This window comes from Cricetulus griseus, chromosome 6 (assembly GCF_003668045.3).
Source record: "Cricetulus griseus strain 17A/GY chromosome 6, alternate assembly CriGri-PICRH-1.0, whole genome shotgun sequence".
In the NCBI taxonomy this organism is placed as follows: Eukaryota; Metazoa; Chordata; class Mammalia; order Rodentia; family Cricetidae; genus Cricetulus; species Cricetulus griseus.
This window is the reverse complement of record NC_048599.1, coordinates 4,562,567-4,704,871: the sequence shown is the minus strand read 5'-3', so window position 1 is coordinate 4,704,871 and position 142,305 is coordinate 4,562,567. Positions and strand designations below refer to the sequence as shown.

General features: G+C 46.7%; 5 protein-coding genes across 7 annotated transcripts; 2 read left to right on the top strand and 3 right to left on the bottom strand.

The window, feature by feature from the left end:
• Positions 1-44,344: 44,344 nt before the first annotated feature.
• On the top strand, positions 44,345-55,236 carry Nelfcd (negative elongation factor complex member C/D). 2 transcript variants are annotated; one of them, XM_027419851.2, is made up of 15 exons: positions 44,345-44,501; positions 47,294-47,406; positions 47,599-47,708; positions 49,442-49,551; positions 50,277-50,384; positions 50,811-50,963; positions 51,139-51,269; positions 51,734-51,899; positions 52,327-52,461; positions 52,827-52,966; positions 53,521-53,635; positions 53,947-54,042; positions 54,126-54,266; positions 54,548-54,677; positions 54,763-55,236. In XM_027419851.2, the coding sequence occupies exons 1-15, from the start codon at positions 44,415-44,417 to the stop codon at positions 54,795-54,797; spliced, it is 1,770 nt and encodes a 589-aa protein (XP_027275652.1). In that variant the 5' UTR covers positions 44,345-44,414; the 3' UTR covers positions 54,798-55,236. The 2 variants fall into 2 exon arrangements, with proteins under 2 accessions (XP_027275652.1, XP_027275653.1); XM_027419852.2 differs by having other exon boundaries at positions 44,354-44,501; positions 47,297-47,406.
• Position 55,237: 1 nt separating this feature from the next.
• Positions 55,238-66,022, bottom strand: Ctsz (cathepsin Z). Its single transcript, XM_027419853.1, has 6 exons — positions 65,768-66,022; positions 65,179-65,342; positions 60,672-60,851; positions 56,538-56,688; positions 56,072-56,237; positions 55,238-55,656 (listed from the first exon to the last, which is right to left on the bottom strand). Exons 1-6 carry the CDS (start codon positions 65,914-65,916, stop codon positions 55,546-55,548), a joined length of 921 nt encoding a protein of 306 aa, XP_027275654.1. The 5' UTR covers positions 65,917-66,022; the 3' UTR covers positions 55,238-55,545.
• A 10,475-nt stretch (positions 66,023-76,497) lies between these two features.
• Tubb1 (tubulin beta 1 class VI) lies at positions 76,498-85,459 on the top strand. Of its 2 annotated transcripts, XM_035446378.1 has the most exons (5): positions 76,498-76,554; positions 82,013-82,121; positions 82,582-82,692; positions 82,801-82,893; positions 83,500-85,459. In XM_035446378.1, the coding sequence occupies exons 1-5, from the start codon at positions 76,498-76,500 to the stop codon at positions 83,886-83,888; spliced, it is 759 nt and encodes a 252-aa protein (XP_035302269.1). In that variant the 3' UTR covers positions 83,889-85,459. The 2 variants fall into 2 exon arrangements, with proteins under 2 accessions (XP_035302269.1, XP_027275655.1); XM_027419854.2 differs by having other exon boundaries at positions 82,801-85,459.
• A 1,498-nt stretch (positions 85,460-86,957) lies between these two features.
• Positions 86,958-89,776, bottom strand: Atp5f1e (ATP synthase F1 subunit epsilon). The gene is made up of 3 exons (XM_027419855.2): positions 89,618-89,776; positions 88,366-88,492; positions 86,958-87,119 (listed from the first exon to the last, which is right to left on the bottom strand). The coding sequence occupies exons 1-2, from the start codon at positions 89,647-89,649 to the stop codon at positions 88,369-88,371; spliced, it is 156 nt and encodes a 51-aa protein (XP_027275656.1). The 5' UTR covers positions 89,650-89,776; the 3' UTR covers positions 86,958-87,119; positions 88,366-88,368.
• Positions 89,777-90,872: 1,096 nt separating this feature from the next.
• Prelid3b (PRELI domain containing 3B) lies at positions 90,873-98,617 on the bottom strand. The gene is given in 6 exon segments (NM_001246785.1): positions 90,873-91,510; positions 92,614-92,716; positions 92,826-92,896; positions 93,758-93,847; positions 94,741-94,909; positions 98,536-98,617. Coding segments are annotated over 6 exon segments (588 nt in total). The 5' UTR covers positions 98,568-98,617; the 3' UTR covers positions 90,873-91,387.
• Positions 98,618-142,305: the final 43,688 nt, after the last annotated feature.

Here is a 142,305-nt window from a genome sequence, read left to right as displayed (position 1 = left end):
CAAAACGTATCTTTATGTATTATGGTTTCATAGAACATATCTGTTTCATGGATTTGTACAGCATGTTTGTTTTTATTGTGGTCTCTAAAGACCTTTCTGCTTGCATTGCAAACTCATAGGACACATGTATTTATATTGTGGGCTCATAAACCTGTCAGTATGGAAGGCTCATGTAAACTATCTCGAGGCTGCACAGAACATACCTGTTTGTGTTGCAGATTCATGCTCTATGTCTCTTCACATTACAGATTCGTATAACCTTTCTGCTTATATCATAGATTCATTTAACATGTGTGTTCATAGGCACATAGCACCTCTCTGTTTTTATTGCAGGCTCATACAAACTGTTTCATTGTAGACTAATAGAACATGTATTTTTGTATCGTTGGCTTACACAGCATTTCTGTTTGTATTGTTGTCTCAACAAACTATCATTCATTAGATTCAAGCAACATATCTGTTTTTATTATGTACTCATACAACATGTCTATTTGTATTGCAGGCTCATGAAACCTGTCCGGATAATGTATACCCACACAACTTGTTTATTTGTATTACAGACTGTTACAACATGTCTGTGATTATTGTGGGTTCATACATCTTATCCGTTAGTATTAGAGGTTCATACAACATACCTGTATTTCAAGGCCATACAATGTATGTATTTGTGTCTTGGATACACATAACATGAATGTTTGTACAATGGACTCATACAATGTCTCTGTATTCCAGATTTATTTAACAGATTCCTTTGTAAGGCCAGCTCATAAACTCTGTGTGTATTGCAGACTTACACAACTTGTGTGTTTGTATTATGCACTCACACACATGCGAGTTTGTATTACAGACTCATACTAATGTCTGTATGAATTTCAGGCTCATACAACATTTCTTTTGTATGCTGGACTCATATAACATCTTTGTATTGTGAGCTCATTTTACATGTCTGTTTGAGTTGTGTACTCATACAACAGGTGAGCTTGCATTGGGGACTCATATAATATGTTTTTTTGTATTGTATATACATAGAGCATTTGAGTTTTTATTGTGGACTCATACAGCATGTCTATTTGTATTTCAGGCTCATGCAACCTATCTGTGTTTCAAACCAATACAACTTATCTGTTTGTAGTAGAGACTCATATTACATGTCTATTTTTATTGCAGAATAATACAAGATACACATTTGCATTATAGGATTATATAATGTGTCAGTTTCGTGGACTCATACATATCTACTTGTATTGCGAACTTATGCAACATGGGTGTCTGTATTGTGGACTAATACAGCATGTCTGTGTCCATTGTAGACTCATACATATCCTATTGTAGATTTAAACAATGCATCTGTTGTTATTCCAGCTCCTAATAACTGTAATTCAGATTCATATAGTATGTATGCTCATATTGTGGACTCCTATAGCCTTTCTGTCTGCATTATGGATTAATGCAACATGTATGTTTCTATTCTGGCCTCAAATATCTGTTTGTATTGCAGACTCTTAGAACATATAGGTCTATATTAAGGCTCATACAACCTGTTTTTTATTGCAAGCTCATACAACATGTCTATATGGCAGGCTCACACAACATACCTGTTTGTATTGCATGCCCATACAGATGGCATTGCAGATTCATAGGACATGTCTGTTTGTATTGTGGACTCATGCAACAGATGAGTTGTATTATCAACTTTACAACATGCCTCTTTGTCTTGTGTAGTAGTACCACAACATGTGATTTTGTAATCCGGGTTCATGAATCATGTTTGTATTATAGACTCACACAATATATTTGTTTTTATTGTTTATACATACAACGTATGTGTATGTATTGTGCTCTAACTTTGTACACACAGCAGCAACAACAACAACTACAAAAATTCATAGAGTCCATATTCTCTTGGATGTGTGGCTTTCTACTGGAGTGTGGTTAAACTGACAGGGGCCATACCCTTAGAAAACTGACCCTCCCTCTCCCAGCAGCTATCAAATGCCAAAAACTGTTCAGCAATGGGTGGATTCTGTGCGGGTTTCTGCTCTCCATGCTAATCTTTTATCTGACTTGTGGAGTATTATTTTAACTAAGGAAATATGTGTTACATTTGTTTATGCTACAGAATATTACTTTGACTACCTGAAGGTGCATTACATTTGTTTTTGCTGCCTTTGTTAATGATGTAAAGATGTGCTACATTTTTTTAACCATGGGAGGGTGTGTGTTTAATTAAGTAAATCTGTGTTGCTGTTTCACCTTGCCTGCCTAAGGCACTGGATTGGTCTAATAAAAAGCTGAGGCCGAGTGGTGGTGGCACACGCTTTTAATCCCAACACTTAGGAGGCAGAGGCAGGTGGATCTCTGTGAATTTGAGGCCAGCCTGGTCTATAGAGCGAGTGCCAGGACAGGCTCCAAGTTACACAGAGAACCCTTGTCTCGAAAAACCAAAAAGAAAAAAAAAAGCTGAACAGCCAATAGCTAGGCAGAAGAGGGATAGATGGGGCTGGCAGGTAGAGAGAATAAGTAAGAGGAAAAAAATCTAGGCTGGATGGAGAACAAGAGAACAAGGAGGAGAGAATGACCGAAAAAGAGAGGGTCATGCCTAGGGCCAGCCAGGCAGCCACCAGCCACCTAGACAGAGTAGGATGTACAGAAGAAAGGTAAAAAAAAAAAAAAAAGCCCTGAGGCAAAATATAGAGGACTAGAAACAGGCTAAGTTATAAGAGCTAGCAAGAAACAAGCATAAGGTAAGGCCAAGCATTCATAACGAATAGTAAGTCTCTGTGTCATGACTTGAGAGCTGGTTGGTGGCACCACAGAAGAAACCTGGTGCAGACTTGCACATCTGTGGGGCTTGTGCTATCACAGCGTGTAAGTTCCTATGGGCAGCCGCTTCCGGGAAGCTTTCCTTGCTGTCCTTTTACAATCTTTCTGTACCATCTTCCGTGCTGTCCCCGAGTCTTTGGAGGAAGGAATTTGATGTAGATGTCCCATTCTCATTCTCATTCAGAGCTGAGCATTCTACAGTTTCTTAGTCTCTGCACTTTGGATAATTGTGGGTCTCTGTTAATAGCCATCTATTGCAAAAGAAACTTCTCTCATATCAGTTGAGAGATGCACTAACCTATGGGTTTAACGAAACATTGTTAGGAGTCAGTTCAATACTGTGTCCATTTAGCAGAATAACAGCAGTAGGTTGGCTCTCCACTGGGACCCATGACCCAGTCACAGGGTCTGGACCTCAATTACAGTGCCAGGTATTGGTTTCATCGTGTGGAGCAGGCCTTACATCCAAACGGGAAGTGGTTACTCCCTGATGTTCATGCCACTATGACATCAGCGGGCATGTCTTGCCAGACTAGTTCCTACTATAGCTTGAAGAGTACAGAGTTGGGCAAGACTGACAATTACTTTTCTCCCAAGATAATGTGCCCAGCACCTATCAGCAGTATGAGAGCTAGCCAGGTGGGATAAAGCTTCCAGGTCAACACCAGTCTACTGTTCTATACCAATATACTGTTCTATAACTCAAGTACATGCATGGTGTCTTCAGCAACAGGGTCTTATGTGGAGATATCTTGCTTGTACAAGTAAGGCCTGTCTGAAGGTCAGAGAATGGAGCTTGCTACTAGCTAACCATAGATGCCTGGAGGTCTGTACAGACAGACAGGAAGTGAGGTAGCTGGGCAGAAACAGGATATAAGCAGGGAGAAACAGGAGATCCCTCCCTCCCTCCTTCCCTCCCTCCCTCCCTCCCTCCCTCCCTTCCTTCCTTCCTTCCTTCCTTCCTTCCTTCCTTCCTTCCTTTGTTTTAGTTATCACTCCTTGTATTCCCTCCTCTGTCCTGCCCTCCCACCCTTCACTCTATTTAACCCTTCCTGTTCATTATCCCTCTTTACATTTCTCCTAAAGCAACCCCTACCCCTTTACTACTTCCCTGCTACATGTCTGCAGATTCAAAGCTAACATCCAAAGCGGATGAGGGAAACCACGCACTATTTGTCTCTCTGGGTCTGTGTTGCCTTACTCGGAATGGTTGTTTCCATCTCCGTTCATTTCCCCACAGTCTTCGTAATTTGGTTTTAACAGCTGACTAATACTTTATTGTGTAAATGCATCAGGTTTTCCTTATCCGTTTATCAGTTGAGAGACATCTAGGCTGTTTCTACTGCCTGGCTATTGAGAGGACAGCAGCAATGAACATGGGTGAGCAAATGTCTTTACAGTAGGCTGTAGAGTTCTTTGGGCATATGCCCCAGAGTGGTACGTCTGGTCATGGGGTGGATCTGAGGTTAACTTTTACCTCCACACTGACTCCATCAGCTGGCATCCCCACCAGCTGCGAGTTCCCCGAATCCGCATCAGCATTTGTTGTCATCTGTTTTTGTTTTTGTCTTTTCCATCCTGACTGAGGTAAGAAAATCTCCAAGTAGCTTTAATTTGCAATTTCCTAGATGCTAATTATGCTGAACATTTAAAATGATGTTTCTCGGTCATTTGTATCTCATCTTTTGAGAATCCTGTTTAGTTCCACACTCCGTCTTTAAATTGGGCTGTTTGTTTTTTTTTGACACTTAGTTTTCTCAGTTCTAAGTATATTCAGAATACAAACCCTCTGTCAGATGTATAGCCAATACAGATTTTTTTTCCCACTCCCCAGGCTGCCTCTTTTCTCGGCGATGGTATCTTTTGCAGCACAGAAACTGTGGTGCACTCTGGCCTCTGGCTCTTTCAATCTGTCTGCCCTTTCTTCCAGGATGTTCTCTGAGACTTACATGTCAGGGTTGCATTGTAGATCTGCCACTCAGGGCTGGGGACCCACAGTCACTCTCTGCATTTGACCCGTTGTGCATCTCTGTAAAACAGAACCTTCTTTGATGAGCGGTGGGAGCTGCATTTCCCTTCATGAAGAAGGGTGGTGGGGGAGGGAGGGCACAGCTGGAAGCTACACTGGCCCAGGAAAATGGCAGTTAGGCTCTCCTCTAGTGCCTCTGGGTTCTCCAGTCATAGACACTTGGCTAGGTTTACAGTACCAGGTATGAATAACCTCTTACTGAATGGGCCAATTAGATGACTGTCACTCAAGCCCAAGGTAAAGGGCCACTATTGTAACCTTAGGGTTGTCTTGCCAGGGTGGTCATTGCTGGAGTCTGTAGGTTTGATGAATGCATAGGACTCGATCCCTTTCCTCCCTTGGCCATTGCAGTCTCAAGTCTTACTTCAAAGTCTTTTAAAACAGCCATTCCAGATTTTTCTTTTCTTTTTTATTAATTGATAATTTTATACACACATGCAATGTATGCAGACTCATACAGCATGTGTATGTACGTCACAGAGTCATACATGTCTGCCTGTTATGGAGATTCAAACAGCATGTATGTTTGCATTGCACACTAATACATCATGTCTGTGTTGTAGACTCCTACAACACGGGTTTTGTTTCAGCCTCGTATATCATGTCTTACTTGTATTATAGACTCATATAATGTGCATTTCTAATGGAGTCACACGACATGTATGTTTCTGTTGCAGATTTATACATGTGCTTTTATAATATAGACTCATACTGCATGTCTGTTTGTGGTTAAATCTCAATATAGCATTTCTCTTTGTATTGCAGACTCATACAAGAGGCTGATTGTAATCACAGACACACACACACGTCTTATTTGTATTACTCAATTGTCTTTTTTGGTTGCAGCTCATACCACAGATTCTTTTGTTTCAGATGCACACTCATCAAGTTTATTTTTCTTTTTCCATTTTTGTTCAGGAGCCTTCTTAAATTTAACTTTTTTTTTGAGGCAGGGTTTCTCTCTGTAGCTTTGGAGCCTATCCTGGCACTTGCTCTGGAGACCAGGCTGGCCTCAAACTCACAGAGATCTGCCTGCCTCTGCCTCCCGAATGCTGGGATTAAAGGCGTGTGCCACCAACGCCCGGTGAGACTTCTTAAATTTAATGAAAAAAGTTTGAAATAAATTTCATTCATGAGGACTGTATTTGTATGATTTTGTCCCTCCCTCCCTGGCTTTTTTCATGCCCCTAACTCTTCACACCCTCTTCTTTGTTATTGACACACACAACCTACTAAGTCCATTTTGTGATGCTTATATGTACACGCTTTTTGCATTTAAGTTTAAATTTTTGAAGACTGTCTTACATGAATTCTACATCTGCATTATTTCCTTCCTTCCCTCTCCCACCTTCAACTCTTTCCACGATCCTCCCCCATTTGATTTCTTTCTTCCTTTTCCCCCCAGTTTTTCTGAAACTAGTAACACTATGTGGTGATGCATTATTTATGATTTATTAAAGCTTGCCTGAGGCTACAGAAAGCAAAGCCAGCCATTTGGCCTTTTTTTTGTTTGGTTGGGTTTTGTTTTGTTTTGTTTTGTTTTTCGAGACAGTGTTCCTCTGTGTGGCTTTGTTGACCAGGCTGGCCTCAAACTCACATAGATCCACCTGTCCATGCCTCCCGAGTGCTGGAATTAAAGGCATACACCACCATCACCAGCATGGTGGTACACACCTTTAATCCCACCATTTGGGAGGTAGAGGTAGAGCGATCACTGTTAATTCAAGGCCATACTGAGCTACATGAAATATACCCAGTCCTAAAGAGAACAGCTCATACAAAGATGCTCTCAGCACCTGGGATCACACACCTTTAATCCCAGAACTCACGAGAGGTATTTCAAGCAGGAAAAGGGTCTCAGAGCTGGCATTCATTCTGTAGCCACATTGAGGATGGAAAGGCATTTGTTTTCCAGCCATGTTGAGAACAGGAGCTCCATTTCAGTCTGAGGTAGAGGTAAGAGCTAGTGACCAGCTGCTTTGCTTCTCTGATCTTTAGCTTGAAGCTTGAACCCCAATACCTGTCTTTGGGTCTTTCATTTTTCATTCTACAACACTATGTAGCCCTGGCTGTCCTGGAATTCAGGCAAGCTCAGACCAGGCTGGCATCAAACTCATAGAGATCCACCTGCCTTTGGCTCCCACATGCTGGGATTGAAGGCGAGTGCCGCTGCACCAGCTGCCTTCTGTTTCTCCATCTCTTCTTCTGTAACTGCTATTGTACTATTCTGATACTGATTATTCTTAGTCCCTGAGCCTTTGGCATAGAGGTGGCTTTGTAGATCTACCATGGGGCTGGCAACTCTACAGTCACCTGTTCATGGCCACCATGGTCATTTATTCTTTGCATTTTGACTCTCAGTTGTGGATCTCAGTTTGCTGCACAAAGAAAATTCTTTGATGATAGGTGACAGCTACACTTGTCTGTAGGTGTGTATAGGGGCTGGAGAGGTGGTTCAGTGGTTTAAAACCATGTGTTGTCCTTCCAGAAACCTGAATTCAGTTCCTAATACCACGTCAGGTAGCTCACAACCACCTGTAATTCCATCTCCAAGGGATCTGATGCCTCTAGATTCCTCAGGCATCCATATGTAAAACACACACACACACACACACACACACACACACACACACACACCCCACATGACTAAAAATTGGTGTTCGGTCTGCATGTATGTTTGTGTGAGAGTGTCAGATCCTCTGCAACTGGAGTGACAGACAGTAGTGAGTTGCCATGTGCATGTACGGAATTGAACCTGGGTCCTCTGGAAGGGGAGCCAGTGCTCTTAACAGCTGAGCCATCTCTCCAGTCCCAAAGTAAATCTTTTAAAAAGAAAAGTAAGTATTTAGAATATAAGTAGAAACAATATTGCTATAGGGAAATGTCATTTTACATGCTCATCTAAGGTCTACCTCAAGCCACAAGTCGTTGGGTAGGCTTGTTGTACCACTGATGAATTCCCTTCTACTAAGCAGGCCTTCTGGCCAATAATATAGCTGTTGGTTACCCCTAAGATTTAAATGTGGCTATTGCACCTCTGGGGATATCTTGCCAGTCTGGCCATTGTTGCATGCTGGTAGGTTTTACAGCTGTGTAGGAATATTGTTGGCTTTCCTCCCATGGTAGCTTGCACGGCACCTGATGCTAAGACAGCAAGTCCTCGGTAAGGAGGCTTTCAGGTCAGTCCTTGCCTGATTCCTTCATGTCCCATGTCGTTTGTGCAGAAATAGGGTCTTACCTTCAAGTTCTTGGAAACAACCAAGGGCAATGGCAATAGCTCACACTGTTTTGGGAGTCTCATGGGCCCTGATCGCCAAGAATGAGAAGGGAGGACTGCCTTGCCGAGCACCGGGGTTTTATCACTATTGCTCTTTCGGGGAGAATTATCACCTCGTGTGCCAAAATTCCCTTTGACCTAGACATATGTGTACACACACGCGTTTCCTGTGGATTTCAGACATTCTGTGTTACTCATCTCGAATTCCTTTCTCTCCCTCTCTGTCATCCTGCGCAGACAGAAGCCCAACCTCATTTCAAACTTGGGCTCTTGGCAGCGCTTGTAACCCACTATCCCTTCTCTGGAGACCCCTCCCCTCGCTATCCCATTCTGCTTTCCTAGATTCTGAGATTATTTCAGGTTGTTGAAGCTAAGATTCCCAAATAAGAAAAGAAAGTGCAGTGTTTGCCTTTCTGGGTCTGGGTGGCCTCACTCAGTGTATTTTCCTGTTCCCTCCATTCCCTTGTAAATTTCATGATTACCTGGTTCCTTGCGGCTGAATAGAATCCCATCGTGTTTATGCACCACATTTTCATCTTCCAGTCATCAGTAAATGGACATCTAGGCTGCTTCTACACCCCATTTATTGTGACTAGAGCCGCCATCAGCATGGTTGAGCAGGTGTCTCTGGAGTGGGCTGCAGAGTCCTTTGGGTATATGCTCAGGAGTGGTACAGATGGATCGTGTGGTCCATCTATTTATCACTTCCTGAAAGTTCTCTACCGTGATTTCTAGAGTGGCCGCACCTGTTTGCAATCCCATCAAACTGCAACAAGCCCTCTCTTCACGGCATTCTCTCTCGCCGGCATTTGTTGTCAGTTGTTTTCTTGATCTTAGCATTAATGATTGGGAAAAGTTGAAATTTCAAAATAGCTTCAGTTGGCTTTTCTCTGATTGCCCAGGATGCTGAACTCTTTTAAACTGATTTCTTAGCCATTCATCTGAGACAAGTTCTCTCTGTGTAGCTCTTGGTGTCCTGAAACTTGGTATGCAGACCAGGGTGGCCTTGGACTCACAGAGATCCTTCTGTCTCTGCCTCCAGAGTGCTGGGATGAAAGTCTCCTGCTACCAAGCTTGGCTCACAGCCATTTTTATTTCTTCTTTTGAAAGCTCTCTGGTTAGATGTGTAGGGCATTTTAAACGTGGGTCGAACGTGGGTCGTTTGTTTCCTCAGCTCTTCGTTCTTTGAGTAGTCTGGATACCAGTCTTTTATCAGATGCATGGCTGGCAAGGGTCGTCTTCCGTTTGCTGTTCTTCCTCTTCCGTTGTGAGTGTTTCCACCACTGGACAAAGCTTTTCAGTTTCATGAGGTCCCCTTTGCCAATGGCTGCTCTTTCTTCATGAGCGTAGGTAGTCCTATCCAGAAACTTCTTGCCCACACCTGGATCTTACAAGGTAGTGCTTACATTTTCTTTTCGCAGCTTCAGGGGTGCAGGCTTCATATTTGGGTTGCTTTCTGTGCAAGGTGCTAGACCCTGGTCTAATTTCATGCTTCTGTGTGTGGACATCTAGCCTTCCTAGCACCACACATTGGTGCTGTGTTTCTCCAGTGTGCAGTCATGGCATCCTTGTCAAATACCAAATGGCTGTAATTCTGTGCTCTCATGTTTGGGTCTTCTATTTTTTCCCTCATGGTCTACATGTCTGCTTTCATGTCAGTAACACAATATTTTTTAATCACTATAGTTCTGTTATATATCTTGAAATCTGTGTGGTAATCCCTCATGAAGCATCTTTTTGCTCAGGGTTGCTATTTGGAGCTTCCGTGTGCATTTTAGGGGTATTTAATATTTATGTGAAGAATGCCATGGGCACTTTGATTTGGATTGCGTTGAATCTGTAAATTGCTCTTGGCGGGATGGTCATTTTCACAATATTAATTCTACCAACCTGGGAATGTGGGAGGTCTTTCCTCTTCTAGTGCCTTCCTCATTTAAAGGTTTTACCATAGAGGTCTTTAACCTCCTTGGTAGGCTCTCATCCCTGAGGTTTGTTCTGTTTTGCTTTATTGTTGTTTTGAGACTATTATGAATGGGAATGTGTCCCTGATCTCTTTCTAGGTGTATTTGTCACTGGTATATAGAACGGCTACTGATTTTTTAAGTTGATTTTGTATCCTGCTACTCTGCTGAAACTCTGAATAATTTCTAGAAATTTTCTGGTGTGATTTTTGGGATCTCGTGTGTAATAATAGCATATTGTCTGCACACAGGGATAATTTAATTCCTGTTAATATTCCTTTGATTTCCTTCTCCTGGCTTCAAGCACTATACTAAAAAGGAGTGAGCTCAATGGCCAGCTATGTCTCGTTCGTGATTTTAGAGGGATGGCTTTGAGTTCTTCTCCACTGAGGATGCTATTGGCTGGGGGTTTGCTGTGTTCGGCCTTTGATGTTGATGGATGTTCTACCAGTCCCACTCCCCTTAGGACTTTTATCATGAAGGGCTGTTCTAGTTTGTCAAAGGCCTTTTCTTTGTCTACTGAGATGTCGAGCTTTTGGTTTTATGTCCTTTTATACGATTTATTACATTTATCAACTTAAGTAGGTTGAATCATCTCTGCATCTCCAGGAGAAAGCCAATTTGATCATGGTGGATGATGTTTTCATATGTATTTCTTTAATCAGTTTGCAAGTACTTTATTAAGACTTTTTCATCTGTTTTCATCAGGGATATTGGCCTATAGTTCCTTTCCTGTTGTTGTGTCTTTACCTAGCTTTGATATAAGAGTCCTACTAAATTTGTAGAAGGAATTCAGGAGTGCTCCTACTGTTCCTTTTTCTTTAAAAATATAATTTGAGAATATTTATTGTAGTTCTTCATTAAAAGTCTGCTATGATTCTGCAGTGAACCAATCTGGGTCTGGTTGTTGGGAGTTTTTTGTTTGTTTGGTTTTGTTTTCAAAGGGTTTTTATTACAGTTTCAGCCTCCTCATTTGTTATGGGTCTGTTTAAGTTGTTGACGTCTTCTTGGTTTAATATGGGTGGTTCATATGCATCAAGAAATTCATTCATTTATTTTAGATTTTCCAGCTTACTGAAGTATGGGTTTCAAAGTAGTCCTTACTGTACTCTCATTTCTTTGGTGTTTGTTATAATGCTCTCCTGTTCATCACTAATTTTTATTAATTTTGGTTTCCTCTTTCTTCCTTTTGGTTAATTCTGGTAAGAGTCTGTCAATATTGTTTAACTTCTCAAAGAACTACCTCAAGGATTCATTGATTCTTCGTGACGTTTTGCCCACCCGTTTCTCTGAAATAGATCACATATTGGACAAAAAACAAATCTCAACAAATACAGAAAAATTAAAACGACTATACATATTCTACCTTGAATTAATCTTGAAATCAAAAGCAAAAATAATCTTGAAATCAATAACAAAATAATATCTAGGAATTACACAAATTCAAAGATATTTTAAAACATACTAATGGGCCAAAGAAGAAATCAAGGAAATAAAAAACTTCTAAAAAAAAATGAAAACACAAGACACTAACATTTCTGGAACACATTAAAAGCTGTCTAGAGATGGAAATTTTGGAAAGCTACATTTAAAAATCACAAAGAGTACAAATAAGTGACTTAATGAGGTAACTCAAGAGTTTGGGAAAGCAAAAACTAGCCAAGCTCAAGCCCAGTAGATCCGTTGAAATAATAAAATTGAGGCAGAAATTAATGAAGCACAAATACAGTTTGCTTGTTTGTGTTACAGAACCACACACAATGTCTTATATTTGGTGCAAACTTAAGAAAAACATGTATGCTGATGTTGCAGACTCCTACAACAGATCTATTGGTGTTGTAGACTCATGTAACAAATCTGTTTACATTGTAGACTCATGGAGCAGATGTATTCACATGGCAGACTCAACCAACATGTCTTTGTGTAGAAGACAATCACAAAATCCTACAACGTATCTGTTAGCATTGCAGATCCATACAACATGCCTTTACTGATGACTCACACAGCGTATCTATGTTACAGACTCCGAAAACACATCCGCTTGTACCTTAGACTCAAAAGCTGTCTGTGTTGTAGAGTCACACATCAGGTCTTTGTGTTACAGTGTCATACACTATGTCTTATTGGTATTGTATATTCATGCAGTGTGTGCAACTGTGCTGCTAACTGGTGCAACGTGCCTGCATTTTATTTTATTTGCTAGTTTTAAACTTTCTGTAAAAGACACTTGTAAAAAGAGTTTCCCCCTTTCCCGGAAGGCATCAATTTCAAAAAGGCTCTTGGTTAAGGATGGGACTTGTGTCTACTGCCCCTTCTCTTTGCTGGGATTTTTGTCTGGTTTGCACCTGTCTGTGTAGATCTTATCCATGCAGCCAGTCTCTGAGTTCATCTGTCATCACTGCTGCTGTCTGGGCGACACTGTTTCCTTGGAGAAATACACCACCTCTTTCTCTCCTGGTTCCTCTCCCACATCATCCCCAATTTGAGGGGAGACGTTTGCTAAATTAGGACTGGGTCCTCCAAAATCTCTCACTCTCTGACATCGTCCAGCTATGGGTCTGTGGGTTAATTACCATCTGCTGTAAGAAGTTTCTCTGGGCTGAGTGGTGACCTGATCTATGGGAATAGTCATATGTCATTAGCAGCCAGTTTAGCACTATGTTCATTTAGCAAAAATAATAGTGGGTTTTCCTCAAGGGCCAATGAGCCATCCAGTCTTAGGTTCTTGGCTATTTTAGCAGTGCCAGGCATGGGTTCCGCCTCATGGAGTGTGCCTTAAGTCTAATCAAAAAGTTATTAGTTATTCTCAAAATATTTGTCCCACTAATTTATCAGTATGTCTTGCAGGAAAGTCAGTTTTCTCCAATGGAGTGGCACTGATTATTTTATTCTGTCTACAATCTATCTATCTATCTATGTATCCATCCATCTATCTATCTATAGTTTTTTTTTTTTTTTTTTTTGAGAAAGGGTTTCTCTGTGTAGCTTTGGACCAGGCTGGCTTCAAACTTACAAAGATCTGCCTGCCTCTGCTTCCCGAGTGCTGGGATTAAAGGCCTGCACCACCACTACCTGTCCACACTGAATATCTTAACCGTACTCCAGAGAAGGCCACATGCTAGAAGGCCATGTGCTAGTTGACTAGCACAAAATGTACTCCGTGTTTTTTATAATTTCTTTGTTTTGGTCAGGTTGGCATTTTCTATCATATTGGTGGTTGTTGTTGTTGTATGTTTTCCTTTCCTTTTCTTTTTGTTTGTTTATTTGAGAGAGAGAAAGAATATAAAATTGGTGTGTAGGAACCTGGGGAGAATCGGGGAGGAGTTGGGGAAGGGCAAAGAATATACTCAAAACACACACATACACACACACACACACACACAGAGAGAGAGAGACAGAGAGAGAGAGAGAGAGAGAGACAGAGAGACAGAGACAGAGACAGAGACAGAGAGAGAGCACTACTGTCTTGAGGAAACGAAGGGGAAACTTTTTGTAAAAAACTTTATTTGCTGTAATGGGGTCTGTAAAACAAATTCCAAATGTCTATTTGCATTGTAGACTCACACTACAGACCTGCTTCAATTTTAGAATCATGTACCATGTGTGATTGTAAAGTGTAGACTCATACATGACATTTGTGTTGCAGACTCTTACAGCTCATCTTATTTTGAAGACTCATATAACATATTGATTTGTCTATTTGTATTATAGATACATAATCTCTTTGTACTGTTGACTCATGCAACTCATTGGTGTTTCAAACTTATACAAGTCTGTTTGTATTGTGAATCCATACAACATGTATTTGTATTACAGATGTATACAACATGTCTGTTTTTAATATGGATTCATACAACATGTCTGCTCATGTTGTGAACTTAAAGAACAGGATTGTGTTGTAGACTAACACAACATGTCTTATTTTTGCTAGCAACTCATAAAATATGTCAGGTTTTATTGGAGATTCATAAAAATGTGTATTTGTATTATAGACACACAGAACATGTCTGTATGTATCACACTCTTACAACATGTCTGTTGGTATTGCAGACACACAACATGTCTGTGTTGTAAACTATGCAACATATGTTATTTGTGGTACGGGCTCATACAACAAATCTGTGTGCATTTCCAACTCATATAACATGGGTCTTTTGTAGACCCATACAACATGTATGTTTGTATTATAGACTCATACAACTGGTCTGGTTGTATTGTAGAGTCATACAATGTGTCTGCATTGTAGAGTCACACAATGTGGTTTGTTTGAATGTAAACACATACCACATTGTGTGACTCGACAATGCAGACACACAATGTCTGCACATGTCTCAATTGTATTGCAGACCCATGCAGCCTGTCTTTTTGTAGTGCACATTCCGACAGCATGTGTATTTGTGTTTAGACCTATACAACATGTATCATTCATATCACAGAAACATACAGCTTTGTATTATAGATAGATACAAAATGTCTTGTTTGCATTTTAGACTAGTACAACATATGTTTATATGGAAGACTCAGAACATGTGTATCTGTATTGCTCCCCCCACATACAGCATGGTTTTAGAGATTCATACAACATGCTTATGTGTGTTGCACACATACAGCGTAGCTTCTTGTGTTGCAAAATCATATCACGTATTTATTTATATTGCAGACTCCTACAACATCTTTTTATATATGAAATCATATAATATGTCTTTTGTATTGTAATGTAACACTTCTGATCGCCTTGTAGACTCATCTAACGTGTATATTTGCATTACACCCTCAGACAACATATGTAATTGTGTTGCAGATGCACACATGTCAATTTGTCCTCCTCCTCACATTACATGTCTGATTGTACTATAGACTCATTCAACATGCTTCTTTGTGTGTATTTGTGCCACATGCTCATTCAACATGCCTGTTTACATTGTACATGCATACAAAATATCCTCTTGTTTTGCAGAATTATATATCAAACTTGCCGACTCTGCAGACTCATAACATGTCTTGTGTTTCATGATTGCGCATGTCTGTTTGCATTGCAGACATAGACATCTACTGCTTTTGTGTAGTCACACACATGTCTTATTTGTCCCGTTTCTTTCACTTTCCACACGAGTCTGAAGTGTGGAATCATAGTGAATGGTAAGCACTTTGGACCTTTGTAACAACAATACTCCGCTCTATTGATGTCTCGTTTTTAACCTACTTACCAACTGAGCAAACATTTGAGCTGTTTCTAATCCGTGGCTACCACATGTAATTCTGTTATGAAGTTCATGCAAATGTTTTTGCATAGACATGTGTGTTCCCGGAAGAATTCCTGGGTCATGGTAATATGTTTATCGTTTTAATTTTTAATTTATTTTTATTTTATTTTTTAATGTGAATGGGTGTTTGCCTGTGTGTGTGTTTGTGTGCCCAGTATTTGTGGGGGCTGAGGAGGAGGGGTTTAGGAAATGTAGTTGCAGATTGCTATGAGCGGCCACGTGGGTCCTAGGAAGTGAGCCTGGGTCCTCTGTAAGAGCAGCCAGTGCTCTTAACTGTTGAGCCATCACTCCAGCCCCACATTTAACTTTTTGAGGGACTGACAAACTACTTTCCAAAGTGTCTGTCTGTTCGATACTCCCTCCAGCAAAGCAGAGCGATCCAGTTTTTCCACATTCTCTAAATACTTGTTGTCTCTTTCCTGTAGCCATTTGGTGTTTCATTGAAGTCTTCAATTGTATTTCCGTAGTCACAGATGATGTTAAATATCTTTTCATGGTTTCCTGTGTTGTTTGCCATGGTGTGTGTGTGTGTGTGTGTGTGTGTGTGTGTGTGTGTGTACTGAAAACATATCTCTTTGTCTTTTTGTCTTTTTGTCTTTTCGTGGAGATGGAGACCAAACAGAATCTCACACCTGCTCGGAAATCTCTCTACCAACCATTACCTGGCACACTTTGTCCCTGAGTTACTAGATTTTGTCTGTTTGTTTGGTTTTGCTTGGCTCCACTTTTTAAACATCTCAGGCTGGCTTCAAACTCCCTGTGTACTGAAGGATGATCTCTTTTTTTCTCCATTTTTTTATTTAAATTAGAAACAAGATTGTTTGACACGTCAATCCCAGTTCTCTCTCCCTCCCCTCTTCCCCTGCCCGCCACTAGCACCCTACCTATCCCATACCCTTTCTGCTCCCCAGGGAGAGTGAGGCCTTCCAAGGGGGTGTCTGAAGGATGATCTTGAAGTCCTGATTTTCCTGCCTCTGTCTCTCAAGTGCTGGGGTTTCAGGGTTAACACCACAGCTGTTTAATGTGGCACTGTTGTGTGCTGGTTAGTTTTTTGTCAACCTAACATACACCAGTGTCATCTGGGGAAAAGGACCACGGTTGAGGGATCGCATTCATCAGACGGGCCTATAGGCAAGTCTGTGGACCATTTTCTTTATTAGTGATGGATTCGGGAGCACTGGGTCCACTGTGGATGGAGCCACCCACAGACAGATGGTCTTGATATAAAAGAAAGCAGACTGAGCAATCCAGGGGGAGCCAGGCAATCCATGGGTTCGGCTTCAGTTTCTGCCTTCGGTTCTAACCTTGAGGAGTGTAAAGTGTAATGACATCAACCCTTCCCTCCCCGAGTTGGTTTTGCTCAGTGTTTTGTCAAAGCAACAGAGAAGCTAACTAGGCCCCAGGGACTGGACCCAGGGCTCTACATGCTAGACAAGCTACCCACCAACTGAGCTGCAGTCCCAGCCTTCTCTCTCTTTTGTTTTGTTTTGTTTTGTTTTGTTTTGTTTTGTTTTGTTTTGTTTACCACTGCTTTATTAGTGTTTATTACAAACAGGCTTCATTATGACAGTCACATAAATACATACCGTGTACTTTCTTCATCTTGGCCCCTGTGCCCCTTTCTGTCCTGCTTGCCTCTCCTGCTGGCACCCCTCTCACTCCAGACATGCTCCATTTAACATTGTGTCTTCCTAAAACATGCTTGACTCCATATGAAAGAAAGCATGCAGCATTTGTCTTTCTGGGTTTGACTTGTTTGGTTTAATGTGACTATCTCCAGTTCCACACATTTTCCTATAACTGTCACAATTTTGTTCTTTATGGCTAAATAATATCCCACAGTGCTTGACAGGCAGGTCAGGGCAGGGCGGGGCCGGGTGCCTGCTATTTATTTTGTGTGCACGTCTGAGTGTACGCCTGCGCACCATGTGCATACAGGAGCCTGCAGAGGTCAGAAGAGTGTGTAGGACTGCAACTGGAGTTGCAGATCCTTGTGAGTGCTGGGAATGGAATCTGGATCTTGGACCAGAGCTAAGAATTCTTACTGCTGAGCCACCTATGCAGCCTAGGTTGTTAGTTTTATTGAACTAGCCATTTTGACTATGCTGAGAAGGAATCTCAGTGCAGTTTGCTTTGTGTTTCCTTCATAGCTAAGATTATTGAATATTTTTCAGGCCTTCATTGGTCATTTGTACTGTCTGTCCAATTCTGTTTCCCATTTATTTGTTCTTTGCCGTTATTTTTATTTTTAACTTTGTATATATTCTGAGCAATAGCCCCTAGTTGCATCACACGTGGTAGAGATCTCCCTTTGTGGCTGTCTCTTTGTCCCGTGGAAACCTCTAGTTTGAGATGATCACCTCTGTCAGTTCTTTCTACCATTCCCAGAGCTACTTAGAAAGGTGCTTCCTGCGCCTGCGTCTTGAAGTGTCCCCGTTTTCTTTTAGTTGTCTCAAGTTTCAGGTCTTACATTTAGTCCTTTTATCCATTTTTATTTAGTTTTTGTACAAAGTGAGAGATAGGGATCTAGTCTCCTCCACTATGTTCATTTTGGTGCCTTTGCTGAGAATCAGCTGCCTGTAGCTGTGGGGACTTATTTCTGGCTCTGTTATTCCACTGGTTGAAGTGTCTGTTTTCATGCTAGTGCAAGCTGGCTTTGTTTTTAAGGCTGGTACTGTAATCTGATTATAATATCACCATGATACTCCCAGCTTTTTTTTCCTTGCTGCATTGGCTACTTGGGGGGGGGGTCTTTACTCCTTCAGTATGAATATGAGTGATTTTCCCAGCTCTATGAATCATGTTGTTGGAATTTTATTGGAGATTGCATTGATTATGTAGACTGCTTTTGATAATTAGCCATTTTAACAATATCAATTCCCATTCATTATTTGTTTGTTTGTTTGTTTGTTTAGGTTTTTAGAAGCAGGGATTCTCTGTGTAGGCTTGGCTGTCCTGGAATTTACTCTGTAGACCAGGCTCGCCTCCAGCTCACAGATCCATCTACCTCTGCCTCCCGAGTGCTGGGATTAAAGGTATATGCTACCACCACCCAGCTCCCCATGAAGGTTTTAACAATATTAATTCCCATGAGGGTTTTCCAGCTTGTAGAATTTTCTTCAGTTTTTTTGTTTGTTTGTTTGTTTTTGTTTTTTTTATGGTTTTTCGAGACTGGGTTTCTCTGTGTAGCTTTGGAGCCTATCCTAGCACTCTGGAGACCAGGCTGGCCTCGAACTCACAGAGATCTGTCTGCCTCTACCACCCGAGTGCTAGGACTAAAGGTGTGTGCCACCAACGCCCGGTTTAGAATTTTCTTCAGTTTTTCTTGTTAGGATTTTACGGCTTTGTTTGTGGAGGTCTTCACACCCTTGATTGGGTTTAGTCCTATGTTTTGAAGCTGCTTTGAATAGGATGTCTTTCTCAGCATGTTCCCGGTCAGGTTATAGAAAAGCTACTGTTGGCTTGTGCCATTGCCACTTTGTTGAAAGTGCTTATCATGCCTCAGAGTTTCAAGGTGCCATATTTAGTATGTTTTAAGTGTGAAATGATAATGTCTGAAACAGGAACAATTTGACTTGCCCTCTTATTTGTATCCTTTAAGTCTTTCTCTTTCTTTATTGCTTTGGCTAAGTATTCAAACTCTACTGAGAACACATGCAAAGAGTAGACAGTCTTGTCTCATTCCTGACGTTAAGAAAATACTTTTCAAGTTTCCCTATTGAGTATGTTAGCAATAGTTTTGCTGGCATGGTCTTTATTATGTTGAGTTATGTTTTTTATGAATGGTATCTTCAGGGATTCTTATCTTATATGGAGATGTTGAGCTTTACAAAAGGCTTCTCCCGTGTCTGCTGTGATGATTGGGAGGTTTGTGGTTTTGATTCAGTTGAAGTCATGTGTTTCCTGTTTTGTGGAACTACACTTCCATCTTTGGAACAAAACTGACTTTCTTTTGTTATGATGCATTTTTTTCACTGTGTTGTTGAATTCTGCTTGTAGTTACTTGATTGAGAAACTTGGTGTCTGTGCTCATTGTGGAAATTGGTGTCTTAGCATTCTTTGGTTGTGTCCTTATGCAGTTTGGGTAGCATATTGTAACTAGATTCACAGAATGAGTTCTGTCCCATCCTTTCCTTTTCTTTTCATAACTAGTGAGAGCAGTTTTTAATCAAAGTAGTGGTGAAATTCGGTGATTAAATCCTCCAAGCGCTTCATTTCCCAAGGGACTCTTTGTTAGTGCTTTAATCTCACTGCTTATTCCATGTCTGTCTAGGTCATAACCCTCTTCATCAATTATGGTCTAGAAATTCACACATTTCTTCTGTATCTTCCAACTATAGGTTTTAAATATTCCCAGGCAGTCCTCTGGATTTCAGCACAAGGCCCTCCTCTGCACCCCAGTTTTTGAATTTGTCTTTCACTTGATGAGTGTGGTTAAGGATTTATCCATCTTACTTCTTACTGTTTCAAGAATTTATGTGCTGGTTCCTTGTTAATTTGTGCTCGTCTTTAGTTCTCCATTTCATGAGTTTTACCCCATCCTTTATTATTTCTGTTCACTAATTTTATTTATATTCGTCCAAAGCCTTGAGAATCATTAAGTTATTTGCTATCTCTCTCTCTCTTTTTTTTTTAAGGATTTCACTTGTTTTTATTTTATGTGTCTGAGTGTTTGACCTGCGTGAGCACCACTGGTGTTTCTTGTGCCTGCAGAGGCTACAGGGTGTCAGGTCCTCTAGAACTACGTCATAGATGGTTATAAGCCACTTGTGAGTACTGAGAATCAGAGTGAGTCCTCGGGAAGAGCAGCCAGTGATCTTAGCCACTGAGCCATCTCCCCAGCCCCAGCTCTCTGGATTATTTTTTAGACCTATTTATTTTTTATGTGTATTGTTTTGCCTGCATGTATGTCTGTGTACCACATGCATCAGTTCCCCCAGAGGCCAGAAGAGAGTACCACATCCCTTGGAACTGTGAGCCACTGTATGGGTGCTGGTTATTGAATCTAGGTCCTATGGAAGGGCAGCTCGTGCTCTTAACCACTGGGACATCCTGCTAGCCCTTGGTTGATTTCAGTGCTGTTTGCACTCTGGCATTTCCTCTACTGACTCTCATGGTTTTCTGGATTACTGAATGAGACGTGCTTAATTAAGCCTTTCATCTTTTACTCCCAGGGTGCTTACTTTCTCTGAGCTCTTGTGTTTTGACCATTTATCTCCCTTCACTGTGTGGGGTCCCTTCCATTTCCTTCTGAAATGCTGGTTGGATCCCATTAGTTTCTCCTCGTCTTGGAAGACCTTCATTTCTCCATCAACTTGCAAGGCTAACTTTGATTGAATATAGCTATTTTAGTTGGCAGTTATTTGATCTCATGACTTGAAACATATCTTTCCATACTTTCTTTGGCTTTTAGGGATTTTGATGAGAGATCTGATAGAATTCTGATGAATATTCCTTCCTAAGTAATTTGGCATTTTTGTCTTGCAGCTTTCGATATTCATTTTTATTCTATAATCTTAGGATTTGTACTTTTACAGGACATGGAGAGGTTTCCAACCCCCATGGTCATGTCTGGGATTCTAAACCCCTCTTGTACGTGAATGCCCATTTCTTTTTATTTCTTTCCATTTTTAAAAAAATTCTTTCTCTTAGATTTGGGCACTTTTCTGCCAAAATTTTACTGACTAGGTTTTCCATGTCTTTAGTTTGTATCTTAGCTCGACTTTCGCATTATTTTACATTTGTGCTCACTCTTTCTCTGTCTCTCCCCATCTTGCTATGTATCAGGCTGACTTGGACACACCACGTAACTCAGGCTGGCATCAGTCTCCTGGTTGCTGGGTTTCTAGATGTGTGCTACCATTCCTGGCAGGTCTTGTCTTTGGACTATCTCCCAGAGTTCTTGAAAGTTGTGGTCTTGCTTGAGTATTCTTGTCTTTGTTTTTTCCTGAGCCCAAAATTCTTTCAACCTTGTGTTTCATTACTGGTCCCCTCTGGCCTGCTCGACCTAGTCTATTGGTGCTATGTCCAACATTTCCTTCTGTCTTAGATCCAGATCTTCTTGTCTCTTATGAGCGTCTCATCCACATGGCTTCCTGAAGGTGGGGTATTAATGAGTTCACTAGACCCCAGCAACAGCCACCTTTCTCCTTCAGGTCTTGAACCGACTTCCTTACTCCATCTGTGTCTTTGAATCCCCTTTGGAGTCAGTTACTTTAAAAAGTTAACTTGCAAACTCTGTGCCTGGTATTTCAACCATTTCAGAGTCTTTGGGCTCTGTTACTAAGAAGTCGTGAGGTTTGGAGGGGTCCTGGTATCTTGCCGTGTCCCGTTTCTTGCATTTTTACCCTGGAATTCACTCTCAGTGTGAACTGTATCTGTTGGTTTTGCCTTAGCTTCCCAGAGACGCATAGACAGAACACTTCCCCCCAAGTGAGGGTGTGTCTGTGGATCTGAGCGCAGGTCACAACCAGTTTCCTGGTCCCAAACCATTCTTTGGATGGGTGCTCGTTTATAGTCAGGGGAGGAGGCAGAGGCCTTTAAGATTTGGAGACATAAAAATTCAGGGAGTTCTGATCTTTCTGACCAGGAATTTTGACTGTAATAGCTGTGAAGGTGTGCCTCAGGTAAGCACCAGCGAGCAGGTGCAAGGGCCCTTCTCTGCTTCTGCAGCCTTAACACCTTGGCCTTTCCATCAGCGCTCTACTACCTTAGCCTGTCCATCAGCGCTCTACTACCTTAGCCTGTCCATTAACACCTATGCCTATGGTGTGTCCTAGGCTTCCCCTTTTCTCTTTTGCTTGCCACCTGACTTGGAGGAATTCTCTTCTTGCTCTAGTTTTGCTTAACACCCTATGTTAGGGTCTGTGTTTCTTCCAGCAATCTAACGTTCAATATCTCTGTCTGCTTCCTGGTGTCTGTCCACTGCTTACTTCGCCTCCCATTTCCTTTCTGTGCACCCAGGGCTCCCTGCAGCCACAGGCTCCCCGTCCTGTTCAGATTCGTGAAGTTGTGAAAGGGCAGAATGCCTGCTCTACCATTGCACCCCCAGGCTAGTTTTAAATTGAGTTGTTTGTCTTTCTGCTATTGAGTTCTCAGTGTTCTGCCCTACCCTGCACAGCAGACCTCACCTCACTTCCCAGGAGTGTGATTAGTGGACGGTCAGACCTCTTTGTAGATTGTATTTCTTGGTCCTGTTCTCTAAGCACTGGCGGTTTTAATTAGGAAGTCGAGTTTAATGATTTTTCTGTAGCCAATTGTACTTTCCATGTCATGTTTAAGATTCTGTCGGCTGCTTTATTTCAGAGCAATTTCATATCTATATTTTCTCCAGGGAATGTCTTTATTTCAGCCCTTGCATAAGGGTCTCAGATCAATTTTGAGTTATTACTTATGGTGTAAAGAACCAATCTGTTTTTCTCTTTTTGAGATAGGGTTTTATGTAGACCAGGCTGGCCCCAAACTCTCTACGTAGCCAAGGATGAAGAAGCTCCTGACTCTCCCGAGGGATGGAATATACAGGCCTGCACAACACAGCTGATTCATGTGTGCTAGGGGTCAAATCCAGAGCATCACACGTGCTTGTAAGCACTCTGCCACCTGAGGTACATTGCCAGCCTGAAGTCTCCAGGTCTTGCTGTGTGTTTGGCAATGAACACCATTTAAATGAACACTATGAAGTGGCCAGTTAATCATGAGAGAGTCCACTGCATTCTTGTGATCAGAAAATCCCCCAGCCTTTGCTTGGAGCTTTGTTTCTTCTGGTGAGTCATGCCCTCACTAATGCAGACGGCGGTTGACAACTCAGCCCTAGCCTTCACTTCCTTCACATACAGAGCCTCAAGGTGAGTCAGGCTCCAAACGAACCTGGAGCCTCCTCAGGTCACACTTACAGAATATCATTGCCTCAGGCACATGCATAGCCCTGGACATGTGCTTTTCAAAGCTCATGAAGCTGCTTCTCTAGTTTCTTCCTTCAAGCTTTTTGGTGAGCCTGGAAGTTAGCACCCACTGCTGATGGCTTGCACAGGCAGGAGGTGTCACAGCCTCTAATTGTTTCAACAAACACCTTGGAGGAAAGAGCTTTCTGTGAGAGGCTCTGAGTTCCCAGTCAACACAGGCCTGTCAGGGGAGACAGAATGGTGACTGTGCCCCGAGAATGAGGTGCTAAAGGCTTTCTGGGAAGTTCTGCCATCTCTGCTCCAGGGGGCTCCTGGCTTCACTGTTCATGGCTACTGCAGAGCTGGGGAAGGACCCTGGGGACACAGCAGACCACACTGCTGTGGTCTCACTGATCCAGCCATTTTTCTTCTCCAGTGAATGCTCTCCAGATTGCTATAAAATGGAGCTAATTTCCAGAGTTCTAAGGATGCTGGTTCTGCCACAGGGAACTTTGAAATCTTTCAAATGTCCCTCCTGCCATTCCACTAACATCACTGTCTTAAACTTTGCTAATTTTTTTGTTTTGTTTTAATTTGGTTTGGTTTGGATTTTCAAGACAGGGTTTCTTTGTGTATTCCTGACTTTCCCTGGAACTCACTCCCTAGACCAGGCTGGCCTCAAACTCAGAGATCTACCTGCTTTTGCCTCCTGAGTGCTGGGATTAAAGGCCTGTGCCACCACTACCCAGCCTAAAAAAAAAAATCTTTTGAGACAAGATTTCGTGCAGCCCAGGGTAGCCTTAAACTCACTGTTTTACCAAGGATTACCTTGAACTCCCAAGGCTTGTGCCTCCGTGCCTGGTTTTATACAACCTCAGAATTCCAAACCAGGGTTTTAGTAATGACAGACAACACTCTACCAAGTGAGCCACATCCCCACCCCAAGCTCATTTTAAAAAACTGATTCAATTCTCTCTCTCTCTCTCTCTCTCTCTCTCTCTCTCTCTCTCTCTCTCTCTCTCTGTGTGTGTGTGTGTGGTGTGTGTGTGTGTGGTGTGTGTGTGGTGTGTGGTGTGGTGTGTGGTGTGGTGTGTGGTGTGGTGTGTGGTGTGGTGTGTATGATACGTGGCATTGGTTCAATCCTTCTACATTTCTGGAGTTTCTGGGAATTGAACCTTGGGCCACCAGACTTGTGCAGTGAAATGTCTTTACTCCTGGAACCATCTCACTGGCCCTGAACCCTACTTTCCCGCCAAATTAAAAAAGTGTACAGTGTGTGTGTGTGTGTGTGTGTGTGTGTGTGTGTGGTGTGTGTGGTGTGTGTGAGTGTGTGTGTGTGTGGTGTGTGTGTGTGTGTGTGTGTGTGTGTGTGTGTGTGTGTGTGTGTGTGTGTGTGTGTGTGTGTGTGTGTGTGTGTGTGTGGTGTGTGTGTGTGTGTGTGTGTGTGTGTGTGTGTGTGTGTGTGTGTGTGTGTGTGTGTGTGTGTGTGGTGTGTGTGTGTGTGTGTGTGTGTGTGTGTGTGTGTGTGTGTGCGCGAGCGCGCGTGTGTGACCTATATTCACTGAACTATCTTATAGGTCCCAAACCTTGACAGTAAATATTTTCGGGCAGCTCAAGGGTGTTACATATTTATTTAAAACAAGAAAGAAAAAATAAATTGCAAAAATTTTCAAGTGAGCCGGGCATTGGTGGTGCACGCCTTTAATCCCAGCACTCGGGAGGCAGAGACAGGCAGATCTCTGTGAGTTCGAGGCCAGCCTGGTCTCCAGAGTGAGTGCCAGGATAGGTTCCAAAGCTACACAGAGAAACCGTGTCTTGAAAAACCAAAAAAATATTTTTTCAAGTGATGAAATTTAAAAAAGAATCTAATAAATACCTTTTAAAACTTATTTCATTCAACCAGTTGAAAAGAGTGGAGTTCTTCAGTGTGAGGCAGTGTGTGGCTTCAGTAAAGACTGAAGTCAGTTCTTATCATGACCCACAGACATCCTAACATCTTCAGACTGATGATGTGTGGTGAGGTTCAATGTGTTCATCTACGGAAGTGTGCTTTTCTGGTGACAGGGGGTGCCAGGGCACACCTGCTGTATGATCTTCATTGAGCTTACTTGTCACATGAGGGGGAGGAGCGCTCACAGGATTGCATCGCATTCTTTTCTCGAGGTCTGCCTTCGGCGTGCATCCCATTACGTATTAATCACTTGAAATTGCGTATTGTATTGAGGTGCCTCTGTAGAAAGTTAACTAGGTTTTGAAGTGTACAGGTCTCTTTTTCTGTCTATCAAGTTCTGAAAAACAACACTGGCCCCAAGGGATGGGCTCCATAGATGATTTTACTGGGAATTTGTGTAGGGACGGAGAGCTTCCCTATAGATCCAATTAGATGTATATATTTTATATATTCAATTTATTTATTTTATTATATAAATATATATATTGTATAAATATTATACATATGGATGTTTTGCCTGCTTGTATATATGTGCACTGTGTGCTGGTCTTCAAGAGTGTGTATCCTTGGAAAATGAAGCCAGGCTTCCACAGAGGCCAGAAGAGAGTGTCCGATCCCCTGGAACCGGAGTAATGGATGACTAGGAGGACTGTGTGGGTGCCTGGAGAGAAACTCAAGTCCTCTGCAAGAATAGCAAGTGCCCTTAGCCACTGAGTCTTCTCTTCAAGCCCGAGTTTAATTTTCTAAGAGCGCATTTAAATTTTATTTATTTGTGTGCGTGCGAGTGTGCGTGTGTGTGTGTGTGTGTGTGTGTGTGTGTGTGTGTGTGCACATGCGTGTGTGTGCACATGCGTGTGTGCATGTGCACATATGTGTGTGCACATGTGATGCATCTTTGTGTCTACATGTGCGTGTGGAAGCCCATGATTGATGTCAGGTGTCTTTCCTCAGTTTCTCCACCTTTTTGTTTTGAGGCAGAGTGTCTCACTGACTCTCAAGCTCATCAGTTTGGCTAGGATGGCTGGCTAATGAGTTTCAGGGTCCCTCCTGTCCCTGCCTGGCCCTACAGCAAGGCTAGGGGCCAGGTGCATGCTACCATGCCCGCCTTTGTTGGTGTGTGTGGGTGTGAGGGTGTGGGTGTATGTGGGTCTTGTGAGCATGCATGGCTGTGCTTCACACCTACTGCCCTGGAGGCCGGAAGATGTTCAATCCCATGGAGCTAGAGTCGTGGTTGGTTGTGAGTCCCCATTTGGATGCTGGGAATCAAACTGGGTCTTCTGCAAGAACAAGTGCTCTTAACCACAGTGCTGTCTCTCCAGCCCCCGTCCTGGCTTTTTTCGTGGATGTTGGAGATCTGAACCCAGGTCCTCCTGTATGTCCTGCAGGCACCTTACCCACTGAGCCATCTGCCAGGCCCTGTGTTTAAACTTTCGTTGATGTGGGAAGAGTATAAATCAGCTTAGAATAACTTGTCAGTCAAATGATAGCGGTAAAGTCAAGATGCCTTTGCCGTATGGGATTTGCATATACGCATGGATTTGCCTTTCTAATTAGCCTGGGGTCATTGAAAACATTTTAAGTACACAGTAAAAATCCAATCTCCAAACATTCATTATAAGAGGGGGTGTAAGAGGGCCCTTCTTGTTTAGAGAGACTTAAATCTTCTCTCTGAGCACAAAACATCTCAATAAAACTTCGGAACTTTAACAAACTCTCAAAATCTCCATGGTAAAACAAGTCGAGATGTTTTGCCCGATTTAAACTGAACATCACGGTAGTGATTTAAGTCCACAAAACTAAACCCAGTGTTAACAGTGCTGGCTCAGGGCACACTCGAATGGTTCAAATATTTTCCTGAAAATAACTACTGATAAACGATACACTTCGCTTAGGCTTCAAGTCCTCACATTTCGGCAGATGTCATGTGCCCTCTCAGCTAAGCCTGTTTTGTTGCCGCCAGCTGTCACATATCTCACTAGAGTCCTCTTTCAAATATATCAATTTTTTTTCTTCCAGTCCTTCTCCGTCTTCATTTTGAAGCAGGGTCTTACTACATCGCTCAGGCTTGTGTCAAACTATTGACTTAAGCAATCCTCTTTCTTCCGTTTTCCACAGCGGGGATTATAGGCATACGGCAGCATGCCAGGACTTCAAGTGTGTGTGTGTGGTACCGGGAAATGAAGCCAGGCTCCCAAGTTCTTCACCAACTGAGCCCCAACTCCAGCCCCTCTTCGGCTTCTTTAAAAATACCCTCACCTGTTGTTGTTCCATGCAAACTATTCATAGAAGCAAATTCTTCAGCCTACACTTCACAGTCCACATGGACATCTAAGGGAACAACTGGACATCAAAGTAGGCCTTGCCTTTAAAGGACTAGTCGCCATTCTCAGTGTGTGCCTGATACTTTCAAACAAGCTCTGTTTCTTCTGTAGCTACCAAATAGTTTTCCATGGACTTAAGTGTATCTTTCTAGGCTGACAAATAGATGCTTGCAAATTGACTCTCCCAGGGGAGCTTGGTCATTTTTAGGTGTGTGTGTGTGTTTCTTTATAATGTGTATGTGTGTTTCTGTAAGATGTGTGTGTGTGTCTATTTCTGACTGATGTTTTTATGGTATGTGTATATGTGTATGGGCATGTATGTTGTGTGCCTGTGTGTGTGTGGTGAGTGTGTGTGTGTGTGTGTGTGTGTGTGTGTGGTGGGCATGTGTGTATGATATGTGTACGTGGTGTGCAAATATGGGAATGGTGAGTGTGCATGTTTGTGTGTGTGTGGTATGTGTGTATGTATGCAAATAAGTGTAGGTGCACTTGCCAGTGTGGGTGCACATGGAAACTAGAGGCAGTCATTAGGATCTCTTCTTTGGTCTCTCCTCCACCTTATGTCTTGAGACAGGGTCTCTCACTGCATCTGGAGCTTGCTGTTGTGAGTCTGGCTGGCCAGTGAGCCCCCAGGATCCACCTGTGTTTGTTCCACCTACTAATGGTGTTCCAGGCATGTGCTGCCACTCCCAGGTTTGCTGGGTGCTGGAGATCTGAACTAGCTCGTGACTCACACTGAGCCATCTCCACAACCCTCAGGGAGGCAAGAAATCCCACTGTGACATGGTCTTCGATGCTGATGTCTCCAATACCCACTTGTCCAGCAAAGAAGCACATGTTTCTCCATGTAATCCCAGAGAAATACAGTCATACTGCTGGCTACACTCTACAAGTACAGCAAAGTCTACTCTGGACTCTTCCTGTTTTGAAGTGAAGAATAGCCACTCATCTTTTGTAACACCCAGAGTGCTGTTGAGTCCTTGTAGCCATAATAGTCACAGTGGCTGTTAACTGCACAAGATTTGTCAGGCAAAATCCCATTATGGGTGGGGCATTCTCAAGTCCCCCCCCCCCACTAAAGAGACTCAGTGGCCATTAATGTTTTGGGCAGGGGATATGAAGTCTGGAGGAAAAGTTGGGGCCATAAGGGAAGAACTAGAGGTGAGAGAGTAGGAAAGGAGACAGGACTCATACATCACATGCATGTATAAATATTAAGTAAAAATATTTAATTTTTGACTTAACTGAAAACAAGCAGGCTTCAGATGCCTGCAAAGTGAGTCTGCTTGGACTTACTCCTCCAGTGGGTCTGTGAGGCCCTTGGTGGATCTGGTGGCTACATCTCACATCTCAGAGGTATCCTGTGGTGCTTGTCTTTCTGAATACAGCTACTCTGCTGATGTGGTGACCTCAAGTTCCACCCTTTTTCCTGACACAGATGTGGTTTGTCTTCAGAGCCATGGTTGAAGAAGAAAGAGAGCTTGTCAAGATGGAGCACCCAGGACCAGAGACTCCAGTCTTGTTGGTGCTTTTCCTCAGGAAAGAAAGAGAACCAATTTCCCACACCCTCCTAACCTCATCTGTGCTTGGGTATAATGAAAACCCAGTTCACCAAGGCTCTGGAGTCACAGCCACACTAGAGAAGGGAAATCCATAGTTATATCTTGAAGGAAGAGAAGAATCTGCTAATATGGGCATAGGTCTTGGGTTTGCTTATGAGGCTGGACTTGGAGGGAGGCACCCACAGACAACAGTTGCTCAGTGGTATATCCTTGTAAGGACACATGGGCAGCTGTCTTCACACTTGGCGGTTGAGTTGATTGAAGGCATCTCTGTGCAAAATGACACGGCAAAGCATGACACACTTTGGCTTAACAGAGAGAAAAGAATCCGAAGACGTCAGGAGGCAAGAACGCCAAACTGGAGCTGTCCTGTGGTTCCCACCCCTCCCACTGCCCCCACCTTGATGTGTCTCCCAGCCTGCGGTTGTCCTGACCATTTGCTTTGAAGGCTGGATTGGCAGGTTATGAAGTGGGCTCTGAGTGGCAATTCTTTTACCTTGGGACCCTGACCTGGTGGAGACGTGCAGAGTGGGTAACTTAGCCCAGGAGGCCTATGTCATGTGCCAGAAGCAAAGTAGTCCTAGTTATCATGATTGGCAAAAAGGCAAGCAAGCTTATTTGGTTTCACAAAATGGTACAATGCCCAGAGAGCTTCCGCTGTGGTTAATTAATTAGAGAGTTCCCAGGAATTAAAGCCACTGGTGGCCCTTGTCTTCTTCCGACTGTAAAATAAAGTCCAGGTCAACTGAAATGTGGCTTGGATTGAGAAAATCAAAACATAAGGACATTAGAATGTATTGTTTAATCCCTCATGATGGGTTCCTTTAGTGTCCCTTCAGGTCCCTTCCGTGTCTCTAGGTGTCAGGAAGCCTTGTTATCCACATGAAGATAAACAAACAGCAGTATGTATGTGTGTGAGTATGTATGTGTATGAGTGTGTATGAGTGTGTATGTGAGTGTGTGTATCTGTGTATGTGAGTGAGTGTGGGTGGGTGAGTGTGTGTATGTGTGTGTGAGTGTGTATGTGTGTGAATGTGTATGTGAGTGTGTGTATCTGGGTATATGGTTAAAGTGGGTGAGGGTGTGTGTGTGTGTGTGAGTGTGTGTGTGTGTGTGAATGTGTATGTGAGTGTGTGTATCTGGGTATGTGGTTAAAGTGGGTGAGGGTCTGTGAGTGTATGTGGGTGTATGTGGGCGTATGTGAGTGTGTGTCTCTGTGTGAGTGTATGTGGGTGTGTGGGCGTGGGTGTGTGTAGTGTGTGTAGGTCAGAGAACACACTTGGATGTTGGTCTTTACCTTCCACCTTGTTTGAGGCAGTGTCTCTCTTGCTCACTGCTGCTGACCTGTGAGCTTCCAGGGATCCTTCTAGATCCCTCCCATCCCACTGTAGGAGCCTTCGGGTGGCATGGGTTTTCCTCATGCTCGCAGGACCGGCACTTTCCCAATGAGCCGTCTGCCCAGCCCCAGCTGTGCATCTTCTTCCTCACCTTCCTCCAAGGAAAGCATGCTCAGGGAGACAGGCATGCCGCAGCTTATGTCTACTGAATCCTAGACCCAGGTTAGCACAGCTGTCAGGACCATAGGAGTCCTGAGGCCACCAGTTCCACGATTCAGAGAGCAGTTCAGGAAGCTCTGACATGAGTGGGCCAGGGTCAAGTCTCCCAGTGGCAAGCCCCCTTTGAGGCTTTTTTTTTTTCCAGATATAAACAGTTGGACTTTCTGTCAGGGATAAACAGTTGGACTTTCTGTCAGGAATAAAAACAGTTGGACTTTCTGTCAGGGATAAACAGTTGGACTTTCTGTCAGGGATAAACAGTTGGACTTTCTGTCAGGAATAAAAACAGTTGGACTTTCTGTCAGGGATAAACAGTTGGACTTTCTGTCAGGGATAAACAGTTGGACTTTCTGTCAGGGATAAAAACAGTTGGACTTTCTGTCAGGGATAAACAGTTGGACTTTCTGTCAGGGTAGACAGTTGGACTTTCTGTCAGGGATAAACAGTTGGACTTTCTGTCAGGATAGACAGTTGGACTTTCTGTCAGGGTAGACAGTTGGACTTTCTGTCAGGGTAGTTCCTTTGCTGTTTTGCTAAGATACGGTGTAGGTGGAGCCATTATAGTCACTGCTAAAGGGAGCCTGTAATTTCCCCATCCCTCCCAGATGGCACTCAGAAGCAATACAAGCCCCTCTGAGAGAAATACAGATTGTGAACATCAGTGAGTTGCAAAGGCTGTGCTTGGTGACTGCCAGGACACCTCACTGCTCCCACAGGTCAACACAACACACCACTGTGCTCACTGCTCAGCCTACAACACCCCACTACATTTATGATTCATCCCACAACTCCCCCCACCATACCCACACTTCAACCATTACACAGGATGACTGTGGTTCAGCATCAGCTGAGTCTAGAAATTTCTCCAACTGTGAACCCCATCCAGGCTACCATACTCAACTTCCTGGAGAGAATCAACAAGGCTCTTGGAAACTGGTGTGTGTGTGTGTGCGTGCGTGCGTGCGTGCGTGCGTGCGTGCGTGCGTGCGTGCGTGCGTGCGTGTGTGTGTGTGTGTGTGTTTGGTCTGGAAATCACCAAACAAGCTGGTCTGGCTGGCTAGGACTCCCCAGGGCTCTGCCTGTCTCCTCTTCCCCAGGGCTGGGATTACAAGTGTGTACCACTGGGCCAGCCTTCTTCTGAGGCTGTGGCAAGTGTTTTTCTGGCCAAGCCATGTTCCCAGCTCTGTTATGCTCCTGTGTTTGAACAAATACACTTTCCTCAACCATCAGACAGAGGATGCCTGAAGATGTGTTTTCATTTGCAGCTTTCTCCTTCAAAGTCTGTTCTCAAAGCCCTTCCTCAGCATGGAGCATAAATTGGTCCCAGAGAGCATGAGGCATAGCTAGATTGAATCATGTTGCAGGTCAGGAAGGAAAGAAATGAGAGCTGCCCTGAGGAGTTTCTGAGGCCTTTCTACAGCAAGCGGCTTCAGACGGGCAGTTTGTTCCTCACCCATCATCACTTGGTGCAGATTTGGGAGGTGCAGTAATCTAACATGGCCAGGTCAGCCAGCGTGAGCTGCACTTGGCTTGAGTGGGATTACAGTTGAATGCCACTACATTGTTTTCACTTGGAAAAGGAAGATCAGAGCTTAGGGGGTGAACATGGGGGAGATTTTAACATTGAATATGCTGGGATTATAAGGCCATGTCTGTGGGCAAACCTTGGAAGTCCAGGGCAACCAGCTGGGAGCATCAGTGGTTTTGCTGGTTGCCGCTTCTGGGAAATTGTCACCTTCATCTACAGTCAGAGATGGGTTGGCCAGAGCATCTGATCCTCTCACCAAAGCAAGGGCTAGTACAGGTGAGTCATATCAGCAGGGACACTGTCGATGGAAGGACATAGAAAAACCTCACTAAAATGCCTCGTGGAAGGAGACAAAGGTGGACCCCCCTCAAATACTCTGTACAAAACATAATATAGTCAGGTGTGGGGTGCACACCCGTCATCCCAGGAGGCCCAGGTCATCTGAAGCTATATAGTGAGATTGAATTAGCCTGGGATTTACAGGCCCTGTCTCACAAACAAAAAACGCAAAATCTACAGTTATTTTTCAAGTTCATGTGCAGATGGGCAGGTGAAGTCATACTCCAGGAAATGAAGCAAACACTGACAAATTTAAAAGAGTTGTAGTGACATCATCAGACTGGGAGTTAATAAAAAAGACATTCAGAAGAGTTTTGCAATGATACATTTTGTAAAGTACACGCATCTATTTGGAAATCGACTCATTTCTGCTTAAGCCACAAGTCAAAGAAAAGTCACATGAGAATTACAAATATTTTCAAATAATTAAAATGAATATACAAACTGTCTGTAGTTATAGAATTCTGTTCAAAGCTCAGGGGGTCAGAGAGATGGCTTAGTGAGTAAAGGTATTTGCCACCTTTATCCTGACGGCCTGAGTTCAATCTGCAGAATCCCCATGGCGGAAGGAGAAGATGGCTTTCTTAAAGGGCTGCTGTGGCTGTGGCATGAACATTGTGTCCTCCCATAATAAGTGTGAACGTTTTTTACTTGACGTTGCTCAGAGGAAAATTGAGAGTATTAAATGATATTAGAATGATATCTAGTCAGTGACCTTAGCTGTCAGCTTACAAAACTACAGAAATGGTAAACTAGACGCAGAATTGGTAGAGAAAAGTAAATAATAAAGAGTGGGATTCCAGGAAAACAACAACAACACAGAAAATCAATCAAACCAAAAACTTGTTCTCAGAGAGCCTGATAAAATCTATAAACTCCAGGCACGGCTATCAGGATCCCAGATACTGAAAGGTCAGGGAATTTTTGCAGCAATATCTGAGGAGTTAGACAAGCTGGGACAGTTCATGAGAACCCGTGAACTTCCCTAGCTCCTTGAGAGAAAATCGGTAAGTTAAGTAGTTCTATACATGTATGTAAAAGAAATTTAATTTGTTATTTCAAAAAGTCCCAATAACAACAAAAACTCCTCCAGGCCTACCTGGCCACAGTTATGAGTCTACTAAATACAGAGGGAACCAAGAGCACAGATTTTTGTGTACTTTTTATACAATTAAAACGAATGCTTGGGGCCCGGTGGGATGGCTCATTGGGTAAAACCTGATACTGAAGCCTGATGTTTGATCCCTGATCTCATGGTGGATAGAAATGGTGATTTGAGGGTTTTATCTTGACCTTTACGTGTGTGTGTGTGTGTGTGTGTGTGTGTGTGTGTGTGTGTGTGTGTGTGTGTGTGAATCCAACTTACTGGAAGTTAGATTCAGAAAAAGCAATGCTTAGTGGAAAATCGGTCATATTAAGTATGATTAGGACATCATAAATTCTTCTTATAAGAATATTAGGAAGATAGTCAATAATCTTATAAATTCTTCCAGAAAATTAAAGAGAACAAAGTGCTCATCAACCTATTTTATGAGGCTATTATGCAAATGTCAGACAAAAAGTAAACACGAGAACAAAAACCCTTCAGACCATTATCCCTCATGAAGGCAAGTACAAAGACGCTCAATGAAACACTGACAGATTAAATTCATCAATCCATTAAAAAAGGATAAAACACAGGGCAGATGAGATGGTGTGTGGGTAAAGGGGCTTGCGGCTAAGGCTGATGGCCTGAGTGCCATCCCTGGACCAATTCCCTATAGTTGTCCTCTGACCTCCACATATGCACTTTAGCACCCATGTATGCACACACACAGACACACACACACACCAGATGATAGATAGATATAGATAGATAGATAGATAGATAGATATACAGATGCAGACAACTTAAAAATAGTAAGTACCACATCAAAGTAGTTATGTCAGGAATGCAAAATTGGTTCACTATTCAAGAATCAGCTAATGTAATTTAATTGACCAGAAATAGGGGAGGGGCATTTGACCATCTCAACAGAAAAAAAGAAAGATAATTTAGTAAAATTAAACATAAATTCATTATTTAAAAAAAATAATCTACAAATTAGGAATAGGAGAACTCCCCTAATCAAAAAAGGGAAGGCAATTGCAAAACCCCATATTTTGTTGTTAAAACAACAACTAAGAAATTTTTTTCTAAAGCCAAGAACAATATAAAGAGCCTTGGATTGTAACTCACTGTGTCAGGCCTTCAGCATAAAAAAGGAAAGTAAAAACATTGTCTTTGTCAATGCTACTCAGCTTTACAACTTGTGTTAAACATGGTACTGGAGACCTTGGAATAAAGCAAAAAAAAAAAAAAAGAAAGAAAGAAAGAAAGAAAGAAAGAAAGAAAAAACACTAAAATGACAAATGTTTTGTTTTATAATGGTAAATAACAATTTGCCATATAGACTGGTGATCAGTAAAACCCTTGACTTGCAGATAGCATGACTGTTTACACAGGAAACACCAAGAAGCTTCCCTTTCGAAGCTTCTAGAACTGGTGCACACATTTATCAAAGTAACTTCAGTTAGCTGAATTTCTAGTCAGTCATGGTGAATAACAAAAAAAAAAAATGAAATATTTGAAGTACCATTTCCAACAACTCTGGAAATAAAGAAGTACACAGTCTAAATCTAAAGCAGAAAACCACTAAATACTGATGAATGTAATACAGTGAGGCATAAACATCGGTGGTGTTCTTTTTCTTCAAAAAAGCCTAACTTCACTTTTTTTTTTTTAAGACATGGCCTCACTGTGTATCCTTGGTTGGTCTGGAACTCACTATGTAGCTAGACCAGGCTGGCCTCGAACTCACAGAGATCCACCTGCCTCTGTCCCTCCAGTGCTGGAATTAAAGGCATGTGACACCATGTCTAGCACCTTTCTCTTTTATGGATTACTTTCTTGGTGTTGAAGTTTAGGCAATTTTTCTAACTTGTGGTCACAAAGATTCAGTCTGTTATCATGGAAGAGAGAGTCTGTATTCATGATGGTTAAGATGTACATTCTCTCAAAACTCACATGTAAGTTCAATGTGATGTCAGTCAACACCCTAGCAAAGATTCTGCACAATCAAATAAGCTGCTTCTCAAACTGGTATGTGATACCAAGGAACTAGAAATGCCCAAATAGTTCTAAATCAGAAAAAAGTTAGGGGACTCAACTCCTTGATCTCAAAAGTTACTTTCAAGCTCTAATGGACAATCCTGCCTGCTACTGATGTAAGGATGGATTGATGGGTGGATGGGTGGGTGGGTGGATAGGTGGATACATGGGTGGATACATGGGTGGATACATGGGTGGATACATGGGTGGATACATGGGTGGATACATGGGTGGATACATGGGTGGATACATGGGTGGATACATGGGTGGGTGGATAGGTAGATACATGGGTGGATACATGGGTGGGTGGATAGGTAGATACATGGGTGGATACATGGGTGGGTGGATAGGTGGATACATGGGTGGATACATGGGTGGATACATGGGTGGATACATGGGTAGGTGGGTGGATAGAGGGGTGAGTAGTGGAAGAAGATTACACAGAGATTGCCAATTTATTTTTTGATTCAGATACAAAGGAAATTGGATGGAGACATGATTGCCTCTCCAACAAATGATGCCAGGATAATTAGGCATTTATGAAGAAACATGAAACCTCTGCTGGATGTTAGGCCATAATGAAAAATTAACTCAAATCGATCACAGATAGAATCACAAGACCCCAAATTACAAAAGTCCCAGAAGATGTAGGAGAAATTGTATCTTTCTAATTGGGAGCTAGACAGAGCACACAACCTGTAAAAGAAGATCGGACTTCATATCCTCGTCAGACTTCCTGAGAGTGATTGTTAAACAAAGAGGATGACACAGACTTTATGAAATATTTGCAAAGCATGTATATGGAAAAAAACTTGCTCGGGGCTATATTATTTTTTAAACTCTGCCACTTTAGTAATACGAAAACAAATTCCCTGGTGTATAAATGGACACAGTATTTGAACTGAGTGCTGAGATTACAGGTCCTCACCACCACACTTGACCCATTGTGTCCATCTTGTTTCTCGCATGCTGACATCGTCAACAGAGGCTAATAGACACTAATAATCATGGGAAACCTGTTCATCCTTGTAACTTGTTAATTCTTCAACTCTACCTTGTCTGGCGCTCACGCAATGTGATTTCCATTGCTGCATGCACAGTTGTCTCCATTTCTGGCATCCTTGTGTCTTTGAGTTTTCTGGGTTTTCATTGCAGACGGCATACTGTTGGATTTTTGCATTTTGGAGTATGTGTTATACTCACTTTTAATAGGAATCCTGATGTGGTTGCATTTATGCTGCCATTTGGGTCTTTGTTTTTATGTGCTGTGTCTCTTTTGTTCCCCGTACCGCTTCCTGTTAAATGTTTTCACAAACCACTTTGATTTAATTGTTGAGCTTTAACTATCATTTCAGCTTTTTCATTAGTGATCCCTCTGGAGATTCCAACCTTAATTTAGTGTGGGCTCCTTCAGAGCAGTCTAAATTAATCTCAGTGAAATACGGAAACTTTCCTTCATGTGTTTCATCTCTTCCCGCACCGTCCTGACAGCGTACATGCAGCAACACAGACTTACATTTACTTCTGTGACCAGCGTTTATACATGCCATTTCTGGTGTTCTTTAACTTCTTGTGAATTGAAGTTAGAGCTTGAAGAATTGCCTTATCTCCTTTGTCAGGCAGCGCTCAGCACCTCCTTTCCATCTTTGCTTACTTCAGACTTGTCTGTTCTGCCTTCAGTTTTGATAAGATGTTGGACATAGCATTTGGCAGGCAGCATCCTTCGTCCAGAGTGTGAGGTGATGCACTCCTCGTCCTTTACCTCTGAAGCTTCTGTTGAGAACTCACTTTCTCATCATCTATCCCTCCATGCTTTCAAGAATAGGGGTCTACGAAGGCAACCATGCCACCAAGCCCCACTGTTTCTTCCTGAGTTATATTTGGGGGAGGGGCAGTGCCATAGAACATGTGTGGAGATCACAGGAAGCCTTTGAGAGGCAAACTCTCTTTCCTTCCACACTTATGTGGGTCTAGGAATCAAACGGGCCACTGGGCCCGAATGGCAAGCATCTTTACCAGTTGGGCCTCTCACTGGTCCAGTTCACATTTTCTTGCTTAACCTTTAGTGATTTTGATGAATTAATACCTCTTCGTGTGTGCCGTGCTTTGGCCCACCCCTACAGGTTCAACATGGCGAGTTTGGAAAGTTTTCCCCAGTACTTACCATTGTTGATTTGGGGATGCAGAATTTGACAAACTTACGGGGGGAACCTTGCCAGGCAGAGAAATGGTTTGTGACACAGGGAAGTCACTGAGGTGAATTTAACACATGGACCATAATCTCATTGCTGGGTTTTGTCTCTCTGTTTGCAGTACCAGGATTGAATTTACAGGCTTGGGTGGGTAGGCAAGTGTCCTATAACTGAGCTATAGTCTCAGTCCCCAAAATGTGTTTTATTTAACATTTTATCATTACTATTGTATTGTGCATGCATAATACATGTGTGAGAGTGTAGGCACACACATGTCTTAGGGCCTCTATGGAGTCAGAGGATGTATTAGTCAGGGTTTTCTAAAGTAACAGAATTTATAGAGTGGCTCTCTAGATAGATAGATAGATAGATAGAGATAGAGAGACATAGATAATTTAGATAAGGGGGATTTATTAGAATAGCTTACAGGCTGTGGTCCAGCTAAACCAACAATGGCTGCCTATGAACAGAAGGTCCAAGAATCCAGTAGTCATTCAGCTAGATGCCTCAGCTGGTCTTCAGAATCCTGAACAATGTGGGAAGTGGTGGTACATGCCTTTAATCCCAGCAGGAGGATCTCTGTGAGTTCAAGACCAGCCTGGTCTACAAGAGGTAGTTCCAGGACAGGCTCCAAAGCTATACAAGGAGACGCTCTTAAACAAACAAACAAACAAACCAGAATCATGAACAAGTAGGCTCTAATGACAGGGAAGGAATGGACTTTCTAGGAAGGGCAAGAGCAAGCAGGCTAAGAGAGAGGGAGCTTCCTTCTTCCACATTCTTTATTTAGCTGTCAGCAGATGTGTGGTACAGATTAAAGGCAGGTCTTCCTACTTTAAAAAGATCTGGATTAAAGGTTAATCTCACCTTAAAAATCCAGATTAAAAGTGGGTCTTCCTACTTCAAATTTAATTTAATTAAGAAAAACACCCCTCACGAGTGTGCCTGTCATTTGGGTGAGTTCATTCCAGATGTAGTCAGTCAAGGGAAGACATCCTAGAGGACACTCCTTGGCAGTCAGTTCTCTCCTTCCATGGTGGGTTCCTGGGGTTTAACTCAGTCCATTGGGCTCAGCAGCAAGTACTTTTAGCCACTGAGCCATCTTGCCAGGCCTACAGTTTGTTTGTTTTGAGGTAGTTTTCACTATCTATAGCCCGGTCTGGCCTTGAACTCACAGTAATCCTCCTGTCTCAGACTTCCACATGACGGGATAAAGGTGTGTGCCACCACCGCCCCACTTCTGATTTATGTTTTAAACAAACACTTGAGATACTCAAGTGAGTAAATTATTGACACATAGGAAACTACCCCTAAACTTACCTGTTTAAAACAACAAATATTTTATTACATTGTTTCTGTGAGGCAGGAATTTGCAAGCAGCCCAGCTGGATTGCTCTGGCTAAGGGTCTCACAAAATTGCAGACAAGATGTCATGTCAGCTAAGCAGAGCCAGGAGTGGAGACTCATCTCAGGCAAGCTCAGGAGTAGGCTAAACTTCCCAGATGCTTCTCAATGGGGCTTTATCTGGCCTTCTCTGATGTGAACAGTACAAGAGTCAGTGGCCAAGATGGAGGTCACGTCTCTATGTGGCCCAGGCCTCCAAGGACTTACTTTGCTCTCCTCCAACAAGGGAGTTTTCAAGTCACCATGGGCAAAGGGGATTCTTGAAGAAGTGGGTGAGAAATGTCATGGGTCTAAGTTGTAAGTCACCATGTGGCTGTTAGGGGCATGGAGTGCAGGAAAGCTTCTCCCTCAGCATTTACTTCTTTCATTTCTTCAATTGTAATTTAATGACATCATCTCCCCTTTCCCTCCCCCTCCAAACACTCCCATGTACCCCTCCTCGCTCTCTTTGAAATTCATGACCTCTTCTTTCATTTCTTGTGGTTACATACATTTATGTGTATGTATACACACACACACACACACACACACACACATATATATATATATATATATAATTTCTAAATACACCCTGCTCAGTCTGCACAATGTTACTGTATTACGTTTTCAGGGCCGACTATTTGGTATTGGATAACCAATTGGTGTGCTCTTCCCTGGGGAAGACTGTTTCTTCTACTCTCCGAATTCTGTAGTTGCCTGAAGTTTGTTGTGTAGGGTTGAGGCCTTTTCTGTCCACCCTGGCTTGTCTGTCCTTGTCCTTGTTCAGCCCATGTCCAGGCAACCATGTTGATGAGACTTTATGGGTGTGGCTTCCGACATCACTGAAATTAGGTGTCCCCAAGACTTAGGTGTGGCGATGTTTTGTGCATATGTCTGTTGGGAGAGGGAGCCCAGCTTCTTAAACTGCAGTAGGTCATGTTCTGTCAAGGGGATCACATAACTGAATGTGGGCAACATGAAAAATAAGGGTTTGGGGTATACAATGACCGAAAAAAGAAGGCAAAATCAAATTTCTAATGAATCTGAGACATTTCTCACAGACCTCACTCATATTGCAACCTACAGCCTCACTCTGGCCTTGTCAGTCACTGCGGTACACTACACAGACAAACGCTGCCTGGAACGCTGCATCCCAGTTTGAGACTATTGCCTTATAACTGCAATGTTTTCTCTACCCACATGAAGTTTTCTGCTTATAGAAATGTAATGACTGAATTAAGGAAAATAAAGACAGTACTTTTCTATGAACATTTCTCAGCCTGTGTCAGACTAATATATTTGGGGTTTGTATTGTATTAGAGTGTTTGATTTTAAAAATTAGTGCTTAGGTTGTTGACCAGAGTGTTTCTATCTGTTCCCCCCCCCAACTCTCTCTCTCTCTCTCTCCCTCTCTCTCTCTCTCTCTCTCTCTCTCTCTCTCTCTCTCTCACACACACACACACACACACACACACACTAGCTGAATGATTTTTGAGTTGGGAATAAGACAGAATTCACAACTTCTGAAATTGCCCTGAGCATACTTCTGCCTCTTTGTACTATGTATTTGTGTGAAGTGGTGTTCTTGGCATTGACAATTATAAAATCAAAATATCAATCAACTCTGGAAACACTTAAAGATACTCTACATCCTGTGGGATCAAACCTTCAGCCAAGATTTAATTTCCTATGCAAAAATTAATAAGCATAGAGATCTTGTTAGCATGCAAATTTGTTTTCATATTTAACAAATGCTATAATCATATGTATACCAACGAACTGTTTGTTTTTGAGGCAGGGTCACACATAACCCAGGCTGGCCTTGAGTTTATTATGCAGCCAAGGATGAACTTGAGCCTTTTATTCTTCTATTTCCACGTTTCAAGTACTGGGATTACAGGTGTGTGCTGCCACACCCAGTTTAAGCACTGGGAGTTGAATCCAGGGCTTCATGTAGGATAGGTAAGCATTCTACCGACTAAACTATATCCCTGGGCACCAAAGAATTGTTTTAAGATAATTCCATGATTGCTATTAGTAACTGCTTGGTTTACAAACCCATTTTAAGCACTGCTGTACTCAGAGTTGTAAGGAGTCTATGTCTGTCCCACCATCCAGCTCCCAATAATGACACAGAGACTTCCTATTAATTATGAAGCTCAGCCTTAGCTTAGGCTTCTCCCACTTGCTCTTATAACTTAAATTAACCCTTATTTTTATTAATCTACATTCTACCACGTGGCTTTTACCTCTCTCCCATTCCGTGTTTCCAACTCATTCCACATCTAGGCTAGCTCCCATTCCTCCCTTTGCCTGGAAATCCCACCCATCTCTCCTGCCTAGCTATTGGCTGTTCAGCTTTTTATTACACCAATCACATCTTCACGCAGTGTGTACACAGTGTGTCCCACAACACCGGGGTCATGTAAACATGTCTCAAGTGAGACGAGCCGTGAGGGGTGGGAAAGCTTGAGGGACCAAGTTAACAGAGCCAGGACCAGTGTGAGCCACTGTAGTCACACAGGTGAGAGCTGCTGTGAACCCTGAGGTGGTGACACTGAAGATGGAGACCCGCTTTAACGGGAGTGGAAGGGACCAGAAGCGGGAGGTGACTTCCAAGTGTCTCAGGTTGGTGACTGTGGAGGTAGCCATGTGGCCACCTGAAAGAGCAAGAATGCAGAAGATTTAAGCTCGAGATTCCCATACAGATGCTGCAATGCCTCTGAGACCCCTCACAACGAAGCTAAGAGGCAGTGGGTTGGTTAAATACTCAAGTCCAGACACCTGAGAAGACGTGAAAATACAAAGGAGAGTTCACAGCACGTGGATGGTTGGAGGATGAGGGGTGGGTGAGATTCCCCAGGAGAAGGAGTAAGTGGAGGGCCGATCTACATCTACGTCTCAGGCAGGAACAACTCGTAGGACGACCCAGGGAGATGACGCTGTGGACTCGCCCTCCCCTCCCCTTCCTCTTGGACATTTGGCCATTCTTTCTACTGTAAACCGTTTTAATGTTCCTGGTGAGGGAGGGTTAAGAGGTCAAGCAGTGGGTGTCAAGGATCAAAATCAAGTCCTCAGGCTGGTGACAAGTGTCTTTACCTGCTGATCCACCTAATGGGACACGCACTTTCCCTCCTTGCTCTAGCATCACTTCATCCTTCACTTAGGGGCTTAAGTCCCAACATTTCCTTGGAAATCCTGGGCATGACCTCTGTCTGGGGCTTCTGCTTCTCTTTTCTCTCCTGGGGCTTGAGAGGCTGCACCCCCAGCTCGGGCAGCACCTAGGATGCACTCAGTAAAGATGCCTTTAATGGTTCAAGTGAGTCCAACTCCTGGCTCCCAAGGCATCTTAAACAAGGGAAAGGATAACTTCGGAGGGTTAATTGTCGGTAATGAAAGCTAATGACATCATTCCAGATGGGTCTGTCCAGAAAACAACAGGCTGATAGTATGTGAGGAGGTGAGTCCTAGAGATGAGTTATCCTAACAACAGTGAAGCAGACTGAATGCAATGCTCCCATTAGGGGTTGTCTGTTAACCTGTTTCATAATAAGTAAACTTTTGGTTGAGGGAGAGGTGAATTAGACAATCCCTGGGTTTTGTTGTTTTTTGTTTTTTGTTTTTTGGAGACAGGGTTTCTCTGTGTAGCTTTGGAGCCTATCCTGGCACTCCCTCTGGAGACCAGGCTGGCCTCAAACTCACAGAGATCTGCCTGCCTCTGCCTCCTGAGTGCTGGGTTTAAAGGCGTGTGCCACCAACGCCCAGCCAATCCCTGGTTCTGTAGGTGCAATTAATTATTCATACATTAATTTGTCTGCTTCTGCTCAGGTATCATTTGCCTTTTTAAAGTCCCATACTAGGAGTTTAATAGGTGTTTATTATTCCCAACATTTCCAGAAAACAAGTAAAAATGAGCCTGAAACAAGCCCACAGCAGGGCACCCAGGAACTGGAAATACCTTTGTCGTGTGAGCTGGATATAGAGCCATTGAGTCAGGATCTACAAACCACCACCACCCACAAAGCAGCCTCCCAGGGTCACCTCCAATCCACCAGGTCCCCAGCCTGACTCACCACCATCCCTGGAAGAACTTACTCTCCTGTTGGTCTACCTGTGGGTACACAGACTAGAAGTCTAGGTACCTCAACCGCCTCTGCGGACATGATCGACGTCTGCACTGTAGGGCCCTTTTTGCTAGACCAGCGATTCTCAACCTGTGGGTCGCGACCCCTTTTGGGGGTCAAATGACATTTTCACAGGAGTTGCGTGTCAGATATCCTACATGTCAGATATTTACACTATGATGCATAACAGTAGCAAAATTACAGTCATGGAGCAGACGCGAAAATAATTTTATGGTGGGGAGGTCACCACAACATGAGGAACTGTAGGGTGGTAGCGTTAGGAGGGCCGAGCACGGCTGCTCTAGACTCTCACCATCAACATCCCGAGCCCATGGTGTCAATCTCAAAGGTCATTATCTGAGGCCATTTGCTACCTGCCAGCCTTGGTCTCCAGAGGGTCCTCTTCCAGGCCCCACTCATGGCTTTTGTAGGCTGTAGGGCCTCCTCCGCCAGAAATACGTTTTTTGTTTTTTTTGTTTTTTTTGGGGGGGGGGTTGGTGTTTTTGTTTTTTTTTTGGTTTTTCGAGACAGGGTTTCTCTGTGGCTTTGGAGGCTGTCCTGGAACTAGCTCTTGCAGACCAGGCTGGACTTGAACTCACAGAGATCAGCCTGCCTCTGCCTCCCGAGTGCTGGGATTAAAGGCGTGCGCCACCAATGCCCGGCTAGGAAATACGTTTTAAACATGCTGCCCCGAGTACTTTTTGCCTGTGGTAAAAGAAATCAGAACGTGTGTCTCCGTGAGCCACAGACGCGATCCCGGGAGCTGGGGGAGCTCAGTTGGTAGTTGCACGGGACAGGCAAAGCTAAGCTGGCTGGAGGTTGGAGGTCTTCACGGCCATCCGAGGCCGGCTTGCACTGCAGAGTGAGACCCCGTCTCCAAAGGAAAAACAGCTCTGAGACTCCACCAGGTCTGCTCTTGAGAGAGCCTTCCCGCCTAGCAAGCCCAAGCGTCGGCCCCGCCCCCTCCAGGCCCCGCCCACGCCGGGCCCCGCCCCTCGAGCCCTGCGCGAAGCCTGGGAGCGCAGCCCGGAACCACGCACGCGCACTTTCATGGGCCGGCTCCCGCGCACGCGCAGTGAGGACTCGCGGCAAGTATGGCGGGCCCCGCGCCGGGTACGATTATGGCTGAAGACTACTTCGGGAGCGCGCCGGAGTGGGGCGAAGAGGCGGACGGCGGCCAGGTGAGAGGGCAGGCGGCGTCCCGCCCGGAAGCCGCGTCTCTGCCTCGTCCTCGCGGCGTCCGCGCCGGCCAGGCCCCGGGTGCGGGGGGCGTGGACGTGGGGGTCACAGCCGGCCTGCTGACCCTTGACTCCCTGACCTCCGACCCCGGGCCCCAAGCAAGCGGCCGCTCCCGCCCCTTTGGCGGCCTCAGTTTCCCCGTGCGCGCTGACTCCCAGTGAGAGTGGCGGAGTGAACAGACTCTTAGCTCCACAGCCCAAACTTTTCCCCACACATTTGCGTTGTCCCATCCATCCTGGGAGAGCCGGACAGGGTTTGCAGTGAGAGTTGCGGGAGTGGCACCCTCCAGTTTCCCAGCTCAGACCCGCCCAGGCGGATGGTTGACATAAACCCAGCAGGACAGGGTGCAGGGGAGCCTGGGGATTTGCCTGTTTTTTCTTTTAACAGAGCCAGGCGAGCTTTGAATGAGTATAGGATGCAGTGAGGTATACCAGTTGTGGGGATCCCGGGAGAATCCCTGAAGCTCCCTTGCCAGCCAGTGGAACCTAATCAGTAAACTGAGTCAGTGAGAGGCCAGAGAGTGAAGTGGAGGGTGACTGAAGAAGGCACCCCACCTTAACCCCCCCAACATTTACGCTGAGACACATCGATACACCACACAGACACAAGAAAGTGCATTGTGGGTTAGCTTGGTTGACGTGGTTTTCCATGTTTTGTGCATGTTGAGGTCAGGAGTTGCAGGGTCTGTTCTAGATGTCACTGAATTTTAGTCTTTTTATGTTGTTTTTGTTTTTCGAGATAGGGTTTATCTGTGTAGCTTTGTAGACCAGGCTGGCCTCGAATCCACAGAGATCCGCCTGCCTCTGCCTCCCGGGTGCTGGGATTAAAGGCGTGCACCACCAACGCCTAGCCCCAAATTTCAGTCTTCATGACACTGGTTTGGCCTGTTAACCTCAAGAGTTTTCCCTGATGGGTGTGACACGCTGTCAGGGTGTTCAACCTTGACTTAGGTGTCCTGACTTAGATGAGGGTGTTGTAGTGCAATGTGAAAACCCTGGACACGCTTGCACTCGCACACCCTTGCTTCTTCTCTGACTGTGCTTGGAGAGTTGGAGGACGGTGTCATGAGCTGTGTTCTCCTTGAGTCCAGATGGTGGACGCTGAGGGCAGTTGGTTGACAGATACATTGATGAGTTGGGCTGCAGATTGTACATGACAGGGGGACTGGGCAGGTCACACAGGGCAGAGTCATGCTAGAGCTTGGATTTTCTTTTCTTTTTTTGTTTTTTGTTTTTGTTTTGGGCTCCCTGAAGGAGATGGGAACGTTAAGCAGCTAGGTGAGACTTGTGGGTAGCATGATTTCGGTAGGTGTCAGATAGAGGCATGTGGAGGTATTGGTATAGTAAGCATACAAGAAAGAAATGCCAGATCAGACCCTTGTATGGGAGATGGGATGGGGGTCTTGCTGGCAGGATATGGGAGGGGAATGAGGGGAGGAGAAACCGGGGGAACTTCCAGGGTGGTGACAGGTGGACGGTGGGAGGAGTCCTCTATTAAAATAGAGTTTTGTGGGCAGATGTGTTCCCAGGGAAAGACAGGGTCGGTCGGACATCACGAGTTTGGAGTCCTGCTTGACTGCTGAGTGAAAAGAACCGTGCTGTATGTTTGCATCTGGAGTGGTCAGGACAAAGGTCCAGGGGTAGCTGCAGATGTGTGAGCAGGGGCACCGCCTGGTGTCAAATAATGGTGGGGTGGGGACAGGGTAGCAGCCCGGCTATGTTGACACATCGAGAGGCTCTCAGGGTGAAGCATAGCCTGCATAGCACCCCTCATATGCAGTCTGAGAGAACGCACCCCAGTTCATCAGGTTCTGTCTGCTCGGCACATTGCTTTCAGAGAGTCCAGAAAGTTCCTGTAAGAGCCACATAGTAAATACATTAGGTTGTGTGGGACTGCGCCACAGCTACTTACCAACCAGATTAGGGAAAGTAGTCACGGGTAATGATACATGACAGAGTGGATATGAGCGTGTTTCAATAAAACTTTATTTACAAGAACAGGAAGAGGGCTGAATCTGGCTGGTTCTCACCGGTTCCTGGCTTAGCTCCTATCTCAACTACGTCAGTTGCCTGGAGGTTGGTCTCCTAGTTTCTAAACTCCTTCCAGGGAAAAGCTTTCTCTTGTATTTTCTAGGTTCCCAGTGTCAGTGCAGTCATTGTCACAGAGCTCCTGCTTGCTGTTAGGACAGATGGGCAGCCAGACAGACCTGGGGTCACTCAGTCCACCATGCTTGCGTGGGTTCAGCCTGAGGTTGTTTGTGTCCAGCTCTAGCCAGGCCTGCTGATTCGAGTCAAGTGATCTTGACTTTCCAAGACTAACTTGGCGGCTCTTGCCTTCAGATCACTTTGTTGGTCTTTGTTGGAGACCATGTGAGTAGCAGTGGTGACTGGCTGTTGAGCCGAAGGTCAGTTGTTATTCTTGACCCTCCCGTAGGTCAGCTTGTGGAGTCCTCACAAGTGTTGACTGGTGTGGTATCATGAGTGTCTTTATTTAAAAGAGGACGGCATGCATAGAGTACCTGGTTGGCCACCGTGGGCTGGCTGTACGGCCTGCTTGGTGCAGTTCCTGACCCTTTGAAGCTGCCTCCTGTCCGGCCCACATCGTGAGGTCGATATAGTCAGCTGAAATCACACGGGTGACACTTTGAAAGCAGACCGCATTACACATCTTTACGGCAGGAGTGCGGGGCATTGACATTAGGGAACACCTCTCCCGGCTCTTGCCTTTCCCACAGCAGGAAGATGATTCCGGGGGAGAGGACGATGCTGAGGTGCAGCAGGAGTGTCTGCATAAGTTCTCCACCCGAGACTACATAATGGAGCCCTCCATATTCAACACTCTGAAGAGGTGTGTGGGCGCGGCGTGCACACTTGGGGACTCGGGGAGTTTTGTAGCATGTGACCTTGGAACAGAAGGCTTGTAGAGCCCCTTGGCACCTTGGAAGAACCTTAAACCTGCCCATACCTTCCTCCTGCCCTCTGTCCACCCCGGCTCCTCTGTGTCCCCTCAATGTAAAGGCCTCCATTTTCTTCTTCCCAGGTATTTCCAGGCAGGAGGCTCTCCAGAAAACGTCATCCAGCTCTTGTCTGAGAACTATACCGCCGTGGCCCAGACTGTGAACCTGCTGGCCGAGTGGCTTATTCAGACAGGTGCTTGAGAGGGCAGTCCCTGTCCTGGCCACTCATCCCTTGTGTGTGTGTATGCATGCAGATGGAGGCCAAGGTTGACTTTGAGAGTCATCTGAGATTGATTCCTCTATTACCTTACTCGTTAAAGGGGTCTCAGTCAAGCCCAGGGTTTGCTGCTATGGCTAGACACTATTGAGCTTGTTCTGGGGATCCCATCTCTACCTCCAAAGTGGAATTATGGGTGTGCCACCATGCCTACCTAGTATTTTTAAATGGGTGTGGGTATCCAAATTCTGATCCTTGTGTGCACATGGCAGGTTCTTTAAGCACTAGCCATGTCCCCAGCTTCTTCACTCATCCCCTGCAAGGGGCCTTTGGGTCCTTACTGTTACAATAAATCTTTCCGCCAAAAGCCACCGAGCCCCACCGCCACGTGTACACTTTACGCAAGCTGCCCGCCCGAGTTAGGGCCCAAATGAATACACAGAAACTTGTATTAGGTACAATGCTGTTTGGCCAATGACTAGGACTTTTCATCTGCTAGCTCAGTCTTAATTATCATAAATCTATATATTTTATAAGACTTATCTTATCGGACGCCTTATTGGCGTCCCTCTTTGTCAGTGGATCACATTGTGCCGCTGGAGCAGGAGCCGAAGGGAAAAAAAGGGATCCTTCCTGTTTCTCTTTCACTTAAATATGAGTCTCCTTGCTATGTCACTTCCAGCCTGGATCACCACTTCGCTACTACATTTCCCAGAATCCTCTTTGACTTCTAGTCCTGTCTAACTTGCTGTCTCATTGGCCAAACAGTATTTTATTTAACAATCAATAAGATAAACATACATAGAAGTACATTCCCCATCATTTCCTCTTTTCTGTCTAAATAAAGGATAACTTATCTTTTATAATAACTGAAGAAAACTATAACCTTAATTATCTGTCTTCAACTCTATCAAAGACTATAGAAGGATAATATATAAACTCTAGAATTAACAGGACATCTTGCCACCTGGACAGTCACCTTACAGCACTGATAAATTCTGAGCATCCTTGGTCTCCAAGAGCCAAAGGCAGAAGGACTGACCCCTCCCTGTGTGCTCCACTCTGAGCTGAGTCATTCACTGGGGTTGCAGGTAGCCTTTGAATGGAGTTCTCACCAAGCTACTTCCGCAACCATAGAATTACAGGGTCACACAGTGTGTGCTCAGTGTTGCCTTTCAAGAGGCCTGTTACAGCCAGCACTAAATGGCAGATAATTTAGGACTGGCTCGATGATGGCTTTTAGCTAATGTGATCAAAATAGAGCCTTACTGTAAATCCACTGAATTGGGTACAGTGACGTCACTCAAGCACTGTCCGGAAACCAGCTGCCTCCCCACTGTCAGGGTGACTGGCTCCAACTGTGGCTCTTGACTGCACCTGCTCTCTCCATGGGGGCAGAGTGTACTTTCTAGCTCCTCACCTGTTGGCTCTGGCCCTCTGTCTTTGATGAGTGAGAGTTTGAAGATCTCTCTCTCCTGGCCACACAGGAAGGGTAGCTGTCTCATGGACTCATACTGTGTTTGTTTCTTTGGGGGGGTCTTACCACTGAATAGATCTAGAAACCGGTTCTAAGGGGTCCAGCACCTTTGCCACCCCAGTGGTCAGTAGAAACTCTGTGCTACTGGCTGACTGCCATGCTGTCTCTGTGTACTGGGGTGAGGGAGGAGGGTGAGGGAGGGGCTTCAGGTAAAGCCCCCATTTCCCCCCAGGTGTTGAGCCAGTGCAGGTACAGGAGACTGTGGAAAACCACCTGAAGAGTTTGCTGATCAAGCATTTTGACCCCCGGAAAGCAGATTCTATTTTCACCGAAGAAGGAGAGGTGAGGGATGCTGACCTATGACCACACACCCCAGGGCCTTTGCTGGCTTCCTCTGCATTCTCTGCATGGGAGGCTGCCAGTGCTGAGACAAAGAGAAGGTCCAGAGCCTCCTACCGACCCCTGGGTGCAGGTGTGGGGTCAGAAGACATTATGTATACAGGAAGTCATGGTGGAAGTCTTGTCCAGAATGTGTCTAAATACTGCGGGAGACTGCGGGATCCAGGCTGTGGGTCAGCCCCCGAGAGCAGAAGGGAAGGGTAGGAAGGCAGGTATAGGAAACATCTCAGATTTTTGGAAATGGTCCCAAGTGACATTGTTGTGGAGTCAGGCAGTGGCAGGAGCAGCCAGGGGAGCCTGGTCATGGCCCAGTTCATCACTCACTCAAGGGAGCCATGGGCGGAGCCACCTGTGCTATCCCAGTTGCCTTTTCTTTCTTCTGCCAAGGGCATGGGGCATGATGTGCCCAGGGATACATGTTCCATGGGCTTTGTGTGTGTCTCCCAGAGAGCATGTTTCCATACCCTTTTGAGGAGTTAGGCCGATCTTTCAAAAGCTGTGAACAGGCACCCAGGAAGCCTACTATCCAGCCAGCTGCATGACCACAGCAAGCCCTGCTTCCCCAGAGCTGGGGACACCCCAGGTCTCTTCCAGTTGAAATGATTGCTCATGCAATAGACTTCCTAGACTAAGGAGAAGCCTTTGGCTTTGCCCTTCGTTTCTGGCAGACCCCAGCGTGGCTTGAGCAGATGATCGCGCACACCACATGGAGAGATCTGTTTTATAAGCTGGCTGAAGCCCATCCTGACTGTTTGATGCTCAACTTCACTGTGAAGGTAGGGCGAGTCCTGGAGTCCCCAAAAGAGGGTCCACCCTGTGATCTTCTTGGTAGTTCTTCCCTGTGGGCTTGCCATCCTTTTCCTTTCACCACCCTCACACTGAGCAAGGGAGCAGAGGATTAGTGTCTGTGCTCAGGTTGGATTGACTATTTCAGGGTTGGGCACAATGGAGTTTATATTGTGCATGAGTGCTGAGGGCCTCAGGCAGCCCAGGCCTATCTGCTTCTTCAGACACCAAGGCTCAGATGAGACAGTGACTCTGGGCCAGCACGCACCCAGCTGGTGGCACGGCAGGAAACACAGGAGAAGTTGAGGATCAAAACCAGTGCTTGCTTGGCTCACTCATGATATGTGGTTGACTAACTAACCGCTCTGAAAGTGGGGTCCCCAGATGCTGACCTTGGCCTTTGGGTTATATGGCAGCTCATTTCTGATGCGGGGTACCAAGGGGAGATCACCAGCGTGTCCACAGCCTGCCAGCAGTTGGAAGTGTTCTCCAGAGTGCTCCGGACCTCTCTAGCCACCATCTTGGATGGAGGAGAGGAAAACCTCGAGAAAAATCTTCCTGAGTTTGCAGTAAGCCCCTCTGAGTCTCAGGTGGAAGGGGGTTGCCTGAGGTCGGGCTTTGGGAGTGTCCCGTCCCCCTCCCCCCTCCCCGTAAAGCACCTCCAGGTCAGAGAACCCTGGCCAGAACCCCTTTTGTCTGCATTTAGCCCTGTGACCTGAACTTTGTCTCCCTGCAACCTTGTAGAAGATGGTGTGCCATGGGGAGCACACATACCTGTTTGCACAGGCCATGATGTCCGTGCTGGCCCAGGAGGAGCAGGGTGGCTCTGCAGTGCGCAGGGTCGCTCAGGAAGTCCAGCGCTTCGCCCAGGAGAAGTAAGAGATGCTTTCACTTGCCCTGCTCTTCTTTATCCTCAGAAAAGCTGTGGTCCTAGTCCACGGCTGGGCCTAGTAGAGGGCTGTGCTGTTGGCTCTTTGCTAAGAACGTGGTACGTGCTGTGGGCACTTGTGCTCGCTTGTGCTAGGAGACATTGAACAGCAGAAAAGCCCTGGCCTGGTCTCCAGTGCCCTGCTTCTTCATGGAGTCCGAGGTGCTCATTTTCTGCTGCCAAGTCTTCCCTAATGAGGTGTGCAGGGTGTGAGAATCCCTCCTGGAGGTTACAGCTACATCAGAGTCTTTCGCAGCTCATTGTAGCTGTTGTTCCCAGGGGTCAGTTAGTCAAAAGAGTAAATGACAGAACTGTGGGAAATCACAGGGGTCCCCACCAGCTCAGCAGTGAATGTTTAAAAGTGAAAGAAAAAAGAAAGCTGTTAGTGATGGTGTGTGACTTTCCAACCAGAGGCCATGACGCCAGTCAGATCACGCTGGCCTTGGGCACAGCTGCCTCCTACCCCCGGGCCTGCCAAGCTCTCGGCGCCATGCTGTCCAGGGGAGCACTGAACCCTGCAGACATCACAGTCTTGTTCAAGATGTTCACCAGCATGGACCCTCCTCCTGTGGAGCTCGTAAGCTGCCTATGCTTCGTGAGGCCAGGTGCCCCACGCCAGGTGTCAGGGTGGCTCGGGGAGGCCTCCAGGTCCCCTCATTCTCTTCAGGCCATGCCTGCTGGTCCCTGTGGAAATAGTTTTCATCATTAGAGTCAAGCTGGTCTCAAACTGGGCTGGCCCTCCTGCCCTGGCTTCGCTGGGTGCTAGGGGATACAGGCACAGCTACACCTGGCATAAGCCCTCCTCCTAACTTGGCTGGCACTACTAGAATTGAAGCCAGTACCTGTCACATTCTAGGCAAATGTTTCACCACAGAGGTACGCCCTGTGCTCTTGAGCTCTCCATTTCCACCCTTTCCTTCAGCCTTCACCCTGTCAGAGCCCTACAGGTGGGTGAGCCAGGGCCTCCCTCCTTCCAGCCCACTCCCGAGTATGCCTCTCCTTAGATCCGGGTACCTGCCTTCCTGGATCTGTTCATGCAGTCACTGTTCAAGCCAGGAGCCAAGATCAACCAGGACCACAAGCACAAATACATCCACATCCTGGCTTACGCCGCTAGCGTGGTGGAGACCTGGAAGAAGGTACTGTCGGCGCTAAGAACCTGTGGCCTCCTCGGCTCTGGTACTGTGTGGGGATTTGGCTGCAAGAACCTCAAGCCCGTGTAGCAGTGAAAATGCCTTTACCATTGTGTACAAGATCCCGAAAGAGCTCAGTGCCTGCAGGGTTTTGTGACATCCTTTACACTAGGACTGGGTAGTGGGATCCAGTTGAGTTTCTTGAGCCTCCCACACAGCAGCCTGTGACTCCTGGTTTCTGTGGGCTGTGTGACTGTGCAGTTTGACAGTTGAATTGACTTTTGACTCTGCAGATAGGGAAGGGGCCATCCCGGGGTACCCCACAGCAAGGCCACACTCCCATCATCACTCACCAGCTTGTATGGTTTCAGAACAAGCGGGTTAGCATTGGCAAAGATGAGCTGAAGTCCACGTCGAAGGCTGTAGAAACTGTCCACAATTTGTGTTGCAATGAGAACAAAGGGGCCTCCGAGCTGGTAGCCGAGCTGAGTACACTCTATCAGTGCATTAGGTGAGTGTGTCCCCCGTCTCCATCCGGTCCCTGGGGTGCCAGTCCTCCTGTCCCCATGGTTGGAGGGTGCACTCTGATGTGGAGCCAGCAAGAGCTCAGGTTTCTCATTCTTAGCACACATGGAGAAGTTAGCTGCGGCAGCATGAGTGTTTTTAGGTGCTCTTTGGCCAGGAATCTGTTCAGCAGACCCCCACAGAGCAGAGAAAGGACATCCAGAATTAGAAAATTGATTTAAAGAAAGTAGTAAAGCTACTAAGCCAAGACTCTGAAATAAGGGGGAGTGTGAGCCCAGGCTTTTGTACTGGTGATCATTTCCTTTTCGGTTCTGGAGGGTCTGAAGGAGCTGAGGATCAAATCCCTTCTGAAGGAGTTGGTCTCATCAAACCACTTCCGCCGTGAGCCACTCCTGCAGGCCAGAGTGAAGGGAGTGTCACTGGGGGTTCCCCAGACTTTGTCTGTCCTTGCTTCCCAACCCTTTATTGTTCCTTGGTGTATTTCAGCCTCCTTTCCCCTGTTCTTGGTCAAAGGAAGCCTCGTACCTTATCTTTCTGTAGGTTCCCGGTAGTGGCGATGGGTGTCCTGAAGTGGGTAGATTGGACGGTGTCAGAACCGAGATACTTCCAGCTACAGACTGACCACACACCAGTTCACCTGGCCTTGCTGGATGAGGTAAGGGGACGGAAGGGCCACTTGTGAGGTATACGGCGGTCTGTGTCTTGGATCTTTGCCCTGAGGTAAGGTTAGGAGACACTCTCTTCAGAGCTGGTGGTTTGTGTCCGGTGGGAGGCTCTCCTTTCAAGAACCCTGTAGATGTGTCTATCAGGTGTTACCAGAAGGGAGGCCTAGAACCTGATGAGTGCTGTCCCCGTCAGTGGTGAGCCACCTTGGTTGGCTGGACAATCCCGTGCATTCCCTGTGTACTGCTAGTGAGCCCAGAGAACCAGTAGGTGCCTCAGTGCCACCTCCTTGGCTGCCCACAGATCAGCACCTGCCACCAGCTCCTGCATCCCCAGGTTCTGCAGCTGCTTGTTAAGCTTTTTGAGACTGAACACTCCCAGCTGGACGTAATGGAGCAGGTGAGCTGCACCCCGGGGCTTGTTGGGGCTTGGGAAAGCCTCTGCCAGCTCTGACCTGCTCCCCTGGCCCTGCTCTTCCACAGCTCGAGTTGAAAAAGACCCTGCTGGACAGGATGGTCCACCTGCTGAGCCGTGGCTATGTGCTTCCTGTGGTCAGTTATATCCGCAAGTGCCTGGAGAAGCTGGACACCGACATCTCACTCATTCGCTACTTCGTCACTGAGGTCAGTAGCACCAGGGCTTCAGGGCTCACTCAGTTCAGTAGCCCAGCCCTTCAGGCTTCATGTCATCTCTGCGGTTCCCAACTCTGAGAGCCATGCTCTCGGTAATCATGGTGACACTGGTGGTTTATTAAATACACATCCCCTGTGGGTCCTCTGGGGGTGTCTCCAGGGAAACCTCAGGAAGGGTGGGACCATCTCACACAGCCCGCCACCTCACTGCCTGCAGTTGAGTGCTGGGCCCCACACCAGCAGGTGCAGTAACGCTGAGGTCTCCCCACTAGGTTTTGGATGTCATCGCCCCACCATACACCTCGGACTTTGTGCAGCTTTTTCTCCCCATCTTGGAAAATGACAGCATTGCAGGCACCATCAAAGCAGAGGGCGAGCATGACCCTGTGACAGAGTTCATTGGTAAGGCCCCTTAAACACCCCTTTGCAGCCATGGCCCAGCCCATGCTCACCTGCTCTAACCCAGTGGCCATGTGTTCTTGTACAGCCCATTGCAAGGCTAACTTCATCATGATGAACTGAGAGCATCCAGAGCCGAAGCAGAACCTGCTGGGCCCAATTCAGGAGGGCTAGAGGACTGGTTCCCGAAGCTGCTTGTGAAGAGGCCAAACCAGCCTCCTGGAAGGAAGCCGGGTCTGCTGGGAGGGGGCAGGCAGCTTTTCTAAAAGGACTGTGTTTGCAGTGCCCAGGAGAAGCTGCTGTGGTGTACAGCCCCCTGTTGTCAGTGTGACCCCTGCACCACACACCACATGCAGGAGTCAGGTGTATGCACCTCTGAGGAGGCACCCAGTAGGCCCTGGGGTAGTGAGGATGAATCACTTCTAGGGTTTATGTGAGTTTTCTACCAATGACCCAGGTGGTTGGTTGTGTTACTGTTTAAACTTGCCATGAGTTATGATGGGCTGGGCGGTGTGTGTCCACATGCGCTATTCCCTTGTAAATAAAGTGCACAGACTCAAGAGTTTGGGGGAATCCGGATACTTTATTCATCACTTAGGCATCCTGGAATTGTTACCCTCTCCCATGGATCGATCCTAGGGTGAGATCAGAACTGTTGTAGACCATAGCTGTCTTCCCCAGGTGGCTGAAGGCAGGCCTCTGATCCTGAGGGCAACGGGGAGGTGGGCTCCTCCTTTACCATCTCTTCTTGGGATGGCTTCTGCAGTCCACACTGGTCGTCATGTCCACAAGCACTGTTTCTAGCTGTCCAGTGTTAATCACCCCATCCATCCCTGGCATGGTTTACAACATTGTTTCCAGAGACGTGTACTTAAACAATGGGGTCCCCATATGTGCAGGCCTCCTCAATGGCGAGGTTGTAGCTGGCACCCGTGCCTCCTTTGTAGGTGCTGGTCACGATCCTCATCCAGCCCCTCTCACCCTGTTAGGAGCAAGAGCTCTGCATTAGTGCCTCGGGACACGCCCTCTGCTCGCCACTCTCTTCTGCAGGCCTAGCCTGTTCCACTATCCTCAGCCCAGCCCTGGCCCTGCAGAGCCTGGGGTCCCGACAAAGCTCTGACTGGGTCCTATCGGTCAGTACTTAACCCAAGGGCACTCTGTAGGCAGTTAGTGTAAGAACGTGACTGTCAACTACTAAGACCGCACTTGCGGCCATGCGGTGGACATGGCTGGTGTGCCACCATGTCCACATCTTCCTCCTGGCCCTTTCAGAGTACCCATGTGTCTGGAGTGATTAAAAGGTAACACTGTGCCTAAAATCCACAACCTGCCGTCTTCCTCCCCTGGAATTTTGACCTAACTCAAAAGTATTCGTGGAAAACAGGGAATTGTATTACCCAGGGTTCACCCCATGAGTTACGGACAATCCAGTACTCAATGCCATCACTGCTGACACCCCAGCCAGCCACAGAGACGATGTGGTTGATAGAGGTCTGCTCCTGGAGCTCGGCATAGATGCCTCCTGTGTAGTTATCCATCTTCTCGGTCACCATTATCCCGCAGCTGAGAAAAGCCATCCATGCCGTTATCAATGCCACAAGCACATCAGCCCTTGTGGCACCTGGGTTACCGTACCGAGTCCTGCTGTGGGGACCCCACCATGCAAACGGGCTTCACCTAGCTTACACACAAGTTCCCTGGCCAATGGCTTCTGAGAAAGCCAACATCTTTACAGGCAAAGATGATTACGTGGTACTCAAGAGCTGGGGTCAGACCAGCCAGGTGGGAAGAGCGAACAAGACACAGGTGCATGCATGCGCACAGACCCCACGTGGCTATCTATCTGAGGGACCTCTTGCTCACCTGATGGGACCATTGGCGTATATCTCTGCCATCATCTTCTCCCGACCCGACAGGGAGCCGTAGTCACCCACTCTCCAGCGGGTGTAGTTCTGGATGGTGTGGCACACTTTGAATTCGGTGCAGGTCCCACACTGGTTAAACTTGTCACAGTCTAGAACACAAGAAGTCAGCATGACACGTCTCCTCATTAACCCCCTAATGGAGCCCGCCTGGTCCTCTCCAGGTCTCTGATTTAGCCCGCCATTTGTCAGCTGATAGCGGAAACCATCCAGCTCTCAGGTGCCCTCTATTATTCGCTTCTCTCAGCTGCAGAGGCATGATGCAAAGCCTCCCAGGCTGTGGCAGAGCAGAAAGAACACACTTTGGTTAGTAAGTATACAGTAGGCACTCTAAAGCTGCCCTTCTTACTACTGGCCAGTGAGTCCACAGGCCAATGTACTCGATTTAAAGAAATGCATCCTGTTGTTATTTGGCTTGAGAAATATCAGAATCCAGTTTACATGGGTAGCCAAAGCAATCCTAAGGAGGAGTAAGAACATAACTTGGGGTGTCTCAATAACTGACCTCAAATTACATTACAGAGCATAGTGACAAAGACGGGTGCTGACACAGAAACAGACAGAAAGACAAAACCTGGAAATAACTGACAAAACTATGCCCCTTAACTCAAGACAGAGGAGGCAAACACACACATTGGAAAAAAGCCTATTCAACCAATGGTGCTGGGAAAACTAGATATCAACCTAAGCAAAGCAAAACTACATTTGTGCCTTTCATCCCATACAAAATCAATTCACACTGGATCAAAGACGTTAAAACCTGAAACACAAAGTTCTAGACAAAATATAGGGATGTCCCTCCAGATTCAAGGGTAGGCTACAACTTCCTGAATAAAACACCAATAGCAGACGAGACCACCGGAAAATAAGACAGGTCTGTGCAGAAAAGGAAACAGCCGAGCACACAGCCCATGGAACTGGCATACGCCACCTTTAATCCCAGCACTTGGGAGACAGAGACAGGTGCATCTCTGTGGGCTTGAGGCCTGGTCCACACAGTAAGTTACAGAACAGTCAGGGCTACACAGTGAGACCCTGTCTCAAAGGCCGGGGGGGGGGGGGGGAGGGGGGGGCACTAGTTGTCAAGCAATTGGGGAAATGCAAATTAAAAACTACGTTGAGAAATTACCTCACCCTTGTAGGAATGGCTATGGTCAAGAAATCTGATCACTGGCCGGGCGTTGGTGGCGCACTCCTTTAATCCCAGCACTCGGAAGGCAGAGGCAGGCGGATCTCTGTGAGTTCAAGGCCAGCCTGGTCTCCAGAGCGAGTGCCAGGATAGGCTCCAAAGCTACACAGAGAAACCCTGTCTCGAAAAACCAAAAAAAAAAAAAAAAAAAAAAAAAAAAAATCTGACCACAAATTTGGAGAGGATTTTTGGGAAAAAAAGGAAGCCTTATTTACTGCTTGTGCAAATTAATACAGCCACTATGGAAATCAGCTTGGAGATCCCTCAAAAATTAAAAATAGACTGACCATGTGGGCCAGCTGTTTCACCCCTGTGCATATATCCCGAGAACTCCACACCCTACCACAGACATACTTGCACACCCATGCTTATTGCTGCTTCATTTCCTGCAAGGAACTGGAATCAAACTAGTTGTCCATCAACAGAAGAGTGGGTAATGGAAACCGGGCACACTTGAAACTCGAATACTACCCCGAAGAAAAATGCAATCACAAAATTCGCAGAAAGAATGAATGGACTTAGCATTTATAATATGAAGCAAAGTGACCCAAACTCAGAAAGAAAGAAACCCTGTTCTCATTCATATGCACCGCCCACCGTGTATACGTGTACAAGTAAGCAAGTGTGCGTGCCTGTAACGTGGAGAGAACAATTTAAAAAGGGCAAAATGCTTGCTAATGACATCAATCGCATCCACAAGATGTTCCCTGTAAGTCCTTTGAATGTCCTTCCGAGGAAACACATTTGTTTTTCTTTCTAGTTTTTAGAATTAGAGAAATTCTAAGTCCCTGGCTGTCTTGAAACTAGCTCTGGAGACCAAGCTGACATCAAACTCAGAGATCTGCCTGCCTCTGCCTCTGCCTCCTGAGTGCTGGGATTAAAGGTGTGCACCACCAGGTGGAATCATACATTTTTAATATAAAATGTGTCCTTGATGGGGAGTGTCCATTTGTGATTTCACAAGGGGCCACTGCCTCACTTGGGGATCTGAATTGTAAATTATGTTTTGTATTGAACACTCCTGCAGGCCATAGCTCTTTTATTTAATGAATACCAATCATGCATTAAACAAGAATTTTAGTTGTCCAAATAACAGAATGTGAAGGTTGCTAAAAGTATGTTGATAATAATCCTAATTTTGAAAGTTCTGAGAATGTCTGGGAATAGTCATTCATTGCACACGAAACTCGAATTAAACAAGAATTTTAGTTGTCCAAATAACAGAATGTGAAGGTTGCTAAAAGTATGTTGATAATAATCCTAATTTTGAAAGTTCTGAGAATGTCTGGGAATAGTCATTCATTGCACACGAAACTCGAAGAGCGAATTTGGAAATACTCAGAAACCTGCTATTTTCCACTGTATGCTATAATTCTAAAAGATATCACTGTTGCTGAATAAATGTATTTTGTTTTTAAAAAATGAAGGAAAAACGACTTAGGTTTAAGGGCGGGGGAAATCTGTCAGTGACGTGCCTACACACGAGGACCTGAGTTTGGATACTCAGCACCCACGTAAAGTCAGCATTGATGGTTCATGCCCGTAATCCAGGCCCTGGGTGCTGAAATCAGGGGTCTCTGAAGTCCACTTGCAAAGCAATGAGCTCTAGGCTCCGAGAGAGAACAAGGTAGAGCGTGAGGGAGGAAGACACCCATGAGGCTGACCTCTGTGTGTGTGTACCTCTGTCCAGACCCTTCCCGGAGACAGTAAGCTCCTGGAGGATTACATTACCAGTTTAATTTGTCCCCCAAACACCAGTGCTCAGTGTGAGGTGCACCAGGAATACGGTGGCTCCGGGGTTACCTTTGTTCCTACAGAGGGGAGACTGTTGAGTGGTTCTTAGGAACCCAAACACCTTTGAGTCTGGGGAGACCAGGGGGACCCAGCCTCAGCTGGATGACACCAGTTTGGGAGTGGAGGAGAATTGATAAGGAAATTCCACAAAGCAGTCCATTGCCTTTCCTCCACCCTGTATCTGTTTCCCTAGCAGGGGTCTCTGCCCCTGGGCGGGTTTAACCATCCGAGACAAAGGACTCATCCAAATAGGCAGAGGATTCTTTCAATTCTTTGGGGTGAGGCAGTCAGATCCATGAGGTAGGCAAGAGAACACCACCGACATGGGTGATGCAGAGAGACCAACTGTACTCTAGGCACCTCGGAGTCCCCCAGAGCACCCTGCTGTAGCCATGAGGGAGATCTAAAGGTCAAAGCTTACAGCTATGAAGGATGGATTTGGGTCCAGGAGTTTCCTTTTGGGTTTCCAAAGAAAGCAGCGGGAAAGGGATGTGCCAACATGGGCTTCTGGACCAGGCTGCTTGGCCCATTCATGATCTGTCCAGGACTGTGGGGCCGGAACCAGGCCGGTGCTCCATCCCAGCTGGGCAGGTCAACTGGAAGCTCACAGAGAAGCCACACCACCTGCTCTCTGCTCCAGATGGTGGCAAAGGGACATCAGCTGCCCGCCTCTACCTCCCTTTATAAAAAATCCATCCAAACGCCAGGCAGGAGAACTCACACCACACCCAATCCTGGCTACAGGGGCTGGAGATAGAGCCTAGGTCCCCGTGAACGGCAAGCAACCACCCGCTTACTGAGGCACATCCCAGTCTGGGGTGCTGTTCTTCTGTTCTCTCTCCATGCTAAACTCAACAAGGACCATGGGCTCCAGCATTCGGTCATCCCAACCCCAACCCACCAGGTTCAAAGTGACATTAGATAATCCTGGAGCCCAAGCCAGGAGCCACTCAGCTCATCCTGAGGGCTGCAGTCTCCACCCCCACCCTCTTCAGCATCCCAGTCACAGGATGACAGATGAGGGACACTTGGGTTCTCAGCCACTGTCCCTCAGAAGGAGTACAGCGATGTGGAGGCACAGGCAGGGCCTACCTTGGTCCTTGGCCTGGTAGTTGTTGCAGGTCTCGTCAGGGATACCATGCTTATGGGCGTATGCCCACACCGGAAGGTCATTGCCTCCCTCGCAGGAGCCAGCATTGCCACAGTCGATGACGTTCTGGACGGAAAGCAGGGTGGAGGGCCACGCACCTTTCCTCTTGATGTTGATGCGGTCTGCAACGGACAGCACCCTGGTCAGTACCAACCAAGATCCCCAAATGCCATAGGGCTCTGCCCGCTGGTCCTTCTACTGTGGAGGCCTCAGCTCAGCTGTGGCTTCAAAGACATACTCTGGTCTTCCTTGGGCACCTTCATGTCTGTGTGTGTCTGCATGTGTCACAAGGCAAAGCCAGAGCTGGAGGTCCCAAGAAGCACCTGCCACAGGATGGCAACAAAACCACCTGTGTGAGGAGTCTAGAGACCAGTTACAGACCATACATTTGGTGTGGGCATAAGGCTGGCGTGGGCATCTCTAGGGAAAAGCACAGCCCAGGGAGACAGATGAGCCCTAGTGAGGGGCCAGACAGCAGCTCTCAGTGCTCATGTGCTCGGCCCACACACTAAGGGCAGCTAGGATCAAAGCATCAACCAGGGCCTGGCTATTCTGTATCCTGAAAAACCATCCTGCTCTTCACTCTCAAGCTATACACACAACACACACCAGCCATGCCCCCCAGGCCTTGTCTCCTAGTCTCCACTGTTCCTCCCCTGAAGGCAAAGCCTATCTTTGTTCTCCCTCCATCCTACGGATTTCAGCCCTGAGTCACCTCCCATACATACTCTCTCACTTTGGTCCTGCTCCACAAGGCTGCCATCTAACAGCACAGAACCTTCTAGAACCATCACTCCTCGTATACCCTGCACACACAGGCTTGATGGCCTCAGCAAAACCAGACCTTGTCTTGTCACCATTTAGACCCGTTTCTGTGCCCGGAATGTGCTTGCTGTGCCAAAGACAAGCAGGCTCCCAGCTGCCCTCGGTGCATGGGCCTATCCCTCGGGTCTCCTTCCTCTAGCTTCCTGCAGCCCTCCTCCCTCTACATCCCCAGCAACAGTTCACCTCTCAATGAGGGGCATCGTCAAGCCCGCAGACCTGCCTTTCCCAGAGTCCACCCCAGGGCCCCAGGACTCTACACCTTGCCTGGGCAATGTTAAGTACCATCCACCACTGCCTGTAGTCTCTCTTTGGCCTTCCAAGTCGCTCTTGTCAAGGTCCCTATGTAGATACCACCTACCCATCCTGACCCCTTCTTCACTCTTATCCAACTGCCTCTTTCAGAGGGTCAGCAGAGGGGACACTCCAGCCTTCTGGAAGTGCCCGGGGTGTCTCTTCGGCATTCAACCTGGCAGTGTGTGTTTCCTGAGGCTTGAGGAGAGCCCTTTCCTCCTCTTCTCTGGTCGCTCCCTTCTGGTGACCTCAGCTAAGGCCGAGAGCAGTGGCTGGCTGGATAGCCTCAGGCCTGGCGTCTTCTACATCTGACATAATGTCTAGTTTCAATCTAAGCAACTAAGTGGCTCCAGACGTTGCAGGCTTCTTGAGCTGGCCCCTCTACACAATCCACTCTACCCCTTCTGATTTGGCTTCCTTTTCTTTATCAGATTTCCGTTCACACCTTCTGTGTGCCGAGCACTATGCAAATGGTAGACACAAGCCAGCAAGAGCAAGCCCTGCCCTGTGGGCCTGGACCATGGCATAAGAGGCAAGATGATGGATGGGTAAGCAGAGTAGCACTTCAAGGAGATTCTCTGGAGAGCATCCAGGCCCTAAGGTATCATGTCCATAGGGGAGCCTGGGAGACGTCCATCTGGAGTGGTTTGAATGAGAACGGCCCCCACAGTCTCACATATATGAATGCATGGTCTCTAGTTGGTGGACTGTTTGGGAAGGATTAGGAGATGTGGCCTTAATGGAGGAGGTGTGTCACTGGGGCTGGGCTTTGAGATTTAAAAAGCCTACACCAAAACCAGGTCTCTCTGACTCGGCTACTGCTCCAGCTCCATCCTGCTGCCGTGCTCCTCACCATGACTCACCCTCTGAAACTGTAAGCAAGCCCCAATTAAATGCTTTCCAGTTGCCTTAGTCATGCTGTCCCTTCACAGCAACAGAGCGGTGACTAAGACGCCATCCCGGGAGAGAAGTGAGGACAGGAGGCAGAGAGCAGCTTGCACATGCAGGGACTTTATGCCTCACCTGCTGGCGTGAGGACAAGATGGAGGAAGAGCCGAACTGCAGGCTCTGGAGGTCAGAGACGACCCTGTCATTGGTCTAAGTGGGATCCTGAGATGGTGTCAAATAAAGAACTATGACGGGACTTGAGTTTAACAGGCACATCCTGGGAATCTCGTCTGACACCAGACAGGAGCCAGGGTGCTGGGAAAGACGCCACCTAGCTCCTTTATTAAGGACTAAGGGAACAGCTAAGGGACCTATGACCAGTTGGTAGGAGCAACATAGGATGAGAGTCAGATAACCTCTGAGTTTTGCCTAAGTACCCTCAGGGGAAGGATGTGGGTAAGATGGTGAGGATGACCTGAACGTCTGGGGCTGGAGGGAACGGGGATGCCGGCCAGAGGGATGGATACAAAAGTGAGTCTGGGAATAGGTCACAAGTGGGAACACGGAACTCAGAAACATGGAGAGCAGTGAAGCCAAGGAGCTAGGGGAGGCGAGCAGGGAGGCAGAGAGAGGAGACACGGGGGTGTGGTACAGTAGGGGTCTCACTTCACCCCAACAGGAGGAGGCCTGGGTACACTGACTCGTGACTCTCAGTAATGACAGGGGTAGAGTGGAAGTGAGCAGGTGAAGGCTCCAGGACAGAGAGGAGGAGGTGGGGGCTCCAGATAACCCAGCAGGGGCAAGTGAGTGGTGGGTGGGGCCAAGGGGCTCTCTCTTGGTCACCTATTGGAAGTGATGATGAAGGTATGAGATGACCTCCTATAATGACGCTAGGCGTCCTCATAGAGAGAAGCTTGGATGCTGAACCACCCAGAGATGGGGAGAGGCAAACTGGTCCCACTGCTGGCACTTGGCCAGGGCCCTGTGGAAGTCCCCTTTTGGTGTCTGCTCGGAGAAAGAGGAAGCAAGCCCTTGCCTGCTACTGATGAAGATGTCAGGGATTCAGGAAGAAAGGATGAAGCAGTGATTTTCCCAGAGACGTTCCTCTCTTGCAGTGGGGCAGAGGCAACATTGATATGGCTCAGTACCCATCTAAGAGGGAGGGCACAAGGCCCAACAGCCTCCAGACATCCTCCTACCCCCTAACGCTCTGCACCCCCCTCATGTACCTCACTCCACTGACCCGATGACCCTTCGGCTCCCATCGCCCTCACCCCACCTTGTGCTCTGCTCAGAAGGTCTTGTCACTTCCCCAACACCAGCCCTGCGGGCCCCACTCCTAAGTGCTCTGACCCTTGGCTACGGGTCTTCCCCTCACATCCTGACACACGCCTGTTGGGCTTCCTTCTCATGCTGAACCTTCTCAGGCCACCTTGCCTTCTCCCGGCCTCTTGAGGGTCAGCAGTGCGTCCCAGACCCCAGAGGTGACTACAGGTGCAACAGCTACAGGCTCTGGGGTACAGACTGCATCCTCAGTCAGGAGCCCCTCACCCTAAAGAAAGAGCCCAGGCTAATGGGCTGAACCCCAGCTGTCACACATCTCACAGTGGGGTCCTGTGACCTGACAGAGGCTTCCTAGGCTGGGAACTGAGAGCCCACTGGCAGGCAAGAGGCCTACGTGAGGCCTGCAGTCATGGGCGCCACCAGTTCCCCATCCTAAACTAAGGCCAGGCCAGAAAGACACCAGATCAAGAGAAAGGCCACAGCCTGAGTCACACTCCCAGCTAGGAGAGTCCCTTCTTCACTGGCTTCCAGGGCCACCTCTGGAGGTGGCAAAGCTGAGTCTACCTGCTACAGGCTGGATGGCGCTTCCTGGCTGCTGCTCCCTCTAGCAAGGAAGGGCTCAGCAGTTCTCTGAATGTGTGGACCTCAGTAGGGTTCTCTCTTCCTCCTGCACCTTCTTCTTGCCCCTGTGGTGGCCAGGCTAAGATTTAAGGGAGAGACGCTGGCCATTTCAAGCTGGGGGGCATGCTAACCCCAAATAACAACTGCTACGGAGAAGTTTCACTTCCCCAGTCCAAATACAGGCTGTCAGCTCAGTGATTTTGCAATGTTGCTTCCATCTATTCAAAGGCTGAAGTCACAAGTTCTGGGGAAGGGAGGGTACCCTGGAGCCACTTGTCACGGGGTTCCAGTCCAGGCCTGTCCCACAGAGGCCCTAAATGATCCCACAGGAGAGTGATAAAGTCACCTCACTCTGGCAGAGGGGAAAGAAACCCAGCCTGGATCCTGGTAGAGATTCACCAGGCCTGGAAACCCTGGACTGTGGCTATCATGGCTCACCTAGAGGCAGCCTGGGGGGGGGGGGGGAGGTGAAGTGCAGCCATGCATGTAGCCAGGGTACTGGCTCTGCCTTGGGCTTATCCTGGAGCCCAGACCACCCACCTGCCATGGCACTGGTGCTGCCGTGAGCCCAGCAGGAGCCGCAGTACTGTGGGATGTGCTGGTTCCTGGTGATGCTGGCGTAGTTGACACCCTTCACGTTTCTCCAATCCCAGTTCTTGGGGATATCCGATGGGGACAGGTACTCATGCGGCCGAGGGTAAGTCCTGGAAAGAGGTCACCATCGTGGAAATCAACCCTGGAACACCTGGGGCCTCCCCTCCCCCACCAGGGCCACAGGCCACAAGGAGTCTTCTTCCTTTCCCCAAAATGTGGAAGTTCCCGAGCTTGGTCCCTCATCACCAAAAGAGCCACCAGCAGAACCCAGCACTAGTTGGAAGCTGATGGTGACAGAGCATCTCTCTAATTACCCTAGTGCTCACCAACTAGGGACAGAAGGGTGAGGAATGCCCCATCTAGCAAACACCAAAGTTTCCCGGATGTGAAAGTTTTTCCAAAAGGAAGGGATGGAATTTCCCAGGTCAAAGGAAGCAAGGGTGGCCCAGAGGGAAGCAAGGTCCCGGGTGCCAGGGGGCCCGAGCCTGGCCCAGAAGTGTGCCCTCTTTCTCCCCAGACACGGCCCCGCGCCCACCTGCGCCCCAGCTGGGCAATCTGGTCCCCGCGAAGGGGGTGGTAGCAGGTCCGGCCCGGACGGAAGTAGAGGCTGGCCCGCGCCGCGCCAGCCAGCACCAGCATCAGCAGCACCAGCCGCGGCTGCTGCACCGACCCCGACGACGCCATGCTCCTGCTCCGAGCCTGCTAGGATCCTGGGTCACGCGCTGCACCTTCGACCCTTTGACCTGACCCAAGGACCCACGCGCTCTGGCAGCCCCGCCCGGTCCTTTAGGAGGCGCCCAAGTTGGACACACCCCGGGGGCGGGGCCTTCCTGCTTCTCCTGCCCCGGCCCCGCCCGGCAACCCCCAGGGCAGAATCTGCTCCCCAGGGATCAGCGGATGGGCAGAACTTGGGGTCACGGAGGAGGTCATACAAGCAGACCCCGGACCTAAGAGTGTCACCAGCCACGGTGGACTCACAGAGCACAATTGTCAGATTGCTCTCAGAGACCCAGGCACCCTGGAGCAGGGCAGGGCTCTGCAGGCCTCCGTGGCCCACCCAGCCCACGATGCTTCTGTCTCCCTATTCTGGAGAGATAATCCCGTTTTAGGCTAGGCCTTCCCTAGGAACACACAGAGATAGAGCCCCTGAGTCCGGAAGAACGAGATATGTGTCATCCCCAGCGTTGGACCCTAGCCTGGCTTTCTGAACCCCGTTCCCCCAAAAGGTCCAGGCTCTCCTTCACAGAGAGGAAGGAAGGCATGCTCCTTCTGGAATTGCTCTTAAAGGAAATTTTCACTTGGCACACATATCGTGAGCCCCTGGAGTTCTGGGAAAGAGTCCCTGAACCAGACTCTTCCAAGATGAGGAACCAAGAAAGAAATGGGACCCACATCTAGTATTCATAATCAAAGAATTTCCCTTCCTCAAGTGCCCCATGAGTTATAGTTGGCAGCCCCATGGCACAAAGCCATTCCCTCTTTTGTAAGAAAATCCCTAGTATTTTATCCCAGGATATCTCCAGGTGGTGGCTGAGAGGCTCCAAGTGGGTGCCTCTTACCTGTGCTTGGTGGCAGGCAGTCAGAAAGCAAAATGACCGCCTTCATGCCTGCCTTGCCAGACCATCCAAAATTCCAGCAGGACCCAGAGGACTGCTGGATACCTCCTGTCACAGCAGAGCAAGGCCTCGGAGGCAAATCTGGGGCTCCGCTTAACAACACAGTTTTTTGTTTTTTGTTTTTTTTTTTTTTCCTGTCCCTATGCAGTGGTCACTGAGGCCAAGTGTGAATACTGGGATCTGTCTGTTGATATCTTTCATCTTGGGGAGTCATGATAACCTTCCTCCTCCTTGAGGTGGTGGGCAGGGTGCTATGAATGAATGAGGCCTACTCAAGACCCATCGAGAAACACTCCAGTCTGAACCCCCTAAGGCTGTTCTCATCAATGGTGACCATGCATAGATCTTAGGGCCCTGAAGTCCACATGGATTCCACACGGGTTCTCTCTTGCCTCCATGACAGTAGGGGACCCTGGAATCACAGGAAGGGCAAAGTCAGTCTTGGTAATTCTATGCATCATTCGGGTAAGGTCTACTGAAGTGGGCAGGAATTGCCGCCTCAGAAGAAAACACAGGCTGGCAATACAGCTCAGCAAGAGAGTGTGTAACTAGCATGCTCTCAGACCCAAGTTCAATCCCTAGCACAAATAACAAATAAACGAATGAATGGATTTTTAAAAATGTTAAAGACTTACTTTTAATAATGTATGTGTGTGTTATATGTGCATATGAGTGCAGGTACCTTTGGAAGCCAGAAGAGTATGCCTGGTACCGGGGATGTGGAGTTACAGGCAGTTGTGAGCCAACAGCAGTGGGTACTGAGAACTCAACACTGGTCCTCTGGAAGGGCAGTCTGTGCTCTCAACCTTGGAACTAATTAATTAATTAAAAAGAAAAAGAAGGAAAGAGAGAGAGAGAGCTGAAAACACTTTGTGAGTAACAGAGGTTGTCACCACCCCCCAGAAGCCAGCCAGGGTGTTGATGGTGCAAAGTCCAGCTACACATTCCAAGGTATTGTGATCAGCTTGGAGTTATCAGGCAGGCTGGCCCCAGTTATCAGAACTGAACTCCCATGTTTCCAGTTGATTGATGGGCATCACAATGCTGTCTGTACACATTCACCCTCAGCTTACCAGCTCTTCCTGTCACGTGATGGCGGTAGCCCTGGGGTGCTGTGAGCATGCGCTGGCATTGTCACAGCAAATGCACTGTACTTAGATGCTATTTAGCTACGGAGGACTGCCATGAGGACATGTGACCCCACAGTCATGCAGGGCCCCTAGCTTGGGAGGGCTAACTTTTCCATGGCCCCTGGAAAATTGTATAGCAGGTATGATGACCTTCATGTCATCTGCCTGGCCTACAGGAGTCACAGAGGCTAATGGGTACCCAGAATCTTGCTCTCTAAGCTCTTGTCACAAGGTAGCATTTTCTCACTAAATGCTCACAGGGGCGGGGTGGGAGCTGCAATAATGAGACATGGCATCCCAGATGGGTGAGTTGAAGCCCATTGGTGCTTCCCTAACAGAGAACTAGGGAGGACATAAGAAGAGAAGTAAGTTAGAGAGAAAGGGGGTGGGGAGCCCAAGATTTTCAAGCCAAGAAGGAAATGGAGCCGTGACTCACTGTCCTTATGTTATTTCAGCCCCTTGTGATGGGTCAGAGTCAGCACAGCCAAGCTGCCAAGGGTTCTTCACCTCCGAGCTCAGTGCCACTGGGTGGGAGCAACCGCCCTTCGCCTGTAGTCAAACCCTACTGGCCACCCTGCTTTATCCTTTTCTAAGCCCACACTAGGGGAACCCTTAGCACGGTTTTGTTGTTCTTGTTGGTGTGTGTGTGTGTGTGTGTGTGTGTGTGTGTGTGTGTGTGTGTGTGTGTGTGTTCTGTTACGGGGAAAGCCACCGATCAATCAAAACTCCAGTTTTACTGCTGCTGTTCCTAAAGGGCTTTAGTCCTAAGGGGTTCTCAGAAGGAGAACATGGCTCCAAAGGAACATGGCTGCTAGGTCCTGGGAGGTTTAGTGCATGTGGTCTGCCTCTGCCCTGGTGCCATGCACGCTGGAGACGCCGAGTTCATCTGTGTGGCTCTCTCTCTCTCTCTCTCTCTCTCTCTCTCTCTCTCTCTCTCTCTCTCAAAGCAGACACACTGGCCCGGCAGCATGGGGCCACAGCCTGACAGGTGTGCTCCCTTTTGACATCACTTCAGGTGTCAAGGAGTGCATTTTGGGGACAGTGACTCATCTTCTAACCTGGGTCTGAAAGGAAGAGGCTCAGGGCAGGGCCTGCACCTTCCTGCCTTGGAGGCCCTTCTTACCCACGTGTTGCTTCTAGCAGCTGTTTTATGAGCAGTTGTGTGTCTCTGCCACCCAGGCTCGGGGCACCGTCAAGCAGGTGTTCATGAACTGGGCATGTCTCCGGAAACTACTCTACAGCTCTCTGCCCGAGTGACTGGCTGTGTGCCCGGGGTTGTTCTCAGAGGTGACTGAAGCCTTCCAGTTTCAGGTGTTGCTGCAGCAGGTAACTTAGTCCTCCTCCGGCTCTTCGTCCCCCATGGGAAAGGGTAGATGCACGTGGGAAGATTGCACTTCCAGTCAGGTCAGGATTCAGCATGAGGCTCCAGGGTACAGATCTGAATCTGAGGGGGGGTTTTTTTGTTTTTTTGTTTTTTTTAATATTCCATAAAGTCTCCTGGCAAACACATGATCCAAGGCCACAGACACAAAAGAGTATTCATTTCTAAAAATAAGGTTGATTTTCCCCTCGTCTTAATAAAGAACAACATGCATATTTTCGAGTGAAGCCAGGGTCAGCCTACCTTCCCAACCCAGTGGGAGGGTGGACTAGCTTCGTGTATGGTGGAGTGGCCTCAGGATCTTCTCTCTCCTCCTTCCTTTGTGCGGTGTTGTCTGGCTCCCACCCTGGCAAGCTGCGGTCATTTCCTATTATTGCACATTCCTGAGTGGGGCCACATCCTGGAGACAGAGTTTGTTTTGATGGCTGCTGACCGTGTTCCAGAAGTAGGGCTGGTTTTGCAGGGCACCACGCTCTCTCCTCGCCAGCCACAGGCCTCCTCTTTCTCCCCTCAGTCTCCCCTGTGCTAACTCACAGTCATCCAGGCAGAGAAGGCCTTCTGATCCGGTGGCTCAGCTTTGTCATGGACCCTGCCACTATCCCCAAGACCATCTCACTTCACATCCTGACCTGATGTCGGCACGCGCTTGCCGTGAAAGTAGCTTCCTGGAGTTGTGTTCATGAGGTTGGTTTCAAGGCCATTATTTCCGGAGCACACTGCCTGCAGCCGGGCACCTAATATATGGATAGCTGACACGTGAACCCACCCTTGAAGTCTTCCAAAGGGACACCTCATCTTTTGTGGGATAGAACTCACTTGCCCTGGAAAGGTGGGATACCAGCACCTATTGGGTGACACTCAGTGTGTGTCAGGCTTCTTGCTTTTAGCTCAGGGTGGGATGGTCACACGGAGGGGGATCTTGCATTCTGCCAAAGAAAGGCTGGGGAAATAGAAGGGGCTTAGAGACGGTGGGTAAGGGCTTGGGTCCCATCTCAGAACTCCCCCCCCCAAGTCTGGCTCTGCTGAAATACTATAACCCCAGTGCTGGGCAGACAGAGGCAGAATGGTCCCTAGGACTTGCTCACCTGGACTAATTGGCAAATCCAAGGACAATGAGAGACCTTGTTTCAAAAAACTAAGTGGATGGTACCTGACTTACACACACACACACACACACACACACACGCACACACACACACACACACCCCACACAGGAAGGGGGGGGTGAGAGACTGGGGTCTTTTGCAATCATTCTCATATCCTATGATCTGGGATTGAGTGATGAGGCTATAGCCACCAGTTCTTCTGGAGGGAAACTCATGCAGAGGGAACCGTGTGTGTCCAGGCCTCATTCCATGCAAACAGCTGGCAGGTATCATAAACCAGAGGGTACTTGTGGGAGGTCTCTGAAGAGTTGTCAGACCACCAGGCCGCAGGGAAGGCCCCTGCCACCTCCTACTGCCACACGCCTGCCCAAAGTCAATGCTACCAGGCCTGTCCAGAGCTCTTCTCCTGGCTTCTCTGCCCCTCTCCACATTTCCCTCTCAGAGGACTCTCTGAACCTGTCTAATTAACAGCCTTGGGTTCCCTCAATGATGGACTGTAAGATGAAAATAAACCCCTCCCTTCTTAAAACTTCTCTGGTCATGGTGTTTATCACAGCAAGAGAAACCATACTAAGACATCCCGGTTGTCACTGGTTTCAGGAGAATGGTTGAGGGGACCTGGTAGCTGATGAGGAAGGGCACAGTCTACTGGGGGCTGACTGGAACGCCTTGCGCGGGAGGGCTGTTGGCAGTGGATGAAGGCTTTCCTGGGAGAGGTATGGCAAAGTGGGAAAGGGCAGGACGCAGCTGTTCATCAGAGCGAGGGAAGCAAGCCCAGAGGACTCCAGGCTCCCAGGATGTCTGAGCGGAAGCCCTCTCTCCAGCTTGTCTTCTGACACCTTGGACTGAGCCCTTGGCTGGGGTGTCTGAAGATCTGCCAAGCTGTTCTGAAGTTGGGGTGAGTCAGTGTCTCCCCAAGCCCCCATTTCTGGGCCGAAGCAGAGAGAGGAGGCCGGTGCCACTGTCAGCCTTTTCTAAGGTCCCTCTGATAATATTTGCTGAGTAAATAGATCTTTTCTGAGACTCATATTCCAGGCTCACACAGGCAAACCCTGGGCTTGAGGAGCTCTATATTTTTGTTTGTTTTTGGCTCCAGGTGCTAACGGCTGTGAGCTTATCTCTGTTCCCACTACAGATCACTGCTTATCAGTGGCTATACACCTTGGAAGGTGGAAGGGGCAATTGAGAAGACTCACTATCCATTGCCTTCAGAATCAAAGCAGGTCAGGGGAAGTGGTGTGTGTGTGTGTGTGCTCACATGTCTATCTGTTAGTGACAGAAACCTTGGCTCCAGAGGCTGGTGTCAATGTATGGAACATGTGGCCAGGTTTCTTCATGGTCTGGGGCACAGGCCGGATGAGGAGCTCAGCATGGTATGGGTACCACACACACTTTAGCCTCAGGGAAGCAAGATGGAAGACTCCTGTGCAGAGCTGGGAAGCCATTCTCGTCTTCCAGCTCCCCACTGCTTGATGTGACTTATTCCTCCTGAAACTTTTTTTTTTTTTTTTGAGTTAGAAAAACTCATGAGGGGAAGCAGGGTGCAGAGCGGAGCTCAGCTCATCAGAGGGGCTGCCCACACCCGATGAGTCACTCATAATGGTCTCTCGGATGTCATTTTCTTGCTAAGACATCAGGAAAATGTTCTGCTCCTGAATTGAAAGCAAACACTGTAATTCAACAGTCTTTTCTTGAGTTATTCAAGGACCATAAACGCATCCGAAGTGGAGGATCGCGGTGGATGAAACCCATGAACGCTAAGAGCACTGTTTCGCTCCATATTCAATTTCATTTGCCGAGTGGGAGTCAGGAGTCCCATCTGACCCCAGGGGACAGCTCCTGGGGGGGAAGTCTGAAAGCGGCTGATTGGGGGCTTCTGTGTGACACTGGCGTTTTCTTATCTCCTTGGTTCCATTCCCATAATAGACCCCAGAGTCATCCAGGAAAAGGCTTGCTACAACCATTTTCTTGTGGCCTGCTGATTGTGACAGCCTGAAGGGGAAGGTGTTGCCTGGGAAGGGCTGACTGTCCCTGTTTAGGAATCTCAGTGCCTCTGCTTGCTGTCCCACCTTGAATGCTAAAAAGATCCCCTGCTTCTTCCCTGTGTGACCCCCACAGCAACATCAGGTAAAGCTATGCACTTGAATTCAGCCATTGCTAACCTGCCCTTGCCATATCCCTTCCCAGGGGCCAGAGAATGACTTTGTCATTCATCACAGAGGGCCACCCTTTATCACTTGCTACAGTTCAGGGCTAAGGGGTCACTTTCAGACTGGCAAGAGCTGAGACCTGAGGGTGATGCTGTCCTCTCTGGGGACACTGCTCATCTGCATCTTGAACAGGGCAGTTGTCACATAATCACCCCATGACTGGCATATAACAAAGTGGCAATGGAAAGCTGTCTTCCTGGGGGACCAGGCACCCTCCTGCACAAGGAGTCGATGTAAGACACTATGATCTTCGAAAGTTCTATGTGTGTGTTCCTATCCCTGGCAGTGTAACTCAGCACTCTTGACCCCCGAGCATCAGGGATGGCCAGGAGGCGGCATCCACCGGGGGTATCCACTCCGACAGCTGCATCCCGACCTCCATGGACACCTCAGAGGTGTCGAGGTCAATCTCACTGCACTAACTTCTCCAGTGAGACTTGTGACTTTGAGACAGTTAATCTCCTTCCTGGCCAGGAAGGAGACGGCCCCTCTCAGGGGCTCCCTGGGTAGCTGCCAGCCCTCTCCTGCCCGGCATCTTCCCTTTCCCTGGCCTCCCTACAGCCCAGCATCCAAAGCTGAGCACTGGGCCGAGACTGAATAAACACTGCTGATGATACAGGAACGAAGCAAACAAGACCTCTCTTTTTGCCAACTGCCCCATTAACAGAAAAGCCTTTTAAGGGACCATCTGGAAGCCAGGCTTTCCCCTCCCTAAGCAAACCGAGATGACCAAGAGGAGTGTGCTCAAGAGAGGGCCGCTCAAGGGGTACCCAAGCACACTGGGTCCTGGTCATACAGTGAAGAATGAACACAGGGAGATCAAAAAGGGTTGTTGGAGCCAGCCCTGAGGTCCACACAGCAAGGCAGCCACATGGACCCCTTTCAAGGCTCCTGCTCAGAGGCCAGGGCCACCACGGACATGACTTCCCACAATAGCTCACTGTGGCTGGCTGTTCCCCACCCAGCTGCGCCCGATAGCCAAGTTTCTTGGAACACTTTCCACTTTCAGCTTAGACCACCTCTCAGCGGGTGGAGGAAAGCAGCCTTGAGCACAGTGTTTCTGCATACCATGACAAGGGCGCACTCCTGAATGAACACATTATGGGCTTTAAGGAAACCTGCCATTCTCAGACGGGCTGCTCAAACCCACCCAGCTGTTCGTGATCACTCGGCAAACACTGTCGAGCTGTTGTGTATCCAACAACATGGGGTCTCAAAGCTGATATGAGACCAGCAGCCCCTGGCTGGTCAGACGATAAGGAGTGCATCTGAGTAAAGCATTTGAGTAATTAGCAAACAGCTGTCCATGGCCACTGCACACTTCTAGTCCTAAGGATGTGAGAGCCTTGGAGGGCAAAGCAGCTGCCTCAGCCATCAGGCTCCCAAAGACAAGGGAGCCATTAAGAGAGAAGAAAGAGAGCGGCTAGGGGGTGTGCTGGCTTCTGAATAGACCCTCTATGCACACGTATTTAATGAACTATATTTTTAGGTTGATTTTGTGATGGGGGACACAGCCACAGGACATGTGTGGACATGTGGACATGTGGACACCGGAGGACAATCTGTGGGAGCTGGCTCTGTCCTCCTAGCATTTGAGGCCCTGGGGATTGAGTTCAATTGTTGATCTTCATGGACGGAGCCTTCGACTGCCCATCCACCTCCCTGGCTCTTATGCCTTTTGAGACAGGATCTCACTATGTGACAGCCCAGGCTGCTCAGCCTCTAACTTGTGGTAACCCTCCTGCTTTAACTTCCCCAGTCGATGGGATGACAAGGTGTGTGTCAACACACCAAACTTGTGTGCAATTTTTCTTTCATTTCCCCCTTTTCATGTGTATGTGTATGGGGGGGGGTGCATTTGTGTGTTTGCCTGTTTTCCTGTGCATGGGTGCACATGTGTGTACATGCATGTGGAGGCCTGGTTCTAATTTCAGGAACCTTTCTCTATTGTTCTACCTTATTGTTTGAGACAGGGTCTCTCAGTCTAACCCAGAGTTTACCAGTCGATCTGGCCTTCCTAGCCAGCTTGCTCTGGAATTACAAAGATGGAATTTCCACACCCACTTAGACTTCCATGAAGTCTGGGGATGTGAGCTCTGGTCCTCTTGTGTACCTAACTGTAACTGCTGAACAGTCTGAACAGTCTCCCAATCCCCCATGATTGTTAATGTGTGAAAGACACTGAGAAACACATATGCACTTTTACCTCCCAAGTTTGCACGTTCTCCTTATCTCTGGGGAGTGGAGAGGGCAGATTGAGACAGGAACGTCTGAGAATCGTGTGGCCGTTCACACTGTGAAGCAGGCTCCGGGGCTGTAGGAGTGAAGCTTGCACTGGCTTTGCAGAGAGCCCTGTCTTCAGCATTGTCTTATGGGTTTGCTCAGCACCCCGCACATTGTCACTTGAGTGGTCGGCTCTGTATGTGCTCCCTGGTGGAGTGTCTCCTGCCACTCACGGACCGCTACACCACAGTCAAAGCCAAGACAGGATGCGGACGTGATATTCCTTCCCATACTCACAGTCCACATTTGGATTTTGTTGGCAAAGCCCAAGTTCTCCCACCACAGTTCTCTGTCTGTGAGCTGTGGGATTCCTCTGGGGATGGGCACCTTGGTCAGAATGTAGAGCTGTGTACTTGACCTGGCCCTCTAGACAAGGTCTTTCCCAGGCTTCTCCTTGGCCCAGAGCCCAGGCCTCTCCATGGGCTGATTTAAATCCTGTGGAAGGGGCTATTGTCCTGTGTCTCCCTCATGAGTTGCCGTCCTGTGCACTGGGAGCCCTGTCGAGCTTAAAGCAAGTTCCTCAGAGATACCCCTGCACAGGCCCTTGGTTTATCCCCATCAATGTCACTGCTCTAAAGTAGGCAGGCAGCAGGCCATGAATGTCTAGCCTTAAATCCAGCATCCTCGTCCCTTGGGTCCACACCCTATGAGATGGCTTCTTGGGTGTGTCACAGCATCAGGTTCCTGAGGGTCTATCTCTGGAAAACAAACGATTTTGAGACTAGGTAGCCCTGGCTGGCCTTGAACTCACTATGTAGCCAAGGATGATCCTCTTGCCTCCACTTCCATGTGCTAGGATTATAGACAAGCACCACAACGCCTGGCTTATGCGGGGCTGGGGATCTATCCTGGTGCTTTATGTACACCAGGCAAGCCCTCTACCAAACTGACCCACAGCCCAGCTCTGTATTTTCTCTCTTAATGGTGACACATTCCTGTTTAGAAGATTTATTTTACTTGTAACTGTGTGTGCATGTGTGTGTGTGTCTGGGGAGAAGGGATATGTGCACACGAAAGTGCAAATGCCCCCAGAAGCTGAAGCTTGGATTCTCCGGAGCTGGAGTTGCAAGTAGTTGAGAGCTGTCTGACCTGGGTGCTGGGAACCAAACTCCAGTCCTCGCAAGAGCAGAACTCGCTCTCAACTGCCGAGCCTTCTCTCTAGCCCTGTTCAGCCATCACCCATGGATGTCACCCATAACTCATGGATGACAGTGACATCACCATGGCCCTGTTGAGACCAGGCCTGTGAGAGGGGCCAGCTCTGGGTTCCACACAGAGGAAGCCTCAGTCAGACTCATATCTAGGAAATGACTGGGCAGAGCTCAGGACAGACAAGCACCCCTCTTACCATGACTGTGGAAAACAGGGGAGTCCTAGGGTGGGGCCTTCAGCCAGACACATCCTTAGGCCAATTGGGAGAGCAGCTGGGTGGGCTGGTCCCACTGGGGCCATGAAAGAAACTGCAAGGCCCAGCTCACACTGACAGTTCAGGTTCTCCCAGACTCTGAGACCTAACTAATCCTTGGGTTCAAGGCTAGGATGCGAGAAATCGTGCACATTCAGATTGGCCAGTGTGGCAACCAGATCGGAGCCAAGGTAGGTAACGCCGGAGCAGTTTGTCACAGGTGGCAGCCAAGCCACAGATGCCCAGGTTCCGGGCAGGAGAAGGCCTTACTAAACACTTGCTAAATAGACAGTTTATTAAACAAGGTCTTTTAGCAAAACCATTAGAGTTAGAGTGTTAATTAATGTTAATTTTGCCTGTAATTATGTGGAAATGGGTACAGGAGCCATTTTGCTTTCAGCATTTTAAAAATGAGCTTTCCACATCTAAAGCCAGTAATTTGTTTCAAGAGTTTTCTGAAGCTTTTTGGAATCTTTAATTTAAATTGTGTTTATTATAATTTGTGTGTGTGTGTATGTGTGTGGTATGTGTGATATGTGTGTCTGATGTGTGTGTGTGTGTGTGTGTCTGATGTGTGTGTGTGTGTGTGTGTGGTGTGTGTTTATGTGTATTTGTGTGGTATGTATGTGTGTGTGTGTGTGTGGTATGTATGTGTGTGGTATGTATGTGTATGTGTGTGCAGGCATGGTGCTCCAACATGCATGTAGATGTCAGAGGACAGTTTTCTCAGTTGCTCCTCTCCTTCCACTGTGGCCCCAAGATCAAATTCAGGTCATTAGGTTTGACAGCCAGCTCATTTACCTGGTGAGCCTTCTACAAAGTAGTACTTTAAAATGTTCTTTAAAAAAAATGAATTGTTTATTTGGAAGGGTGGGTGTATGGTGCTGTGCCCCTGTGATGGCCAGAGCACAGCCAGCTGGAGCCGGTTCTCCCTTTTTGTCAGGGGGGTCTTTAATCTTGGTGTCAAGACTCATCATCCTGCTGAGCCACCTGGCCAGCCTTCCTGGAAGGGTCTCTGTTTATGTTAACACCATTGTGCCTTCCACCTCCAGAATGTCCTTTCCAAAATTCATCCTTCAGCAACTTTAAAATTTAATTAATTAATTAGTTTAATTTGGATTTTCAAGACAGGGTTTCTCTGTATAGCCTTGGTTGTCCTGGAACTCACTCTGTAGACAAGGCTGGATTCAAACTGAGAGAATCACCTGCCTCTGCCTCCTGAGTGCTGGGATTAAAGGTGTGCCACTATGGCCTGGATTATTCTTAGGCAATTCTGTGCATGTATATATTGATCAGCTCCACCCTACCTACCTATTACTGTCACTAGACACTCTAATACAGCCATCTCCTCCTCCTCTTCCTCTCTCTCTCTCTCTCTCTCTCTCTCTCTCTCTCTCTCTCTCACACACACACACACACACACACACACACACACACACAGTTTTATACCCACTGAGTTGAGTCAGTGCTGTTTGCTGGGCTGCTAATGAATCTTGGCTTGATTTCCTACAGGTAATCATACATTCTGGAAATTTTAGTGCAATGGTCATGCTATGTCTGGAAGACATTCTCCCAGTTCCCTTTTCCACCCTCTGGCTCTTACATTTCTTTCTGCCCCTTCTTCCTCAATGTTCTCTGAGTTGTCGTGGGTAGGGTGGGATCTATGATTATGTTTCAAAGAAAAATTAGTGTGCAATGGAAGATTAAAGAGGCAACCACAGAGATGAGTAATTAAAACATTCTGGTATGTAAATGAGTTTTCCTCTCAACCCTTCCTTCCTCCTGTTGCCATTCTGAGTGAGGCTCTTGACTCCCTGGGGACACCAGGAAGGCAGGCTCCAGAGGTCAGGATTGACCTCACTTTAAGACCAACAACAGATCTGCAGCACCAACGGAGAGAGCTCCCTGTTACTTTGGAATTACTTTCATGTGTATAATTTATGGGCTTAAAAACACCGCCAAGAAAGACAGTGTTTCTTCATAGCAGTACCACTATCAATAGGCAAAGGGTGGGACCACCAAGATGGCCCAGTGGGTAGAGATGCTTGCTGCCGAGCCTAAGGACTTGAGTTCAGTCAACACCCATGTGGTGAAAAGAGAGAACATCTCTACAAGCCACACTCCACTGTGTGCTATGGCACGTGTGTGCTGCTCCCCCCACCAAAACACACAAATAAATACATATATAAAGTGCATTGTAAAAGTGGGGGGACCCAAATATCTACAGGAATCCACCTGAGTTAAGAGTAGATGAACCTGGTGTGTTCTATTCATTATTCTACCATTTTAATAGAATGAAATCTTACAGAGCTTTAAAAAGAAATTCAAAAGCTTTTGGATGTGGTAAGATGGATGCTGTGAAGTTTTTCCTACTTTGTCATTTTTTTTTTTGCACACAAATTCAGCAGCACTGAGTATACTGTGTAGCCCACCTTCAAAATACCTTTCTCAAACAAACAAACAAACAAACAAAAACAACAAAAAATCTTTCAGCTTACAAAATGGAAACTCCTCTTCTGTCACTCCCTTCCCTGTCAGCCGCCACTCCACCCCAGGTCCTTGTGTGTGTCTGCCCTTCTTGACACCTGGAGTAGATCCATGTGATAGTAGGATTGGGTCCCCTTCATTTTGAGCTGAGCAAGACCCTACTGTGTGTATGGACCACGTGGTGTTTATCCGAGGGATGGGCGTTGGGTGTCTGCTGTATGGACGCAGCTGTGGAAAACTGATTTTTCTGATTTTCTCTATCTCCCTTCACCTTTTTACTCAGCTCTGTATTGTATCTTGAGTATCTTCCTCCACTCCCGCCTACCTATCCCTTTTGTTCCCCTCGCCAGTTTCACGTCGGCTTTATCTTATGTATACATTCATGCTTTTATATGACTATATAAACTCCAAGACACATGGATGAGAGAAAACGCGTAAGATTTGTCTTTTGGAGACTGGTTTAGTCCTCCTGATATAATGGTCTCCAATCTCTACCATTTTCTAGAAAATGACAAAACTTTGTTTCTTTGTGGCTGAAAAAAAAAATAATCCCAGTGTACATAGTTACATTTGCTTTAATCCAGCACTTTCCTCAGGGACTGTCAATTTGGTTCCATTTCTTAGCTGCTGTGAACAGTGTCCCACAGTCTACAAGGATGTGCACATGTCTGTGTGTTGTGTTGACTCGGAGGCCTCCGAGTGAAGGAACACCTAGGAAAGCTAGAGCTGGGTTGCCTTTAACCGAAGGCCTTGGAGCCCTGAGGCAAACACTACCAAGGCCTGACAAACATCAATCATGCTCACATGCCTCAAGAATCAGACCTTCATAACGAACAGAGAAGCGGGGTGGGGAGGAGTCAGGGAGTCGGCTCTGACCTTAGATGATAAGGTGGAGAGAGGCCCTGGGAGGAAGTGAGGGGAAGGATAGGCTCATCAGCTGGAGCTGCCTTCGGGATTGTGCCATCTGGTGGCTGGAGTCCTGGCCATGACTTCTTGTCGGGCCTATATGAATGTTAAGAAACATTCTAGAGTAGACACCCACAGCTGAGCACTGAGCAGTACTCCTGGATTCCAATGGTAGAGAGGGAGGAGGGAAGACCATGCTGGGGACACCACAGACACAGCTGAGCTGAGCAAGTGAGAGCTCACGGACAGCTGGGGAACCAACGTTGGACTGAGCCAGTTGCAAGGCCTGGGCAGTCTATGGGATCTCTGACAGTGGAACCAGTGTTTATCCCTAGTGTACAAATGGACTTTGGGAGCCCACTCCCTGTGGAGGAATACTCTCTCAGCTCAGATACACGGAGGAGGGCCTAGGCCCGCCCCAAAATGATGTGACAGACTTTGACGAACCCCCATGGAAGGCCTCACCCTCCCTGGGTAGTGGATGCGAGGTGAGATGGCGGGGTCTGTGGGGAGCATGGGAGGATGATAGGGAGAGGGAACTAGGATTGATACGTAATATAAGTATATATATATATATATATATATATATCAATCACACACACACACACACACACACACACACACACACACGTATATACACATTCTAGCCTGAAGAGATGGCTTAACTGGTGAAGTTCACCCGTTTAGATCCCAAACACCCCCGTGTGTAAAATCCCAGGCTCCGGGGAGGCAGAGGCAGGCAGCTTCTTGGAGCCTGATCAAAACCAATGAGCTCCAATTCAGTGAACAGCCCTGTCTTTAAAAGTAAGGTCAAGAGTGAGGGAGCCACCAGACCTCTGCCCTTCACATACATGTCCAAGCAGGTCCACGTGGCCCCCAGGCACACGCATGCGCTCTCATGAACACATGCGCACAGCCCTAAGACACATTTCGCCTGCACTTCTTCACTTCCTCTCCCACTCATCATTAAGAGTGTGGCCGGGGCGGAGGAGCCGCTGACAAAGTAGGCTTGGGAAAACAAATACCCTTGGAGATTTGGGCTCAAGGGAAGGTGTTTTTATTGCGCTTTAATATGAGAGCTCTTCAGAATGGCCTAATGAGACCGTCCCAGTAATAAATACATGACCTTCCCTGTGTTATAAATGCTGTGGCCTGGCAAAGGTGCTTGCCGCCAAGCCTGATGGCCTGAGTTCAATCCCCAGGGCCCACACAGTAGAGAAAATTGACTACTACTGATTGCTTTTGCACACACTAACAAACATACATGCACAATGAATGAATGAATGAATGAAAGTAACAAAGTGCTTTTCTCAGCAGGGTGTGATGGTGCACACCTCTAATCCCAGCACTTAGGAGGCAAAGGCAGGCAGATCTCTGTGAGTTTGAGGCCAGTCTGGTCTACAGAGAAAGACTGCATCTCAAATGCTGGATGCATGATTGGGAACATAGAATGTTCCAAAGAGTTCCAAGACATCAGCTATGCATAAATCTGAATTGTGAGTATGTCTGGTGGTCAAAGCATGCATTTTGTCAGGTTGTGCAGGAGGGCCCTGGTTACAGGCTTCTGAGGTGGAGTTCATGAAGAAAAAAAAAATCCCCAGAGTGAAAGGAGATGCCATTGTGAAATCAAATAAGAATCCGGTTTGTTTTCATTTCCTGGGATCAGCCCTTCTCCACCTCAGACCAAGACAAGGTGAAATTGGAGCTCTCTCATCTGAAGTGAGATTCTAAAAGGACCAGCTATAACGCACCGGGTTAATAGCAAAATCCAATTTAATGTTTTATGTGTTTGACATTTTGCTTCAGGAGTTCAGATGGCTCTAAACACAGCCTCCATAGCCACACTTAGTGGAGGCAAGAAGAGGAAGGAAGTGTTGGGCTGAGTCAGGCAGCCCCCAGGGCAGCCACACCCTCATGGGAGCCATCCCACCCCTTCTATTATTTTTTTCTTATAACATCTATTTATTCGTTTATTTATTTGTGTGTATGCGTGTGTGTGTGTGTGTGTGTGTGTGTGTGTGTGTGTGTGTGTGTGTGTGTGTGCATGTAAGAGAGAGCACACATGATACGGTATGCACATGGTAGTCAGAGGAAAATTGTAGTAGTTAGCTCTCTCCTTCTACCAGGTGGGGTCCCAGGGTTTGAACTCAGGTCGTCAGGCTTGGTGGCAAGCCCCTTTAGTGGCTGACCTGCTGAGTGCTCCCCAATGGCTCTTCCTTCCCGGGGTTTCAGAACGGATTTCTCTCCTGTTCGCAGTTCTGGGAGGTGATTGGAGAGGAACACGGCATTGACTGTGCCGGGAGCAACAGCGCGGCCTCAGCGCTGCAGCTGGAGAGGATCAACGTGTACTACAACGAAGCCTACGGTAGGGCTGGCTGCTGGGTCAGCAGCAGCAGGCACAGAAAATGACCCCCGAGTGAAAGAGTAAAGTCCCAACCTGGAACTGGTGACAGGCCAGGCTGCAGAGTCTGCATAGCGGGTGCCTCACTCCCGTGCAAGGGGCAGAACGGGATGCAGTCACCATGCTAGCCTGTCATTCCCTCAGGAAGGGTGAGAACCCTTGTTCTTGGAGAAGCAATGAATCAAACTCACAGTAATGAGACAAGCGGAGTTTTAAAAGGGTGTTTCTACAGATCTGTGTCTTGGTAGTCTGGGTCAGGTATGACCAGGTATAGATATTAAAATCTTGTCTGCCTACCGAAGGCCACCTTCTAGAATACTCATGGTCTTTGGATCAGTGTCGCAAGGATCCATTTTGAGGACACATCAACTTTTTTTAAAAAAAGCAACGAAATGCTGAACCGAGCCTATTAATCTCCCCCCAGGCAAGAAGTATGTGCCCCGAGCCGTCCTTGTGGACCTGGAACCCGGGACAATGGACAGCATCCGCTCCAGCAGACTGGGAGCCCTCTTCCAACCGGACAGCTTTGTTCACGGTAGGCTTCCCCCCCCCCGCCCCCCAGAAGCTTCTACGGGGAGAGCCGAGGATGCCTTCTGGTGGTTCCCTGCTCACCCGGCCCCTCCCATTCTTCTCCTGGTCACAGGTAACTCAGGAGCTGGTAACAACTGGGCCAAGGGCCACTACACAGAGGGAGCCGAGCTGATCGAGAGCGCCATGGACGTGGTGAGGAGCCAAAGCGAGAGCTGCGACTGCCTGCAGGGTTTCCAGATCGTGCACTCTCTGGGCGGGGGCACTGGCTCCGGCATGGGCACCTTGCTCATGAACAAGATCAGGGAGGAATACCCAGACCGGATCCTGAATTCCTTTAGCGTCATGCCGTCCCCCAAGGTGTCGGACACGGTGGTCGAGCCCTACAACGCCGTGCTGTCCATCCACCAGCTGATCCAGAACGCAGACGCCTCTTTCTGCATCGACAACGAGGCCCTCTATGACATCTGCTTCCGCACCCTGAGGCTGACGACGCCCACCTACGGGGATCTCAACCACCTGGTGTCGCTGACCATGAGTGGCATCACTACCTCACTGCGCTTCCCGGGCCAGCTCAACGCAGACCTGCGCAAGCTGGCCGTGAACATGGTGCCCTTCCCTCGCCTCCACTTCTTCATGCCTGGCTTCGCTCCACTCACGGCCCAGGGCAGCCAGCAGTACCGAGCCCTCTCGGTGGCTGAGCTCACCCAACAGATGTTTGATGCTCGCAACATCATGGCTGCTTGTGACCCTCGCCGCGGCCGCTACCTGACCGTGGCCTGCATCTTCCGGGGCAAGATGTCCACTAAGGAAGTAGACCAGCAGCTGCTCTCTGTGCAGACAAGAAACAGCAACTGCTTCGTGGAATGGATTCCCAACAATGTCAAGGTGGCCGTGTGCGACATCCCACCCCGGGGGCTGAACATGGCGGCTACCTTCCTGGGTAACAATACAGCCATCCAGGAGCTCTTCACCAGGGTCTCGGAGCACTTCTCAGCCATGTTCAGAAGGAAGGCTTTCGTGCACTGGTACACCAGCGAAGGCATGGACATAGGTGAATTTGGGGAAGCCGAGAGTGACATCCATGACCTGGTGTCTGAGTACCAACAATTTCAAGATGTCAAAGCAGGGCTGGACGGCAGTGAAGAGGGCAGGGAGGAGGAGGAGGAGGCAGAGATGGAGGCAGAAGATACTCAACAGTAGCCAGGAGAGAAGCTATAGGGCAGCCATTTCCAGAAATCTCTCTAAGATCTGTGGCTGTCCTGAAGCCCTGGGAGCCCGCCCTCACCTTGGCACAGCCAAAGGGGTGGGCCTATGGGCATATGTGGTGGTAATGGCTGTCCATAGTTACTAGCTAGGGCTTAACAGCCAATGCATGGTTTTTCTTTTTTCTTTTTCTTCTTCTTAAATAGCAAGTGAATTTACTGTAGTGAGCCCCATTTACTTTTGACTAACTGTAGGTAGGCATCCGGATGAAGTGTATGAGTTTGCCAGGAGTCCTTTGCAGCAGCTGGGCCCTCTTCAACCCTTTGGCGGCATTGGTGGGTACCCAATAACTAGGGCAGCTAAGATGCCTCACTGAGTCCTCTTTAACAAAGCCAGCAAAGCCAGGTGTCTGAAGAGTGTGGGAGGCTCAGGGCCAAGGCAAGTGTGAGTCCGCCTCCATGATTGCACTGTGTAGACCTTATGTACCGTTTGACAGGCTGACTGGAAAAAGACAAAGGGAAGCCATGTCTCTCCTCTCAGCTCCCACCGTCCAAAAGACTAGCAAAAGCAAAGCATTTCAGTCCTCGGACCTTTGTTTCCCAGTAACGGGCTTCCAACATATTTCTCTGGGTTTTAAGTTTCTTATTAGCACTAGATGCCAATAGTTCACTAATGAGGGTCCTTGGTTTTTCTCTTAAAGGCTGTTTGTAGATGCCCTTTTCATTTTCCCTCAGCAATCACCCCTGAAGCTCCCTCCCGTACAGCCTCCTCATTCTCTGGGAAAGGGCTTGGCATGCTCAGCAACCATTTGAATGCAGGAGCGTAGCTGCAATGCCGCAGTGTCCTCCTTGGTGACAGAGGACATGGTCTCATTAGGGAACTTTTAGTTTAGATTAATTTGCAAAGGCTGCCATGGCTGACAGAGCTTTAACCATTGCACGGTTGCAGCCTCGCATCCCAACAGGACTGAACACACAGGAGACAAATCATCCATCCGCAGCCTCCTAGGTCTGAGGTGCATGGGTCTTTCTTTAATGGCCTGCTGGAGTCCTTGAGGGTCTCTGTGACCTCTCCAAAGGGAGTTATTTGCATGAAACTGGCTTCTAGTGTCTGGGTTTGTCCCTGAGGGACAAACTAGGGATGGAACCCAGGGCTTTGGGGTATGCTAGGCAGTGCTTTGTCACCAGCTACTCCCTCGGACCTTTTTACAATCAATAATAAAGTGGTGGGTGGATGGAGCTGTCTTCATATATGCACTGTGAGGAAATAATTACAACTCATATCTAGAGAAAAATCAGGCCCCATTATTGGTGTGACTGGCCAGGCTCATATATATATATATAGTATTTTAAATGCTTTCCACATTTGTATAAACTGAGAAGCATTAGCATGAGATCTGTGCCTCTCCACTCTTGGATGCTAACCGAGCTGCACGCTTACCTGGGTACTTTCATTCTGAACCTCAAAAGGCAATTACACAGATGCAAGAAAGAGACTCACATTCTTTCTAAAATGTTCATGACTGAAGACTTGTTCACTAATAATCATTAAAGTGCAAATAAATCCCATTTTAAATGACTAAACCATCGTGTCTCTGACTTAGCAAACTCCTTTTCTTGGGAGTCTGACCATTCAGACTGATGTGTCTCACCTCCTAACTGTTCTAATGGCACAAGTGGACTAAACCACCAACTGACTAAAAGCCCAGGGATACTTGGTCCCTTCAGTGTTATGGTTGCCATGGATACACTGGTGTAGCTGAAACCAACAGAGTCCTAAGATTTCAAAGATCCCTTTGCTCTGTCTCACGGCGCCACTGGTTAGTAACAGGCCAATAGTAGCTGGCTGAGGACCTCATTACTTGACAAGCTGTCCTGTGTCACCCTGAGGTGCTGGCCTGTGTTTATTTCATCCCAGTGTTGACTCTTTAATCTTATTAGATCAGAGTCTCAGAACTTTTGATGGACTGTCAATTCTCAGACTCTCAGAATCTTTGATGGACTGTCAACTCTTATTTGGTAACTTTAACCCAGTGGTTCCCCTACTAAGTGATTTCCAAAGCTGGAAATCCTTTAGCCCTTTGCTTATTAGTTATCATAGTTGTCCTATGGCCTGTGAGTCAGCTGTTTCCATTCCTGGTAATGGGAGATGCTTCTTGGGACATCAATCTTGGAGAAGGTGGTATGGAGTTGCAACTTCCTAACAACAGAACTTCAACCCCAGGCAGATTCTAGTGCTCCTACCCTTTCAGAGACACTACTGTCCCATTAAATCTGCTCTCTCTCCTTGAGCACCCTGTGCAGAGAATCTAATAAAACCCATAGGTCAAGTGTATTGAGGACATGGAGCAGCCCCCAGGAGCCAAGAGCAAAGATGCTTTCGTTGTCTTCAGCCTCATGTGAGCTGAAGCATGGATCGTGGTTGCTTTTCTGCTCTCCAGAAAGTTACAAGCAGTGGCTCTACTTACAGCCAAGAGTGTCCATGTTATAATAAAGTCAAAAACAAATCACTTTGTTCCTAAACATTTAAGTAAAAAATGAATGGCCATTCAAATATCATCAGACTGTCCTATTTACTGCGCCCAGACTGGTTAAGAATCACAGGTTTTAATTGCATCAACACAGGACACAAGGTATTGACTGGCTCTGCCTCATTGCCGGTGAGAAATGCACCCAGAAAATAATAAAAGGTGAAAGGCATTTTGTCTAGATAAAGTCTAATGTTAATGGCTCCTCTCAACAGTTGTGTGTGAACCAAGATGAGGTATACAATTTGTTCCTCTAATGTGTGTTCTAATTGTTTTCATTTGGGTTAGGGATTAATCGGAACCACCTAGAGCCACAGCTTTAATGTGAATTCAATTCAGAGACTAGACACAACACAACCTCCATGACAGTGTCAAATTTTCATCAATTATGCCACGACAAACATATACTTGGATACATTTAAGCAGTGGTTCCTTCCAGTAGCCCCACTGGTCATCGGATCTAAGCCTCCCAGCCTTCAGAGAAACCCTGGTTCACATGGTCACACTCAACACCACTGTTACAGAAACCAAACCCAACAGAGAGTGAAGCATGTCAATTTATTCACATCATCAAATTATCAGCAAGACACATGGTCTTGTGCCCAGGAGGTGAGGTTGATTTCAATCTGCCAAAAACATAACAGGTACCCACAGCTCCATCTTCACCTTCAAGGCTCAGCAGTTCATGCTTCAGTCAGGGTCTAGGAAGAAAAAAGAAAATGCAACAGTTTCTAGTTTGCTGTGTCTTCTTCATGTCCACCATGAACAAGAGAACCTACTTGCATCAGCAATCATAAGCCTGGGCTGCCTGTGAGCACACAGCCTGCAACAGGCACGTCCTTGAGTAAATCACTTCTACCGTGACAGGAACAGCTTTGTCCTATAGCCCTCTGCCCCCATGCCAGCAGACTGGCATGTTGCAAGACATTAAATAGGGGCCATACTTTGTTTGTAGGAGCCGGACATGCCTCGTTGAGTCCAAGGCTCTGACAAAACCAGAGGAGTCAGTCACAGATGGGCACAGTGTGACTGCAAGAGGGTGAGATGTTCTCACTCAGCTCACTGTGGACAACCAACAGCCCAACATAAAGAGGTTTTATATGCCCAAATTCTGCGATTAGAAAGACCCAAGAAAAGGGGTTCAACTCAAACACTGTACTCCCTGGTTTGTAATAAACTTATTTGCTAAATTCAAGATGAAAATGAAAATTACTTAGGGGGGAGAGTCTCAATCAGGCAAATTGCTCACAGCACAGGCCTTGGAGCACGAGTGCTGGACAGACACCTTGCAGAAGCAAAAGAAATATGAAGAACATCTCTCTGATAATGTGCCACGCTTATCTCTGAAATGACAATGTAAGTAAAGTAGCTGGGAGATCAAATCAGTCTGGAGAACTGCAGTCTGAACTCCCCGCCACAGCACAAGATTGCAACTTTATGTTCCCAACAGGGCTCACCTAGGGCTGGCAGCCCTTCTTGCTTGATAAAACAGCAAGCCCCCACCTGCAGGTGTGCCCGTATGTTCAGGAAGAAGCTATGTGTGAGGGTACCAGCAGCTATGGGGGAGGAACATGCAAGGAACCGCCACTTTTCATGCTCAAGACCCGTTACATAACTCCAATAGCAATTATGAAAGGGGAGCTTCTCCTCCCAATTATTTGATTTTGTGCAGACAGATGAACCAGGTTTAATTAAAATGAGATGGCTTTCTATCTGAGGGTTGCTAACTGCACTGAAAATCAATGTGCCAATTATTCTGCTTGTCAGCCCTGCACAGGGCCATCTTTCATCATGCCAGCAGATGTCTAAGACCAGCGCACTCTAAATCACTGCCGCACTAACCAGGGTCCACAGCCACCAACTAACCGAGAGGCAGTGTCACACTAGAGTGAGCTGTGGTAAGCTCTAAAAACTTGAAGAGGTGACCCCAACAAACCAGAGACTCACCGACTACTCCTTCTTCACCTTCACGATCTTTATGCTGCTCCCAGAAGTCTTCTCAGCGTTGGCCTTGAACTCGGTCTTCAGGGCATCCCTCACTGCCTTCGCACAGATCTGGGAGAACCGGATATAGCTGGCAAAGTGAGAGAGGATGAAAGCCTGGTTACCAACAGTGACACGGTGGTGTCACTGTGTGGGACATCTTGGTTTTCTTCCCTTACTATTAATTTTGGTTACTCACAATGGCAAAATTGGATTGAAAACTGGACAATACCAAAACTAATGATACAAAGGGGACAATGAGAAATGTGACCCCAGGTTAGCTGGTATTTTACTGAGAGGTCGTACCTTTTCAGATTAATTTAAAATGAAGGGTTAAAACAAACAAACAAACAAAAAACAAAAAAAACCCAGTGTAGGAAATAGAGCATTGTGTGAACCCCGCTCCCACATGATTGATTCCCCAGCTCATTTCTGTATGTTTTAATTACATTATTCCACTATTCTTACAGCATACATGTACATATGTGTGTGTGTGTGTATAAACATATATGAAACTTCTGAATTAAAACAGTGCTTTGTAAGGCCAAGTATCTAAAGGCGGTCCTGAAAACATTAGACTTTTGCCTTTTGTCTGTCAATACCTAACAAGGATTCCAAACTGAACTAAAAGTTCTCAGAGAGCATCAAGTACAGCCAAGGGGGCTCAGGCCAGCCAGCCAGCTTCCTGTCTGGTAGACATTGGTCTGTCAACACCTGATTCCAAAAGATGTCACTTTTCACACCTTCTGAAATCAGGGATGGGTGGTGGCTGTTTCTCCTGCTTTAGGATTGAGGTGGGGGGCTGGCACTCGGGGAGCCAGGGGTTTAACTTTTCCTTATGCACCTGCAAAGCAGCAGAATAAACTTGAGACCCGGCCTGCGGGGGCTGGGAGGAGGACGGGAGGTGACCTGACCTGGGCCCACACCGTTTCCCTCCACCAAAGCTCGCCTGACCTCTGTCAGGCCCCAGGCCTCTGACTCGGGGAAGGTCACGGTGGCCCCCGCCGGCCTCTGTGCAGGGGAGGGGAGCCCGCCCAGCCCGGGGGTGCCGTGCACTCGGCCCTCGTGGCGACCACCTCTGCTTGGCGCCCGTGACCCCTGACCCCGCGGAGAGCCTTGTCCACGGCGACGCCATCTTGGCGGGCCGCCGCGTGGCTTGGCCGTCGCGCGCGGGGCTGGCCGTCCGGCCTCCCCAGCGCCGCCCGCCCGGGAATACCTGAGTCCGGCCTGCCGCCAGTACGCCACCATGGTGTCGCGAGCGCGGCGCGTCGGGCAGGACCGCTGGGGGGGCTTTCAGAGTCGCCTCAGCCGGGACCGGCCGCGGGAAGGTCAGGCCTCGGGAGTAGCGGAAGGGGCGGGACGCGCGGACCCGTCAGTCACGGCCCGGAGCCAATCGGGGCGCCGGCCTCGCCCTCCCATTGGCCGAGCGGCTTCCGGAAGCCGCGGGCGCGTGGACACCTGGGAAAGTGAGGCCGCGGCCTCCCGGTCACCTTCCCAGGTGCTGCGGCAGGGGGCGTGGCCCCCGGGGACTGGCAGTCAGGACAGCCAATCGGCAGGCAGGGATGCACGGGGCGGGACGGAGGGCCCCTGACGCTGCTGGCTGTGCGGTGCTGTGGACAGCCACCGAGGACAGCCGTGCTGCAAAGTGAAGATGCGCATGATGCTCAACTGGAGCTTCAGCGTAGCCATCCCTGCGGGCGTGCGACACACCGCTGACACCTAGTAGTGTCCTCCTGACATCTAAAACATGCCTTTAGAGGTCACCTGTCCTTACAAACGTCCAGAGGGGTCCTAAGCCAGCATCCCAGCGCCGCTTAGAGGGCTCTGTGGTGCTGTTTGCCGGTTCACTGCCTCCGAGAAAACCAACCACCCCGACACAGGCACCACAGCAAAGACCATTAGTGCCCCCCACAGCCTGTGGTGTTCTCTGGTGTTCCCTCCCACCCCCTGTGCTTCTCACCCAACACCCCGCTGGAAAGATGAAAGGACCAGGATCTAGGTGATGACATCTGAGTCGCCTCAAATGATAGACAGCTCTTCACATGAAAGATGTTTTGTGGTCATAATTACCTCCAAATGTAATTATATTCAAATAACTCGACTTATCATGCCCTAGCAATTGCAAAGCCATGATTTTGACATGTGGCAATTTATAAGTAAATGTGAAATGCTATGAGATGTAACAGCCGCTCTTCTGTCTCAGTGTTCTGTTTAAGAGTGATACGACACTCAGGTAATGACTTTATTTTTCAGTTAACATAACCAGCCCACAGTACAGCATGCGAAATCACAAAGTACAAATTCAAGGAAGGGAATGCCTTTACTAAGTCACAAAACTTTGGCAAATTAATACAGTACCCGTTAATACAATAAAATACTTTTTTTTTTTTTTTTTTTTTTTTGCTGGAGTCATATATCACCTTAGTGCTAATTTGCACTCCAAAAATATCATTTAAGTACCAAATCCAAACACTGGTTTCCAAGAGGGCAAGTTATTTTATACAAATTAATGGCATTTGAAATTATACAGTTTCTTTTTTTAAAGTGAGTTCCTCGGGCAGGTGGTTCCAGTTCACAGCAGCGGGCAACTGTGTGGACTTGAGGGCGGCCGGCCTTTCTTCTGGTTGGTCCATACCCAGATACTGTTCCAGTCCCTGACAGGCTCTAAGATTCTACCTAAGGAGACTTGAGGTCAACATCGATTTCTTCTAAGTACTTAAACAAAAAACAAACAAACCCATGAATTGTTCACACGAACACAAGACTCTCCAGTCAGCTCCCTCAAGCCCTTCCACCTCAGACAATCACTTTGATTTAGAAACTCTCCATCTTTTGCTTTGATCAAAAGTCACAGCCTTACCCCAGCTCATTAAAAAAAAGAAATAATAAACTCTACCTAAAATAGCCGTATCTTTTAAATAACAAATAAATATGATGTCAGCTTGGAGAGTCCTGGGGCCCTGAAGCTGCACACCCATCTCCACTGTCATTTTTCCACCAAGGCTGCCGCGGCTGCCATCGGCGTCCGTATGCTTCCTCTTGCTGATGCTGCCAAGTCTTCAATCTCAGCGTTCAGTTTATGGATCACCCATTCCATTGCTTCTCGGCCCTTAAAAAGTGCAATACATTTATTGTTACTGGGAGCAAGTGTGTACATAAAGGAAATGGCAGCCAGAATAAGAGGGGGTGTTAGAGGCTAACTAAACCTCAGGGACAGATCGCTTGTCCCTGTTTTCTTTTTCTTCTCAGTCATTATTTACCAAATACCAAATGCCTTGAGCAATTGGCTTGATCCAGAAGCCAATTTTTATTTTGTATGCAGAAGATGTTCTAGAAGGAGGTACAGCTGAGTGGCAGGGTGTCTTGTTGACTGTGTGATTAGAATGGTGAAACCCCCTTTCCTCCTGAATCATCGGTGTAAATCAATCATGCACACACCCAGGATCTGGTCCTTGACCATGCACCCCTTCCTTCCCGGGGCTCTAGAGTTTGAGGAATGAAGAGGACACTTCATGCTTCCTGTCTAAGGGTCTTTGCACATGCTCCTCCCCACTCCCACCCCACCCCCACACCCCATGTTCTTCCTGGATACTGCTGGCACCAACTCCGTCTCTCTCAGCACTTGGCACAAACATCAGTTACCAAACACTCATTAAACCCTCACGCCTGCCTTTACTTTTCCTTTCCCAGGGGAGTGCTGTGTGATTAAGGCTGCCTTCCTGAGGCCTAGGAGAGCAAAGCACATTTGTCTTGCTGCCTGCATTATCTCGAGACTGCCTTGAATGACTTGATGAAATGTGTTAAAGAAATGTGTTAGGTACCTTTCCCCCTAAACTTACTGTTTTAACATGGGAGTGATTCCCAAAGGAGTATCCAGACACACATGTGACACATTCATCAAATAGTTTCATGACGGAAACCAGAAGTAAAAATGTCTAAAACTGATGGGCATAACAAAATACTGCTGAGGAACAGCACTATTTGTTGTTATGCTAACTATTGGTTAGCATACACAGGGCTGTTGTCATCCAAGTATGTCTACTACAATGGGCCCTGAGCTGCTAGTAATGCTGGCATGTGCACAGCCCACCCAAATGGATACCTACTGTTCTGCCTCTCCCTATAGAATGGCCCCGTCAGCTTTGGAGACAGCTACATTCAGGCAGTAAACCTGGGACAGTGAGCGATGAGGAGATGTGCCCACCCACTTACTTTGTTAGCATTGGAAGATATGGTGCTTGCCATGAGTCCTTCAAGGTAGCTGCTGAGGCTGACCCCTTTCACGGTGATGATGGCTTCCTGGGTCAAGACAGTTCTGGCAAAATAACCCACAGCTTTAGATGACACATGTTTGATTTGCAAAGAGCAGCCCACCAAGAAACACAATGCCTCACCCAGTGAGGACACCATCAGGCTTTACTTACTTCTCTGGGTCCTGGGGGTGCGGCTTGTATGTGAGCCTCTCGTCTACTGAGACCATATTTGTAAATGAGATCTACAGGGTAAGGAAAAAGTCAGGCCACTTTGGAAACCAAGACACAGCCCCAAATCTTATTTGCTAAACACACAAAACAAAAAACTTAAACCATCTTGACATTACTGGGTAACTATAATTTAAATTTATACTTAAATTTCACCAAACTTTTATTTGGGCAGGGAGGTGGCTCCACAGGTAAAGAAAGGTGTTTCCCCTAAGCATGACAACCTGAGCTCTATCCCCTCATAGGAAGCGCCAACTCCCATGGCAAGCTGTCCTAATGGTTTCCTGGGTATGTCCCTCCTCTATACTCTAAATGTAAAGAAAGAAAATGATTTAGGAAATTCAGGGTTAGGAGTATAGAGCACCTTTTCCCCTTTACTTATGTATTTATTTTTATTTTTTAACTTTGTGACGCTAGGGAATTGGACTTAAGGCCACAACCACACTAGGCAAGTGCTCTATCATGCCCTTAGCCTTCAAAATAAATAAATAAAATGGGAGGTGGTGGCAATCGGGAAGTAGAGGTACACGGAGCTCTTGCGTTCAGGCCAGCCTAGTCTACAAAGCGAGTTCCAGGACAGACAGGGCTGTCTCAAAAAAACCAAAAACCAAAACCAAAACCAAGAAACCAAACAAACTATGTATGCATGAAATAAGGGAGCCTCTCCCCATGTTGCCCCATATGGCCTTGAATGCAATCTGTAGTCTAAGTTGGCTTTGAACCTGTGACTCTCCTGCCCAGCCTTCGAAGCAGCTGGATTACAGGTATATATACTACTCTGCCCAGCCACGCACTGACTTTTGATAGCACACACTCATTCATATTTCATTTGTAAGAAAAGACATCCTCGGTCAAAGAGTGAAGAAAGGACTCACATTGGTGGACTTGAGCTCCATTGTCTTCTTTACCGGGTCGACCACAGAGTGCTCCTGCACGTACGTTTTTGTTCTTGCGGCACCAATAAGCTACAGGCAACACTACAGTTAGTAACCAGAGCCCTTTCAAGCAGGGCCACTTTTACTTGAAGGCACAAATGTGTTAATTATGTTGAACCAAAACCTGTTGGCGGTAATGGACTTGCACCCAGAGGAAGCCAAGACTGCCAAAGGCCCTACTTAAGAACCTTCCCCATAGGCAGCCGGTGACCAGCTGTGACCTGTGTGTGACACTGGGGCAGGAAGGGGACATCTGGAAGTCAGGAGACCCCAGAATGCACCGTGTCTCTGGTAGAGCTCAGTGGTATAGATCAGTCAGTGTCTCAAGCAGCCCCGGGAGAAGCCCCGTTCTTCCACTGGTGAGATAGGAAAGCAGGCCTCACAGCTGAGGGGTACCTCCACAATGAGTACCCTCTATGGGTGCGTCCCAAGCCCACCCACCTCTGCTCTGGTGGAAAGTAAGCTCTTCCCTGTTCTGAATAGAGACCCAATACAGAAGCCTGGATCCAAGCGCCGCCATTTCTACCACACCAACTGGCATTCTAGTTTCTTACTGCCTCTATCAGCTCACTGAAGCCTGGTGGTTTGTCACAGAAACAGAACTACTTCTAAATGGAGAGAAAGTACCAGACCATGGCCTAAATGCAGAACAGCAAGCCAAACAGAATTCTTGTCACTTAATGTGCACAACCCACAAGGGCTCAATGTCACCTAATAGCTAGGACCTGGCCATTGTAAATTCCATGACAGGCCTCAGGCTGGTGCAAAAGCAGGAAAAGATGCGACCCCCTCTTTACCAAGCCGGCTTCCCACAGCCGTGGGACCTTCGGGAGGACTGAACACTCTTTGCAGTTAGCCAAGCACTCCTAACCCTTTATCATGGAAATGCGGTGGAGCACGCTGGCACACTTGTCCATACTCACAGACTTCACAATGGAAGGCAGGCCCCACTCTGTGCTGAGGAGTCTGTGGCTGTGCAGCTTTCCAGAGGGATCCACATGTCTGTCCAGCACGTCAACGCCCACTACACTGGGATTCATGGGGTTGGGGTATTTCTGCATTGCAGCCGTGGTAACCATTTCCCATGGATGGCTGCAGACAAACCAAAAACCAAATGTGCAAAATGGCGGAGGAGGTAAGGCACTCTTTCAGCACAGCACGCTATGCTTCACGATGACCATGAGTTGATGTTGGGCAATGACCTTTGGAGACACTGAGTGCTGAGGATGTTAACTGTGTGCGGACCTGTGTTTGCAGAACACAGACCGCACGCACAGCACTGCCTATGAAGCACCCTTACAGCAGCACGCCTCTCCTGGCAGTCCTGCTCAGTCTTCCTACCTACCCCTATCCACAGGTAAGAGCAATCAACAGCCCATAAAAATGTACTCAAAGACCATGTTCATAGAAGCAAGTGGGGAGATGCCAGCAGACCACAGTTCTATAAGAACTCCAGGCACCATGGCCACGATTAGGAAGGATCATACTACCGATTTATGATTAAGCATTTTCTGTTTTGTTTTATTGTTTTCTTTTTGAGATGGGGTTTCTTAGTGTAGCTCTGGCTGTGCTGGAACTTGCTCTGGAGACCAGGCTGGCCTCAGACTCAGAGATCCGCCTGCCTCTGCCTCCTGTGCGCCACCAGCACCCGGCTGATTAAGCATTTTATCAACAGAAGTAACACTTGCTCTTTGTTATTATCCGCTGCCTTCCTCCAACTCTGGCTTCAGCTCTGAAAAGGTCACACACTAGGAAATGCCAAGGGCCTAGTGACTTAGCATGAGCACCTGCCATCACTCCAGTGGCTGAGAACTTCAGCTTCTTTACTTTTTTGAAAAGGGCCACATACCTAATGTGCCACATTGGCACCTGTCTTCTGGGGACAAAAGGCACTCACTTCTCAGGAAGCCCTGACTGACCAATTAGCATCAACGCTGGGTGGTCCATCTGCAGTCTTAGCCCACCCCTTTCCATACTATTTATCTGTGTGTCCTTGTGTTCTGGAGATGGATTTTAAGCTAGGCCCACAGACACAAACCACAGAGCTCTTGTTTCTCTAAAAGCAAAGCAGGTGGGCATTCATCCATTTCAATTTTCTGGAGAAGCTGGGCATTGGTGGTGCACGCCTTTAATCCCAGCACTTGGGAGGCAGAGGCAGGTGATCTCTGTGAGTTCAAGGCCAGCGTGGTCTACAGAGTGAGTGCTAGGATAGGCTCCAAAGCTACACAGAGAAACCCTGTCTCGAAAAACAAAACAAAACAAACCAACAAACAAATCAACTTTCTGGAAAACCCAGACTGACAACTACACCTTGCCAACAGAAGACAAACCTCAACCCCATTAATTTTCCAGAACCACAGACAACCAGTGACATAGTTTTTAATGTTTTTACTTAGTCAAAAACATATAACTGAGCCTTAACTTCTACTTAATCTCGAGCCCTATTCCACAGTCAAGCAGGTATGTAAGTAGAGGGTTCATAAATCTAAGCTGCCCCCAATGGCAGTGATTTGGCCCAGCCCTCTGACTGTCATAGAGTCAACTGCCTAACAAGAAAATCAGATGAGGCCCTCTGGTCCACCATCCTGCCAGGAGGCAAGGTTAGAGGCCTCCTCTCCCCCCTCTGAAAAATTAACAAATGGCCTGGGGCTACTGTACTTGATTGGGATTTGCCCTATTTGTGCTCTCCAAGCCGATGACGTTCCATAGCACTGTTGACCTAGCTCAAACTTCACCAAGGGCACACACTGTGATCACCAGTGTTCCAGCAATTAGGGTTAGCTTCATTAGCAAAACATGATTATGTGAAAAAGACCCTGGAAGACATTCACAGAGCGCCAAAGTAGAGTTGAGCCACCCTGGCCACAGCAGACTGGCCTGTAAATGGGAACACTGTTAACTGACAGAGGTGGCAACAGTTATTTCTGTCACTTATAAAAGCTGTGCTAGGACATAACGTACACTCAGACACTGGAAGACTCAACAACTGACTCCACACTGAGTGCTAATGCTATGCCGTGTCTCGGAAGTGCCCCACCCCCCAAATCCAAGACATATGCCTGAAGAATGACTTGGGATCCCGCTAGAGAGAGTGGTGTTCTCCAGATGGAACCAGGAATATGGTAGCGGAACATCTGGACTGAAACTCAGGAGGCTACGTTGTGAGCTCAATGCGCCTCCATCTTTGCCATTCTGTTTTCTGAGACTCCACCTTGCCAAACAGTCCCACCACACTATGTAGTTCGGGCTAACCTCAGACTCATGGCAATTTTCCTGCCGCAGGCCCGGAAATGTTAGGGTTATAGGCATGCTGCACATCCTGCTTGAGATACAGATCTGAGTGCCATGACTGTGAGTGGGTTGGGCCCTTGATTGGGTGGCTCAGCTTGTCTGGAGAGAGAGCAGTGCCGGGTGTCCTCGCAGGGCAGGGACAGCACTTATTTGCAGATCTACCATCTATCTTATACGAATGCTTATACTCTTTATCCACCACCTTAGTAGTCTTTGTTGTCACAGAACTGTGACAACAAAGACTACTAAGGTGGTGGATAAAGAGTAAGACAGGAAAGTCGATGACTAAATTTCACTGAACACACACACAGGTAGGAAAGGGGAGGAACGGGTCCAAGGGCAGACAGAGGAGTGGAGAAAGGAGACAAGCTGAGGGAAGTGTCGAGGACCAATGGGGAGGAACAAGTCCTAAGCAGGGGACTTGGCGCCAGTAACTCTAAAACATTCAGATCCAGAAGAGGACTGGGGTGTAGAACCTGCTTCTTTGGAAATAAAAGAGTATCAAAGGCAGTGACCAGGTTAAAAAGCACCCCAAGGACCACAGACTCACAGCCCCAGAAGTGTTAGAAGGGTTGACTGACTCCCTTCTAGTTCCAGTACTCTGTCCTTGTGGGGCACAGAAGACCCTCAGATACCTCTGATTCACCATGTAAAAATGTTTGCATCTTGTTTTAAAGTTGCCCCCGGTATCAGTATCCGCATGCCTACACTGAAACACACCACAGAGCTATCCTATTGAAACAGCGTGGCAAGGCAGGCAAAATGAGTGAAAACAGCCCAGATCATCCGGAACTGGATGGGCGGTGGCGCTGTGAACCGGGGTGGTGCAATCCCATCACCCCGCAGGCCCTGGTCCTGTTTCCCACTACGGGTTCGGGAACCATCGGGGCATGGGGGGCTCGGCTGTCACGGCTCGCAGGAATGGGAGACTATCTGAGGAGCGAGCCGGGTCTCCAGACCTCGGGCTGTTCCTCAGGCTGAGGTGACCCGAGTTCACCAGGAAGGAGCTCCACCCGGCTGGACGGCTGCCCGGATGGGTGTCTGTGGGAGACCCACGGAGCGGGGGCTCAGGCGGGACGCCCAGCACACCGCGAGGCCGTCGGGCTTCCGCCAGGGCGCTCCAGGCTCGCACGAGGGAGTCGGAGCTCAAAGCACCCCGGGCCACCGTGAGGCCGTCGGGGGGCGGGGGGGGGCCGTGCGTTCTGCGACCCCCGGAGTCACTTCCGGGTCAGGCTCGACGGCCGGCTCCTGTCTTCCGTCAGGGGCGGGGACCCACGTCCGGGGTCACCGGGGCCCTAACTCGGCTTGGGGTTGTGACCTTGGCGCGCCCCCCCGCCCGTCCCGGGCTCAACCCCGCTTGTCCCGCCACACCCGACGCCAGGCAGCCCCCCGACGGCGCCGGAGCCGGTAGCCGCGCCCACACTCACTCAAAGACGTGCTCCGAAGTCCAGATCTTCATGGTGCCAGCCGCTGCGCGGTGTCCCCCGGCGTCCCGGGACAACGAGGCACAGTACTTCGCCGGCCCCGCCCCGTCCCGTCCCGGCCGGCCGGCCTCGCAGCGCGCAGGCGCCGTCGGGCCCAGCGAGAGGAGGACGCCCGGAAGTGCCGTCCCGCGGCCTAGCGGAGCCGGGCTAGGCCCCGCCCCCTCGGCGCAGCCAGGCCCCGCCCCCTCAGCGCAGCGCAACCAGGCCCCGCCCCTCGCGCTCGGCGCAAGGGAGGTCCTGCCTTCGTGAGGGCTCAGTGCGCAGGCGCAGAGTCGGCTAGCGCCGAGGCAGACGGGCGGGCGCCGTACTGCGCGTGCGCGGGCCCCGCGGCGGGAGGCTCGGCGTTTGGCGGGTTTCTGAAATCTTCCAAGTCGTCTCTTCGGACGTGGCCGGGCCTCGCGGCGTTCACCAGAGCACGCTTTGGTGCTGTTGTCTCAGAGAGTTAGTCCAGCCCTTTTGCTTCAAGCTAAACGGTTGCGGGTGGCCATCAGCGCCGTGCCCGTCCTCCTTGCGAGCCCAGGCAGGGGTCGTGACCCTCGCCCGGCGGGACAGGGCTGCCCATCCGCCCAGCGGCGACCACTGCCCCGCCTCGGGAGCCGTCGGAGCACGGAGGCCTAGACAGGGCTGGAGCAGGAGCCAGCGGCCAGGGCAGATCGCTCTGGGGTCATAGGTCACCCCCCCCCCACACACACCCTAGGTGATGCCCACGCCCGCCCGTGCCCGCATCGCAGCTCCCTGCTACACACCTCCCAGCCAGGACCACCCCGACATCATCCCGAGTGTCTGCTAAGTCAGCCCCCAGAGGCCAGCTCTGGCCTGTCCCCGTGAAGGCCCTCTGGATGCCAGAGGTTCAAAGGTTATTGGAAGACGCAGTGATTATTTGAGGAGTGAATTAATGAAAACATCCAGTTTATCTGCTTGACTTTAGTCTGTAGGCACCCGAGGGTGAGGCTCTTGCAAGGCTTGTTCGGTGATTTCCTCCCTGTACCTGCCTAATAATTACAGATGCCATGCGTGAGTGAGTGACTAAGAAGTGAGGGCGGGGGCGGATGGCGTGTCGTTCTATTCAGAGATGCTCCCCGCTAAGGTGGACCAACTGCTTGGCTTGGGTTTCAGGTATAGCTTCCCACCTCTGCTCATCCCTTTTCCCCATCCTGTGTCTCCCGACTGAACAATTTCTTATTCGAAATGACAGTTGGAGGAAAATTTCGGCACTTTAGGAGCCACTTAGAACTACTGTTTCATTTTTATCCCCAGTTTTGTTCAATTGTTAAAAAACAAAAGTCAGGTTCATTTAGGAGAGTGGATAATTCTTTTTTTTTTAAATAGCCAAAGCCATTTATATTTTAGAAAAATAGAAAAAGTACATTAGATGGGAAGGAAATAATATGGTTGGTAGCTGCTAAGTGCAATTTGTGGTACTTGGTTTTTTTTTTTTTTTCTTTAATATTCAGTACTTTGAGTGGTCTCTTGGGGAGGTAATGCTTTAAGGGCTGCTGAGAGGGGCTCAGCCTTGATTAAATGTGTGAAGTTATCCTCCCTGGCTGTTACTGGCTCTGGAGCCATTAGTACACAGTAGTCTGTCCTTGATGTCCTGGAGCTTTGTGAAGCTGTACACCAGCTAGCAACCCTTTCCTTCCTTCCTTCCTTCCTTCCTTCCTTCCTTCCTTCCTTCCTTCCTTCTTTCCTTCCTTCCTTTTGGAAGAATGTTATTTTCCCCCGTAGTTCAAGATTTTTATCTGTCCAAGTCATCCCAGAAAAGTGATGTCTTCTCTATTGTACTCATAAACACCACTGTAGCAATCTACTGACTTTCCTTCCTACTTCTGGAGTTATGGGGATGAAGTAATGGGTGGATGGAGCTCTGGGGTCCAAGGGTCTTTTCTGTGTCTCCCCTTGGTAAAAATGCTGACAACTCTTTGGGTTTGGAGAGCAAGATCTTCTGTCACTACCTCCTGTAGACCCAGTAGGAGGCTCCCCGAGGGAACAAAAGACGGTTTGGTTTTTGTTTTGTTTTGGGTTTTTTTTTTTTTTTTTTGGCCCCTAAGAAGCACTGTTTCACTGATGGTGCCTCTTACTGAAAGAGAAGTCATTATTAGTAGTAGGTCATTAACTTGGCTCCTGTGGGTCTGGCCCAGGGATGACACCTGTCCCCACTTCCTTTTGGTGTAAAATCCTGCTCAGCCTGTGGCTGGAAGAATGCAGATATGAATCCCACCTGCTAGGACCTTTGCAACTGTAGTTTGGGGAGCCAGTCAAGAGAAAACTGGAAGGTGTTTAGAGAGAAGACTCTGTGTCTGGGGAGACCCTGGACTGTGAGCAGTAACCTCAGGCTTTCCTGAGATTGTGGGAGGCACAACGGAAGAGGAGGTAACTGTGGACCTCGAACCAGACATTGGCTTGTGAAGAGGCACAAGCAAGCATTGCTGTTAATGGATTTCAGGGACAAGCCCTGGTACTGACTCTGACTGAGCCTCAGTGCCTTTGATTTCTAAATTTCAATCATCCGCCCTCCATTTTTGTTTTTTGTTAGTTTTTTTTACATTTTGCATCATCCTTATTTTTTGTGATTCATAAACCACGAGATGAGATTAAATTGCATGCCGTTCTCAGTAGGGTGATGATGTCTTGTGCCAGCTCACTCTTCCCCACCCTGGACATGTGTCAGATTGTTGTTCAGCATATCCATGCTCTACACACCACCCACCAGCACAAATCCCCCAGTGTTTCCATGCTGTAGACACCACCCACCAACACAGATCCCCCAGTGTATCCATGCTGTAGACACCACCCACCAGCACAAATCCCCCAGTGTATCCATGCTGTAGACACCACCCACCAACACAGATCCCCCAGTGTATCCATGCTGTAGATGTTATTCTTTTGTTTAAAAAGAAGAAAAGAGAAATATTGTTGAGGACATAAGATTATAAGTTTATTATAAGGCCCGGTAGAATGGGGAGACTAAGAAGAGGAACAGGGTAATGGCTGACCGCCATGGCCGGTCGCCATAGAGAGACAGAGCGGGGAAACAGAGAGAGGGGACAGAGAGCAGGAACAGGGGGAGAGAGAGAGAGAGAGGGCAAGCGTAAAGGGGCAGGGAGAGAGAGAGAGAGGGCAGGGGCCTATCTTTTAAAGGGGTCCTCTGCACCTGCGTACAGACTTCTTTCCCATGGAACCTTGGGCTGACCAGGTGACCTGAGTGGATTCCACCAGGTAACAGGGGCAGGCCAGCATAATGCCTGAACCTTTCATTCCCACCTCTACTTATTATTAAAAAAAGGTGGGTGTTTAGACATGGCAGGTTAAGGAATAAGGGCGTCGACTTCTTAAGACTGCTTCCTGCTGACATGGGGGGCGTTGACCATCTTTGGGGGACCCGAGAAGGTTGGGGTGCTGCCACGTCCTGGGGAAGCTGGTTGTTTCATTGTAGTCCAGGCTGTATGCAACTCCCTGGCGCCTCTTAGACCTGGCAAGATGTTGACAGAGCAGAAGACAAGGTTGAGATTAGAAAAAAAATTTTCTTAGGTCCTGTCACTTGAGGGGAAGATTGTAAGATGAGGGAGGGGTTCCCGAGGTGTCCCAAGATGAGTGAAGGGAATTTGGGACCAGGGAAAGATTGAATATTACCTGGAGTGAACCTGACCTGTTTGGATATGATTCGGCTCCCTGGAACTTACAAGAATCCTTAGAGTTTGTGGAAACATAAGTATTAGACATGTTAGAATCATATTCATGTTAGAAGCAATTTGGCTGAAAGTATTACCATTTAAAAATAGACAGATTTTTTTAGGACAATGAAAAGCATCTTAATCTTGACCTTGTAGTTATGATCATATAGTGGTATTGTTGAACTTTACTATGAACAGTAGCATGAAAAATAGAGAAATCAGGAACATATTTTATTCTTTTTAATGTCTCAACTCATTTTATCACCATTTAAGCCTTTATATCCTCAGGCCTTCGTAACTACATTTTCAGACCTTCATACATCTTAGACTTTCCTATCTTTACATAGATAAACCCTAAAATACCTGTTACTGGAATCTGTTTTGCTTTAAGCTGGCAAGACTATCAGTCGTCAAAAGCATCAGAGTTCTTGAGAAGGATAAGATTTTACCTGAATCAATCATTAAAGAATAACAGAGACTTGCCAGCAGGCTGCATGGACAGCCATCCCCAAGGTGCTCCATCCATAGTAGTGGGCTGCAGGACACCTGCCTTCTTGCTGATAACTTGCGACCTGTGGATTAGAGACTTTGGGAAGACTCGCCTACCGTTGGCCCAAGCAACGCCGGGAAAGTCGATTCCGTTGTCCTCTTGTCCATGGTCTGGAATACTTTGTACCAGTTGAGGTGAAGGGCAGGGTTGCTCAGTGACCAGCGTTGTCACTGAGATGAAGTTTCTTCAGTGCCCAGTCTTCTCGGAGGAAATGGGGTGGGGCCAGCAGCTGGCCTATCTCTCTGTTACAAAAAGCTTTTTAACAAAACATTTTAAATGCCATATTCTCTAGATCTCTGAGCATTTGAGGGCTGTCTGTTTAGTATCTTAGCAGTTAAGTTTGCCTTTAGTTAGAGAAAAAATACCTTTTTTGTAATAAAAGCTGTACCTTTGTAAACGGCTTACAGGATAAACTGAGTGGTATAAATATTTTGTTAATTTGAATAGACTTTAAATGTTTATCATCATTTAAAGATATATAGCAATTTAGAAATATGAGACTTAATAGTTTAATTTAAGTTGTATATAGAGCTAGATAAGTATAAAGTTAAATTACAGGTACAGAGATAAGCAGGACTGGATAACAGTAAAGGGGGAGTCAGATTGTAATCTCTGATCCGTACATTGTAGCAAACAGACAGGAGATTTAAAGAGACAGAGTAGATTTAAACAGAGGGCCCTGGAAAGGCACAGTATTTAGTAAACAAGCCATGAACAACAGAGCCAGTGAAAGAAGAAAAAGACAAAAAATAAAATAAGAAGAAAAAGACAAAAATAAAATAAAAAGCAAAAAGATCTGGCAGAAATCAAAAATCTGGTAGACAGGTAAGCTGTTTGTGCCTACAGGTAGGTCACATGACCAAAACGGCGGCAACCGTAAGCCGCTTTTGTCTGTTTACCTGCTTGTTGGATGAAACCAGAAAGGTTCCTCTATGCATTTCCCATGGGTGAGGCAGGTGGAGAACCGGCAAAAAGCTCCTCTACGGATGCACGTCTGCCCGTGGGAGTTGCCAGGGGCCTGGCCCCGAAGGGGACACAGCTGTCCCGAAACTGAAAAAGGACCCAGCAGTCCGAACTGAAAAAAGCAAAAAAGCACCGCTCCTGGAGCGGGATCCCATGCCTGACCTTTAGGAAATGCACCCAACAAGTGAAAGAAATAAAAAGTAAGATGTCAGGTGGCAGTGCTTGCCGGTGGAAGTCATTGAACTGAGTGGGTAGGCCTAAGCCAGGTCACCTGGTTATGACCAAGATGGCGGCCCCCAGGTTAGCACATGTGGCCGATGGCGACCCCCGTAAGCCCATTTTCAATTGCCAGAAAAGTTTTCTCAAGTAGACATTGCCAACCAAGAAGAACCAGTCAGAGAAAGAACAAACAGAACAATGAGGGACATTCCCAGGTGAAAGAAAGTTCCCACTGGGAGGCAGAACTCCGCTCATTTACCTACTCGCTGCCAATAACCGAAAGATCCCGTAAAAATGTATTTCCCGTGGGCAAGGCCGAAAAATGTACAGATTGCCCTGTCTGAGAGCACCCGGCCCGAAACCGAAAAATGGACCCAGATTGAACAGCGCTGGGTCTGCCCCATGGGAACAGTTTGGGTTTCTTACCGGATTGTAGCGAATAGGCAGATCAGTGAGTTTAAGAGATCCTTAGTTGGAAAAGCGGCGAGTTGAGTTCCGGCATCTCAGGCTGCTGCAGGCAGGAGGAAGTGCCAGGAAAAGTGGAGATGGAAGTGGGCTATGAGTTAAGATTTTAGGATCTCCGAGATTTCCCGTGCTCCTGGCAGGAAAAGTTACAAAGAAAGAAAAACTATCTCACCAGTTAGCTTTGGGAGAGTGTCTACAGAGAGAGCCTAAACCAAGTCGGGCGCCAAAATGTTATTCTTTTGTTTAAAAAGAAGAAAAGAGAAATATTGTTGAGACAGACATATTGACTATAAGTTTATTATAAGTTTATTATAAGGACCGGCAGAATGGGGAGACTAAGAGGAGGAACAGGGTAATGGCTGACCGCCATGGCCGGTCACCATAGAGAGACAGAGCGGGGAACAGAGAGACGGGGGGAGAGAGAGAGACAGAGAGACAGAGAGAGAGAGAAAGAGGGCAGGGGCCTATCTTTTAAAGGGGTCCTCTGCACCTGCGTACAGACTTCTTTCCCATGGAACCTTGGGCTGACCAGGTGACCTGAGTGGATTCCACCAGGTAACAGGGGCAGGCCAGCATAATGCCTGAACCTTTCAGTAGACACCACCCACCAACACAGATCCTCCAGTGTATCCATGCTCTACACACCACCCACCAGCACAAATCCCCCAGTGTTTCCATGCTGTAGACACCACCCACCAACACAGATCCCCCAGTGTATCCATGCTGTAGATACCACCCACCAGCACAAATCCCCCAGTGTATCCATGCTGTACACACCACCCACCAACACAGATTCCCCCAGTGTATCCATGCTGTAGACACCACCCACCAACACAAATCCCCCAGTGTATCCATGCTGTAGACAACACCCACCAACACAAATCCCCCAGTGTATCTCCATGCTCTACACACCACCCACCAACACAGATCCTCCAGTGTATCCATGCTCTACACACCACCCACCAACACAAATCCCCCAGTGTATCCATGCTGTAGATACCACCCACCAACACAGATCCCCCAGTGTATCCATGCTCCACACACCACCTACTGATATAAACCACTCCTCTCTAGTGAGCCATGTCCTGTACACTATTCATCTATGGCCCCAGGAGTCCACTCTCAGAGGATAAGTAGCAGCTATTTTAATTATACATGTATTTGGTACTTGTCCCCTGTTTCTATCTCAGAACTGACACCTTGTGATTTCCTGAGTGCTATGAATGGGCTGCTTTAGATGTCTCAGTTCACAGTGAGGGTGGTAACAATACAACATAGTGGCATCATGCTCTACACACCACCCATCAGCACAAATCCCCCAGTGTATCCATGCTGTAGACACCACCCACCAACACAGGTGGAGCCAGACACGGGAAAGAACAATCAGGGCTAGAACCCTTAACCCTGCTCCCAAACCTCCAAGGAAGGGTGGGCAGAGCCAGCGATGGAGTTCTACAAGGCATCATGGACAAGGAGATCAGATGGGCTTTAGGTTGGTGAGCACAGCCACAGGCCTGAAGAGTATTGCACCCTAACTCCATGACAACAGAAGCTCCTGTGTACTGGATCCTTGGGGGCTCCACCCCATGTACTTCTCCAAATGACTCTCGATATCCTTTATTATAGGGTTTTCCCTGAGGCCTTTGAGATGTCCCAGCAAGTCATAAAATGCAAAGAGGGCATGGCCAGAGACACAGTTTATAGCTGGTCACTCCCCGAGTGCAAGTGACCAGGTGGAAGCTGACATCAGATATCCAAAGAGAGCAGACCTAGTAGGGGCAGTCACGAGGGACTAGGTGCTTAGCCCATTTCCAAGTAGAGTGTCCTCTGGAAAACTGCCACACATGTGTGCCCTCCTCCCAAACACAGTGTCTTTGTGTGGAGAGAGCTGTAGGAGGTAACTCTCAGAATCAGCTCCTTTGTGTTGAAAGACCTCAGAAGAGGTACTTTCGTAGAAGGAGACCCGCACCCAGGAATCAGCGAGACCACAGACTTGGATGCAAAACCGCAAGAGGTTTTATTAGAGACGCGGGTACCCGGGTGGACTTAGCTTCTGTGTGGCTAAGCGCGCCGAGCCAAGGGAGAGAGGTCCTTATATAGCAAAAAGCACAGTGCAGAAGTGAAAAGCATAGTTACAGGGATTCTATTGGACAATTTAATGAGGTACAGAGCATTTTCTCAAGGTTTGATAATTAGGCGAAGCGGCCTTGGCTCTATCTCATCTTGGGTACAACAGACTCGGCAGTTCCTCCCTCCGCGTCCAGATGGCTGACCTTGGGACGGAGCGTTCCCATCGGGCGGGAGCGGGGTGCCAGGCGGGGTGGGCCGGGGGCGCGAGTCCCGCCGGGGTGAAGGCTTGGGAGGGAGCCGGTGGCCGAGCGTGCGGCCGCGGGGGAAGTGGAGGCCGGCGGGGGTCTTTCAAGGGGTGCCCCCCAACATCTGCAATCGCAGCTGCAGCAGGGACAGCGGGATGAGGGGAAGCAGGGCGGCGGGAGTGCCCGTTTCCTCCTCGGCCAACTCTCCTCCCGCCCCCACCCGATCCCCATCCCCCATCCTTCCCAGCCCATCCCACCTGCTCCAGAGAGAACACCCAGCACCGGCACAGGCGGGGAAGACAGAGAGGCAGCAGCGGGCAGGGGACTTGCAGAAGCACTCCAAGCGGGTCTTTCATTCCCCCATTTCTCTTGTAACTGAATGGAATCTTTCATTCAGAGGTCTCTGGATATTTTGGGTCTATTAGAATGTAGGGACCAAATATAAGGATTTAAAAATAGAATAATCAGGGGTCCCATGAGAGTGAATATAAGAGTAGTGAACCAGGGGGACTTAGCGAACCATCCTTCGAACCATCCCTGTTGAGACCCAAATAGCTGTTGCCTCTGGTTAAGTCTTTCTCTAAGTTTGGCCATGCTGTCTCTAACTATTCCTGTATGGTCTGCATAAAAGCAGCATTCTTCCTCGAGGGCAGCATATAGCCCCCCTTCCTGTAAAAATAATAAATCTAACCCTCGTCTGTTCTGCAGGACTACCTCAGAGAGTGATGTTAAGGATTTCTCGAGTGCACTGACTGACTCTTCTAGGACCTGGATATCTGTGTGCATGGCTTGTTGTAGAAGCTTAAAATGATTAATTCCCTGTAAGGCAACTGTACCGGTCCCTATGCCGGCTGCTATGCCCCCCACTGTTATCCCTCTTAATAATAGGGTCACGGTTAAGGACATTGGCTCCCTCTGATGTCGGGTTGATTTCTTTAGTACGCTATAAACATACTCAGGTTGGTGATAGTTTTTACTTTGAGTCTAATTTTAAAGATGGCCCCCCCCCTGATCTGGTCCCGACAGGTACCAGCGAAGGCCCCAAGCATATCCCTTCTGCCATTCTGTTGCTTTCTTACCCTCATCCGTAAAGGAAATAAGGAGAGGCATAGAGGTGGTACCGGTGGAGCCCTTTTGCCATCCTCTGGTTACCTGAATCTTGTCCCATGAGGATGAAGGCTTCCAGTGAGCATCCCCTGTCGTTTCGCATCCCCATGCAAGGGAGTTCCTTTTGACTTAGCATTTTAACCAGGGAAAATGGACGGCGAAATTTCTTTCCAAACTGCTTCCTGCTGACTTTGGGACGAAGTTAGGGACCCCAGAAGGTTGAAATGCTAGTCAAAAGCAAAAAGGAATTTAGGCAATGGGGAATCCATCAGGGGCTTCTGGTTAGCAGACACTGTTGCAGAGATAGGGGGTGTCCACATCAGCAGACTGGTTCACATCCATAGCAAGTCCAGGGCTCGCAGTCTACTTAGAACAGCCTGTAGTCAGCAACTGATACTCAGATGTCTGTCAGAAGCAGAAACCTGTTTAAGACATATTTAAACTAGGAACAGAGGTTAAAACTTATTTACTGAAGCCCACAGTGCAGAAAAAGCAGATATCTGGATATCTGTTCAAACAGCAAGAACATATTTATAACTTTGAGTCCTAGCAAAAACTACAGATTTGGGCTATAAACATGTACATTTCTTCTCTGTCCAGAGAGCCAGGTATGGATTGGACAGAGGTGCCTTTGGCCTGATGAAAAGCCCTTTAAGTTTGTACTTAGATGACAACCAAAATAAACTTAAAAATTTTGAGCTCATGCCTGAACAGTATATAGTCACTATTTTATCAGCTAACACACTTACTAGTCTATAGTGGATCTAACTGACTGATGCTGTCAAGCTGACAACCGGTAATATTTCAGAGATCTGAGAAGGGTATGTTTTGTCCGAATCTACTAAAAAGTGACAGAAGCCAGTCTATATACAGTTAGCCAAACCCAAGTTTCTCCATTACCGTTGGAGGCAGCTGTCTCAAAGAACAGCAATCTTCGCCAGGCCTATACTGTGAGAGGTTTTTTTCCTCTCTGTGGAAGAGGGACATGGAAAAGACTGACCTTGTTTTGTCTAGGCAAAGGGGTACAATCAATTTTCCAGCGTCCAGCAGCTTTGTCCACAGTCTCGGCCAGGTTCTGGCAGGCGGCAGGTTTCACATCTGAGCATCTCGCTCACTGGTCCAGGTGCGGGAACTGAGGTGCCTCGTAATCTTTTTTTGGAGACTTTGGGTCACTGTCAGGATCTGGCAGTCTGTCTGACATTATAAACTTTAAAGATAACAATTTAAATGCCATATTCTGAAGATCTCTGAAGCATTAGAGGTCTGTTTGTCTGTTTTAATTATTTGCCTTAAGCACACATTAAGCATACAGGTGGCTAGGTAACGTCTTATTTCTGTAAATAATTTTTAGTCTGACTGTAACTGGTTTTAACTTAGTAAGATGTTTGAAACAGCACAGCTGAACTTAAAACTGCATAGAGCTACCTTATATTCCTTAAACAGTAGCTTAACTTCTTTCTTAGGCAGGGTTTTTCTGTGACTTTGGAGCCTGTCCTGGAATTCGATCTGCCGGACCAGGCAGGCCTTGAACTCATAAAGATCCATCTGCCTCTTACTCCCGAGTGGTGGGATTAAAGGCGTGTGTCACCAATGTTCTAAACTTAAGGCGTGTGCTACCTACACCCTGAGCTTAAAGGTGTGTGTTACCAACATCCTAAACTTATTTCTAAAACATAAACTGTAATATCTTATAATAGATCAGCATCTTTCATAAAACAAAAACTTTACATTGTCAGGCTTTGCTCAAAAATAATTCTAAATTGAAGCTCTTTAAGTACAAACATTAATAAAAACAAACATTAAAAAACTGGTTTTAAAAAGAAATTTAAATTCCCTTAAGGTCTTTCTGTAATATATAGAAGCATTAACATTTTAAATCTTAATTGAAAAACTTGTTTCTAAGATGGTACCTCTAATTTCCATGCAGTCACCTTTAGTCAAGATGGCGGTTTAAGTATTCTTTTTTAACTTTAGCAAAATGGCGACCAGTCAAGTCATGTGACCATTTTGCCATGTGCTGGCTACCGGGAAACAGAACATTTTAAAACAAGTATATATAATTTACTTGAGAAATAAACAGGACTTTTAAAAACAGAATTAGCTTAATATGGTTAAAATTTTAGCTTATATTATTATTTTTTAAAAATTTATTATTTGTAGACATGAGAAACCATAGCACAGTTTATATTTTTCTCTGACTTATAACAACCTTTTTTTTTTTTTGACTTTTAACAACTTTCCTCTGACCTTTTACGACTTGCTTTAACCCTCTATAACTTTCTGTAACAATCTTCTCTGCTATGACTTGCTTTAACCCTCTATAACCTTTTAGTTCATTTCTCTGACTCTCTTAGACACTTTTAGACAAGCTTTCTTTTTTTCTTTCCCTCTATTATTTAAGTTTCTTATATTTTTTTTCATTTCTCAGTCAACATAAAAATTTTATTAAAGTCTTTTTATAGTTCTTAATAACTTTAAGGCCGTTTAGATGTCCTGGCGGGGGCTCCTCAGTCAATTCTCCCGGGGGGAGTACCTCAGGTGTCTTCTCTTTTACCTGAAATATAGTTTGGGGGTTAAAGGTACCATCTCGCTGCCGGCCCACGTCAAAGGCTGGCCATTCTGAGGAACAAAGAGTAATCCATTTGCGTTTATGCACATCAACTACAAAACAAAGACCAAACAACACAGAACAGGCTTTCGCAGCGCGGTTTCGACAGAGAGTCGAAAGTAAGAATTGAGAGGGGGTCGAAGAAGGGGGCCCTCTTTCTTCGTCCCCAGTAAAGATTGCAAATCCCTGAAGCCGAGGGCCTTCTCCAAAGAGACTGGGAAGATGTCCAGTCATAAATCTCAGCTCAAAACCAAAAGTACAAAGGTGAGCCCACTAAGGCCTCAATCGCTACCAGGACGTCTCCTGGAGCCGTGGTCGGGAGTCCGAACTCGTCAGTTCCTCCTCGGAGCCACCAAATACAAATGTACGCAGCTGTGTACTACAAACGCAAGCGCAGTTCATAAAACGGATTCAGACAGACAGACAAGACGAGACAAGACAAGACAGCGGATCCGCACAACGCTTACCTCCCAAACGTGGGTCGGTGGTCCCTGGGCGGGTCTCGATCCTGGACGAGCCCCCAAATGAAAGACCTCAGAAGAGGTACTTTCGTAGAAGGAGACCTGCACCCAGGAATCAGCGAGACCACGGACTTGGATGCAAAACCGCAAGAGGTTTTATTAGAGACGCGGGTACCCGGGTGGACTTAGCTTCTGTGTGGCTAAGCGCGCCGAGCCAAGGGAGAGGGGTCCTTATATAGCAAAAAGCACAGTGCAGAAGCGAAAAGCATAGTTACAGGGATTCTATTGGACAATTTAATGAGGTACAGAGCATTTTCTCAAGGTTTGATAATTAGGCGAAGCGGCCTTGGCTCTATCTCATCTTGGGTACAACAGACTCGGCAGTTCCTCCCTCCGCGTCCAGATGGCTGACCTTGGGACGGAGCGTTCCCATCGGGCGGGAGCGGGGTGCCAGGCGGGGTGGGCCGGGGGCGCGAGTCCCGCCGGGGTGAAGGCTTGGGAGGGAGCCGGTGGCCGAGCGTGCGGCCGCGGGGGAAGTGGAGGCCGGCGGGGGTCTTTCAAGGGGTGCCCCCCAACATCTGCAATCGCAGCTGCAGCAGGGACAGCGGGATGAGGGGAAGCAGGGCGGCGGGAGTGCCCGTTTCCTCCTCGGCCAACTCTCCTCCCGCCCCCACCCGATCCCCATCCCCCATCCTTCCCAGCCCATCCCACCTGCTCCAGAGAGAACACCCAGCACCGGCACAGGCGGGGAAGACAGAGAGGCAGCAGCGGGCAGGGGACTTGCAGAAGCACGCCGAGCGGGTCTTTCAGTGTAACTACTGTGCTTTCAGGAGACAGCCAGTGTCAGTGCCAGCATGGGCTAAACATACAACTTCTAAAGGAAGCAAGGCCCACAGGTTTCCTGATGCCCTGCCATAGGTCCTCGAAGTGTCCCTCACTTTGGGATACACAGGAACCCTCCTGTCTCAGGAACCCTCCTGTCTGTGCCTCTGTATCACTGGGATCAGAAGTACGCACATCACCAGGCCTGTAGTGTGTGTGTGTGGGGGGGGGGGGTATATTTCTGTGTATGCATTTTTGTCTGTGTGCAGAGGTCAGAGGTCAATGCCAGGTATCTTCCTCTATCATTGCACATACTTTTTGGACCTGGAAATTAATATCGGCTCTGTGGTTAGCTGGATGCTGGACATTCTCACATGGGGTTTGGGGGTTGTAGTCGGGTCTTCATGAGTCTACAGTGGGAACTCTATTGACCAAGCATCTATCTCTTCGGCCCCTTGGTTCAGAGAGCCTCTTGCTCATCCTTGCCAGTCCACTTCAGGAATTGCTCCTAATGCACTGTAGGTCACTGCTACCTCACTCCCTACATTCACTGCTTTGGGCAGCTTCCCCATGGGGCAATAGGCAGTTCGGAGACATGGTTGGTTGCCTCCGCTGGTGGTGCAGTTGCTTTTGGTACCCAGTGGTCCCAGGCCAGGATGGCTGCTGAGCATCTCCCAAGCACAGGATGGTGACAGCCACCTGAAAGCAAAAAAGAACGTTAACTCCAAATGTCAATGACACCCCAGGGTCGAACCTCTGTGCATGGCTGGCAGACTCTGGTAATCTGGTCCATTTTCCTGGCTAGCTTGGATGAGACTCTGGTGATCTGGTCCATTTTCCTGGCTAGCTTGGATGAGACTCTGGTGATCTGGTCCATTTTCCTGGCTAGCTTGGATGAGACTCTGGTGATCTGGTCCATTTTCCTGGCTAGCTTGGATGAGACTCTGGTAATCTGGTCCATTTTCCTGGCTAGCTTGGATGTTCTGTTCTCCCACGCCCTAAGCTCACCACACTTGATTGCTCATTGGGGCTTGAGCAAGCTGACTCCTGTGCCATATATTTCCACACCCTTGGACTTTGAGCCTGGGTTTTCCGCACCTTCAATGTACTCTCCCTGTATTTACCCTTAGCAATCTTCCCTTTTGAAGTTCTGTTCAAATACTCCACTCCTTAAAGGCCTCTTGGAGGCGCCTGTCAGGGACCTCTGCACGGAGCCCACTCTGCTGGTGCACTGCTTATGTCAATCATCACACAAGGGCCACACCGTCCACAGCCACACTTTAAAGAACAAACCGAGGGCTTCCCTGTCCAAGATATGGAAGTCCTTCTTACATACTTTTCATCTTTGAGTCCTTGTTGTCACATGGCCATGAGGAAGTTGGGGTTATTGTAACATGAAAATGTGTTCACTACCAAATAATTGCCGGCTTGCAGCCTGCCCCAAACCCCAGGCTAGACCCTCAGCTGCTCCCTTACTTTTCTCACTGCTGTGAGAAAGTGACGGACAAGAAAGACAGTAACACGGGAGGGAGGGTTTATCTTGGTTCACATTTCCAGGTTACAGTCGGTGGTGGAGTCAAGTCACCCCAGCAGTCGCTTGAGGCAGCTGGCTACATTGTATCCACAGTTAAGAAACAAATGAACAAAACTGTAAAAGGGGCTGGCAAGATGGCTCAGCCGGCAAAAACTTTTGTCCTTTGACAGGCTTGAGTCTGTAAAACCAACATTCCTATGGCAAATTGGGAAGCCGAGACAGGAGAATTGCCCAGAAGCTTGCCGGCTAGCTTAGCCTGAAGTACATTGCAGAAACATGAGAGACCATGCCTCAGCCAGGTGGAGGGTGAAAATGAGCACCTCCTAAAGGTTGTCCTGTGACTACCGTGACTACCACATGCCACATGAGCACTACGGCACGTGTGTGTGTGTGTGTGTGTGTGTGTGTGTGTGTGTGTGTGTGTGTACACAGAATAACATACATATATACATACATAAAGAACAGAGAGTGCCGGGCGTTGGTGGCACATGCCTTTAATCCCAGCACTCGGGAGGCAGAGGCGGTGGATCTCTGTGAGTTCGAGGCCAGTCTGGTCTAAAGAGCTAGTTCCAGGATAGGCTCCAAAGCCACAGAGAAACCCTGTCTTGAAAAAACCAAAAAATAAAAATAAAAATATAAAGTGAACAAAAATCTTAAAAAAAAAAAAAAAAAAGAACAGAGAGCAATAAATACTGTGTTCAGCTCACTTTCTCCTCTTATGCAGTCCAGGATGAATGATGTCACCCACAATGGACAGGTTTTCATGCCTCAATTAACCTAATAAAGATAACCCCTCCCCCCATAGGCATGCCCAGAGGCCAGTCTCTCAGACAATTTTGATCTCCTCAAGTTGCAGATCACTCCAGAATTCTGTTAAACTATACCAAGCTGGCAGTTACCACTTGAAGAGGAAGACAACAGGGTCACCCCACCCCCACCCCTAAGAGGGACAAGACTAGAGGGCCATGAGGCAATGACTTGAATGATGCCTTGGGGGAGACCTTTTGGGAAGGGAATCAAGTCCTTGGACGTTTCCAAAAGGACATCTGCGGTGTGAATTCTAGTTAGTCTTAATAACCCGGAGTCAGATATAAGGGTAAATGCTGAAAGATCAGAGCCAGCCACGGCCACCTCTCACCTCACCAACTCTTCAGCCTGAAAGAGGGGGCTGTATTCCTCTCTAACTCACATCACCTTCTGTCTCTCCATACAGACCTCCAGACCTCTGTGGTTAACTAGTGGCTAGCTCCGCCCTCTGATTTCCAGGCACACTTTACTTGTCAGATTACAGCCAAGATTATCACCACAGAAATCCCTGACTGTGATTGGCCGGTGAAATGCAAATGTACGGCTAGCACAACTTTGCAACTGTAGGGGCAGATTATAGCAGGGTGAGGGCTTCACTCACGAGTCTAATACCACGTGTAAAGTTACACAACTCTGGTTGGTTTGTTTGTGATTTCATGTATGTATACTGTAATATGTTTATACTACTATACTTATGTATGTGTACATGTAGAGAAATACTACCATAATTTTATAACTCATTTTTTCATGCTGAAGTCTCAGCTAGGGTTTAAAAAAAAAGCTAATTCATTTTATTGTTTGTTTTTGAGATTAGGTCTCACTATGTAGACCAGGTTGGCTTCAAACTCACAGGGATCCTACCTGCCTCAGCCTCCTGATGGTTGGGATTAAAGTGTATGCCACCATGCCTGGCCAATAAATAAGTAAATAAATAAATAAATAAATAAATAAATTTAAAAGCAGAACACAGAAGAAGGAATCTTCATGATGACAGTTGGTGCACACACATCTCTGCGCCTGTGTCCACTCACCTGCACTCTCTTTCTCCATGCCATGCCACCTTAGAAGTACCAACGCTCTGCCTTCATGCTGTGTTTATGTCCCTGTCTAGTTAAATCTGCTGTATTAGGGTTCTTTAGAGGAGCAGAATGTGTAGACTTAATCTGTACATACACATAGAAAGGGGATTTATTAGAATAGCTTATAGGCCGTGATCCAGCTAGTCCCAGACTATCTACCAACAGAAGGTCCTCATGGACCAAAAAAAAAAAAAGCCAGATACTTGGCCTTTCCACCTAGTCCAGTCCCTTGTCGGACTAGGCGAACCCAGCAGGTCAGCCACTCTGATACATCTCATCTACGTTGTTTCCATCCGTTCTGTCCCTCCCTCCCATTGTCCTCTTTGTCACCCCCACCCCTCTGAGGCCCATTCCTCCCTTTCATGATTCCCGAGCTGCTTCTGTGTCATCGTTTGTGTATGTGTGTGTGTGTGTGTTATATCATGCATGCTGTGTGTGTCTATACATTTAAACCTACAGAGCAGGAACAAGAGGAAACATGGTATCTGTCTTGCCGAGTCTCACTTGTTTCTCTGGGTCATGGTACTGTCAGGTCTTCACAGATGAATAAAACCACCTTCTTCTTTGTTTGGTTGTCTGTTTCTACTGTTCACTTGAGATTTTGGTTTTGGTTTTGAGTGATTTCATTTTGGGAGGGTTTCTTGGGTAACAGCTTCACACCCAAAGGAGGCTTTTTATTCCTTCCTTCCTTTTTTTATTTATTGTTCTCTCATATATTACATTCCTCTTCCTCTCTTCACTGTCCCTCCACCCACTTCCCCTCCCCCACACCCACCCCTCTGTTTCCCTTCAGAAAAGGGCAGACCTCCCAGGGATATCAACCAGACATGACATAACAAGTTGCAATAAGACTGGGAATATCCCCTTCATATCAAGGCTGGAAGAGGCAAGCCAGTAAGTAGGAGGAAAAGTCCCAAGAGCTGGCAACAGAGTCAGACAATCCACATTCCCACTGTTAGGAGACCCACGAGAAGACCAAGCTACACAACCGGAACATACACGCAGAGGACCTGGGTCAGCCCATGCAGGCCCCCTGGTTGTTCAATCTCTGTGAGTCCCTGTGACCCCTGCTTAGTTGATTCTGTGTGTTTTCTTGTGGTGTCCTTGCCCTCTCTGGCTTCTACAGTCCTTCCTCCCCCACGTCTGCAGATTCTGGAGCGCCACCTATGTTGGGCTGTGGGTCTCTGCATCTGCTCTCATCAGTTGCTGGAATGATGATTATGCTAGGCTTCAGTAAACAAGCGTAGCAGACTATCATTAGGAATCATTTGATTGACTTTTAAAATTTTTCTTTCTTTCTTTAGCCTGCTGTGTTTGCTTCTATCCTTGGTCTCCGGGCTATCCAGCCTCTGGTTCCTGGCCCTCCAGGCAGGGTCAGGAGTGGGCTCACTCTCCTGGCATGGGTCTCAGGCTGGACTGACCAGCCATTGGTTGGCCATTCCCACAAGTTCTGTGCCACCCTTACCCCAGCAGATCTTTTAGGCAGGACAAATTGTAGGGTGAAGCTTTTGTGGCTGAGTTGGTGTCCCAATCCCTCCACTGGAAGGAAGTCTTGCCTGGTTACAGGAGGTGGCCAGTTCAGTTAGTAGAAGTCACCCTCAGATCCCTGGGAGTTTCTATTGCGTCAGGCTTCTACCTCACTGAAATGCCCCCAATTCCAGTTGTTTCCCAGTACTCTCTCTTCATCCCAACCCAATTCCTTCTGTTCCTGTCCCCATCTGCTCCCAGGCAAGCCACAAAATCTATTCTATTTCTCCTTCCCAGAAAGACTCAAGAGTGACTCCTTGAGCCCTCCTTGTTATTTAGCCTCTTTGGGTCTGTGGATGGTAGCATAGCTATCCTTTGTTTTACAGCTAATATTCGTTTACAAGTCAGTAATACCATGTTACCTCACTCAGGATGATTTTTCTAGTTTTATCCATTTGCCTGAAAATTTGATGATGTCATTTTTTTCACAGATGAGTAGTACTCCATTGTGCAAATGTACCACATTTTCCAAATCCATTCTTTGGTTGAGGGGCATCTAGGTTGTTTCCAAGTTGCAATAAGACTGGGAATATCCCAGTTTCTGGCTATTATGAGAAAGCTGCTATGAACTTAGATGAGCAGTGTTCTTGTGGTAGGATGGAGTGTCCTTTTGGGTCTCGAGGTAGATAAATTATTAGTTTTCTGAGAAACCATCATACTGATTTCCAAAGAGGCTGTACAAGTTTGCACTCCCACCAGCAATGGAGGAGTGTTTCCACATCCTCTCCAGCATGAGCTGTCACTTGGGGTTTTGGTCTTAGCCATTCTGGTAGGTGTAAGATAGAATCTCAGAGTAGTTTTGATTTGCATTTCCCTGATGGCTAAGGATGTTGAACATTTTTTTAAGTGTTTCTCATCCATTTGGGATTCTTCGGTTGAGAACTCTCTGCTTAGATCTGTACCCTGATTTTAAATTGGATTATTTGGTTTGTTGATGCCTAGTTTCTTGAGCTCTTTATATATTTTGGATATCAGCCCTCGGTCAGATGTGGAGTTTGTAAAGATCTTTTCCCATTCTATGGGCTGCTGTTTTGTCCTTTGCCTTACAGAAGTTTTTCAGTTTCATGAGGTTTCGTTTGTTAATTGTCAATCTTAGTGCCTGCACTATTAGTGATCTGTTCAGGAAGTTGTCTCTTGTGCCAGTATGTTCAAGGCTATTCCCCACTCTCTCTTCTATCAGGTTCAGTGTATATGGTTTTATGTTGAGGTTTTTGATCCACATGGACTTCAGTTTTGTGCAGGGTGATATGTATGGATCTATTTGTATTCTTCTACATGCTGACAACCAGTTTGACCCAAACCATTTGTTGAAAATGTTTTCTATTTTCCATCATGTATTTCTGGATTCAGAAATACACAGGTATCCATTGGTGTGTGGATTTATGCCTAGGACTTTGATTCAATTCTATTGATCCACCTGTCTGTTTTTTATACCATGTGTCTTTTTTTATTACTATAAATCAGAGAAGGTGATACCTCTGGAAGTTCTTTTATTGTACAGGATTGTTTTAGCTATCCTGGATTTTTTTCCACATGAAGTTGAGTATTGTTCTTTCAAGGTTTGTGAAGAACTGTGTTAGAATTTTTACGGGGACTGCATTGAACCTGTAGATTGCTTTTGGTAGAATGGCCACTTTTACTATGTTTATACTACCAATCCACTAAAGGAGTTTATTATGAGAGCTTGACCTTAGCTTATGCTTTTCCTCCAACTATCTCTTATAACTAAATTAACCTGTTTTTATTAGTTCTACTTTCTGCCACGTGGCTCGGTTACCTCTTCTCTGCACAATATGTCCAACTTGCTCCAAGTCTCCTGGCATCTCTGCCTTCCCTCTTCCCAGCATTCCTCTCTCCCCAGAAATCCTGCCTATTCCCTCCTTGCTTGCTGTTGGCTGTTCAACTTTTTATTAAACCAATCACAACACATCTGCACACAGTGTTAACAAATATCTGACAACATCTTCTATTTCCTTAGGGTTATAGGCCTACTTAAATTGTTTATCTGATCTTGATTTAAGTTTGGTAAGTGGTATCAATGGAGGAAATTGTCCATTTCTTTTAGATTTTCCAATTTTGTGGAGAACAAGGTTTTGAAGTATGACTTAATGATTCTTTGATTTCCTTGGTGTTTGTTGTTCTGTCCCCCTTTTGGTTTCTGATTTTGTGAATTTGGATATTCTCTCTTTCCTTATAGTTAGTTTGGATAAGTGTTTGTCTACCTTGTTGATTTCTTAAAGAACCAACTCTTTGTTTTATTTTTTGCTTTCTTTTTCTTTTTTTAAAATTTTATTTATTTTTTTTATTAGTTCAAATTAGGAACAAGCTTGCTTCACATGTCAATCTCTTCTCCCTCTCACTCCCCTCCTTACCAACCAGCACCCCACTCTCTCCCCCCTCCACTCCCCATGGAGGGTAGGGCCCTCCACGGGGGGGGGGTTGGGAGGGCTCCTCAAATTCTACAACATCATCCTGCACTGGCCCAGGCCCTCCCCCATGTGTCCAGGCTGAGAGAGCATCCCTTCATGTAGGATGGGCTCTCAAAGTCCTTTGTTACACCAGGGAAAAATACTGTTCAGCTACCACGGGCCCCATAGAGTGCCCAGGCCTCCATTGTCTTATTTTATTTTTGTATTGTTCTCGTTGTTTCAATTTTATTGCTTTGGTCTGCAGTTTGATTATTTCCTGCCATTTACTCTTCTTGGGTATGTTTGCTTCTTTTTGTTCTAGAGCTTTCAGGTGTGCTGTTAAGTTGCTAGCATGAGAACTCTTCAATTTTTTTATGAAAGCACTTAGTACTACAAACTTTCCTCTTAGCACTGCTTTCATTATGTCCCATAAGTTTGGGTGTGTTTTGCATTCATTTTCATTGAATTCTAAGAACTCTTTAATTTCTTTCTTTATTTCTGCTTTGATCCGGTGGTTATTCAGTAGAGAGCTGTTCTGTTTCCATGAGTTTGTAGGCTTTCTGTTGTTGAAATTCAGCTTTAACCCATGGTGGTCTGGTCGGATGTAGGGAGTTATTTCAATTTTCTTGTATTTGATGAGACTTGCTTTGTGACCGGGTATGTGTTCGATTTTAGAGAAGGGTCTACGCAGTGCTGAGAGGTTGTGTTCTTTTGTGTTTGGGTGAAATGATCTGTAGATATCTGTTGGGTCCTTTTGATTTACAACACCAGTTAGCTCCAGTATTTCTCTTTTTAGTTTTCGTCTGGATGACCTGTCCATCGGTGAGAGTGGGATATTAAAGTCTCCCACTATTAATGTGTGGGGTTTGATGTGTGATTTAAGCTTTAGTAATATGTTTCTTCTAAAAATGTGGGTGCCCCAGGAGACCACTTCCTAAATAGAACACCAGTAGCACAGACCCTGAGAGCAACAATCAATAAATGGGACCTTCTGAAACTGAGAAGCTTCTGTAAGGCAAAGGACATGGCAAATAAGACAAAATGGCTCCCTACAGAATGGGAAAATATCTTCACCAACCCCACATCTGACAGACAACTGATCTCTGAAATATATAAAGAAGTCAAGAAACTAGACATCAAAATATCAAATAATCCAATTAAAAAGCAGGGTACAGTTCTAAACAGAGAATTCTCAACAGAAGAATCTCAAGTGGCCAAAAGACATTTAAGGAAGTGTTCAACATTCTTAATCATCAGGAAAATGCAAATCCAAGGGACTCTAAATACCATCTTACATCTGTCAGAGTGGCTAAGATCAAAAAATGCCATGACAGCTTATGTTGGAGAAGATATTGAGTAAGGGGAACACTTCTCCCCTGCTGGTGGGAGTGCAAATTTATACAGCCACTTTGGAAATCAATATGGCAGTTTCTCAGAAAATTGGGAGTCAATCTACATAAAGACCCAGCATTACCAGTCTTGGGCATATACCCAAAGGATGCTCAATCATATCACATATTACATATTATTGGTAATAGCCAGAACCTGGAAACAACCTAGATGCCCCTCAGCTGAATAATGGATAAAGAAAATGTGGTAGATTTAAACCATAGAGTATTACTTAGCTGCAAAAAACAATGATATCATGAAATTTGCAAGCAAATGAATGGAACTGGAAAAAAATCATCCTGAGTGAGGTAACCCAGATCCAGAAAGACAAACACAGTATGTACTCATTCCTAAGTGGGTACTAGATGTAAGGTAAGGATAACCAGACCATAATCCACAGCTCCAGAGAAACTAGGTAACAAAGAGGACCCTTAAGAGGGACATGGATCTCTCTGGGAAGGGGAAATAGATATCTCCTGGGTAACCTGGGGGTGGGGGGCAGTGAAGGGGAGGGGAGGGGGCAATGAGGACCTGAGGGAACAGGATGTTTGAGTTGGATGGGGATGGGGTGGGAGAGCAAGGAAAGAGATATCTAGATAGAGGGAGTGGAGCCATTAAGAGGCCAGGGAGAAGCCTGATGCTAGGGAAATTCCCAAGAATCTGCAGGGATGATCCCAGCTAAGACCCTTGCAATAGTGGAGCAGTTGCTTGACTGGCCTTTCCCTGTAATAGATTTGTGAATACTCTAACTGTATCATAGAACCTTCATCCAGTAACTGATGCAAGCAGATGTGGCAACCCATATCCAAGCACCAGGCCAAGCTGTTTGGGTCCAGTTGAAGAGAGGGAGGAGGGATTATATGAGCAAGGGGGTCAAGATCATGAGGGGAAAATCCACAGAGACAGTTGACCCAAACTTGCAGGGTTCATGGACTCTAGACTGACAGCTGAGGAGCTGCATGGGATCGAACCAGACCCTCTGAATGTGGGAGACAGCTTTGTAGCCTGGTCTGTTAGTGGGACCCCTGGAAGAGGGACCAGGATCTGTCCCGAGTGGATGAGGTGGCTTTTTGGAGCCCATTCCATATGGTGGGATGCCTTGCTCAGCCTTGATGGGGGTGGGTGGAGCTTGGTCATGCCTCAACTGAATGTGCCAGGCTTTGTTGACTGTCCATGGAGGCCTTACCCTTTCTGAGGAGTGCATGGAGGTACATTAGGAGAAGGTGGGAACAAAGGGGAGGAGGGAAGGGAGGGAAAACTGTGGTTGGTATGTAAAATGAATTAAAAATAAAATAAAAATATGTCAGTGCCCTTGCATTTAGGGAAAATATGTTAAGAACTGAGATGTTGTCTTGGTGGTTTTTTTTCCCTTTGATGAGTATGAAGTGTCATCCATCTCTTTTGATTAATTTTGGTTGGAAGTCTATTTTGTTAGATATTAGAATAGATGCAATAGCTTGCTTCTTGGGTCCATTTGCTTGGAAATTCTTTTCTCTTTACTAAAAGACCCAGAGACTGATACTGGGTTCAAACTTCAAGCTGAAGTTTTTTCTTCAAGATCAGAAATGCAGAGCAGCTGGTCATCAGCTCTTACTGCTGCCTCAGACTGAAAGGCGATCCTGGCTCCACCAAACCTCAGACTGCTGCCTCTCCTCAGCGTGGCTGGAGAATCCTTCAGTGTCTTCCTATCCTCAGTGTGACTGGAGAATGAATGCCTGATACTGACTACTGAAGACCCTGATCCTATCTTTTATACCCCTCTAGAGCTAGCATTAAAGGTGTGTGATCTCAGGTGCTGAGATCATCTTTGTGTGAGCTGTTTCTCTTTGGGACTGATTCAATCTCATGTATCCCTGGGCGACCTTGAACTCAGAGAAATCCATCTACCTCTTAATCCTGACTCCTAGGATTAAAGTTGTGAACCACCTCCTCCTAGCTTCTGACTGCTGGGATTAAAGGTGTGTGCCTGGCTTCTATGGTTTGTGGCTGACTTTGCTTTCTGAATCCTCAGGCAAGCTTTAATAAATCATAAATAATGTATCACCACAACTCAGAGGTAATGTCTGTCTTTGAAACTGAGGTGTGTTTCTGGACGGATCCTGCTTTCAAATCCATTCTCTTAGCCTATGTCTTTTTTTTTTTTAAGATTTTTATTTATTTATTATGTGCACTGTGTCTGTCTGCATGTTGCCTGCAGGCCAGAGGAGGGTACCAGATCTCATTACAGATGGTTGTGAGCCACCTTGTGGTTGCTGGGAATTGAACTCAGGACCTTTGGAAGAACAAGCAGTGCTCTTAACCACTGAGCCATCTCTCCAGCCAGCCTGTGTCTTTTTATTGGGGAATTGCATCCATTGATAATGAAAGATATTAATGACAAATGATAATTCCTGTTATTTTGTTGTTATTTGTGGTGGTTGTGCGTGTGTGTGTGTGTGTGTGTGTGTGTGTGTGTGTGTGTGTGTGTGTGTTGTGTGTGTGTGTGTCTTTTCTTTTGGTTTTGCTGGTGTGAGATTTACTGTGTTTTCATCATTGTAGTTAACCTCCTTGGGTTGGAGTTTTCCTTCTAATACCTTTTGTAGGGTTAGATTTGTGAATAGATATTGTTTAAATTTGACTTTGTAATGGAATATCTTAGTTTTTTCATCTATGGTGATTGAAAGTTTTGCTAGGTATGGTTGTCTGGCATGTATGGTCTCTTAGAGTCTGTCTACCTTCTGGCTTGAAAGAGTCTCCATTGAGAAGTCTGGTGCAATGCCTTTATATGTTACTTGGCCCTTTCCCCTCGCAACTCTTCCTATTCTTTGTTCAGTAGTTTTAAAGTTTTGTTTGTTATATGGTGGGAGGTGACTTTTATTTTCTGGTACAAGATATTTGGTGTTCTGTAAGCTTCTTGTACCTTTATAGGCATCTCCTTCATTAGGTTAGGAAGATTTTCTTCTATGATTTTATTACAAATATTTTTCTGTGTCTTTGAGTTAGGATTCTTCTCCTTCTAGTCCTATTTTTCTTAGATTTGGTCTTTTCACAGTGCCCCAGATATTCTGGATGTTTTGATTCGGGAATTTTTAGGTTTAATATTTTCATTGACTGGTGTACCCATTTCTCCTATCCTATCTGTTATGCCTGAGAATCTCTCTCATCTCTTGTACTCTGCTGGTGATGCTGTGTCTGTAGCTTCTGTTCACTTACCTAGACTCTGCTGGTGATGCTGTGTCTGTAGCTTCTGTTCACTTACCTAGACTCTGCTGGTGATGCTGTGTCTGTAGCTTCTGTTCACTTACCTAGATTTTTCCTTGTAAGGATTCCCTCAATTTGTGTTTTCTCTATAAGTTTATTTCTTCTATGTTCATCTTCAAGTCTTAAACAGTTTTACGCATCTGTTTGTTTTGGTTTCTTTAATTGATTTATTCTTTTTCTCCTATTATTTGCTTATATTTTCCTGGATTTCCTTAAGGGATTTATTCATTTCCTACAATTGTTTGCTCCTATTTTCCTGGAATTCTTGCAGCGAACTATAGAAATGATCCCTGAAAGTATAGTCTTTTTCCTGGAATTCTTTAAGAGATTTATTCATTTCCTCCTTAAGGACCTCTATTGGCTTCATGAAGTTGGTTTTAAGGTCATTTTCTTGGGCTTTTACTGTGATGGAATACTCATGGCTCGCTGTAGTAAGATGGCTGGCTCTGGTGGTGCCGTATTGAGCTGTCATTGTTGACTGTGTGCCCGCACTCAAGTACAGGCATCTGGGTTTGGGATGAATATAGGTCTAGGAGACAATTTCTGAGTTTGTCTTTGTTGGATGGGTGTTTTGTTCCTTGGTTTCTGTTTCTTCTTTGGTCTTCTCATCTTCCTAGCCTGTATTTCTGGTGACCTCTGGTCCAGCTGGGAGTCTTTTTCAGAGTTGGGGGGACTGGACTTCTGACAGCTAGTGTACCTTTGGCCCAACAGGGGGTCTGTTCTTGTGACCCCAACAGAAGCTCTGACTCCAAAGGAGGCTCTGGAGGGATGTCTCAGCAGTTAAGAGCACTGGCTGCTCTTCCAGAGGACCCAGGTTCAATTCCCAGCACCCACATGGCACCTCAAAATGTCTGTAACTCCAGTTCCAGGTGGTCCAGCACCCTTACACAGACACACATGTAGTCAAAACACCAATGCACATAAAAATAAAACCAAAATAAAAATAAATAATTTAAAAAAGCAATATTAAACTATATGTGTGTATTTATACATTGACTCACATGTGTTACCGATCCTTTAGGTAGATAGGTAATAGCATTATTCATTATGCTTTTTTTGAAACATCCTTGTTATATAGTTATGGTTTTCCTTGTTACCAAATTCAGAAAAGAAATTCACTAAAGAAATGCAAAGGATGATAGACATAAAAAGATAGTCTTGGTAATGCAAGTTAAAATAGAAAGTGAATTAGGTACAACCTTTTGGACTCACAAAATAGGGTAGACAATGGAATATTTTCTCTGAATTTGTCAAATGCTAATGAACTAGACATTGTTGGTTTATTTATTGCCTGCATATTGTATACAATTATTGTACTTACTGTATATAGTTTTTCTTATACTAGTTATAACGTTTTTTAAAATTTTAGACAAAAAAGGAGAAATGTGGTGATATCTGGTTTGTACTCTAACAAATAACGCTTGCCTGAAGATCAGAGTGTGGAGCTAGCCACTAGTTAACCATAGAGATCTGGAGGTCTGTACAGACAGACAGGAAGTGCTATGGCTGGGTGGAGAGAGGAAGTGATAAGGCAGGGGAGACTGGAGCTCCGTCCCTTTTCAGTCTGAGGATTTTGTAGAGATAGGAACTTTAGTGGCTGGCTGCTTTGCTTCTCTGCTCTTTCGGCTTTTATACTCTAATGTCTGACACTGGCTTTTTATTATGAAGACCCGTTAGAATTTGTGCCACGTATAGCCTGTGGCCTGGCAGTGGTGGAACACACCTTTAATCCCAGCCCTTGGGAGACAGAGGCCAGCAGATCTCTGTGAATTCGAGGCCAACCTGGTTTACAGAGAGAGTTCCAAGACAGCCAAGGCTACACAGAGAAACCTTGTTCTTGAAAAACAAAGCAAACAAAGAAAGAAAAGCACTATGAAGGTTAATTTTATGTCAACTTGACACAAACTAGAGTCATCTGGAAGGAGGAAACCGGAAAAGCCTCCATAAGATTCAGCTGTAGGGCATTTTCTTAATTAGTGACTGACTGGGAGGGCACAGTGCACCATGGGTAGTGCCACCCCTGGGCTGTTGGTCCTGGGTTCTAGAAGAAAACAGTCTGAGCAAGCCATGAGAGCAAGCCAATAAGTAGTAACCCTCTATGGCCTCTTCATCAACTCCTGTTTCCAGATTCCTGACCTGCTTGAGAGCACAACAACCCTCTGGTTTTGCTTGAAGTGTTCACCTAGCCAGAAGCGGTAAATAGAGCAGGGGTTTCAGAGGCTTTAGCTTCTTCTGGCCCTGTCTTGAGCCCACAGGCCTCTGCCAAGGAGACATCTACTGTGGGGCTCTGACATTGCTTTGGATTTAATAAGATTGTACTTTGGGTTCATGAGATGGCTCAGCAGGTAAAGGCACTCGAAGCCTGATGACCTGAGTTCAATCCCCAAGACCCATATGGTTGAGAGAGAGAGACAACTGATTCGCACACATTGTCCTCTGACCCTTCACGTGCATTCCCTGATAAATAAATAGGTATATAACTAATTGTTTTTTGTTTAAAAAAAGAAACCCTAGTCTAACTCAATCTCATTCCCACTAGTGCAGTCCTGGTGACCTTCCAGAACTTTCTGTCTAGATGAGATTTTCCACTGTTTTCCATTTCTCATGCCCCTAAACAAATTATCCCTAAATTTCTGCAATTTCAGTAATTCCTCCTCTTGAGAAGCTCGGGTAACCTCTCGTGTGTCTGTATACACCCAGGTTTGCACACATGCGTGCAGAGTGCAGGTCTGTCGACAACATAGGTTATTATTTCTCAAGGACTGTTCACTGGGTTTTTTGAGTCAGGTCTCTCTCTGGTCTGGGGCTCAAGTAGGCTGGGCTGGCTGGCCGGTGAGCCTCATGGATCACTCTGTTTCTCCTGGCACAGGCATGGCAAGGGGACAATGGGGACATTACTCGGTGTTCTTTTTCTTTTTTTCTCCCCCCCTCCCAACACAAGTTCTCAGGACAAAGCTCAGGTTCTCACATTTGCGAGGCAAACAAGCTATCTGCCCACTGAGGTATCTTTTTCTCTCAAAGGGTGGTGTTTTTTCTTTTCTTAAAAAAGCTAAGCCAGTTTGCCTTATTAGCAATCTCCCATCACCGGGTGGTGCCTCTACCTAAATTACTTCCCTCTCTTTCTATGCTAAAAGCATTTTCCATGAAAAGACTCTTTCACACAGGGGTATGTAATTTGGCTAAAAACTCCTTGGCGATGTGAAAATGTCACCTTGTATGTGTGCCCTGAAGGAGTTGTTCCCAAACCCTTTTGTCTCCTATTCATCTAATTGATGTTGGTTGGTCCTTATCTCCTAAGAAAAACACAGGGACAGGAGGAGGTCCAAAGCCAGCTGCCAGGCTCCTGAACAGCTGAGGGATGCAGGGCGACACTGGGAGGGGCGTGAGCAGAACCCAGTCTTTTCTTTTTTTCTCTTCTTTCCCGTTCTCCTTGTTTGAATGGTTGGAAGTCACTCAAAGGATGGCCTGCTGTTTGGTGGCCATGGCCCAATGGCCGCAGGTCTTTCATGCCACCAGTGGGGACAGCATGGCAGCCTGTGAGTCAGCATTGGTCTCTTTGTGAGAAGCATAATCAGGTTTGCTGAAGGGGACAGAGCCTGGCTCTTCTGTGGAACTTGGCAGTTCTCTCCATTTGACTGGAGGCAAGTTAGTTTTCTAGCTGCGCTGGAGGAGAACACGCCAGACTTGGACCTTGTAGGGAGCTCTTCTTCTGGCCTCCACAGGGGACCTTGGAAGTAGAGACATTTTCAGCTGCATGTTGGTTCGGGATGGGTTGTTCAGGTGGCTTCTTTTTGTGTGGTCCATTCTTGCTGATATTTATCTTGATGATAATGAGCTTGCTGATGTGAGCGCTAGCATATCAATGCCCAGTGGGTTGACTGGGGACAGTGAGAGTAACTACAGATCCCTTTGCTGAGAGGGGTTCAGCTGTCCATCTACAGTTTCAAAGGATAAAACTATCACCTCTTGGGGCTGGAGAGATGGCTCAGAGGTTAAGAGTACCGACTGTTCTTCCAGAGGTCCTGAGTTCAATTCCCAGCAACCACATGGTGGCTCACAACCATCCGTTATAAGATCTGGTGTCCTCTTCTGGTGTGCAGATATACATGGAAGCAGAATGTTGTATACATAATAAATAAATAAATAAAATCTTAAAAAAAAAACCAAAAAAACTATCACCTCTTTTATACCCATGGGCCAAATCCTTTCACTGATGAGTGCCTGGGCACCATCTGGGGAGAGTCAGCATCTTGTCTTTCTCTATAGTGGCTCCAAACTTCTTATCTTTTCACTCATTGGCCAGCATGGGACCTGGTAATGAAGAGAACTAGGGACTGTTATTCCAGCATCAGAGCTCGGAGGTAAAGGCAAAGAGATGCAAGATGCCTCTGTCCAATTCCTGGCTGGATCCTTCTGTCTCTGGGCTGTTGACAAGACTAATCTGTCACTGGGTTGTGGATGAGTCTAAGGTGTGACTCAACAACAATGTGAGTATTTATGTATTGGGTAATGTGCCACTCTTCCACGTTCTGGGGGCCAGGCAAGCACAGTAAAGTGTAGCTACTGGCAATAAGGGCATGACCTGCTGAGTATCCCTTACTCATTACTGAGTCAGATGGTCCATGCTATACAATGTTCTGAACATAAGTGGAGTGTGACAAACACTGGGTGTATTTGATTCAGAGAGTTTGGGGTAGAGGGCCGTCAAGATAGCTCAGTGGGTAAAGGCACTTGATGGCAAGCGTCATGGTGGGAGTCTGATCCCCAGATCCCACACGATGGAAGGAGAGAACCAATACCTTGAAGTTGTCCTCTTATCTCCACACACATGCTATGGCATACATGCGCCCTCCCACCCAATAAATGTTTAAAAAAAAAAAGAATTTGGGGCCGAGTTGGTGTTTGCTTTATTGTGGATTTCCTGGGAAGGAGCATTCTGCGTATGTTTAGAAATTGTATTTAAAAGGCTTGAAGGTGGGGCTTAGTTGGAAGAATGCCTGCCTTGCATGTGACCAGGCTGTGGGCTTGGCCTCTAATGCCACATAAACTGGGCATGGTGACATAAGTCAGTAATCCCACGTGGGAGGTGAAGGCAGGGAGATGAGCAGTTCAGATATTGTCTTTCCCTTGGTAGCAAGTTTCAGGCTAGTCTGGGCTGCCTGAGACCCCGACTGAAACAACCCAAGTAATAATAATAAACCAACAGAGAATAGACAAAGAAACAGCTGGAGGAAGGGTGGAAAGAAGAGTCGGCTGTCTGCCATGAGTCATCTTGTAAGGACCGGCCTGGCACCTTAAAACATAACAGCGTCCTACAGACAGAGCCCCAGAGCAGGGCAGCCTGACCTGTGGCACCTGGTAGGTAGAAGGTTTTTGGATGAGGTCCTCAAAAGTAGCTCTTTTCCAAGGCCCTGGCGATCAACATGCCCTTGAGGGCAGTTGCCTGCCAGCTCAGCAGGCTGCCAAGCAAGGCAAAGGATGGTGGCAGGGTCTGTGCTGAAACACCTGGCAGGAGCACCTGGAGGAAGGGACAGTTTACTTTACCTCAGCTCTTGTTTGCTATACAGTTCATCATGATGGGGAAGGGGGGGAGGTGGGGGCAAGAGGTGCCAGTCATGTGTCCACAGTCAGCTCAAGAAGCAGAGAGAGAGGGGAGAGAAGGAGGGGGGAGGAGGACATGAAGGAGCAGAAGGTTGAGTCTGGGGGAGAATAGAGGAGAGCAAAATAAGAGATACCATCAAAGAGGGAGCCAGTATAGATTTAAAGAGAAATCATGCACTAGGGAAATGTCTGGAGATCTATAAGGATGACACCAACTAACCATCTAAGCAATAGTGGAGAGGCTACCTTAAATGCCCTCCCCTGATAATGACATTGATGACTAACTTATATGCCATCCTAGAGCCTTCATCCAGCAGCTGATGGAAGCAGAAGCAGACACCCACAGCTAAGCACTGAACTGAACTGGAATCCAGTTGCAGAGAGGGAGGACTAATGAGCAAAGGGGTCAAGACCAGGGTGGTGAAACCCACAGAAACAGCTGACCTGAACAGGGGAGCTCATGGACCTCAGACTGATAATTAGGAAACCAGCATTCGACTGATCCAGCCCCCCTGAACGTGGTGTCAGTGAGGAGGCCTCAGAGATCTATGGGGCTTCAGGTAGTAAATCAGTACTTATCCCTAGCATATGAATGGACTTTGGGAACCCATTCCACATAGAGGGATACTCTCTCAGCCTAGGCCCTGCTCCAAAGGATATGACAGACTCCGAAAATACCCCATGGAAGGCCTCACCCTCCCTGGGGAGCAGAAAGGGTATGGGATAGGGAGTTAGTGGGGACAGGGGAGGAGGGGACGGAGAGGGAACTGAGATTGACATGAAAAACAATCTCGTTTCTAATTTAAATAAAAAATGGAGAAAAAAAGAAGCAGAGAGAAGGAGGGAGGGAGGGGGAGACGAAGGGGAGACGGCGAGGGAAGGAGGGGAGAATGGAGAGAGTCAGCTGCTGTGTCCTTTCCATGCAGTCCAGGACTCCAGCCCATGGGACTGTGTTCTCCACACTAAGGATGGTCTTCTCAGTCAAATCTCCCTGGAAACACCCCCACAGATATGCCCAGGTGTGACTCCTAAGTGACTGCCAATCTGGTTGCCTTGACAATCAAGATGAAACATCATAAAGATGAACTTGGATTACTGATATCCAGCATGGAAAGCAGACCATGGCTGGCCAGTGTCTGCCAGTAGGCTGCACACATGGCCCTTGCATACCCAAGTGTCACTTGTAACAACACTGAGGCAATAACAGCATGAAGATATTCTCTTCCACACCCATTGTCTTAATCACGGTTCTATTGCTGTGAAGAGACACCATGATGAAGGAAACTCTTCTAAAAGGAAGCATTTAACTGGGCACTTGCTTACAGTTCTAGAGGCGTAGTCCATTATTGTCGTGGGAGGAGTATGGCAGTGTTCAGGCAAACATGGTGCTGGAGAAGTAGCTGAGAGCTACAACCACATCCGCAGGCAGAGGAGAGAGAGAGACAGAGAGACAGAGACACAGAGAGGGCCATGTTTGAAACCCCAAAGTCCACCCCAGTGACACACCTCCTCCAATAAGGCCACACCTCCTAATCCTACTAAACATTCAAATGGCCTATGGGGGCATTCTTATTCAAACCACCATGCCTATCTTATGTCCTCTCAAAGCAAACAGAGCCAAGCCCACATCCTTCATAGCTCCAAACCCACTTCTCACTCTGTAATGTGTCCATTTTGTTGCTAGGGCAGTGTGCTGGAAATGGGCCAAGAGGATATCCTAAATAAAATATCCATTGATAGCATCTGGACAATGAAGCAAACGGAACCTGACAGTAGGAACCAAGAAACCTGCAAGAATCTAGGGTCTTGGTCTCCACAGGTCTGCCATGAGACAGTATGTGGAGAGAGGACACCGGGCTGGCTGTCCCTGTGCAAGCCTGTGCAAAGGTGATCTCTGTCACCTGCACATGTATCCTGACAAGTCCCCAGCACAGTACCAGGCACAGCACCGTGCTCAGCCAGCATCCGTTGACTAAATGAGGAAATCAACAGGGAGTCAGTGGACCTACAGCATCCCAGCACACACAGTATCACCCAGCAGTGGGGCTCAGCGGGAGTGTGGACAGTCAATGAACCTAACCAATTAAGACAATTTGGAACTTGTAAAGCATGCCTCAAAGGTCCCCATACTAGACAGACCACACAATTACAGGCAGAGGACCAGCAGTCACTGAGATCTGATAGGTGGCCTCACCAGCTGCCTCGAACTCAAGAGCATGTCTAAGGAGATCTGAGTTGGGAGAAGCAGGGCTGTGGTCCAGCAGGATTCTCAGAGCGGGTCTCAGAGGAGGCTCATGCCACCACCCAAACTGCCTTCAGTTGAAAGGACAGCTGCTGCGTTTGGGTCCAAGGCCAAGATAAAAAATGCTGATCCTTATGTCCTTGGTAAGACAATTTGTGTCCCTATTAGAAGTGTCCAGATGACCAACTGGAGAGTCCCCAGCCAGCCTGTGAGCATGGCCACACTGCTGCAGGTGAGTTCAGTGTTGGGTTGCACTAGCCTGTACCAGTTCTTCTGCTTCCTTTTGTCATCAAGGAAATATTCAACAAACAGCTTTACTGTATCTGCTGGGGAAGGAGGGAGTAAGATGTGTTCTTAAGAGCTGGGACTGACACAGAGATCCAACCGGAAAAGCCCCTTTGATGGACTTAGTGTTGCATTAACAATGAGAGCTAGCCACAGACAGTGACAACAATGATGATGGAAGATTGTGTGTGTGTGCGCGTGTGCGAGTGTATGTGTGCACGTGAGAAAGCCAGATGACGACCTCAGGGGTCTTGCCACTCACTTCCCTTGAGACCAGGACTCTTATTGGCCTGGAGCTTACTGATTTAATTAGGTTGACTTTTCTGCCTCTGCTTCCTCAGTCCTAGGACTGTAAGCACAACTACCCCTGGTGTGGCAGTGTGAAAGAGAATGGCCCCCATAGGGAATGGCACTATTAGGACTATTAGGAGGCGTGGCTTTGTTGGAGTAGGTGTGGTCTTGTTGGAGGAAGTGTGTCACTGTAGGGGTAGGCTTTGAGGTTGCCTATGCTAAAGCTATGCCCAGTATCTCAGTTCACTTCCTGTTGCCTGCAGAACCCCCGCTCCCTGCTCCTTCTCCATCACCAAGTCTGCCTGCACACTGCCATGATGATAATGGATCAAACCTCTGAAAATGTAAGCCACCACATTAAATGTTTTTCTGAAATTGCAAACTAGGCCCAATTAAATGTTTTTCTTTATTGGAGCTGCCATGGTCAATAAAAAAATCCTAACTAAGACACCTGGCATTTTGTGTGGGTTCTGGGATTGCACTCACATCCTCATGCCCGTAGGCCAAGCACGTTAGTGAATGATTTGCCTCCCCAACTCCGAAATGGTACCTTAATTCTACAAAGACCTTTACTCTAAGCACATACACAAGGGCAGCTGGAGGATGGGAAAATAGTCACTGGGACCCATGTGTTGAAGGTCTTTGGGATGCAGAGGAGGATGGAAGACCACAGTCTATGCCTGCTCTCTTTCCTTTACAGTGTCATGTTTCCCGAGAGTGGTCCAGGAAGAAGGTGGTTCCCATGTCTTCACATGGCCTCTGTGAAGGCTGATGTTGATCATCAACCTGATGGGACATAGGTCACTATGGAGACAGATCTCGGGGTGTGTCTGTGAGGGATCATTTCACCCAGATAAGGTCGGTGCCTGTGGGGAGACCTTCCCTAAAATTGAGTGGTACTTTTTGATGGGCTGGGGTCCCAGATTGAATAAAAAGGAGACAGTGAGTGAGCTGAGCATCAGCTGTCAGTCAGTCCCCTTAGCTTCCTGACTGTGGGTGGGTGGTAGCCTGCTGCCTCACACCCCTGCTGCCAAGATTTCTCTGACACGAGAGACTCCATTACCTGGAACATGAGCCAGAGTAGAGTCTTCCTTGAGTCGCTTTTGTGAGGTAACGAGGAAAATAGCTAATAGATCAGTATTTAGTATAGGTTGGAATAAGGCAGGTTTGCTACTGACATCAGCCACTTGGTACCTTCACCACAACTGATTCCAGAATTTGCATTTTAAACATAACTAACCAACCTATAGTATTGGTTGCATGTGTATAAAATTATAGTTTGGTAATTATGATCTCTAAGAAAACACCTATTATGGATAGGCCTGGTGGTGTGTGTTTTTAATCCTAGCACTTGGCAGGCAGAGGCCGGTGGATCTCTGTGAGTTTGAGGCCAGACTGGTCTACATAATGAGTTGTAGGCCAGCCAGGGCTACAAAGTGAGACTCTGTCCTAAACAAACCCAAACTACCATCTTTTATGTTTTATTCAAAAAATCAATTGAAAAACCTCAAACTTGACACATTAAGTTTATACCAGCAACGATCACTTGTTAACATCAGACACAAAATTCTACTCAAAATGTGGGTTTTCTGGAAGAAAATCTTTGTCATAACCCATTTTTGTGGGACTTCAGTTGGATCCAGCCAACTTGCCTGATTTGTACCTGAGAGGGGGAGTGTGGATTGAGAAATGGCCAGTAAAAACACACTAAGAAAAAGATAGAGACACAGAATAGAGTCGGGAGGGCAATCCTGGGTGCCTCAAGTTTATTCTTCATTGTTCTTAAGTACCCCAATCAAAAGGGAGACATGGCAATAGACTTCTTTGTCATGTATAAGGAACAGACAGACTGTCTTCCCTTAATCCTCCAAACATTTGGTAACCACACCTTAGGCTCAATTTCCCATTATCCATCCTTGAGGGTCAAGAGTAACCACACACCTCAGACCAAGTCTATTGTTATTTAGATAAGACATCCACTACCAAGATCAAACATCCTACAGCAGCGGTGCCTTAGACCTTTAGGTCTTATGACTTTAACTTTGGAAAGAGTAAGGACAGTTTTGAACTCTCTGGTCTTGAGTCAAGATGAAGCAGAGCCATCTTTATGAGCCCTAACAAATCTTAGCAAGAGTCATATAGGCCCTAAATCAAAGAAATCAGAAGCAAATTCTTTTTTTTTAAAGAAATACTTTTATTATGTTAATTTCTCTTTGTGCATGTGTTGTGCATATGCACATACAAGTGTGTGAGCATCTGAGTGCAGGTGCCCATGGAAGCCAGAAGAGGGTGTCATAATCCCTAGAGCTAGAGTTACAGGGGCTTGTGAGCCTCCCATTGTGGGTCCTGGGAACTGAACTCTGGTCTTCTGCAAGAGCAGCAAGAGCAGCTCTTGACCATGGAGTTGTCTCTCTAGCCCCAGAAACATTTTCAAAAGAATGTTACAAGAAACTTGACTATAGGTATGCCATGCTACTGGTGAGAAAGAGCATGTTTCCATGTTGTCAATTGTCTCTAAATGGGTTTAGTGAAACTCCAATAAAAATCTCCACGGGACACACTCTAGGAGCCTGACAGAGTGATTCTAACATTCATTAGGAAGGCTCAAGTGAGGAGGATCATCAGGGACTCTCTGAAATGGCAAAAAGAAGGTCCTGACCCATTGGATGTGACTCCATGGGATGTTGTCACAGCTTTGAAAACACTGTGGTACTAGGTTAAGAAAAAAATGGGCAGAGAGAAATGGGTAGCTTTCAAGTCAACCTTAGTGTGTGTGGCATGGTGGCACTTGATTTGAGTCCAAAGGAAGAGAAGGGATCAGTGAATGAGGTAACTAGAGAACAGCTAAGAACCTGGGGGAAAGGGCATGCTGGATTACCTCAGGCAGTGTGTCAAAAGCAACCCCGATCAACCAGAGAGAAAACACCAGAAGCCCATTGGTCTGTACGACTCAAGTGAATATATAGGACAAATACATATTCAGACACATGGGAAAAGATGAAAAAAAAAACCACTAAAAGGAAAAGACAATGTGCAAACATCACACACACAAAGCATTAAGAACCCGTTTCCGTTTTCTTAATTTATTAAAACCTATACCAGCCACCAAAAGCCTACCTTTTTTTTTTTTTTTTTTTTTTTTTTTTTTTTTTTTTTTAGAAAAGAGCAACTCTTTGAGCAGACCATTGACTGAAAAGGAGGTCCATCACAAATATGTGAATCAGTGCCTCACTCAGTGGGAGCCATTACATACAAATTAAAAGCGCTTGCTAGTTCAGTGCTTCCAAACTTACCCAATCAAAACACATCATGTGTCCAGAGCTGATACCTGTGAAGTGAAATAGCGATTTCCATGCAATTCTACTCAAAGTATGGACTGATGTAATCTTTCTGGAGGGTGAATAGCTAGGAAGTCTCAGAGGTCCTGCTGGTCCTGGTGCTTCCTATTGATGGGGCTTTCTGCAACTGGATCTTCAGAAAATTGAACAAAGATGCAGACCACAGAATTATCTGGAGCAGTGTAAAATTGAAAACAAAACACTCTCCGGTGTTCAAAAAACACTGTCTGTTAGCTGACTCGCAAGGAAAGGAAGTGTTTCATGGGGTTCTAGAGGGAAAGAAGGGTTTGAGGGTCAGGAAGGCATGGGGAAAGGTGTCCAAGGGGCACTGGGATCGGTCGTGCACCTGGCATGCTGACATGGGGTTCACAATGTCAGGAGACAAGCCAAGCTCAGAGGATTTTGTAAAGGGGTCTCACTCCCTCCGAAGGATTTAGGACATGAGGACTCTGTTGGCCACCCTTGTATCCTTTCAGGTTCCTATGGGTGTGGATTGGATGTTTGCTGGGGAACACAGAAAGACCATTCTTCCAGGTGTCCAGTGTGTTGAGTTCCACGTGACAGGGTTGAGGTATTACCTCAAGTTTTTGAAGACCCAACAAAGCTTCCTAGACAGTTGGCGGAGGTTCTTCATAGAGAAGTCAGTTGGTTGTTGAATGGCATTTGTTAGATGGTGTTTCCAAAGAGCTTCATTTGGACTTTAGTCAGTAGGGGGTGCACTGATGCTGGGAATGCCAACAGTAACCAAGAGCAGCACTTGCGCGTTCCTGTTCCGGTCCCTCATCTCGGTGACTAGCCATCTCCCCACTCAGTACTGTCCACTGTTTTCAACTTTCAACAACATGCACACTGTAAGTGAGAAAACTCTCACCTTAATAAGAGTTAATTTAAGGTTGTTCTTCATGATGTTGCCAAAAGTGTGGTGTTTTTGAGAGGTTGATACTGGGTGGGGAACAACTTAAATTGTGCTTATCATTTTTTTTTTTTCATGACAAGTTTTCCATCATAACAAGTGAGAAAGTACTAGAAGAAAATTGAGGTGAACATTCAACATTTCACATGGATTCTCACCAATAGCCTTTGGATAAAGGATGTTTCATGAAGTGTTCACTAAAAGAAGGGTTTAGCTGTCGAAACTTTTTTTTTTTCAAATTTCCCCATGAAGTATATAGTTAATGAAATGCCATGGTTTATTAGATTTTAAGGAATTGCATGGAGGTACTGAGCAGATAATAAAATGAGGTGGGTTGGTAGTATTTTGGGCACAAAAAGGAATTTGAATGGCATATTTAAAATTTGACATAGACAACAATATCGTAGCAGAAGGATCAAACAAGCCTTACGCTCAAAACATATGAAAAGAATAAGCATTTCAGAAGGGAAATAAAGAACTCTAGAAACAAAGAGCGCTCCATCAAGGTGGGAACATTGCTGTTTGCCAGGGCACACCATCTCACTTGACAATATACGCTCATGCGACAGGATGTTATCGTAAGAAAGAAAGGGGAAGTTTCTTTCAGTCCCTTCAAAATGCTTACAAGCTAGCTTAGAACAGAAAAATATAAGCTATGAAAATGGTTACTTGGGTGACTTGAATTCAATCAAAAGTTTAAAAGCTTTATGTAAGAGAAAAAAAGAATGAAAGTCAAACAAAAATAATATCGGAACACCCATTACAAAGCAAAAGTGTTCAGCCTAATTTCTAAAATATGTATGAAGAACATGAGAACATGTTTTTAAAGTCACAAAGTAACCCCAAATTAGAAAATACAATAGATATACAGCTGTGATGATAAAAGAAAGTAAAGATGGCAGTAATTCAAGTGAGAGCATATGGAGTGAGAGACATGGACAGTTATCCAAACACAGACAGAGAACACACTGGAGATATAATCTATATGCACCCAAAATGTAGCAACAAAAATACGCAGGGTAAAGTTGTGTGAACTACAATTAGAAACTGACAGAGTCCAGCTAGAGGTAAGTGTTAAAATGTTACACCAGACAAAGCAGACAAATCTGAATGAATGAAACAAGACTTATTTTCTTTAGAATTATCCAAAGAACATTAACTAGTTACTATCACTTGCTGTTTTACATCTGACTAAAAGTTTGTAATAAAAGCCTTGGCAGGGGACTCGAGAGATGGCTCAGTCGTAAGAGCACAAGCTGCTCTTCCAGAGAACCAGGGTCCGGTTTCTAGCACCAACACGGTGGCTCACAATGACATGTAATTCCAGGTCCAGGGGATTCTGTGCCCTCCTCTGGTCTTTGCAGGATTCTGAACTCACACAACACACATAAATGCACACCGGTGCACACACACATACATGAATACAAAACAAAAACTAATAAATCTTTAAAAAACATAGGCACAGAGAATCAAATTACAAGTTATGATGTGATCTTAAAATATTCTCCTAAAAACCAGCTGGGATAATGGGAAAATCAAGAACCAGACGAAAGGCATTTAGGAGATAACAAAAACAGACACCCAGGTGTAAACGAATCTAGCTTTACAGCAAAAGCCAACAAAAACACCTAATGTTGCCCCGTTCAACATGAACAAGAGAAGGCACATCCCACGCTCAATAAACATCACAAAGAAGAAAAGAACACAGAAGAGAAACAAAAACTAAAGCTATGATTAGGAAGAAAACCAAAACAAAAAGCACAAAAAACTTGAATGCTAAGGAAATCAAAAGTGGATTCCTTGAAGATTTGAGAGAGATAAAGAGGTGACAAACCTCTGGAAAACTTAGGAGTTAGACAGGAAACAGAAGTTATAAGAAGTATGTGTAAATATGCTACAGTATTGGTAATTCTCAAAGAGATGTGTCTCTCTACACCAAATTAAAGTTCTTAAAATTGCTTCAAGATGAAGGGCGCCTCTTCAGAATGGTAGTGGAGGAAATAAATTCAGAAACGCATCAGGGAACTAATAAGTTTCAAATAAAAGGACTCTACGTTGAATTTTCAAAAATATTTTTTATGCCGGGTAGTGGTGGCAGAGGCCTTTAATCCCAGCATTCGGGAGGCAGAGGCAGGTGGATCTCAGTGAGTTCAAGGCCAGCCTGGTCTACAGAGTGAGTTTCAGGACAGCCGCCAAGGCTACTCAGAGAAACCCAGTCTCCAAAAACAAAAGAAAAAAAATATTTTTCACGAGGTGAACGGTGTGGTGCAGGAAATATCCCTGGCTGACTGCTGAGTGGAAGCAGCAAGAGGACTGGACGAGGTCAGGAATACAGAGGGCAAAGTCCTAAAAGCCACCCAAAGGACATTGTATTACAGAGAAAACAGAATTCTAGAAATGCAAGGATGGTTCAACCACAAAACAAATAATATAAGAAAAGAGCAAATTAAATGATGATCCACAGGTACCCATTTCCTTAATTTTGAAAACTGACATGACAAAATTCAACTGCATTTTATGAGATAAGACCATGAGTACAGTTTCTTTCTTTTTTTTTCTTTTTTTTTTTTTTTTTTTTTTTTGGTTTTTCCAGACAGGGTTTCTCTGTGGCTTTGGAGGCTGTCCTGGAACTAGCTCTTGTAGACCAGGCTGGTCTCAAACTCACAGAGATCCACCTACCTCTGCCTCCCGAGTGCTGGGATTAAAGGCGTGTGCCACCAACGCCCGGTGAGTACAGTTTCTATAATATATATATATATATATATATATATATACATATATATATAGTATAATACATACACACACACACAAACACACACACACACACACACATATATATATATATATATGTATAGACATACACCAATAAATAATCAGAGAGATACTTCTCTATAAGAAGAATGAAATTAAAGTCTAGACTCACTGAATGTTGTTGTGGGATGATTAAGACGTGAGGAGGATACAGAGTGAGCTCACAGAGAGGGGATGACGCGTCCTTCTGTATCCAGGTGGTGGAAGTCTGAATAGCATGGAATGAACAAGTCTCTAACTCAGAGGCGGTTCCATGCTCCAGTGCTAGCCCTACACTCAATAAAGCCGACAAGAAGGCCTAGCAAACCCTTGCAAGCAGGCCTCACAAGTGACTCACATGTGAACACGTCCTGCCAACTGCCAGGGATTTTATTGAACGTGAGCCATGCTGTGGTCCGGAAGGGAAATTTACCCGCCCTTTCCCTCTCCCCCCTCCCCTGCCGCCGCCGCCGCTGCCCTTTCTCTTCTTTCCTTCTTTCCCCCTTGGCTTTCAAAGTTTGCTTTGAGTGACACACAGAATAATGGGTGCATGATAACATTTTCATGCATACTTATCAGTGTGGTTGCACCCCCACCAGCCCTCATCTCCCCTTGTTCCCCTCATGGTAATCTCTACACCCCCAAACATATTTTATGGCAGTTCCAGGGAGCAAGACTTGGGGCCTCATGCCTGCTAGGTAAGTGCTCCACCAAAGAGTTTCTACTTCTGCCCAGGAGGTATTTTCTGGGGATGGGAATTCCCTGTATTCAATAAAATACCCAGAAGACATTAAACTGAATAAACCAGTTGATGTAAATAACAGAAGATGCCTTAGGAGAGAATGGCTTTATGCAAATCTAAACTATTTAGTTAATCATAGATGAGCCCATGGCAGGCCTGGGCAGTCAGAAGTTCACAAACCTTGGCTCTGGGACATTGCTATTACATCTCCCAGTGCCTGGCAGAACTCTGGTCACATGTTCTCCAGGTTACTTGATTCTGTAAACTTTACAAAACTACATTCACCTTCCTCATGAGCCTTTGTATAAACTTCAGGAGTCAAAGTCATGAGTCTACCAAGCAAGATACAAAATTCCCTATGGTGGTGTGTAATGGTGCGATCTCACACACAGGAAGCTAGATATGGAATTAAGCGTAGCAGAGTGTGATGGTATATGCCTTCGACCCCACACTGGGAGGCTGAGGCAGCTGGATCTTGAGGGCCACATAGTGAGACTGTGTCTCAGAACAATTTATCTCACCAATTTCCAGTAACTCAAAGATTACCAAAGCTTATGCTCAATGTCCAACATTGGAAAAAAAAAAAAAAAACCGGTAAAGTTAAAAATGAGAGGCCAACAGAATATAAAGAAACAACAGAATACAAACAACAGAACACAAAAACATCAAGAAAACAAAATGATGTAAAGATTTAAAGACAAAAGGAAGCAGTGCAAAAACCATGAAGTCCGGACAGAGTATTAAGTAGATGGTGGTGAGTACAACCCAGGTGACGTTAAAAAAAGAGAGGGCAGGCATGGCCTCAGCACCTCAGCCAGGAGGCAAGGCCAGGTGCTGCTCACCCCTGCTGCTGTGCGTGGGCCTGGCTGGCTACCAGCCCTAGCAGAAGAGAAAGTGCAGGTGGCCACCTGCAATGCTTAACTCCTGACAGGACCGAATCCACCACAAGTCTCAGAGAAGCCGCCCTCTGTGCTACTGAGGACCGAAGCCAGAAAACAACTGCTTTAGGGTGTTTCATTTTTAAAATTAAATTCCTATTTTAACGATGCCTCAACACATAAAAATTGTAGGATATCAAGGTGGTTCAGCAGGGAGAGCTGCTTGCTGCCAACACGGAAGACTTGAGTTTGATCCCTAGGACCCCCCCTCCCACACACACACACAGAGTTGTTTGTTTTGTTTTTCAAGACAGGGTTTCTTTGTAGGTTTTGGAGACTGTCCTGGAACTCTCTTTGAAGACCAGGCTGATCTCTGATCTCACAGATATCTGCCTGCCTCTGCCTCCTGAGTGCTGGGGTTAAAGGTGTGCGCCACCACCGCCTGGCTACACAGACACATACTGTTATAAAAACAAAAAGATATTGGGGCTGGAGAGATGGCTCAGCAGCTAAGAACCCTCACTGTTTTCCAGAGGCTGCAGTTTGGTTCCCAGGGCCCACATGGCAGCTCCCAGTTCCTGGAGCCTGATACCCTCATGCATGCATCTCTCTCACACATAGCCCATATACACATATAAATAAAATTTAAAGTCACATAAAATTGGATATAAGAATGGGCTAATATTTACTATTTCCATGCACGTACAGTGTGTAATGTTAAATTTCTTTTTTTTTTTTTTTGTTTTGTTTTTCGAGACAGGGTTTCTCTGTGTATCTCTGTACACCAGGATGGCCTCAAACTCACAGAGATCTGCCTGTCTCTGCCTCCCAAGTGCTGGGATTAAAGGTGTGCACCACCAACGCCCGGCAATGTTAAAATTTTTTATCTCCTCGGACCCTAAGAGAGACAAACATTGTCCCCTGGAGAAGGGGAAAGGGTCAAGATCCCCTGAGCAAATTGAGAGCACCGGAAGAGGGGAGAGGGAGCTACAGAATGAGAAGGGAGGAAGAGGAAGGGTGCAGAGGTCATGAGGGAGCAGAAAGGTTGCGTCAGGTGTAGATTAGAAGAAAGGCTATGTGATAGGTAGGGTTTTAGTTGGGTGAGTGGTAGGGGAGGACGGGAGGGAGAAGGGAACTGGGATTGTCATGTAAATCAATCTTGTTTCTAATTCAAATAAAAAATGATAAAAAGAAAATGATATTTCAAGAAAATAGAATCCAAAAGCAAAAAAAAAAAAAAAAAAATCCCTCAGAAGTTTCTTGCTTTTATAGTAGTTTATTGTTTGACTTTATTATTCCTGAGAAAGAAGCCTTGGCCCTGACTTCTGAGGCAGAGGCTCTACCGCTTGGCGGTGTCTCTAATCTCAAAGTTTCTACTTCCTTTACCTGAAAACTTTGCAAACCCTCTCTGGCATTTTGAAGCAAGTGGCACATTGGCATCATCTGCAGTCACACAGGACAGCGAGCC

What these genes read in the sequence shown, in the direction of transcription:
- Ctsz (XM_027419853.1), bottom strand. Translation starts at nt 65,916, where the DNA reads ATGGCGTCGTCGGGGTCGGTGCAGCAGCCGCGGCTGGTGCTGCTGATG. An exon ending in CAGCACCAGTGCCATGGCAG is followed by an intron (nt 60,852 to 65,178) that starts GTGGGTGGTCTG and finishes TGTCCGTTGCAG; the next exon opens with ACCGCATCAACATCAAGAGG. An exon ending in TACGCCAATGGTCCCATCAG is followed by an intron (nt 56,238 to 56,537) that starts GTGAGCAAGAGG and finishes GGCTTTTCTCAG; the next exon opens with CTGCGGGATAATGGTGACCG.
- Tubb1 (XM_027419854.2), top strand. Translation starts at nt 76,498, where the DNA reads ATGCGAGAAATCGTGCACATTCAGATTGGCCAGTGTGGCAACCAGATC. An exon ending in GCAACCAGATCGGAGCCAAG is followed by an intron (nt 76,555 to 82,012) that starts GTAGGTAACGCC and finishes TCCTGTTCGCAG; the next exon opens with TTCTGGGAGGTGATTGGAGA. An exon ending in GTACTACAACGAAGCCTACG is followed by an intron (nt 82,122 to 82,581) that starts GTAGGGCTGGCT and finishes ATCTCCCCCCAG; the next exon opens with GCAAGAAGTATGTGCCCCGA.
- Nelfcd (XM_027419851.2), top strand. Translation starts at nt 44,415, where the DNA reads ATGGCGGGCCCCGCGCCGGGTACGATTATGGCTGAAGACTACTTCGGG. An exon ending in ACACTCTATCAGTGCATTAG is followed by an intron (nt 52,967 to 53,520) that starts GTGAGTGTGTCC and finishes ATCTTTCTGTAG; the next exon opens with GTTCCCGGTAGTGGCGATGG. An exon ending in ACCTGGCCTTGCTGGATGAG is followed by an intron (nt 53,636 to 53,946) that starts GTAAGGGGACGG and finishes GGCTGCCCACAG; the next exon opens with ATCAGCACCTGCCACCAGCT.
- Atp5f1e (XM_027419855.2), bottom strand. Translation starts at nt 89,649, where the DNA reads ATGGTGGCGTACTGGCGGCAGGCCGGACTCAG. An exon ending in TGGCGGCAGGCCGGACTCAG is followed by an intron (nt 88,493 to 89,617) that starts GTATTCCCGGGC and finishes TCACTTTGCCAG; the next exon opens with CTATATCCGGTTCTCCCAGA.